General features: G+C 37.4%; 13 protein-coding genes across 21 annotated transcripts; 6 read left to right on the forward strand and 7 right to left on the reverse strand.

Annotated features, from left to right (window-relative positions):
• Positions 1-12,120: 12,120 nt before the first annotated feature.
• LOC128306916 (abl interactor 2) lies at positions 12,121-15,564 on the reverse strand. The gene is made up of 3 exons (XM_053044583.1): positions 15,198-15,564; positions 13,985-14,787; positions 12,121-12,881 (listed from the first exon to the last, which is right to left on the reverse strand). Exons 1-3 carry the CDS (start codon positions 15,311-15,313, stop codon positions 12,469-12,471), a joined length of 1,332 nt encoding a protein of 443 aa, XP_052900543.1. The 5' UTR covers positions 15,314-15,564; the 3' UTR covers positions 12,121-12,468.
• Positions 15,565-15,757: 193 nt separating this feature from the next.
• LOC128307459 (meiosis-specific nuclear structural protein 1-like) lies at positions 15,758-17,566 on the reverse strand. Its single transcript, XM_053045315.1, has 3 exons — positions 17,426-17,566; positions 16,471-17,361; positions 15,758-16,408 (listed from the first exon to the last, which is right to left on the reverse strand). Exons 1-3 carry the CDS (start codon positions 17,426-17,428, stop codon positions 15,878-15,880), a joined length of 1,425 nt encoding a protein of 474 aa, XP_052901275.1. The 5' UTR covers positions 17,429-17,566; the 3' UTR covers positions 15,758-15,877.
• Positions 17,567-17,782: 216 nt separating this feature from the next.
• On the forward strand, positions 17,783-20,719 carry LOC128307461 (inositol polyphosphate 1-phosphatase). 2 transcript variants are annotated; one of them, XM_053045318.1, is made up of 4 exons: positions 17,783-18,009; positions 18,102-18,430; positions 18,498-18,620; positions 18,736-20,719. In XM_053045318.1, exons 2-4 carry the CDS (start codon positions 18,221-18,223, stop codon positions 19,501-19,503), a joined length of 1,101 nt encoding a protein of 366 aa, XP_052901278.1. In that variant the 5' UTR covers positions 17,783-18,009; positions 18,102-18,220; the 3' UTR covers positions 19,504-20,719. The 2 variants fall into 2 exon arrangements, with proteins under 2 accessions (XP_052901278.1, XP_052901277.1); XM_053045317.1 differs by having other exon boundaries at positions 17,783-18,430.
• Positions 20,720-22,095: 1,376 nt separating this feature from the next.
• Positions 22,096-24,887, reverse strand: LOC128307460 (homeobox protein Hox-D12-like). The gene is made up of 3 exons (XM_053045316.1): positions 23,999-24,887; positions 22,318-22,487; positions 22,096-22,248 (listed from the first exon to the last, which is right to left on the reverse strand). Exons 1-3 carry the CDS (start codon positions 24,885-24,887, stop codon positions 22,096-22,098), a joined length of 1,212 nt encoding a protein of 403 aa, XP_052901276.1.
• A 9,467-nt stretch (positions 24,888-34,354) lies between these two features.
• Positions 34,355-37,398, reverse strand: LOC128306880 (probable ATP-dependent RNA helicase CG8611). The gene is made up of 5 exons (XM_053044517.1): positions 37,263-37,398; positions 35,486-37,194; positions 35,249-35,415; positions 34,676-34,910; positions 34,355-34,572 (listed from the first exon to the last, which is right to left on the reverse strand). Exons 1-5 carry the CDS (start codon positions 37,302-37,304, stop codon positions 34,413-34,415), a joined length of 2,313 nt encoding a protein of 770 aa, XP_052900477.1. The 5' UTR covers positions 37,305-37,398; the 3' UTR covers positions 34,355-34,412.
• A 475-nt stretch (positions 37,399-37,873) lies between these two features.
• LOC128307338 (uncharacterized Golgi apparatus membrane protein-like protein CG5021) lies at positions 37,874-39,426 on the forward strand. Of its 2 annotated transcripts, none has more exons than XM_053045119.1 (4): positions 37,874-38,071; positions 38,153-38,229; positions 38,289-38,652; positions 39,016-39,426. In XM_053045119.1, the coding sequence occupies exons 1-4, from the start codon at positions 38,060-38,062 to the stop codon at positions 39,235-39,237; spliced, it is 675 nt and encodes a 224-aa protein (XP_052901079.1). In that variant the 5' UTR covers positions 37,874-38,059; the 3' UTR covers positions 39,238-39,426. The 2 variants fall into 2 exon arrangements, with proteins under 2 accessions (XP_052901079.1, XP_052901080.1); XM_053045120.1 differs by having other exon boundaries at positions 38,292-38,652.
• A 4,352-nt stretch (positions 39,427-43,778) lies between these two features.
• Positions 43,779-47,217, reverse strand: LOC128307336 (glutamate receptor ionotropic, NMDA 2B). Its single transcript, XM_053045117.1, has 4 exons — positions 47,093-47,217; positions 46,635-46,867; positions 46,451-46,570; positions 43,779-46,217 (listed from the first exon to the last, which is right to left on the reverse strand). The coding sequence occupies exons 1-4, from the start codon at positions 47,118-47,120 to the stop codon at positions 43,779-43,781; spliced, it is 2,820 nt and encodes a 939-aa protein (XP_052901077.1). The 5' UTR covers positions 47,121-47,217.
• Positions 47,218-53,921: 6,704 nt separating this feature from the next.
• Positions 53,922-58,911, reverse strand: LOC128307339 (ubiquitin-conjugating enzyme E2 H). Of its 4 annotated transcripts, XM_053045122.1 has the most exons (3): positions 58,671-58,882; positions 58,408-58,584; positions 53,922-56,262 (listed from the first exon to the last, which is right to left on the reverse strand). In XM_053045122.1, exon 3 carries the CDS (start codon positions 56,185-56,187, stop codon positions 55,639-55,641), a length of 549 nt encoding a protein of 182 aa, XP_052901082.1. In that variant the 5' UTR covers positions 56,188-56,262; positions 58,408-58,584; positions 58,671-58,882; the 3' UTR covers positions 53,922-55,638. The 4 variants fall into 4 exon arrangements, with proteins under 4 accessions (XP_052901082.1, XP_052901084.1, XP_052901083.1 ...); XM_053045124.1 differs by lacking the exons at positions 58,408-58,584; positions 58,671-58,882 and adding an exon at positions 58,896-58,911; XM_053045123.1 differs by lacking the exon at positions 58,408-58,584 and having other exon boundaries at positions 58,725-58,882.
• Positions 58,912-61,218: 2,307 nt separating this feature from the next.
• Positions 61,219-61,855, forward strand: LOC128307157 (MICOS complex subunit Mic10-like). The gene is made up of 2 exons (XM_053044894.1): positions 61,219-61,462; positions 61,575-61,855. Exons 1-2 carry the CDS (start codon positions 61,387-61,389, stop codon positions 61,709-61,711), a joined length of 213 nt encoding a protein of 70 aa, XP_052900854.1. The 5' UTR covers positions 61,219-61,386; the 3' UTR covers positions 61,712-61,855.
• Positions 61,856-63,888: 2,033 nt separating this feature from the next.
• On the reverse strand, positions 63,889-69,070 carry LOC128306770 (dnaJ homolog subfamily C member 16-like). The gene is made up of 6 exons (XM_053044378.1): positions 68,901-69,070; positions 67,463-68,828; positions 67,162-67,393; positions 66,542-66,716; positions 66,273-66,477; positions 63,889-65,885 (listed from the first exon to the last, which is right to left on the reverse strand). Exons 1-6 carry the CDS (start codon positions 69,068-69,070, stop codon positions 65,652-65,654), a joined length of 2,382 nt encoding a protein of 793 aa, XP_052900338.1. The 3' UTR covers positions 63,889-65,651.
• A 3,268-nt stretch (positions 69,071-72,338) lies between these two features.
• On the forward strand, positions 72,339-79,908 carry LOC128306985 (ubiquitin carboxyl-terminal hydrolase 45). Its single transcript, XM_053044675.1, has 3 exons — positions 72,339-72,472; positions 73,207-73,586; positions 73,715-79,908. Exons 2-3 carry the CDS (start codon positions 73,233-73,235, stop codon positions 76,346-76,348), a joined length of 2,988 nt encoding a protein of 995 aa, XP_052900635.1. The 5' UTR covers positions 72,339-72,472; positions 73,207-73,232; the 3' UTR covers positions 76,349-79,908.
• Positions 79,909-92,956: 13,048 nt separating this feature from the next.
• On the forward strand, positions 92,957-110,419 carry LOC128306344 (frequenin-1). Of its 3 annotated transcripts, none has more exons than XM_053043818.1 (7): positions 92,957-93,036; positions 93,905-94,253; positions 98,608-98,681; positions 98,760-98,849; positions 106,253-106,331; positions 106,411-106,499; positions 106,730-110,419. In XM_053043818.1, the coding sequence occupies exons 2-7, from the start codon at positions 94,190-94,192 to the stop codon at positions 106,895-106,897; spliced, it is 564 nt and encodes a 187-aa protein (XP_052899778.1). In that variant the 5' UTR covers positions 92,957-93,036; positions 93,905-94,189; the 3' UTR covers positions 106,898-110,419. The 3 variants fall into 3 exon arrangements, with proteins under 3 accessions (XP_052899778.1, XP_052899776.1, XP_052899777.1); XM_053043816.1 differs by lacking the exon at positions 92,957-93,036 and adding an exon at positions 93,048-93,389; XM_053043817.1 differs by lacking the exon at positions 92,957-93,036 and adding an exon at positions 93,048-93,389 and having other exon boundaries at positions 93,927-94,253.
• Positions 110,420-118,650: 8,231 nt separating this feature from the next.
• On the forward strand, positions 118,651-129,103 carry LOC128306368 (fragile X messenger ribonucleoprotein 1 homolog). Of its 2 annotated transcripts, none has more exons than XM_053043856.1 (13): positions 118,651-118,750; positions 119,547-119,599; positions 119,778-119,925; positions 120,097-120,260; positions 120,348-120,513; positions 120,589-120,659; positions 124,950-125,097; positions 125,178-125,327; positions 125,451-125,586; positions 125,686-125,892; positions 126,069-126,539; positions 126,945-127,019; positions 127,293-129,103. In XM_053043856.1, exons 1-13 carry the CDS (start codon positions 118,700-118,702, stop codon positions 127,778-127,780), a joined length of 2,328 nt encoding a protein of 775 aa, XP_052899816.1. In that variant the 5' UTR covers positions 118,651-118,699; the 3' UTR covers positions 127,781-129,103. The 2 variants fall into 2 exon arrangements, with proteins under 2 accessions (XP_052899816.1, XP_052899817.1); XM_053043857.1 differs by having other exon boundaries at positions 118,733-118,779.
• Positions 129,104-141,650: the final 12,547 nt, after the last annotated feature.

The raw sequence follows: 141,650 nt of genomic DNA on the forward strand, positions 1-141,650 counted from the left end.
GTCAATTTTCTAGGACACACCATAACCGCAGAAGGTATAAATCCAAAAAACGAGGAAGTCCTACCAATACTAGATTTTCTAAAGCCAACGATGGCTAAACAGCTGAAAAGGTTTCTAGGCACGATAAATTTTTACCGCCGATTTATACCACATGCCGCTCTTAAACAAAGTATACTACAAAATATGATAATAGGAAACAAGCGAAATGACAGTACAAAATTGATTTGGAATGAAGAGACGAACACCGCGTACAATGAGTGTAAAGAAGATTTGGCAAATGTGGCAATCCTTGCGCATCCCGCACCAAACGCCAAGTTATCATTGAATGTTGATGCATCAAAACATGCAATAACAGGTGGGCTGATAATTGTTTGGCCTATGACAGTAAAACACTTTTTTTTGACCAAGTTATTTTTTTGTATTCAACATACGTCCCTTCAAGGACGATACACCAATTATAGCGGTCTTTCAATTTTTCGATACCATTTTTGTAGTAGTATTAGTCCTTTGCCTCAAAAAAGGCCTCAATTTCGGCGAACACCTCTTTATCCGACGAAAATTTCTTCTCAGAGGACATCCTTTTGGGATCTGAGGAATGGAGTTAGTCACTAGGAGCCAGATCTATGAAATACTGTAGGTGGTGAAGCATTTTGTGGCCTAATTCATGAATTTTTGCCATTGATTTCACTGATTTGTGGCACGGTGCTTTGTTTTGGTGAAGCAATTTTTTTTCTTCAAATGTGGTCGTTTTTTTTGGCGATTTCGTCCTCTAAACGCTCCAATAGCTTGATATAGTAATCGCTGTTAATGGTCTTTCCTCTCTCAAGATAGTCGATGAAGATTATTCCTTGCGAATCCCAAAAGACTGACGCCATAACCTTGCCAACTGATTGTTGCGTTTTCCCCGCTTTGGAGCAGGTTCATCGCGTCCAGTCCACTCGGATGACTGTCTATTGGACTTTGGAGTGACGTGGAGAAGCCAACACTCATCCACAGTAACATACTGACGCAAAAACTCGGATTTATTTCGCTTAAACAGCTCCAAACTCTGCTCCGAATCATCAACTTGTTGTTGTTTTTGGTCTAATGTGAGCTCGCGCGGCAGCCATTTTGCACAGAGCTTTCTCATATCCAAATACTAGTGAATGATATGTCCAATATATTCCTTAGACATCTTTAGGGTGTCAGCTATCTCGATCAACTTCACATTATGGGTGTTCTGAATAATTTTGTGATTTTTTAATTGTTTTTGTCTCTAACCACCTTTTTTGGGCGTCCACTGTGTTCACCATCTTCAGTGCTCATTTCACCACATTTAAATTTAGCATACCAACATTTGATGGTTGATTTTGGTAGAGCAGTGTCCAAAGACTCTTCATCAAACCAATTTTTGGCTTCAACTGTATTTTTCCCCTTCAAAAACCAATATTTTATCATCACGCGAAATTTCTTCTTTTCCAAGATTACTCAAAGCACAAAAGTTGCGTTATACAAAATGCCAAATTTGAACAGAATTCGTTTGAAGGTTGGTACAAACGAAATTTGATATGGATAAAAATCTTCTAGTGCGATAAATGCGTTAGGCCAAACAATTATCAGCCCACCTGTTAGCTGGCGTTTTACAACAAATCGAAAAGGATGGTCCCGAGCCCTTAGCATTCTTTTCTAAAAGTTTAACCCCCTATCTACAAAAAGCGAGTACTTACCATAGATCACGTTCCTGGCGAACAGAACAAAATCGCTTATATGTTAAGCAGGGTCGAGGCGTTTAACACAGATGCGATCAATTATGAGCACATGGCGAAGCTGCAACCGACCGACACACAAACACAACACTGAAATCGACACTGAGGGAATGAAATCTACCCGGAACGAAAACAACACTGACACACGAAATATGATACCATTTGCTCCCTTGCCGCTAAGGAAGCGTTTAATAGAAAAATTGCACAACACATCACATACGAGCAACCAAACACTTGATTTGCGAAAGATTCGCTTGGCTTTCTATACGAAAATATTGCAAACACTTCGCGCAAACACTAGGCCTAGTAGGCCACTAGTATGCCAAAAAAAAATCACTCGACAAAACCATTCTCCGATACAACACATCACTGTACCAGATCTTAGGTTTTACCACGTGCACATGGACTTAATAGGCCCACTTCCACCATCCGAAGGAAACCACTATTGTCTAACAATGATAGACAAATTCACAAAGCTAACGGGCAAATAGAAGGCGCGCACTGGCAATTAATATCCGCAATATGTGCCACAACCGCTCGAAATGGACTGACGAAATGAACAAAACAATAACTGATAATTACGGAGGAACCGATTATCTGCGCTCGACATGCAATAAACAAAATGTTCTGGAATCACTGCCAGCGGAAATAAGGAGCTTTAATAGGGCAAACCCAAAGAGAACAATTAGACTTTCAACGGCCAAAATTAAAGAGTGCTCTTTCTAACCACTGTTGCTCTCCTGCTTGCTCTCTCGCCGAATCGAAAGCTCGCTCGATGACTGAACGATATTCTCATGCTGTTCGCTTCTTCGGCGTCACGCGCTCTCGCTCGTGCTCATTATTGGATATTGCGCACACACATGTGCATTTTCTTTGTCAAATTTGCCGTGTGCAGGAGTACATTTTTGCACCGGTTTTTGATATGAGGAACTGGATGATTTTGCAAGCGCGCTGATGTTTCGGATGAAAATCCTGTCATAAGTTATATGGCACGATATGTAGAAGAAGGTTTAATGTATAATTTTTACTATTCCAAACATTTATGCTTGTAACACTAAACGGTGCCCTTATTACAAAGAGGTCATTATGGTAACGAACGGTACCGCCATGTATATCACAAAAGGATCGGTTGCTTTAAATTGAAGGATCTGTATTTTGCATCATCCGAAAAAACAAGACACTACACAAGCAACCAACTCCAGTGATTACATCGCAAGTGTTCAAACGTTTTTATTTTATCAACATGAGTGATTTGAACCGCGAACGCCGTACCTGTGTTTTTTACAAACAGGTGGCTAAATTCATAAAGGTGGACGCGGCCGAAGAAGCTGACCCGTAAGCCCTAGCCGGAATGGCAAGTTCTACTGTTGGGTGATAATGTGTCGTGTAAAATAAGGGCTTCGCTTTTTCAGTTCCTATCGAAGCGGTTGTGGAATTGCCTGGATTGATGGATTTCGGTCCATGTCGATCGACGAAGGCATCCGTTACTGAGCGCTATCTAACAACGAAACGCATCACAATTTCATGCATGTGCACGTTGAACTTATTCATACTGCTTATGCGTTTAATACTTCTGCATGCCAAAGTCACCGGAGCAAACCATAACCTATCCCTCCCAGCAGAAAAAAATTATTTCCAAAGTGATCATCCGTCTACGGTTCACTTTGCAGACGAACGGGGGAACGCATGGTTTCTAACCACGGACGGCACTATCGACTAGCTGCAGTCTTCTCGGATGGCACGGATGGTATATGACACGAACAATATGCCCCGTACATATCCGTACGTATCCGATGCCTCCCTACTCCATTCGTTTCAGAATGCTGGGAATTGAAGATCTAAAATCACTCCTCTCACATACGCAAGCTATTTTCATCGCTAAGATTCTCCTCAACAAAATATATGCCCCATCCTTACTATCTATATTCATTCCGGCGGGCCTTACCCTATACGGCCAAAATTATCCTTTTCTGCGAGCTATGAAAACATTCAACTGCTTTTTTATCATTTCGATTATAGCATCTCGATATCTGCTTTTCGGGCCCGACTAATTAATGACTCCTTATAATCCTCTATGTTTGTTTCCTCCTCTGACGCGTAATTAGCATTAAGATTAGACTATAAGATTCCTTTTGTGAAGCCTTCTGAGCGGACAAATTATTTTCCGTATATGTCTGAACAAATTATTTCCTCTTAACACTATACAATCATTGTATATCGAGCAAAGGATAAACCCGTGACCTGTCGAACGGTGCTGATCTTCTGTATTTGACCAGTTTACTTTTGTGTCACTGCTTTACACTGTTCAGGACGACTGAAGGGACGTCCTCAGTCTGGTAGTTGGCGGTCAACTGCAGTGGCGGAAATAACATTGGAATCTTACGTATTTTCTGGCCAAACATAACATGTTACTTTGCGCACAAATATGTACACATTTACATTAGCTGGAGACCACAGCAATAATTTTGTGAACGCACCATTCATCTGTTGCTACATTGTAATATCTAGAACATAATAAAACTATCTTTGAGATTGTCTGAAATATCTTAAACCACAACAACTACAAAATGCAATTGTTTTTTGTTCAAGTTCCCATAGCTGGGGTTTGTTAAATAAATGATAGAGTTCAGTTATGGGTTGTTTTCTGAAAAATGGTTTGCTGAACAACAAATCGACCGCCTGATGCAGATCGGTAGAATATCGTGCCATAGATGTCGTTATGTAGCCTCGCGCTTCGTATTATACCTTCCAAGGATTATGAAGTCTGCGCGAAGAATTTACCGGCGCAAAAACTTCTCTACTTGTGGCTTGTACTCCGAATTTACATTTAGGCCTTGATCAAAATTCTCTAGCTGTTCCTCCGTTTCTAGCCGTGCTAATTCAAAATCCGAACGAGGGAGAAGCCCTTCATCTGGCCTGGTTGATGTTGCAAATTCTTCATTCGCCTGTCTTTGCGAGCAGCGCCTCTTTTAATACGGTTGTTCTAGAAACGATCAATCTTCCACAATAATCCACGGAACGCCGTTGACAAAAACAGTTTTTATTTCCATTTCGACAATTTCACAACAGAACACAACCAACTCGAAACTCAAGGAATACACTAAAAAAAGACAACAATTGAAAAAAAAATACAATAAAACAATATCATTTGACTAACTACAAAATCGCAACATATTATTGCGCACACACATTACGCAACATTTTGATGCATCCTCGAACCAAAACCATGACTTCAACGCAGCGGATTAAGATTAAAGTTTCACGCGCTGCGCGTAGAATAAAACGCAGTAGTTAGCAACTCTCTGACAAGAGACGAATGTCGCCGCAAGTCGCAAAGTCTCTATAAGCAGAAACAACAACAACTGCAACTCTCTGACACGCTATTGCCGTAGCATCATCTTCAGACGAGCACCGCAAACACTCATGGTAAGAATCCGTTCAATTCCGTTTTCTCTTCGATGGTTTCCTTACAGAAATACAGACCTGAGCAGGTTGGCCAATATCACAATAATGTCTTCCCTTCACTTTCCCCACACACAGCTGATATGTGGTAGCAGTAGCAGGACGACAGAACAGCACATTCCAAGCCAAGGAATAAATGCTAGGGCGAAGAGTAGAGTAAAAAGGACAAATAGTACTGATAGACACGTGTACCACCACACCACCTTAATTTATTTTTTTGCCTTTCGCTAAATTTCCGTTCGTTAAATTTTGCAAAAGCTAAAAAAAGCGCTTTAGCCAAGCCACACACCTCAAAACGCGACCGAGTTGAGGTCAAACCTGCTTCCTTTGGAACATAATCAAGACCGAAACGCGACATCTAAAAACGGTCACGATTAGTTCCAAGTTTTGGGTCGCGCGACCTTTTGGGAATCTGGATCAAAATATTTGTGACGATTCATCTGTCATGCTTGAAGCTTTCCCAATGACAAAAAGCTTGCTGCGAAGCGTCACAAATATTTTGGTCCAGATTAACCCAAAAGGTCGCGCGACCCAAAACTTGGAACTAATCGTGACCGTTTTTAGACGTCGCGTTTCGGTCTTGATTATGTTCCAAAGGAAGCAGGTTTGACCTCAGCTCGGTCGCGTTTTGAGGTGTGTGGCTTGGCTAAAGCGCTTTTTTTTAGCTTTTGCAAAATTTAACGAACGGAAATTTAGCGAAAGGCAAAAAAATAAAATAAGGTGGTGGTGGTGGTACACGTGTTTATCAGTACTATTTGTCCTTTTTCCTCTACTCTTCGCCCTAGCATTTATTCCTTGGCTTGGAATGTGCTGTTCTGTCGTCCTGCTACTGCTACCACATATCAGCTGTGTGTGGGGAAAGTGAAGGGAAGACATTATTGTGATATTGGCCAACCTGCTCAGGTCTGTATTTCTGTAAGGAAACCATCGAAGATAAAGCGGAATTGAACGGATTCTTACCATGAGTGTTTGCGGCGCTCGTCTGAAGATGATGCTACGGCGATAGCGTGTCAGAGAGTTACTAACTAGTGCGTTTTATTCTACGCGCAGCGCGTGAAATTTAAATCTTAATCTGCTGCGTTGAAGTCATGGTTTTGGTTCGAGGATGCATCAAAACGTTGCGTAATGGGTGTGCGCAATAATATGTTGCGATTTTTTTAGTTAGTCTAATGATATTCTTTTGGTGTGTTTTTTAGGGCCTTCCTTGGGTTTCGAGTTGTTTGTTTTATGTGAATTGTTTTATGAAATTGTCGATATGGCAATCAAAACGGCAAAGATGGATCGTTTCTAGAACAACCATATTAAAAGAGACGCTGCTCGGCAAAGACAGGCGATTGAGGAATTTACAGCACCACCCGACCAGATGAAGGGCTTCTCCCTCGTTCAGATTTTGAATTAGCACCGCTAGAAACGGAGGAACAGCTAGAGGATTTAGATCAGGGCCTACCGGTAGATCCGGAGTACAAGCCACAAGTAGAGTAGTTTTTGCGCAGGTAATTTCCTCGCTCAGACTTAATAATCCTTGGAAGGTATAATACGAAGCGCAAGGCTAGTTAACGACATCCGTGGCACGATATTCTACCGGTTTGCATCAGGCGATCGATTTGCTCTTCAGCAAACCATTTTTCAGAAAACAACAGATAACTGAACTCTGTCATCTATCTATTATACGCCAGCTATGGGAAGTTGAACAAAAAACAATTGCATTTTGTAGTTGTTGTCGTTTGAGATATAACAATCTCAGAAATAATTTTATTATTTTCTACATGTCACAATGTAGCGACAGATGAATAGTGTGCTCACGAAATTAGTGCTGCGCTCTGTAGGTAATGAAAATGTGTACATATTTGTGCGCAAAGTAACATGACATGTTTGGCCAGAAAATACGTAAGATGTTATTTCCGCCACTGCAGTTGACCGCCAAGTACCAGACTGAGAACGTCGCTCCAGTCGTCCCGAAAAATGTGTAGCAGTGACATAAAAGTCAAGTGGCCAAACACAGAAGATCAGCACCGTTCGACAGGTCACGGGTGTATCCTTTGCTCGATATACAATGATTGTGTAGTGTTAAGAGGAATTAATTTGTTCAGACATATACGGAAAATAATTTGTTCGCTCAGAAGGCTTCACAAAAGGAATCTTATAGCCTAATCTTAAATCTAATAACGCGTCAGAGGAGGAAACAAACATAGAGGATTATAAGGAGTCATTAATTAGTCGGGCCCGAAAAGCAGATATCGAGATGCTATAATCGAAATGATAAAAAAGCAGTTGAATGATTTCATAGCTCGCAGAAAAGGATAATTTTGGCCGTATAGGGTAAGGCCCGCCGGAATGAATATAGATAGTAAGGATGGGGCATATATTTTGTTGAGGAGAATCTTAGCGATGAAAATAGCTTGCGTATGTGAGAGGAGTGATTTTAGATCTTCAATTCCCAGCATTCTGAAACGAATGGAGTAGGGAGGCATCGGATACGTACGGATATGTACGGGGCATATTGTTCGTGTCATATACCATCCGTGCCATCCGAGACAGACTGCAGCTAGTCGATAGTGCCGTCCGTGGTTAGAAACCATGCGTTCCCCCGTTCGTCTGCAAAGTGAACCGTAGACGGATGATCACTTTGAAAATATTTTTTTTCTGCTGGGAGGGATAGGTTATGGTTTGCTCCGGTGACTTTGGCATGCAGAAGTATTAAACGCATAAGCAGTATGAATAAGTTCAACGTGCACATGCATGAAATTTTGATTCGTTTCGTTGTTAGATAGCGCTCAGTAACGGATGCCTTCGTCGATCGACATGGACCGAAATCCATCAATCCAGGCAATTCCACAACCGCTTCGATAGGAACTGAAAAAGCGAAGCCCTTATTTTACACGACACATTATCACCCAACAGTAGAACTTGCCATTCCGGCTAGGGCTTACGGGTCAGCTTCTTCGGCCGCGTCCACCTTTATGAATTTAGCCACCTGTTTGTAAAAAACACCGGTACGGCGTTTGCGGTTCAAATCACTCATGTTGATAAAATAAAAACGTTTGAACACTTGCGATGTAATCACTGGAGTTGGTTGCTTGTGTAGTGTCTTGTTTTTTCGGATGATGCAAAATACAGATACTTCAATTTAAAGCAACCGATCAAAAGTGTGATATACATGGCGGTACCGTTCGTTACCATAATTGACCTCTTTGTAATAAGGGCACCGTTTAGTGTTACAAGCATAAATGTTTGGAATAGTAAAAATTATACATTAAACCTTCTTCTACATATCGTGCCATATAACTTATGGCTGGATTTTCATCACAACATTAGCGCGCTTGCAATACCATCCAGTTCCTCATATCAAAAACCGGTGCAAAAATGTACTCCTGCACACGGCAAATTTGACGAAGAAAATGCACATGTGTGTGCGCAATATCCAATAATGAGCACGAGCGAGAGCGCATGACGCCGAAGAAGCGAACAGCATGAGAATATCGTTCAGTCATCGAGCGAGCTTTCGATTCGGCGAGAGAGCAAGCAGGAGAGCAACAGCGGTTAGAAAGAGCACTCTTTAATTTTGGCCGTTGAAAGTCTAATTGTTCTCTTTGGGTTAGATGTCGCGTTTCGGTCTTGATTATGTTCCAAAGGAAGCAGGTTTGACCTCAACTCGGTCGCGTTTTGAGGTGTGTGGCTTGGCTAAAGCGCTTTTTTTAGCTTTGGCAAAATTTAACGAACGGAAATTTAGCGAAAGGCAAAAAAATAAATTAAGGTGGTGTGGTGGTACACGTGTCTATCAGTACTATTTGTCCTTTTTACTCTACTCTTCGCCCTAGCATTTATTCCTTGGCTTGGAATGTGCTGTTCTGTCGTCCTGCTACTGCTACCACATATCAGCTGTGTGTGGGGAAAGTGAAGGGAAGACATTATTGTGATATTGGCCAACCTGCTCAGGTCTGTATTTCTGTAAGGAAACCATCGAAGAGAAAACGGAATTGAACGGATTCTTACCATGAGTGTTTGCGGTGCTCGTCTGAAGATGATGCTACGGCAATAGCGTGTCAGAGAGTTGCAGTTGTTGTTGTTTCTGCTTATAGAGACTTTGCGACTTGCGGCGACATTCGTCTCTTGTCAGAGAGTTGCTAACTACTGCGTTTTATTCTACGCGCAGCGCGTGAAACTTTAATCTTAATCCGCTGCGTTGAAGTCATGGTTTTGGTTCGAGGATGCATCAAAATGTTGCGTAATGTGTGTGCGCAATAATATGTTGCGATTTTGTAGTTAGTCAAATGATATTGTTTTATTGTATTTTTTTTTCAATTGTTGTCTTTTTTTAGTGTATTCCTTGAGTTTCGAGTTGGTTGTGTTCTGTTGTGAAATTGTCGAAATGGAAATAAAAACTGTTTTTGTCAACGGCGTTCCGTGGATTATTGTGGAAGATGGATCGTTTCTAGAACAACCGTATTAAAAGAGGCGCTGCTCGCAAAGACAGGCGAATGAAGAATTTGCAACATCAACCAGGCCAGATGAAGGGCTTCTCCCTCGTTCGGATTTTGAATTAGCACGGCTAGAAACGGAGGAACAGCTAGAGAATTTTGATCAAGGCCTAAATGTAAATTCGGAGTACAAGCCACAAGTAGAGAAGTTTTTGCGCCGGTAAATTCTTCAGGCAGACTTAATAATCCTTGGAAGGTATAATACGAAGCGCGAGGCTACATAACGACATCTATGGCACGATATTCTACCGATCTGCATCAGGCGGTCGATTTGTTGTTCAGCAAACCATTTTTCAGAAAACAACCCATAACTGAACTCTATCATTTATTTAACAAACCCCAGCTATGGGAACTTGAACAAAAAACAATTGCATTTTGTAGTTGTTGTGGTTTAAGATATTTCAGACAATCTCAAAGATAGTTTTATTATGTTCTAGATATTACAATGTAGCAACAGATGAATGGTGCGTTCACAAAATTATTGCTGTGGTCTCCAGCTAATGTAAATGTGTACATATTTGTGCGCAAAGTAACATGTTATGTTTGGCCAGAAAATACGTAAGATTCCAATGTTATTTCCGCCACTGCAGTTGACCGCCAACTACCAGACTGAGGACGTCCCTTCAGTCGTCCTGAACAGTGTGAAGCAGTGACACAAAAGTAAACTGGTCAAATACAGAAGATCAGCACCGTTCGACAGGTCACGGGTTTATCCTTTGCTCGATATACAATGATTGTATAGTGTTAAGAGGAAATAATTTGTTCAGACATATACGGAAAATAATTTGTCCGCTCAGAAGGCTTCACAAAAGGAATCTTATAGTCTAATCTTAATGCTAATAACGCGTCAGAGGAGGAAACAAACATAGAGGATTATAAGGAGTCATTAATTAGTCGGGCCCGAAAAGCAGATATCGAGATGCTATAATCGAAATGATAAAAAAGCAGTTGAATGTTTTCATAGCTCGCAGAAAAGGATAATTTTGGCCGTATAGGGTAAGGCCCGCCGGAATGAATATAGATAGTAAGGATGGGGCATATATTTTGTTGAGGAGAATCTTAGCGATGAAAATAGCTTGCGTATGTGAGAGGAGTGATTTTAGATCTTCAATTCCCAGCATTCTGAAACGAATGGAGTAGGGAGGCATCGGATACGTACGGATATGTACGGGGCATATTGTTCGTGTCATATACCATCCGTGCCATCCGAGACAGACTGCAGCTAGTCGATAGTGCCGTCCGTGGTTAGAAACCATGCGTTCCCCCGTTCGTCTGCAAAGTGAACCGTAGACGGATGATCACTTTGAAAATATTTTTTTTCTGCTGGGAGGGATAGGTTATGGTTTGCTCCGGTGACTTTGGCATGCAGAAGTATTAAACGCATAAGCAGTATGAATAAGTTCAACGTGCACATGCATGAAATTTTGATTCGTTTCGTTGTTAGATAGCGCTCAGTAACGGATGCCTTCGTCGATCGACATGGACCGAAATCCATCAATCCAGGCAATTCCACAACCGCTTCGATAGGAACTGAAAAAGCGAAGCCCTTATTTTACACGACACATTATCACCCAACAGTAGAACTTGCCATTCCGGCTAGGGCTTACGGGTCAGCTTCTTCGGCCGCGTCCACCTTTATGAATGCCACCTGTTTGTAAAAAACACAGGTACGGCGTTCGCGGTTCAAATCACTCATGTTGATAAAATAAAAACGTTTGAACACTTGCGATGTAATCACTGGAGTTGGTTGCTTGTGTAGTGTCTTGTTTTTTCGGATGATGCAAAATACAGATCCTTCAATTTAAAGCAACCGATCCTTTTGTGATATACATGGCGGTACCGTTCGTTACCATAATGACCTCTTTGTAATAAGGGCACCGTTTAGTGTTACAAGCATAAATGTTTGGAATAGTAAAAATTATACATTAAACCTTCTTCTACATATCGTGCCATATAACTTATGACAGGATTTTCATCCGAAACATCAGCGCGCTTGCAAAATCATCCAGTTCCTCATATCAAAAACCGGTGCAAAAATGTACTCCTGCACACGGCAAATTTGACGAAGAAAATGCACATGTGTGTGCGCAATATCCAATAATGAGCACGAGCGAGAGCGCATGGCGCCGAAGAAGCGAACAGCATGAGAATATCGTTCAGTCATCGAGCGAGCTTTCGATTCGGCGAGAGAGCAAGCAGGAGAGCAACAGTGGTTAGAAAGAGCACTCTTTAATTTTGGCCGTTGAAAGTCTAATTGTTCTCTTTGGGCAATATCAAACAAGATTGATATGAGCTGCATCCGGTAAATGCGGATGCGGCAGAGCTGTGACTAGTCACTAAGTCAAGTGGTAAAGTCAGTCTGTGTGACCAATCACTTATACAAATGCAAATGTAAATTAATATATCATGATAGATTACTTTATTATTATAGCAAGTAGTATTAAATTTTGATTATACAAATCAAAACTACAATATCTGTAATGGATGGGACAAAAGTTTTGTGGAATTGCTTGAATGGCGAAAAAATACAATAGTTAATAAATATTTTGATAGAATTTTTCTGTGACATTGCATTGGAATATCTCTTTTAAACAACTCTATCGATAGGTTGCTTGTTAAATTAAAATTATTGTTCTTTGTTCTTCAAACTAAAAGCCATTGCTAGCCATGGAAAATAAAATTATATTTAAAGAACATTTTGGAATAAAATATTCACTTTACCATATTTTCAAAATAAAGCGATTCAAGTCCTCGATCAACAGAAGGTATCCAAGTATATTAGCTTAAACGCACGGTTCAACATAGTTGCCCGGAAACAGTCCTGTCACACCATCCATAACGCCCTCCCACCAACCATCGTCATTTTTCTTTAGCACGTACAACACAGAGCTCTCCTGAAAACTGAGTTCGTCATCCTTGTCGGCGTAGTAATCATAAATTGCAACTACCTTCTCAATGTAGTTTTTCGGTACCCAGCCGGGCAAGTTCTGATCATCTGGAACGATCGGTGCTACCAAACTGTTTTGAGTATTGCGTGGACGACCAAAGTCAGCGTGATCCGATTCCTCCGGCGGTGGCGGCGGTGGCAGAGGAGGCGATTGTGATCCTGGGCGTGGCATGTTACGGCTCAGTGTGTGCATGCCTATGTGACTGTGGTCTGGCAATTCATGTGTCACAGTCAGTGGCGAAGGTGGAGCTGGTTGATGTGAAGAGGTGTAAACAACATGAAATGAGATAATATGTTAGCAATATTTTTTTTTTTTTGTTTACTGCGATACGGCCAGGCCGTTCTAACGAAACAAGGTAAAAAGCATACAGTCATTATCTGAGATACGCGAATAATGCGATCCATAGAAATCCGTGTATCTGGAATATCCACGTTATTCGAGTTTCTTTTTAAAACCCCGTTTATTTATCGTATAAAGGGGTCGATCGATGATCGAATCACATTACGAAGCACATTGAAAAAAGGTATTTCAACGATTATTTCGACAATAAGAAAACAATATTATTGAAAGTCATTTTTATAATAATAAAATGTAACGGAGCTCTAAAGATTATTGAAAAATTAACTAATTCGAAATTGATTTCTACATACAAAACTCCATGAAATTTCAAAATTATAAAAACAATGTATTTCGGAAACCACGTAAGTCGAGAATCGCGTGGTTAGAGTATTGACTGTACCATATTACAGGCAATTTCCTTTAAATATAAATTATTAAGTTAATTAACCTACTGTGGTTTCTGTTATCTGTTATAGTATGTTGTTTCTGTTAGTTATTAACTTATTAACTGTTATCATTTTATCTATAAGCATAGTACTATTATATCACAACATAGAAGCCTTTGAAATACCTCCATTCGAACCATTCAAAACCGACATAAGAAGTGTTAATTGGCAGGCACTTATTTAAAAGTACTTTTTCATCATCAATTATCTTATCAAACAAACTGGATACTATAATTTGATAAATACAAATTTTAACAGGAGAGTGTTTTTACGTAATAATGGTTCATAACAATGTTATTTTCAGATTTTTGTTTGCAAACTGTTAGTGCAAATTCCTACTAACATAAATAAAGTAGATGGTATATACATTGGATATAACATAATTCATTGCATATACATAAGATCGATGTAATACATAAGACATTTGTATAATTGCAATCGACTTTAAATCGTAATTTAATTATTGATTTTCTGATTTAAAAAATTGTGCATGCGATAACGATAGCAATAGCATAGTAAATGTAAAAATAAAAGTAAGAATCAATTCAAGATAATCTTATACTTACGCGGCATACTATTGCGTTCCTCGAATGTCGATTGATGTTGCATGACCGGTCCGGACTGCATCGGGTGTACCATGCCGATCTGAGGCGGATGGTGCATCACCACCTGGCTTGGCGGCATCGGCATAGGAAGAGCACTATAACCTGGCCCACGTTCAATCCCGCCACCACTAGATGTGCGACGCGGATGTCCTACCGGATAGTTTGGAGCGTAGTGCGAGGGCACTTGTGGTGGTACGACGACTGGCGGTGTGCGGTACTCACGAGACGCCTTTCCAAGCGTACCGGTATTACTGACAGGCTTACTGAGCGTACCGGAATGTCCTGCACTACGCGTCAGCTGAGGCGGTGTCGGTGGTTTGGTCGTTGGAGGTGGTCCAACCGACACGTTTGGCGAAATTGTCGACTGTATCGAACCTTGGCTCGACACACGATGTTTCTTTTGATTATTGTTTGTCAGCGCAATACCATGACCTACATCGTCCAACAGCGTGTAGTCAATTGGTTTGCGCACGTATTTTATAGGTTTTTCCGGATTAAGCGGTGCAACTATTTTGTATTGTCGTGAACTAATTTTGTTCGCTGTTAGTACACCGATTTCACGCCGTGCCACCTTCTCCTTGTGGATCATCACTGTTTGCGAGATATGATTCATTTGCGACTCCATTTCCGCCATTTGCGTCGCCTGCAGATCCATCAACTGCAGAAAATTAAACGCCAACGTGTTGATTTGGTATGCCACGCTTGCCAACGATTGTGTTGTATAGTTTTTCGTCTCCTCCAGCGAAGCCTTCTTGTTGTCGGAGCTGTGAAACGGTATAGCGAAAGATCAATACGATTCTGCTATACTGTATACTACACTCTCCCTACTCTAATATCTCGCTATATGCTACAGCGCACACGAATTGTTCAGTTCGTTAAAAAGATAGTCCGGATATCACCATTAAGTGCCACCCTCGACTTTCACCGACAATATGTACTGAACCAACCAGTGCACGAAAACCGTACGAAATTTGATGATATCGCTCTGAACCATCCATCAAAATTGACACGCCCAATGTGGTTCACTTTAAAAAAGATTTATTCTACATACGATCACAGATCACGCTGTTGACGCAAATCTATGAATTAGCTAGTAGGAAAAATAGCTTTGTTCGGGAAATTAAGAATCTTATCACAACAATGTATGGCATTTCTTCCATTTTTCTATACTTACCGATAGTAGGTGTCCTCACAATATTCCGCCACGCGCTCGAGATTTGAAAAACTTTCCTGGAGATTTTTCCGTCCTTCCGGAATTTCAGTTCTAATCAGCGTGATCAAGTCATCCATGTCGAATGGTTGTTGTGTATGATTGATGACTATGTATAAGGCTACGCCTGTTCAGAAGTAAATTTCACTTGGTTTTCACCCAATTCAGTTTTTACACCACTAGGAATATTTCGATAGAATACGATTTTTCTATTCGTATCCGACAACAGGTGATTTAACAGAGGTATTACTGATAGCAAACAGCCAATATTTTTCTTCCGTAAAACTTCGAATATAATGCAAAAGTGCAACCTATAGCTTTGACTCGCATCCGTGCTTGCTTTCAGCAGTAAGTCGATACGAAGTATGGTTGTGTGTGTGAGATCTTTTTCTTCAGCATAATGATTTGTCAGTTTGACAGTTCTCCCTCGTCCCATTGACATTATGGAATTTTATAGCAACGCGATGCAATGTGATTGAAACATAATTCATACTGTTTCTAAAATTCATAAAAACTCTCGATACTCCGGTTTCCATTTTTATTAAGCAGTAAAAAGCAAATTAACAAGCTACTATAGACTAACGTTCATTAAAAAAAATACAATTTGCAATTTGCCATAAGTTTCTCGAATCGTGTTTTCAATGTTATTTTGTAGTATTGTTTATCTTCGGCAATGGAATAAATTCGCGGTCCGTTTCGCGTAATACGCCTGGGGGAAAAAATCCCAATAGTGCCGTTGCATGTTCTTTCAGTAGCTTTATCCTTTCTTCCTCGAGTATTTCTTGGTTTCGAAGTTCTTCCTGCTTTTGTCGTTCTTCCTGCTCCATCGAACTCTTTACATCTTCCATACGTCTTTTCCTTCTATCTTCCATTAATTCCTGCACATTACGTCTATATTCCATCATCTTTCGACGACGTTTTTCATTCGACATCATATCGATACGATCTCGTTCCGCCCACATCTCAATTTGTTGCTGCTGGAAACGTTTCTCTTCTTCTGTCTGCAACTCACGCTGACAATTGTTTTCAACGAGCTGCTTTTCGAGATCCAACCGAATCGCTATTCTCTTACGAATTTGATCCTCTAGCTCACTTTGCCGTTTTGTCTCTTCCTTTTCATTCCGTTCAGCTATGTACAGCTCTTGAAGCATGTCTTCACGATTCCTTTGATCAGTCTACAATCGGCAAGGTTAAATATTTCAATGTTAAAAATACTAAACACAAGATTACTACTCACAATGTCCTTTTCCAAACTTGCGATCATAATTCTGTTAAGCTCTTCTCGTTTACGATCGCTTTTCTGCTTTTCTGTCTGTTTCATCTGCTTCAATAGATCCTTTTCGTAGCCATACTTTTTTATGCGTTCATTTTCTTCCTCTTCCAAAAACGCTTGTCGAGCTTTCCACGTTTGTTTGGCTTCCTGGAAATATTCCATTTCTTGACGTGTACATTTTTGCTGTTCCAGTTTGCGTTGAATCGCTTCCAAATGCTCGTCTTGTATTTTTTTCACTACTGCATCCAAATAAATTTTCTCATTTAGGAACTCTTCATAAAGGCAATTTTTCACTAGACGCGTATCGCCCATTTGCGCTTGTAGCACAGAACGTAGCCTTCGTTTTTCGTTTTCTTCAATTGCCTGTTTTTGCTTCATGTATTCGGCATTTTCGTGCTTCAGTTTATCAAACTCTTCCTTCTCTTTTAGCGCCTGCAACCGTTCGTGTTTCTTTCGTAGTTCTGCTTCTGCTATTTGAGCAGCGAGTCCTTTGGCAACATATGCTGCTCGCAGTTTACACTCAAGGAGACGCATTTCTTGATTCGATTCACGAAGTTGCTGTCGGAGTTTTTCTTCGTTAATCTTTAACCGAGTGGCTTCCTGTATTTGCTGGGTCTTTTTCTGCTCCTCAAGCAACATTGTTCGTCGTTCGGCTTCTCGTTTCACGGCGATTTGTTGCTCTTCGATTTTTCTTCCACGATTCGATTGCTCTGCAGATTTCTTTTTCCAGTGCTCTAAACAATTGTGCTGGATTTGATCGAAATCTTTCTGGTAGTTTGCATTCATCCGATTGCTTTCAACGGCTTTACACAATGCATTCTGTTTCAGTTGTTGTTGCTTTTGGCGAGATGGATGCTACATTGGAAAGTATAAAATATGTAGATATTATAAGATTCCTAAGACTTACATTTTGAAGTACCATTTTATTTGATATGCAAACGTATGCTTTTTATATTGGAACACTATTGATGTATTGCTAGCAAATGAAATAAATTTTTAATGAACACTGAAAACTGTTTTCTATGCATTTCTATAGCAACGTTTGTTTGTCGGTTGCTCTTGGGTTTTGACATCTGATGTGTCAGATACATACGCGGGGTTTTTTGGTGGACGTGCTGCCAGTTTTACAGAATTTTGGCATCATCAGTTGCTTACAATTTGTTACAAAGCTCTTGTTGACCGAAGGCGTGAGCATAAGATTTTTTTTCCAATTTTAAAAATTCAAGAATGTTTTAGATTTTCGTACCCGTTTAAAAAAATATGATACGTGAACAGATATTGTGACTAGTAAGTACGCTTTTCAATATTCTTGCAGTTATCTACTGCGGCGGCGCAGAAAGGAACAAATCTGAAATATTCTCTTTTGGTTAACTATTTTTTTTGCATTACGAATAGAAGTTTCATTCCAAAAGTTAGTGTTCAGAAGGCAAATAGTTGTGACGAGGAAAGTACTGTGATTGGCGGCACATTTACATCTTTTGTATATTGCGTCGAATCAAGCAGGTAAACATTGTAAACCGAGAAAGAGAATAAACAATATTGAACGTTGCTCATATTGAACTATCCCTGCATACGGCCTGGAACTTCTGTAAAAGTTACAAAACTACGTAATCAAGACAATCAATCGTTGGTATTTAATTACACCACCAGGAGTGCATCACAAGAAGTGTTTTTTGTTTGCCGCTCGCATTACATCGAAGAATTTTTATCAAACATGTCAGCCATAAATTTGTTGAAGGAGTTGTTAAAAGCATCCGAAAAGGCTGCTAACATTGCACGTGTATGTCGGCAAAATCAACGCCTATTCAGTTTACTGGTGCAGGAAAAAGAAAAGGATGAATCGAACTCTCGATTCGATCACGATTTTAAAACGCTCGCTGACTGCCTCATTCAGGAGATGATAAAATACGTGATCGGAAAACAGGTAAATAATACAGGGTACTCAGGGTATTACCAAATTTCAAATAAAGTAATGGATTTTTATCGATCAGTTTCCAGAATTGCGTGACAACATCCGAGGGGAAGAAAATGCAAAATTTACCAACACTGCGGGTGAGTCTGTTATAGTGTCGGTGACGGACGATCCGGAAAACACCATCCATGTTCTGGAAAAGGTAATTATGTAAATTGTGATTTCTATCTCGTTGCTTTACATCATTGTGAACGGTTTGTTATGTAAAACACGGAATGATGCAAAACTTATTTAAAAAACTTATTAAAATTTCCTAGATTCTTAACGGTGATAAAGAAGCCGCATCAGCCCTCGTGGACGAGGTTTATCGTGATGTCGATCTGGACACAGAGGCACTAGAAATACCTACCGACTCAATACCGTTAGACAACGACTGGTCTGAGCTGGGAATATGGATCGATCCGATCGACGGTACGGCCGAGTATATAAAAGGCGAAGAAAAATTAACCAAATTCTCAAATATCGCTTCATCGGGCCTGAAATGTTGCACGGTACTAATAGGTGTGTACGAAACCAGCCAGGGGACACCAATCCTTGGCGTAATCAATCAACCGTTTGCTGACAAAGCAAGCGAACAAGACGAGTTTCAAGAGAAATATAGTGGCAAAATCTATTGGGGTTTGTCGATAGGCGATCTAAAATTCAACAATATAGCGCCACATGAACCAGATGCACGTATTGCTATTCTTTCTCCGTCCGAGCAGTCAAAGTATGTTGATTTCATACGAAATCAATTGAAATATGATGTTATCTATTCGTCGGGTGCAGGATATAAGATACTAAAAATAGCGACAGGAGAGGCAGAACTGTTCCTCTTAAGCAAAGGCACTACTTACAAATGGGACACGTGTGCACCCCAAGCAATTCTTCGTTCAATGAACGGGGACCTGTTTAATCTTCAAGACACACTTATTAATAAATCGGTAAAGAAGATTTCTTACCAAGATCGCAAAGTAACTCGTAATCTATGCGGACTTATTGCCTATCAGAACATCGATAAACTGCGAGAATTTCTTAAACTGTAAGCTACATTGAATTAATGGCGTGTGCACGTTTACCTATACGCTTTTCGGTATCAATTAATCAATATATAGTATGTCGAAAAAAAGAAACTTAAGAAATAGATTCGAATGGCTGTTAATCGTTGATATATAGACATATTAATGTTTAGACAAATTTCATAATAATTCGTGTTGAACGTAGAATGAGCAGCTAACATAGCTGAAAGTTGTGTTATAAATATGGATCAAAACTCAAGGAATATTTAGTGAGACTCTATTCAATCAAAGGCTGTCTTGTAGTGAACTTTTCTTGGTTTGACGAAATAATGACGCTGCAGTTTAGTTCATAGAAGTCAACAGTTGTAGATATCTATTTTTATAGATACTCTGCTGGTAGTTGGTAAATCATAACTATAACTATCAATTAAATGTGTGGAATTATTTAGAATTGTTCCATATCAAATCTAAACGAGCATAATAATAATAATAATAGATTTTGTTTCGATGCAAATAATTATGCTTCCAGAACCCGTCGCATTCCATTTTGAATGTTTTACTGCAATTGTATATTGAATTTAGCAGAAATAATATACAACTATAAGTTTGTTTCATTCATACCTAACGGCCAGGTCGTATTGGTATTAGTTTTATTTAGGAAAAGTTACAACCATCAATAACGATTATACAAGCAACTGGGTCAAGATATAAATTCAAATCAGAATTATTGTGAAATTTCTAGAACGACGCAATTGAGATATTGAAAAAAAAATCATATTACAGTATCTTAAATAATTCAAAACACAGTAGCTGGCATAGAACAGATGTTAGTGGCGTAGAGTGATATATCCAAGAGAAACTGCATGTTAGCTTAACTGTAGGATGGATGTAAAATAATCTTATTCTCAAACAGTAGAAGGTTTGAACAGTGTTCTCATTTAAGTTATATTTCGACAAACATTTTGTTCGCAATACCGTATAATGCTGTTGTTGCAAAGGATTAAAACCAAAGCATTCATTTGGATCAATTGCATTCGTTGAATAGATGTGTCGTAAAATATACATAATTGAGTTCCCAATAAAGATTGAACTAGACCACCGACCCGTTCAATACGATCTTCGAACTACACTTACCTAGTGTTAACCGGATTTTAAAATTGTCCAAAAGCCATCTTTTTCTGTTATTTTCCATATCGCCGCCTGTCCGTTTTTTGTGAATGTAATCTTTAAATAACCATTTAAATTTCCATCTTCCATTCCTATATTCTTGACAATCAGCTTGTTAACCGTGTCTCAGTTATTAAAGAATTTAGTATCTGGTAGGAGCTTCGAAGGTCGCCTATGCTTGCAAACTTTGTATGGTTCGTTGGTCAGTGAAAATTTTTGAGTATTGCAGAGTTCTCTGGCCGCATTCAGCATAGACTCACATTGATTGCATCGAGCAAGTGCAGCTGTTCGTCAGGTTATTTGTAAGCAAATCCCTCGAAGCATTATGCTTCCCTTAGTCTCTGTATGACTGTATGACTGCTCGAACTGAATCCACCGGGAAGTCCCGGTTCCCATACCAAACGCGTTGTTCACCTTTTCCTTCATACCGATGCTCCCGTTTTTTTCTTGAACATTCCACTATATAACATTCCACTTGCGCTGTGCGACCCTCAATATGTATCGATACTGTTCTCAATTCGTCGAATTTCAGCAGGCCACAAAGACCTTATATGTGTAATTCCTTATTTTAATTCGATGTCCTACATGTTCGATTTTCACTTTAGTCTGTCGTCCTTCCGAACACGTTGCGTTCTGTTCCGTGTCCATTTGTTCCTAGCTGCTTAATAATATTAGATTATGTTTTGTTTTGGGATTTATCTTTTAGGAATTTTTTTTAAATCCGCGAGGCAGGCTATGTTAAAAAACAAAAACAATACCACTCTTACTATATTGATGCTTTTTGCGCAGTTATTGTATTCAAAAGAATTAGTATTGTATGTTTACTCAATATTGAATTCCCTCAGCTTTGTTCTTGGTTCTGTTTAAACTTTATAAGATGTCGCATTGTAACGGCGTTTTGAAAAAAAAAATAGCGTAGTGTTTGCTTTTACTATTACTATACTATTATATATCCGGTCTTTTGGTCCCATATACTACTTTTGTTACAAGTTGTAGAATTTATCTTCCCTATATGTAATTCTTTGAGTTCGTATTTTGAACAAGCAAGTATGTAGCATGCATGTTTCAAACAACATCAAAATTGTGTCCATAGTCTGAACAGTGTTATTATATATCTATAAAGCTAGCCCTAGTGGCAGGTTTTGGATTTCAATTTCTGTTGTATATTTTAGTTCACTTTCCTGGTTAGTTAATTTGCTTTTTTACGGGATGGATTAGTAACGAGCCGCCTCCGCAATTTAGACAAGTCTGTTCTAGTCTAAATTATACAATTGCGACCATCTACTATAATGTTACTTTATTTTTTTAACATTTACAATACTAAATCACGCGCTTTTCTTTCTTTTTATACGACTGTTCCTTCTAGCTCTGGTTTCAATCAACAAAGGTAGAACATAACAAAAATGTAGAGCACGGTATTAGTGGCTAATTTTAACGTTTTTAGTTTGTTGCTTAAGATGAACACATGCGTTTCATTTTCATTCTTCGATTCTGAAACCAAACTTTCACTTGTCTTTCACTTAACATAAGGGCAACGGCGATTTCATAACGACGCAGACGGGTCAGATAATGTGAATGCGTGTATTCACATTCTAACGCTTTTATCTACAAAAATAAAAAAAAAGAATAATTATTGTATATTTTGTACCCTCACTTCCGTACGTTATTAATTACTTGAGCCTTGGTGAACGCAGTGCGAGCTTTACGATTGGTAATTGTTCCTATTCCCGATAGCTTTAATTTTTGCGATTGGTCTGAAGAATCTTCCATATCAAACGAATGATCAACCTTTGGTGTTATGCTTTGATTAATATCGTTGTTGTTTGCTTCCTTTGCACCATCGCCTAATTGAAAAAAAGTAAATTAAATTTGTTTTATAAATTGTTATAGAAATAGCATTGTTGTAAAGTAACAATAATAATAACAATTTTAAAATAGTAGTTAAGAGTATATTGAAAAATAAATGTTGGCATTTTCCTAAATGCTGTGTTGTACTGTTGTTAATTATTGTTATTGAGCAATATTCTAGCAAATTATTTTTATGACATTATTAACGATCAGTAGTATGTTGAATATCGTTTGTCAACTATCATTACCATGTAATGAAAAATTTGATCGTAGTACTTCTTTTCTTTAACATGTTTGATTTGGCCCTCTATCTTCTTCATCGGCACAACAACCTCAGGGCCTGCCATAACTGGGCTTCTTTGGCTTTGTTTACCCGTAGCTGGATAAGCAACCCAGCGTACGGAGGATTGGTCCGTATTGGATTTTGGACCGGTTCAGTCGTGTGAAGAACAGTGCCACTACCAATACAACACCCTTTGGCCCTATATACCCATTAGTTATTGTTCCTCGGACAACTTTTGTTTTGCGACTACTCCTAATCACCTCATTGTTCCAGCAGATTGATACTAAAGAAACAATAAAAAGGGAAAATACTAATATCGCCCCAAATATTACTGCTAGACGCAATTTAGTTTTTTTTAACAGCAATACGATGAATAATCTGATTTTTAATATTAATTTTCATTCCCTTACATGTCAGATTTTTTTTATTATTTTATGTTTATTTTTTTCAAATGATCTATATTTCATTAAAGCCATTTACATAGCACATTTAACTAATTTAACTTCCTTTATTTCCAGTATGACATGGCTCCAGTATGTCATGGATCTTTTATAGGCGGTTTGTATATGCACATTTTGAAAAGCTATCTTTGCAGAGTTATGGGACAAATATCCAAACGATGTCATTAAAAAATATTTTCTCCTAAATTAAAGTGTTCAGTCAAATCACCAGAATGTACCAGAATTAAAACACGTTAATGTAAGACAAATCTATGCATAGTTTTGGGTTTCTAGAAAAATTGTATCTAATACAAATGAGATTTAAAACGTAGGAAATATTTGTACAGTTAACAGGTCACAGGACGGAATCGGAATCACTTCTTATTTGTAGCGCTTTCCTCTACGCAGTAAAAATCATCAAACTACGGGTGAGCAAAATCAACGAATGCAGATCAAAATCTGTTAATCTCCGTAGTGTCATAAAAGAAGAAAACTAACTATCTGTTGGTTCAACAATGAACTATTTTCCCACATTACTGGAAACCCCTATTTCGATACAATTATTTTCATTTCAAGGGCCAATTTGAAAAGTTGCCATAGTTGCGGACAACATAGATTGATGGGATGCAAAAGAAGATGGTGATAAAGAACTGTTAGTCGTTGTACAATAAAAATTTTCTTTATCGTTAAGTATAAATCACAGGCTCTAACTTTATGTAGGACCATGGTATTTGTAGATCCGAGATCTTTGGTACTAACATAAACTCGTCAATTCAAATCTTACCCTCATCACCCGTAGTGGTGAACAGCAGCTGTCGTAATAATGGAGCACCATTGGACCATGGCTGAATGCATTTAGCATCCTGTTTTTGCTGCGAATTGGATTTTTGGTAGGATTGAGAATTCATCACTTCCGCCGTTGGTTCAAGTTCATTGTACAGAAACGGTAGTACATCATCGAAAAAGTTATCCGGAGAACAATTTCTATCGCCTTTCAGTTTCTGTCTCGCAGCTTCACTGTAGCTAGAGTTGGTCAGATAACCCACAGCGTTTCCAAATTCGTCTTGATGACGTGGTAACGTATGATCATCTGAACAAGGAGCAGAATTCAAATCCGAGAGGTCTGAGAGTGTTTGACGACCTGCTACACTGACGCAGTTGAAAAGGGTACCATTATCATCAACGGGTTTGGTGGTGTGTGCAGAGAATTCGGATCGATGTTCAGACACTATTTCATCTTCGTAAGCCGAAATGTTTACAGAAGAGCGGTCGTTGTGCTGTTCATTCAACGTTGTCTGAGAGTACTCAACGTAAGGATGTGTAGACATATGCTCGCCCAATGGCACCATTGAATTCACTGACAACGGTGTGGTTGACTGAGGGCTCGTCAAATGTTGATTTGGATAAAGATTATATGTTTGTTGCTGTGGATATTCTTGACTGTAGATCCCAGTTTGCGCTTCGTTTGCTAACTGGGGTGAGCTGCTACGATGACGAATAGTACTATTGTCACTGTTAAATTCCTGATTCGGATCCTGTATGAGTTGACACGGTATGTTAGAAAACGTTGGTGAGGGTGAAAGTGTGTATCTATTGTGGGTTATTAACGATCGGTCCTGGTTCAAACACTCCGTTGCACAACACGTCTTTGTAATCGAACACTGTCCGTGCATACCACATTTATACATTTTGATTCGGAATTATATTCCACTATTCCACAACCACACTCTCCATTACAAATCACTTTAATCGCTTTGAGTTTTATTTCGGATCTCAAATGTCTCTTGGTTTGATTTTGTTTGTTATTTTTAATCGATTATCTTTTGATGCGTAACAGTAACTATAAATGATGCACTTTTTTAACTTTTTACACACTTAATTAAAGACAATGTGCTGTAAATTTTATGTTTTTACACTTAACCGTGTACAGGAAAGTACAGGAGCATTACTCGCTACGAAATACCAGAATAGACTGGTGATCGTTTCAAGATACATCGTTCAGCACAGCGATGTTGGCGCATGCAGCGCAGCCGAATCAACTCCGCCTACACTGATCTGCTAACCAATCAGCGTCACGCCTGTAGGAGTTATGCTACACATCACAAAGAGTTTTTCTTTCCTCCGCACTCATAACCGTTTTCACATATAGGCCGAAATGGATTTGAAGTTTCAAATATCCGGCGGGAATGTCACATGTTCAATCCTTGCATCTTGGAAATATCCAAAACACCAACAATACAATTAGTGTCATGTTAAGCAACTGCATATTATAACATCAGTATGCTTTAATGATCATTTCTTGTTCTTGTTTCAGCTTATTCAAGATTGAGATTGAGAGATACCATGTTTATATCTGACGTTGCCGACACAAACAATAACGGAAATTGTTAAATTTTAAACGATTCGAGCAAGTCCCACGTCTAGCTACATAAAAAAATTGCCACCATAAGTTTAGAATGTCTTCTTCGCTATACCATTTTTTGCTGCTCATATGTTAGGTTGTTTGTTAATCAATGTATTATTTTAGCAGAATTGGACAAAGGGAGAAAAAAATATCTGAAGGTGTAATTAATTTGTTAGTGTGCTACTGTAGCAGTGTTGCTCTGTAAATTTGTTAAATTTCGCAGAAGATTTAGCTGGCAATAGGTTTAAGAAATGACACAATTTGAAAATTTTCAATACTTAAGACTATATAAAGTGCTCCTAATCCTTAAACACCTGTTTGATATATAAATAAAAAATGGATTTAAAGAAGTAAGAATGTCGAAATTTATTTATCAGAGAGCTCAGCATTCGACTGACCTAAACTAATTTTAATATTGTAAGTAAGACAGGAAATAACTGCTACTATTGTTGACTGATCGTTGATCAAACATGAAAGCAATACCTATTACGATATACTGGAGGGTCATGTCACATTCATAAAATAAGACTTAATTCACTGTTTAAATAATCTACAGCGAATGTAGACTTGCCAGTATTCGAACAGTTGTCTACGTTGGCTTGGCAGTTTTGATTTCGGTTTAAGCTGATGATAGGCTACAAATATGACAAACGATCAATCGATTGCAGAGCGTTGTGATTTGAGGATAGTGTTACAAATCAACAGCGTTCGTTGAGCAGACGTTATTGACACTTTCCTGTTTGTTTTTAACTATTTATGACGAGAGATCATCTTCGGGACGCTTGCCTGCTACATCCACGGCATTGTCTGACTTGTATTTTTTACTTAACGAATTGCTTTTCTATTGCTCCTATGCAGGATTTCACTTGTACCGTTTGATCTAAGAATATCTTATTTATGAATACATAATCTCATATGAAACCCATCAACTGCTCAAATAAAACTTCTCATTGCGAAGCTGGCTGGTCTCACAACGAAAACGAAATTTCCCATATGCCCGTTTGTCGATGCAATGTAATCTCGAACTAAGAACCGCCGTCAACATGTCTAGGAACTCCAAACCCGCTTGATCAACAAACCCCAAAGAAAACACCATGCCTCTTCAGTCGCAGCTCACAGCGTTACAACATCTGGTGCATTTAATTGCAGGCCCTACCATTCTGTAGAGCTTTGCGGAAATTAATCTGCAGCACTGTGTAAATGGTGCATAGAATAGCCGATCACTTTTCGCAAACATCAATCAGTTCGAGATACATTTGCAAACGCATTGCCGCCGATAAATAATGCGGGATCGTACAAGATACATCAAACAAACCTGATACGCCATGATAGATAGGAACAGCTCGTTACACTTCGGCATGAACGCTTTAGCTCCCATCATACTCGCAATACATCGTGAAGGGTACGAAGCAAATGGAGTTGACACGGACAGGGCCGTATTTTTCATGTACTGACATACATATCGTACATTGGAGCTAGCTCTACTATGAATTTGTAGATTTTGCATCGTTTTTGTACTCTACCTTTGCTATTCCAGCGGAAACTACTGGATGCTTTGCATAAGTACAAGTGTCCATGCGGACTGACGAAACAGCAATGCCATATAGCCATGAGCACATGAAACATTTTGATTTTTTATGGCCCCAATATGACCCACGGTTCCCATCGAAGATCGACAAATAAATTTGCAGCATACGAAACAAGATTGGATTTGTAAAGAGTATTAGATTTTTGTTGAAAAGAACATACCAATCATATCTTTGATGTTCCGTAGATATTTGATCGGGTGTAAGAAGCAACGACTTTGTGCGATTGTAATACCACATGGTATCCTCTTAAAACTTCACATAATCCATGCCTGTTGACGAAGCGTATAAAGGAAGGACAAGATAACGGGCTTTTTGTCCCTGTTGTATTTACACTCTCACACCGCCATCCTAGCAATTCCGGTTAGACTGAAATTTATGGCTCTTAGACGAAAACAAACATAGTGCCAGTGCGCACGCAACTGTTCCAAAGCGGAATGGAGAAAGTAAGAAGTGTTGGCCTAAGCAGACCTTTTGGTGTAACTGGATGATCATTGAAAAGCAATACAAAACAACCACACCGCCAATACAAACAACAAGTGCTCAGCTTCCTGCATTGCTTCATAAATCAAGGACCGCTCAATACTGCTCTTTTCGAGGCGTCGTGCAATGCGACAAGGGATATGTGCTTTGAGGCTTTGACAGGTGAAGGATGCAGGATATCCGTAAAACGGACTTTTCGAATGAAAAGTGTGACCAATGCGACAATTAGTGTTTTGTACAACAAGACAGGTGCATTTTAGGGAACTGTAAAACATTAGTCGACTTTTTGGTGTACAAATTGCCCTTATGGGTTAAGGTAATGCTTTTCAAATGCTGTTTCGTGATTTAGCAAAATTCTATATAAGTGTCAAAAATTCTATCTTACTCTTCGGTAACCCGCTCATAGTTGAACACGTTGTGCTGGTATGGCCGATTCAACAATCTGTTTTCATGAATCCAAGGTATCTCTCCTCTACCCCCGGCTCCATCTAATCTCTGCCAGGTTAAACTTCACTTGGTCCAATGAATCAGCTCGCTGTGCTTCTCTATACCTAACGCCAAACGAGTCGTTGATCTGGTATCCTTATCAGGTGCTCCAACCATCCAAGGTATCCTTCCATCCTTGGTCACAGTCAGGATGTCATACCACAGCTCAGCAAGCTTGTGGTATATTCTCCCTCTCCACACGCAACGCGCATTGATACCACGTCCAAGACTCATGGATATAGAAGACTAAAGGAAGTATAACGGTAAAAATTGATAGCAGATTTTTGTTTGCAAATTTCAAAAGTATTGATTTTCAAGAAATGTAAAGTGCCAGTGCCTTTATAGTAATTATTGTACATAACACAGAGACCAAGTCATGGACCAATTTTATTAAATAATTTCGTTACATTCATACATTTTCAAAACTATGCACAGATTTCAAACTTACAATCCAACCTATTTGCGGTCCAAAGATCTACCCTGAACATCACACATGTTCATTTCTAGTGACAAACAAGTTTTTTTTAAGTGTGAATGAGCCCAGAAGATTCAAAACGCATTCATCTGCAATTCTCATTACCAATTAATTAATAAATAGATGTTTCATCTGCGCTGGGAACAGTTTTGGTTGTTCCAGCGTAGGAAACGGAAACACCAAATACAAACCGTAATGGTGAGACCAATGTTTATGGTGCATCTTTCTTCTCAAGCTGAAAGTATTACAATAATCATTAGCTTCAAATTGTTTGTAACTGGGTTCGTTCACGCGGGTTCGTGTCCCACTAAAGTCAATTTAATTTTTCATTCCTGATATAATCTCATTACAATGGGCTGCATGTGGTTCTAGCTACATTTATGGAAATGAATCTAAATAAGATACTTGTTTCTTTGTTGATGCCAGTAATTTTAAATTGCTTGTTCAAATATGGTTTTTCAAAAGATGTAATTTGCGTGTTTTTGTGCGATATAAACAATGTTTTTGCGATATAGGTTGTTTACAAAAGGTTGGGTAATGGTTTTCAGTATTTCAGTCGTAATTGAACATTAACTTACGAAACACTTCTATTTTAATTTTACTTTACTCTTTTTTGTTAATTTTACTTACAGAACAAATAAGATATACAGCCTGGCAGATATTCCGATAGAGAAAAAACCTTACAAAACGTTATCAAATTATACGGTTTTTGAGAATGTCTTTTTAGTATATAAGTAAACTCTAACTGCGATGATGCGTATACATTTCAGTAAAAGTATTAACAATGGAAAAAGGGCGTAGAAAATTCTGAGAATTAATTTTGCGATGAAATAATTTGGCGCAATCAGCCAATGGCAAGCATGGCTCATGGCATGGCTCACCAGACTAATAATTAAGACTCAGCCATACAATATGCTGCTCTAGCTAGGGAAATATGGCCCAGAATAGAATCGGTCTCACGACCAAGTATTATGTGAGATCTAAGCAGTGTTGGCAAACAAAATACAGTTGAAACTGACATGAGGCGTGTAATACAGTGAAAAGAAATGCAAAATATGTGCTGAATAAGTTTATAATCATACAATAAAATTAAATTAAATTATCTTAACCCATAAGAGCAATTTGTACACCAAAAAGTCGACTAATGTTTTACAGTTCCCTAAAATGCACCTGTCTTGTTGTACAAAACACTAATTGTCGCATTGGTCACACATTTCATTCGAAAAGTCCGTTTTACGGATATCCTGCATCCTTCACCTGTCAAAGCCTCAAAGCACATATCCCTTGTCGCATTGCACGACGCCTCGAAAAGAGCAGTATTGAGCGGTCCTTGATTTATGAAGCAATGCAGGAAGCTGAGCACTTGTTGTTTGTATTGGCGGTGTGGTTGTTTTGTATTGCTTTTCAATGATCATCCAGTTACACCAAAAGGTCTGCTTAGGCCAACACTTCTTACTTTCTCCATTCCGCTTTGGAACAGTTGCGTGCGCACTGGCACTATGTTTGTTTTCGTCTAAGAGCCATAAATTTCAGTCTAACCGGAATTGCTAGGATGGCGGTGTGAGAGTGTAAATACAACAGGGACAAAAAGCCCGTTATCTTGTCCTTCCTTTATACGCTTCGTCAACAGGCATGGATTATGTGAAGTTTTAAGAGGATACCATGTGGTATTACAATCGCACAAAGTCGTTGCTTCTTACACCCGATCAAATATCTACGGAACATCAAAGATATGATTGGTATGTTCTTTTCAACAAAAATCTAATACTCTTTACAAATCCAATCTTGTTTCGTATGCTGCAAATTTATTTGTCGATCTTCGATGGGAACCGTGGGTCATATTGGGGCCATAAAAAATCAAAATGTTTCATGTGCTCATGGCTATATGGCATTGCTGTTTCGTCAGTCCGCATGGACACTTGTACTTATGCAAAGCATCCAGTAGTTTCCGCTGGAATAGCAAAGGTAGAGTACAAAAACGATGCAAAATCTACAAATTCATAGTAGAGCTAGCTCCAATGTACGATATGTATGTCAGTACATGAAAAATACGGCCCTGTCCGTGTCAACTCCATTTGCTTCGTACCCTTCACGATGTATTGCGAGTATGATGGGAGCTAAAGCGTTCATGCCGAAGTGTAACGAGCTGTTCCTATCTATCATGGCGTATCAGGTTTGTTTGATGTATCTTGTACGATCCCGCATTATTTATCGGCGGCAATGCGTTTGCAAATGTATCTCGAACTGATTGATGTTTGCGAAAAGTGATCGGCTATTCTATGCACCATTTACACAGTGCTGCAGATTAATTTCCGCAAAGCTCTACAGAATGGTAGGGCCTGCAATTAAATGCACCAGATGTTGTAACGCTGTGAGCTGCGACTGAAGAGGCATGGTGTTTTCTTTGGGGTTTGTTGATCAAGCGGGTTTGGAGTTCCTAGACATGTTGACGGCGGTTCTTAGTTCGAGATTACATTGCATCGACAAACGGGCATATGGGAAATTTCGTTTTCGTTGTGAGACCAGCCAGCTTCGCAATGAGAAGTTTTATTTGAGCAGTTGATGGGTTTCATATGAGATTATGTATTCATAAATAAGATATTCTTAGATCAAACGGTACAAGTGAAATCCTGCATAGGAGCAATAGAAAAGCAATTCGTTAAGTAAAAAATACAAGTCAGACAATGCCGTGGATGTAGCAGGCAAGCGTCCCGAAGATGATCTCTCGTCATAAATAGTTAAAAACAAACAGGAAAGTGTCAATAACGTCTGCTCAACGAACGCTGTTGATTTGTAACACTGTCATACAAAGGAAAGAAAGGAAATGTTTTCAAAGCAATGTGAACTGTACCCTAGTTAAAGTCACTAATAATTATAATCAACATAACGTGTTCATTCTTCGTATATTTTACTGTTCACTATTTCATCATCGACAATACTACGGAAAGCCGACGTTAAAGTAAAAATACGTAAAAAGTGTTGAAAATATGTAGGCATTCAAACTTAAAGTAGGTACTTCAGTAAGTACTTCATAGGTAGTTCCGTATGATAGCCGTGAAAAATTCCTAATTGCAAATGCCACCATCAGCGGATGTGCCCACAGATATATAGACCATATTAATTATCAAGAAATGTCACATCCATATCCATATTATTTATTAATTTAAGTTTTAATTAAACCCATATTATTATTATCTGGCATATTAAGTGTGTTTTTGTAAGGCCCCCTAAATTGATCGGCCTTTATAACGTCATCTCGCAGGGTGGCATCGTGACTCTTGGTTTAAACAACTCTCTACAAAATTTCCCTCAAATATGTTGATTTTTTGGTGCATCGTTGGAACTATCAAAACACAAAAAAGACTTAAAACATAAGATCAAAACATGCTTTTTGGTAGCAAGTCTTGCAGCTACTAGCTAATCGGCCCGGTTAAAGGGATATGCAACAGAATTCCGTTGTGTACGCAAACTCAAAGATGTTTAAAAATAGGTTTTCTTCCCGATTGGTGGACGTTGTTAATTTTATTTCATTTAGTTTAAAAATTTGTCAAATTTCACATCGTCCGAGATACCTTGGCTTGCATGTAACCTTGGCTCTCATTAAAAAATCTATTCGGCAAAGCATATTCCAAGTCACATAGAGCTATTCTTGTTATTTTAGGTTTTTACAGACATTGAGCCTTAGCGGCTTCGTCTCTTAGTCTGAGATAGACATTTGTCTGATCTGGACATCTTGCATCGTGTTTTAGATATTTGGTCGTTGCAATTCATAAGTCCCGAACCTTGGTCAGTTGATCACGAATGAAATGTATCGAAAAAATATAAGACAAGTCCTGTTTGCGTTCACCTCCCACCTGGACTGTGATGCTCATATGCGACTTATCATTTTAACATGACTACTTCAAATTACACTTAAGCAGTTCTTAAGAATCTTGCTTAAGATTATAACCCTATCTCTTATCCTGCTATTCGTACGCACTGCACATTATTTCATCGAAAGTCGACGACTTTCACAATTGGAAAACTGCAACTGATTGCATATGTCTAAGGTCAAGTAGGTATTCCCATTCAGGTACCACCGGTACCTGAATGAGTTTTCATGAGTTTTTCTGACTTCTTCTACCGATTCAGTATATATGAGTCATACCTTTCCATTAACAGGCACATACATGTTTAGATTTCAACGGTGCCATTTTATCAGATGTGCCTGGTAATATATTTGGTAGCGGCACCAGTCTTCATTCGACAGGACCGGTATAAATTTACATCCGAACCAATCCCTCGTTCTCAGGAACACTATCCAGGTTACAGATAAGTACAGTTAAAAAAGCCCAGAATTAACCGGCCAAGATCTCTGGATATTCCGCTCAGCATGTGTAATGGATTATTGAAGCACAGACGATCTGTTAAAAAAATATTTACCCTACAAAAATCTTCTCGTCTCGTAAAAATTCCATACATTGACGGCAACAATTCTGCAATCGCAAACCTGAAATATCCGGTGAAGTACAATGATCAAGATGATGATGGAAGCCAGTTCTCTTGGCTGATGTGATTTGAACTGACGATTATTGCCTATGATTTTACCGAAGTTTTCATTCTAAAGAAGTTTCCTATTTGAATTTGATGGCGTTTTAGCCATTGGGACTAGACTCTGTAAAACTCTGCGTTTATAGAATCTTGGTTACCTGGTTTATAAAATTTTCTCTATTTAAACAGAATAGTAAACAACATAGCACAACAACAACAGCAACTGCTTCTTAAACACTCTCAATTTTGTAAGTAAAAAACATTAAAAATTGCAGCGAATCAAGCAGTACTTAATACCTTTATAAGTTGTTGTAAAACATGGTATTATTTTCTATGGTGCTATCTTCGTGGATTCAATGACCATTTCTGGTCTTCCTTGATATGTATTAATCAGGATAGCGAGTCCTGCGCTCACTTGGCACTTGAAGGCGGCCCAGTGGCTTGATGGTAGCGATGCGAAACCGGTCACAATCTGTATCACCGACCAAAATTAAAATCTTTTTGAAAATCTTGTAAAGGATCCGACTGAAAATGCTGGAAAACGCGTGAATACCCAAGGGCAACACTTAAAAAAATTCTCAAATTGCACGTTCATTTGGTTTAAAAAATAAAAAAAAAATAAATATAAATAAATTGTTGGCTCATAGAGGGGGATCATAGACGGCGTTGAAAGAAAGGAGTTTAAAGAAGAGCTGTGAAATCAAAAATGCTCCACGCACAAAAAAGATCCATGGATGTGGGAAATAATGTTACCATGGAAACGTTATGCGGCGCCTCTAACTAAAATTTGTATAGCGATAACTGAGACCTCCGCAGCTGCTCAGTCTGCTAATAGGAAGACGCGCTTTTGATTCTGTTGTCAAGGTTTCCCAACAAGCTTGAATAGTTCCACTGCATGAAGGTAACCAATGGAAGATAAGGGACACCGATTACTACGCTACAGCTACAACCATAAGACACGATATATACGCAATCGTACTTCGGGGCACTTATCACTGACTGCTGAATGGAAAACCCGTAGACACGCTTCCAAAAGGAATATGTTTGTATACCCATATCGTTTATACATAAAAAATATTGAACAAATCACGCTTAATTTCAATTTTAAAAAAAACAGCAAAACATCTGTATTGTGGCTTAAATAAATTGAATCAAGATGGATCATCTATTCAAAATGATTTTATTGTAATTTACTCAATGTATACAATTTAATGTGGCAATAATTTTATCTTTTCTATATTTTTTTCATTTTTTTGCGAGAAGGACTAATACCACTATCAAACTCAGAAATGTTAAGAACTCGCGATCGTTTCGAAAAATCTATCATAGTTTTGGTATTCGTCTGTCCTGAATTCTTTCGCCAATGTTTTAAGGACCGTGAATTATCATTTTTCCTGCAAAAATAAAAGAAAATATTTTGTAAGCTAGTGAATGATATCGTTACATTGCATTAATGGATTTATTTACTTAATCCAAATAAACATATGTATTACGTACCTTGCCAATAAGCCGTTAGTTTTTAAGGTGTTAAGCCGGTTGGTGCGACGTTGCATTCCGTCTTTTCGGTCTCCAACTTCTTTTTTATCGCCATTATCGAATTGTAGCAAATGTTTTGGAGCATCACGTAGACCCAAACTCTTTGCATAGTGGCCAATGTGCACAGCTTTTATGTAAAAAATGTTCCTCAACTCTTTAGGAAAGTTTGAATAGTATCGTACCCACGAAAGGAAGGCTGTAGATAACAGATATAAAAGATATCATAACGTTAGTATTGATTTATTAATCGACACAACATCAAAGACATGATATAAAAGAATTGTTTGATTACATAAAGGTTTTTAACAAATGAAATGCAAAGTAATGAAGTACCCCGGTACATTTTATCCTTGCCATGCGAAATTAAAAAGTAATATGAATCATACCATTCAATATGTGTTCATTTGATTGTTTTACGAAGCCATAAGCCATGTTTTACGCAGCAAACTACGAAGCCATATTGAATTAATTTTCTAAAACTATTACATCTACAAAAAGTAGAATATATCAATTAAAAACATATATTAAACATACCTTTTTTTGCGCAGTCAAACAATTCATCTTCTCTATGGATTAACTGCTCGTAACGATGCTGGAGCTCGATTGCCGCATGATCTTTTAATTTGGAATTGAATTTTTTTTCTCTGTTCAGCAATTGACAAAAATGTCTTATTACCCCCTTAGCATCCTTTTCTTGAATTCTGATAAGTGAAAATTTTATAAATATTTATAATAATTTAAAATTAAATATTAATGACAAAAAAATCCTACCTTATTTGCTTATTTGCTAAATACATAACGAAATCCATTTCAGATGGTTCGATAAATAGGACCGCTCTACCAGATTCACCTGCTCGTGCTGTCCGGCCCACACGGTGTACATAGTCAGCCAGTATTTGTGGCGCATGATACTGCACAACTAAATCGACTGAAGGTATGTCGATACCACGAGCTGCCACATCCGTACAAATTAGAACGGCTGCGGTTGATTTCCGAAAGGATTGGAAAACTGAACTTCGTTCAATTTGTGTCATGCGACCGTGGAGTTTGTAAAATTTCAATCCAGGCAACAATACATTTTTATCGAAATCATCTTTGTTATCAGCAGTGATGCGCGTATCTTGTTCATCATCACTTAAGGCATTTTCATTATTAGTGCCAAACTTTTGCAAAGTGAGTACTTCCATCATTACATTGTAATGAAAATCAACCAGATCTTGAGTTGCCATGAAAATAAGTAATTTTGAAGGTTTTTTACGCTGCTCGGTTACAATTAATGCACTTAAGGTTGCCAGCCGCAATTTCGGAGGAGTTATTAGATACCGCTGCTTCACTGTTCCCGGGATGGAAACACATTCTTCAACGTTTAGAAGCTGATCGGTGCATTTCGAGATAGCACCAGTAGTGGAAGGACTCTCATTCAGCAAAACCTCACACGTTTCGATAAACTCTGGAACGTTTAGTGTTAAACCTGCTAACTCCTTTACCGACGTGGTTAATGTAGCAGATAACAGTACAGTTTGTATCTTATGTTGCTCGTTTTCACTGTTCCCTTCTTGACCATTATGGATCGCGTCGATTATTTCCTTTACATCTTTTTCGTATCCTAATTCAAGCAATCGATCAGCTTCATCTAGGATGAGCCACCGTATAGAATCGAGCTTAAGTGATTCTGTATTACGAATGTGGTCGCAGAAGCGCCCAGGTGTAGCAACAAGTATATTTAAACCAGCGCGAAGTCTTGCCTTCTCAGTTTTACGTTTCTCACCTCCGGTCAAGTAACCAGGAACGATCCAAGTAAACGGCTTCAATAGCTTTTGTAGTAACTCGTACGTTTGCACAGCAAGCTCACGCGTTGGAACAATTATTATAGCCCTTATACCGTCGGTGCGATTAATTTGTGGTCTCATCTCGTGTAAACTTTCAACCAAAGGCAAAGCATAAGCGAGAGTCTTACCAGAACCAGTTTGGGCGCGGATAAGTGCATCATTTCCATTAAGTAAAACAGGTATTGCTTTGGATTGAACCATAGTGAGCTGTTTAAAATTTAGCAGATCAGCAATATTTTTCTTAGAGTATGGGTGAATAGTTAGCTCTGCAAATGTCTGTTGGCTGAACAACTTTTCTTGTACCGGACGTATTTGCGGAAGTTGTATCTTGGCTGGAACGATTTTTGAGATCCCGGCGTTTTTATCTTCTCTAGGAACACAGTTGCGAGTCCCGTTGATTGTTAAAGGTTGTTTCTTTTTTTTGTTTACTGAATCATTGAGCGTTTTGTCGTTTGAAGCCTGACATGTTGATTGATTAGTGTCTCGTGGTGGTATTTTCTCAACCTTTTTACGAGTCGTGCTCTGAGTTTCATTTGAAGTATTTCGTTTTCGAGCAACAACAACTTTAGCAGGTTGTGTTTTAGTAAATTTTATAGAAACTTCTCCTTTTTTGGCACTTGCTCTGATCCCCTGTACTTGGCGGGATACAACCTAGAAATTCCAAGCATTGGTCAGTAATTGCTTTCACTAAAACTCCTTACACCAAAAATTATTGTCACCTGAGGGTCGTCGACGATAAAATTACTTAACATCAGATCCATCTTCTTCACTAAAGCAATTAAAAATGCCAAATTCTAAATCTATAATTTTTCAACACTTCTCGACACGCGGTTCACGAAGCAAAACTATACAAACCCAAACAAATAAATGACAGATTCTCCTAGCTGTACCCAATAAGCATAATTTTACATCAAACCCAAGATATGTACTTCCACGATGGCAAATTTCAACCCCTTTCACAAAAAGGCTACTTACAAAATAAAAATACAAAGCAAATACTTAGAGAATAAATTGGACAAAATCATAATGAAACGGGCTCATGGCTTGAATTTTGATGATACCTCATTTTAAGCACCGCATGTGAACTGCATGCGTTAAAATCACCTATGGCAGAGTTCTGAACTGGCCCTATACGACTAGCGACAAGTTCAAACGTATGGCATTGCATGGAGATGCACTAGAAAACCTCGTAAAACATATCTTTGCAAACATCAAACATATGTATGTCTTGGTTTTTTTTATTATGGATATAATATATTTATCTTTGTCATTTCTTCCACAGTTTGTGTTATAAACCGTGGCCAAACTGTCAAATGTTGTGTGCTGTCGGTGAAGCTTCCGCATTGGGTTTACACAAAAAGCTCTGTGTATTTACAATTGTAATACCGTGTAAATGTAATCAACGACATTGATTGGTTGAAAAAATACGAGACTGAAACAGTTTATTTCGCCACCTATCGTCGACATTGAGCAGCGTTAAAGTCATCGCTTAATAATAAATTGATCATTTCAATCAATGGCTGCTACGGTAAATCTTGTTTAATACTTTTTCAGTATTGTATTGACCATCTTTGATCGTTTGTTGACAATAAGCTAATGCTTTTTACAGGCTCCTTTGTTGGAATCAACTGTTCCATTCAATGAAGATGATATCAATTATAACGGAAGGATATTACATGGATTTGTGTAAGCAATAACAAATTTGATATGTTTATAGTTTATCTGATACGTTTTGCTCTTTCCAGCAGCCATCCCTATGTGACATTTTTACACATCGCATTCCGGGCGTCTGCAATAGTAACATATTTGTTCTGTGGTTGGTTTAGTGATAGTTTTGTAAAATGCTTTGTTCCCGTGGTTCTCTTATTGTCGACCGATTTCTGGACAGTAAAGAATATTACCGGTCGCCTACTAGTTGGACTACGTTGGTGGAACTACGTAGATGACAATGGAGTTTCGCACTGGATATTTGAGTCAAAAAATGCAACTCAATCGATGAAAATTAATAGCTTGGAGAAACGTGTGTTCTGGATTGCGCTCGTGGCATGTCCAGTCATATGGGCGTTTTTCTTTATTGTTGCTTTGTTTGGTCTCAAATTCAAGTGGTTGGTACGTATATTTCAACAGTAAATAGAAATACATTTTTCATGTTTTAATTTCATAGATAGACTCATTCTAGAGCACTTCGTTTGCGTAGCTTTCTCAGGGAAAAACATAAACGCACATTATAAAGATTCTACGAAATGTCACGTCAATTAAATGTGTTGACTGTTTTTATTTTCTCCTCAAAATGGATGCTTTCGTGAGGTTGTTGTGCATATAAAAAAAAATGTTTCAGACCCAGCCTTTTTTGCTTTGCATTAGTATTTCATAATATAATAGTTAAATAAGATAAGAATTAAATTTGAATAATGTTTAAACTAGATCAAATTAAAATAACTATTTCGTATTCCTTATGTATTTCCGTTATAGCTTTTGGTTATTATAGCGCTTGTGCTGAATGGAGCAAATCTTTACGGATATATTAAATGCAACTTTGGATCTACAGCTAACATTAGCAACAGTACAAAAGATTTCGTTAAAAGTCAAGTTTTGAAAAACGCAGTGAATTTCATGGCTTCTACAAACAAGAACGATGCTGCTGCCAACAACATAAATAAGCAAGCTAATTTCAAACCAACCAACACTGTATAAATAACAAGACACATTGTCTGTTCAATGTGAACTGCACTTTTAAATCCAACAGAATGGAATTGTTTTTTAGCGATACTACTGCAAATAACGATTGAGTACACATTCTTAGCTTGCAAACAATACGACTAGGTCACTGTTAACTAAATAAACTAAATAAAAATAAAATAAATACCGCAAATTTCCAAAATATTCCAATAAATGTGTTAAACTATAACGCAATCAGTAGCAACTTTCTAAAAAAAACTATGATTCACATCTACCTGAATGATGCGTATCCAACGATATGCACTGAAACAAGCATTTTTCAGCCATTCTATGCATTATTATTTGCTCAACTCAAGCTAAAAGCAGTCTATTCACTGGGAATTTCAGCATGATTGGTATTAAATTTTAAAGACTTAACAATAGCTAGACATCGTTTCAAAAAATAACAACCATTGGCATAACAGTTTTATTCCACATATCAACAATTATCATTACATGTAATAGGACTTAATCTAAATAAAATCCCAAACCATTGCGGTTTTTAACTCTACAAAAGATAACCATATATTGCTAACACTAACCCGCACAATTTTTGTGTCTTTAAATTTAAAACTATCAAACTTTCAAAGCATTGCTTTTTACTGCGAGATTGAAACAAATAAAGTAAAACAACTTAGCTCAATAATCATTTTTAAAAATGCTTGGTTGACGCTCAAATTCGGAAAATGCTGTTTCTGCGTACAGAGTTTTAATATAAAGACAATAGCTACACTATAACCGATCGCTGGAAACTCAATTCCATGATATAACTCCCTTGGTTTGGGAAAACTACATGTGTTTTATAATGTTAATATATAATTCATATAAGAAATTATGTATTGAGGAACAGACCGGATTATTCCGGATATTCGCATTTCTATTCCTAATTACAAACATTTATATATTCGCTTACGTTACTAATCCTTTTTAACGTTACGTTTGCTCTAAAAAATTAAGTCATTGTGATTAGCAATCAAAACTGTTGTTTAACAATAATTTTTACCGAACACTTAACACCATTGCCCGGTTTAAGTGCCTACAGAAATAATTGGGTGGTGCAGGTGGTAGCGGTACCGGTCCTTCACATATGACAAGGCCAGTACCAAATCTGATTTGAACGGTTCATATCTCTCGCTATCCTACAAACTATCCTGGAATTAATAGGACTAACTTGCAAGTCGAGGAAGCCAGAAAATTTAAGGCAACCTGTCCAAGACATCTTGAGGCTAAATAAGCAACGAAAAAGAAATCATTGGACACATTATGTCACCGGCACATCGTTTACCGTATGGTCTATGAACCTATTTTATCAATTGTATTAAATTAAGTCAGACTTTCAGGGTTTGCGATAATACTGTATGAGTTCCATTCTACAATAAGTATGGTTTGGGTTTTTTGTTAGTTTGAGCAGTCGAACTGTTTTGCACTACAAGTAAAATATTGATGAGCATCGCATGTACTTGTGCATCATAGCATGTACATCATAGCAAGAATTAAACTTATGAGAAATGTGACTTAGTTGCAATGAGCAAATCATGAGCAAATTCGTTTTTTAGACCGTTGATGACATCTTTCTGTTTTGTTTCTTTACTGATGGAGATTTGCAAAATTTGTTTTGATTTCATTTCGCATATTCGCTTCATCAGTTTCGGTTCCGTTTTTATGTTAAGTGTGAAGAAAGCAAATACTATCTGTTTTCAAGGCAGTTATGTAGATTTGTTATCATTCTTAACATATGTTGAAATATTTTCCAAGGTTTTGTTTAAGATATTACGTTATCGTAAGTTATAGTTCAGTTTTATATGTATACAATTTGTAGTTATTACATGTGCTTGATATTTTACGCCAATAGCATATTTATGAATAAGTTTTTTTTAATAGTGTTATTTTTACTGCTCGAGGTTAATTATTGGTTTTTTAATTCTTTTTTATGTATGCTTTTTCTTATAAATCACTTCATTTTAAAACAAATACTTAAAATTTGAAAATGAATTCCTTCGTTACATTTGTGTTAGTTTATGTGTTCAAAAATATGTTATGGTTTCACACTTATGTTTTCGCATTGAAACAAGCAAAATTTTACAAATTCACTCTATCTTACGTTACCACACTTCCGTTTATCTTTACCCACTTACTTTTGCTACAATTAGGCCATTGCTTATTATACTTCGTAATTCATTTAAGAATATAAATTTTCCACACTATTCGCTTACAACACTATTGTTTGAAATCTTTCATTGACCAGTTCCTTGGTTTGCTTTAAGTCGTTCTTTTGAATATTTTGTTTCGTTTTTTTTTTTAATTTTTTATGTCGTGGAATGTATGTCACGATTGTTTTCGATCATAATATTGTTTAACCGGAGTGATGGCATCAAGACGACAATTATTTGGCATAATGTTTATGCTGTTAACGAACGATACCAGTCCGGACACGCATGTTTGATTTTAAATGGGAAGTAATGAAAACATTCAATCATACTTAAAGTATGATAATGATACTTAAAGTAAAGGGAATGAAATATTAGCAACCAACTGTGGTTATTTAAACATGACATAATAACAACGTCTTTGATACGTATTTGTTTCAAACGTATTTCAACACATACATTATCTTTTATTTCTACATATTTTTAAGAAAAGAAGATCCTGGCATATCAAGCAATTAAAATAAAATGTCGAGGACACTCATTATCATCATGTAAATCATTATATGCAATATTTTCACTGTATATTTAATCCTTTTTCTCAGTTGTTATTTATATTGGAACCTTCTTGCTGTTCTACAACTTCAACAAAAAAGTGATACCTTTTTTGAAAAAATGTGATAGTTCGCGGTTGTATTGTTAATTGGCACGATTGTGTAAAGCTTACTCAATATTTATATGTAATATATGGATAATGCTCTTTCTTAATCTTAATGGAAGTTTAATCGAAAACAAACTAGTTCTGATTTTCATTTGTAACATGCAAATTAAGAAAATAAATAACACGTAATAAAAATGACGTATCGCACGATATGCTATATGCGCTGACATCCGTGTCTCGCTGATGTCTCTGGAACGCATTGACCAACTAACTCGAGAGTAGATAGTACTAAACTTATTATAAACTGTACATTACCGGTCGTAAACATCAATCATTCGACAATACGTCTCATCTGTTTAGCGCTTCATATTTCAACTTTTTTGCTCAACTTCTTCTTCAACTTCTTCTGCATATAGTACATAACCTTTTATAGTACATAACAATAAATAAAAAAATATTGATATGAATGTTCTAAATGAATGAAGCTAAAAAGAATAAAACAGGTTATCGTTAACTTTGCATATTTATACGTATGCTATTATTTTGTTTTGTTTCGCCATGTCATAAATTGCTCCGTGTAATAAAGAATGTGCAATTCTCACATGTTCTGTTCTGAAACATCTTTAGTTTTTAACTCTCTCGAGCAGGAGATAAAATTTTTCGGATTGCAAGTTTACGTGCCAAATCCAAGAATGATGGTGGCACCATCAGCTCTGCAAAAAAAAATTATGGCAGGAATTTTGTCCCTTTCATCGAATTAGGATCGTCAGACTCCTCTGTGAGCTGATCATGTCATTAGAGGGACAGTGGACGAACGTTAAGAACAACCACATAAACATAGGAGGTGTGGTAGAATCCATCAAAACATTAAATAATAGCGTTGATGTGTTCAATATGTAGTATATGTGCCAATAACCATGCAACAAAGCAGTTAATGAAAAATCATGTTTTAGGTTTTAAAATGCTTTCAAACATATATGTTGTTTTAAAGCACCACCAGTATTGTAAAGATGTAGGTTTAAAACCAAAAGTAATGAGTTGGCCAGAGGTGGTGGGGTTCAAATACTACACACCCCAGACGTCAGTTGCCACTGAACTCTGAGATGCATAGGAAGGCCTCTATTCTGAGAATTCGTCATAGCGCAATGGAGGCGAACGCCACACCGCGTTCCGCTACATTACCACTATTCACCTCAGCATGGTTCCACGTACTCCCTACTTGTTTCTCCATGATTTCTTTTTGTTTGCACAATTAAAAAGATCACTAAACGGGAACTAAGGAACACTGAGACTCGATTAAGGATATCCAATGGAATTTTATAATAGCCTTTCAGGATATTCCAACACTTTCACCCACCAGGACAGCTTCATGACTTAGAAGACTCGTCTCCTAAATGTATTGATTTGGGAGTTGTCTATTTTGAAGATTATTTAGGTTGTTTAGAATAATTTAGGTGTGTTTAGAAATAAGGGATTGTTTGAATTATATATCCTCGATTTAAACTTTGATGTATTATGTTTATATATGTATGCCCTGGTGAACTAACAATATAGAAATGGGAATGGTATAGACTGAAATAGCAGGTAAAATAAATAAATGCTAAATAAAATAGGTATAGCTGTTGTGTTTCGATATTTTAACTTTCAAACTTCAACAATCGTAATCCTCGATACATTTTAGTTTTAAAAGGATCTGTATAATTTTTGTTTTTTTACAGAACCGTTTCCATCTCAGCAATCTCCGTCTTATAGGACCAACGATAAAGATCTTGTGCACTTCCACCCAGGCTCAAATTGCCGAACAGATGCGATTGTTGACAGACATCAATAATTTGACCACGCGTGCTTGCCGATCCCGTGATGCCAATTATATCGCTGGTGGATCCCAGCTTAACTTGTGGAGGTTTTATTCCATGTGCTTGCATCGTCTTTTCAAGATGCTGGTTGCGCAACCGACTCATATCGAGCTCATGCTTTACCTTCCAAAGATGTGTATCGCAAATAGGGTCATTGCATCTATGACGACGTAGTATTTCCGTGGCTTCATACACAGCTCCACGAAACGTCAACGATTTCCCCATACTAAGGGATATAAGGGCACAACAACCCCCACGATCCTTCTTTGCCAATCGTTTACGGAAATATTTAAAATAAAGATGTTCTAGTAGAAGCAACAATGCAGCGAGCAATATACCAGCCATCAGTAACAAAAAGGCAGATAAAAACTGCTCTAATGCAAGCGGATCTGAAGATTTGTGCTCTTGTTTCCCTGGCCTACAAGTGCCAGTCATCCAGAAGCGACGAAGCCGTTCGAGATCACCGTTTGCTCGAAACTCTAAAAGTCTCTTGTTGAACATGCCTACATATTTGGAGTTACGACTAAAGGCCAAACCATAACCGGTCATGGCATACCATTGGCCAACAGTGAGTAATCTGCAATCTTCATCTTGCTGCACGAGGTAATCTAGAACAGTTCCATCATAAATAAATGCATCAAGATGGCCGCTGAGTACAGCCGTTACACCGTCTGCCACACTCGATCGGTTGTATTGTTTCATGTAGTAATGCATTTCCTTAAAATATTTCGATATTGTCGAGTCAGTGTGACTCCATGGAATAGTACCAAATTTAATTGTAGGTTTATGCGAAAACGGATGCGAGAGACGCGAGTCATCCAGCCCCGTGAATTCGTGGAACTCTTCTCGCGTTATCATGAACGCAGCCAAGTTTGCAGTATAGATAGCGAGAAACACAACAGCAAACATAGCCCATACATTGGTCATGAAACGTGAAGTGAAACCGCGCGGTGAATCCACATGTACCGCAGCCTGAAATAGCACGGCCCAAACTAACCAATACGTACGGAACAAAGAAAACCGGTACGGCGTTGATTGGCCGTTTTGTAAAACTGTTTTCATATCATATCCACTGGGTGACAACCATTCGAATAGGAATATCATGAAAGTAGCAGCCTGAATGGCAAAAATTCCCACTAACATCCATGAAGCAGTATCGAAAGGTTCGAGGAAAGCGGTGGGTGATATTATACCAGTTCGTTTCGCCACTACAATAGCAATTCCTGTTTCCATAAAAGGTTCACTAAAATCCACGACCGCCTCGCGTTCAGCATTTATCATTAGAGAAGTCAGTACCATATCCGTTTTACGATTGACTAACTCATGAATCAACCCATTCCATTTGCCGTTTTCCAACGTACCCCATTTGCCATCCTCCACACGTACTAACTCATAGGTGAATCCTAGCTCTTCTGCAAATTTCTCCAACAGATCTATACAAAAACCGCTACAACACTGGTAAAAAGATCCATTCTTGTGTGCCTGACCCATATCGATATCAGTCATCTCATGATCTGCAGCCACTCTGCATAGGACTCCCCGGTCCATCAGGCACTTACCACTAACAGGATCCGCTGGCGATAGATTGATGTACGGCGCTTCTTCCAAAAACGTTATTTTCAGATGAAACTTTTCTGGCACACCTTGCGGTGGTGTATGCGAATTTCCCGGCCATGCGATGTCACGAATATCGAGTTTTTGCTGTTGCCATGATTTCCAAACGCCGATTTCTTCCCATACTAGTCCTTTACTGTTGACACTCGGGCGTAAATTCATTATTTTCAACTCGGCAGACTTTAAGTCACCATCGGCGGTGAATTCGATGTTCGGCTTATTTGATTCACTTTCAAGCGAAACGTTACGCAGATATTTAAAAAATACTTCACCACTGTCCCACCGACCTCGGCCTTGATCTTCACAGGAAAGTTGATGAGTGTCCAATCGTCGCCCAGTATTTTTGACGTCATTCAAGTAATACTCCACGCCGTAAGCATACACACGAATAGCAGTCGCTATTTCATTTACCAGCGCTCCAGAAGAAGTGTCAAAGTGAACGCCTAACATACCCACGGGGAACTGTGGATGCGTTTGGGTATTTTCGATCACGCTTTGTGTGACTACCCATACATAGTTTTCACCAGTTATCTGTAACTCCTCTGCAGCATGTAGAATTTCTATTGCTTCGCTTTTAGTACAATAAAGCAACATAACGCGTGCCTCACTATTTACTAACTCCAGTAGATCGCTTGGTCGTGTGACGATGATCGAATTGAGAATTGTAAATTTAAAATGATCCTTTTGAAAGAGAACATTAAAACAACACATAATCAGCACAAGCTTTTTTAGCTATATTTTTATAATGCAAATTAGCTACTTAGCTGATACAAATTTCTAACTGAATTGAAAAATAACTTAAATAATAGAGCAACCTTTCTAGATAGATTTAAAGTAAAAGTTGTCTAAATTATTAAATAATTTAATATAGTTTGAAATTTAAATTTAAATTTAAAAATTAAAAAAGTGCTTACCATCGCAGCTACTTGCTCACGAACAGCTTGAACGAAATCATCATGACCAGCAATTTGTGACGTTACAACCGAAAATTGATGCCATTTGTATCGTTCTAATATACTTAGCATTGCAGCACTCTAGAAAAGAAAATCCAATTCATAAAACTGTTTACATAATAATTAATAAAAGTGATATGTTTACTTGATGCTCTATACTAGGAGCAAGTTGTAGCTGCAATGCTGACTGTGAAGCACGACGTTCAAGTCCAGAATTATCAGCATTCCATGAAATCACCGGGATGCCTAGATACCCAGCCAATTGCAAGAAATATTGTGCAGAAGCTGTGCTCCGTCCATACGACTCATAATTCATCATGTAAAGGATGGCAGTTACATTAGCATGAAGAAACTCTTTGCACAGAGTATTAAGAATAGCTATAACAAACAAAACGTATGATACGAACATTGGAAATTCTATTAACGAGGTGTATAATAATTAAATTGCAAGAGTACGAAATATTTTAAACGTTTTGAATATATCCTGGCAAAGATTTGAATTCTGGCTTTCTTGTAATTTGTGCAGTGAGAATTAGAATAAAATGTATACCTCTCTGTATAAAATGTATACCTCTAGAACAATTTTGATAGAATTGGTATTACCTGTTGGACTAGGAGTTAAGGACATCATATCGAAATGTATATTAGAAGTTTGAAATTCATGGTCCTTGAGAAAGGTCAGCTTCGAGCCGCGTCCCTTTTGCAGACCTTGTACGGCAGAATTTATTGATCGAAGATATTCTCTTCTTCCGAAGTTTGTATGAGGTACCAACAGCCCAATATTTAGTTGATGTTCGGCTGAGTTGCGTATTCCAGGACCATTCCCTGATAATCTACTTGACGTGCCAGCACTGACACCACTAGATGCACCACTATTAATGCTAATTCTGCCGTTGGTTCCGCTTCCACCAAGACCTGCGGAGCCTGCATTTGCGCTTCCTACCGATCCACTGTTTGTGCCGGCTGTATTGGTTTGTGAGTTTCCAACACTAATACCACTACCACTTCGCCCACTGTTTGCCTTGTAGCTCTTCGATGCCACCAAAGCAATATTGCAAAGGAATAGCATACATATTATGGCAATATAGCGGATAGTCAGTATGAACATGTTTGCAAGGTACTCCTGTGTAAAAAAGAAACATTTGAACAAAAAATTATTTTATATATTTACCATTTTATGTTTACATAAATACCACCCTAGCACAGAAATCTATGACAAACGCAATTATGTATAAACCGAATAAGAAAACAAAAGATGGATATTTCCTTAATTCGTGATTCTGACAATATTTGCGAACCCTTACAGTACTACAAAGACGCTCTGACAATTTTAAAGTGCATGGTATTAGCATTAGTATCTCCACCAACACAGTCCATGTCCATGAAGTTTGTGGAGTATATGCAATATCCATAGTATGTACAATGCTTCTCTGGAAATTATTTATTAAACTAACCATTGAAAACCATTAAAACATTCTGGAAAGCCTATTCTTCAGACCATAATATCATATTATGTTCTAAATAGGAACAGGGGAATTAGGATGTTCGGGGGCATTACGCGATGAAAATTGTACGAAACTGTAAAATTACTTTCTAGATCCATTAAAATAGATACTATCTTCATAAATACATTGTTAGGCACAATCACAAATAAACTTCCAAGCTCTGTAAGCCATCGCGCGTCCTTCTTTTTCTTTTTTTCCACATCCTTGCCAAGGATGCCTGTTAAAACAGGAACCACCACAGTCAGGGAACTGCCCGATTCGCCGAAGCGCCTACGGACTAACAACTCCTCAAGCCTCAGAACCTATGCCGGATGGCCCGTTAGGGCATTTACGTCAGCGAAAAAGTTGTTTTTCATTCATTGTAGAACGTGTTAATAATCACGACTAATCTTACCACGTAACCGGATGACCAGTCCATATGCTACGGGGGAACGGTCCGGATGGGATTTTATCTAAGTCCTGTGGTGTGAAGACTGATGCCTCTACCAATACACCACCGGACCGCGCCCCATCGCGCGTCCTTGTAGGTATCAGTTATGTTGTCTTTTAAGACAGCTTGGGGGTGCTTTGAATCGAGTGCTAGTGCCTTGCCATTAGTTCTCTTTTGAACAGTGAAAACGAAACTATGAAATAAATCAAAAAAGGGACATAAAGAGGATGTGGAACCATAAGGTAGGTAGTTGGTTGATCACGGAGAACGCGATGAGACTGGGCGCCTCCATTACACCATGATGAAAACTCAAAACAAGGGTCGCCCATAGTATTCTCCTCCTCTATGTTTGTTTCTTTGCTCGCCTATGGAGTGGATGCTTACGAAAGGATTTAGTAGGCAACCACGGGTTGGATATTAACGAGGCAAAATCCAAGATGATTTAGGAATCACCTGTGGCCTTCCTAACAAATCCTAAGGAGTCGCATTTGAGAGGAAGATGCTCAGAAAATTATGTGAATGGACAATGGAGGAGGCGCTACAATGACTAGCTCTATGATCTGAACAACGAACATACTCTCGTGCAACGGATTAGACTCGCCAAGCTCCGGTGAGTTGGTCATATCATGAGAATGACACCGGCGACCCAGTCCGTAAACACAGTTTAGATTGTTCACATGGACAGAGGCGGCGTGGAAGGCCCAAATTGAGTTGGAGTGATGGCGTTGAATCCGCCAGAATGGCCGGGATAATGGATTAGCTAACGACGGCGCTCGGCGTGAGCTCAAGGTAATACATTTTGAAATGGTTGATTAAACAGAAATGTCTTACTTTAGAATTACACTTGTTTTTCGTTCGTGTTTGGCTGCCCCTTAACAGTGCCACTTAACAGCTGCCCCACCACAAACTAAACCTCTGACTCAGTATTCATTCGGTTATTGTTTCCTTAAAGTTTAAAGCATTAACAGATATGCTGCTTTTTTATCGGATTACAAAAATTGGTAATGTTTGTTTTACATTGCCTAAATACTGCAGATAGGAATCATCTCGGCCACGTAATATCAGGAGTCATAAACTATGCACTTTCGCAAGCACTTCACTTTTTCTTCTATATTGTTTTTTTTTGTTTTTATTAAAAAGTGATTTGTTGTTGTTGGTATTGTTGTTCTTATAAATACAATATTTCTCTTAAACAAAAATATCTGAAGTTGTGCTTTGGATAACTAAAGGTATTTTAATGAATTCTTATGGAAAAAAATCATTGAGATAAGAGCAATTGCGCATACGTGCAAGGTTACGAGACGCATTTTAACTTATCACTAGGTACCGATGAATACCGATGTGGTTACCGCGCGTGTTTTTTACCACGTTTCCAAGAAACCCCTGTCAAAAATGTCTATTATTGTGTTTACTTAATCTTGATTGAGTTTACAATCAAATGGAATTACTGTCCATCGAATAGAAGGGGGAGTTTTTCCTTCAAAATTATCTAAATTGACAATGAGCTTCAAAGCATACATCTTATCTTAAAACAATTCCAATTGACAAATTAAAAGAACTTTCACATCATTGCTTTAAATCAATTTCCTTGCAATAAATAATTCGATTTCGCGTTCAATACTCCGTGCTGCTTCAATCATACTAAGTAGGTTTTTTTATCATATTGAGCCATTACAAAGTATTATCAATATTTGTTTCACTACTGCAAACAGAAAGTGATACTAGTACACAGTTCTAGTAATATAACATTTCTATTATTTTTTGTTATGGATATAACAAATAAGCTTAGCTTAGATTATTTTTTTTAAGTTATAAAAAGTATTATCCGCATTCAATTATACAAATTATAATGTCTTCACTTATCTATAATAATAAAAAAAAATATTCATAGCTACGATGATAACACCATTATAGTATAATGTACACATTTTCATGTTTTATAACTATCGCACCTTTTGTTGAGTTTTCTGCGTAAATACTATTAATTAAAGTTCTTCTATAGTTAAATAAAACATTTGAAGTGTGGGTTAATATAAAAATGAGTCTTTTGATGACTCATCAAAGTTTACATTTGATTCATATGAAATTCTTAGTTCAAACAAGGCAACCGCCTTAAACACGATTTTGTTATTTTACCTTTGGTAGCTATAATCGCTCTACCAAAAACAGCATCAAACGTATGAACATCTCACTCTCACGTTGGAAATGTTGCACTTTTTCACTATGTTTGGTTTGTTACTATAATCAATTACGATAGTTGGTTCTGAAGTACTAAGTATGTAGATTAATGCTTGATTGTTTTTTGAACGCTGTTTGATAGCTGACCACCGTGGATTTGATTATTTTTTCTCTGTTGCAGACTCGAACACAGTCAACAGCTAATAAAACAGATATCAACCCTAGGGCGGATCCTGCATACTTTAAATAGTCTTCTATATTGAATGGATTGTTTTGAATTGTTGTTAATTGCAATACACTGTCACTGTTGCTCCTGTTTTTTTTTATTTAATTCTTTGTCTATTGCCTAGCTGTGCACCTTTTTTAATTCACTTGAGGATGGCCTGGTCGTAATTGTTGCACAAATCTCATCAGTTAATCATCATTGTTAATCATCGTTATCTGTTATTCAATTGGATGGTAAATGATATAGTAAACACGCTTCGTAGTTCGCGTAAAACAGAAGTTAACTCAGTTACTTGTACATTCCCCAGCCACAACACTACCTAATACAAACTCGCGTCAGATTCACTAACAGGCTAAAGGCTTTGACCGACGATATCTTAGTTTTGGGTTTAAGTTGCCCAGATGCTACAAACTAACTTTCGCGAAAATGTGCTTATTTGGCCACAAATACATATGCTTACTGTTTGCTTATGCTTGCAGCCACTGCCTAATCTATCATGGTATGAGTGTGCGCACGCATTATTTTCCTAATATGCAGCGTTGGGTTTTCCCTTGCCTTCCCTGTTTCATAACTCCGGGATAATACAGAGAACAGAGAGAATTAACTACTGTACATACCACTAGAAAGAGAGAGAAAAAGAGAGAGGTAAATAATGCGAGGTAGATAAAATAAGAGAGAGTAATTTATAGGAGAAAGGCCAGCTAGTATTAACAGCAGTAAAATTTCATATGAAACAGTGCTTAAAGAATACCCACATTCACAATTTTTCGACTTTCCATAATTTACGTCCAATCTACACGTGGGTGTTAATTACACATTCTACAAGTACAACAAATTTTAGTTTCTCATACTTCTAACGTCAACCGCAAGTAACAATAAATTGATAACGGTATTTAAAAAAACACACATGCTTTAAGATAGGCAACGTTTTTCCATATTTAGAACAGACTGTTTTTTTACCTTGATGCTCATTCTAAAGCTTCATCGATAAAAAAATGTTCTTCTCCGTTGTTTTTTCGCACTACAACCTATGAGGTCTTGTGTCCTAGGAGGCCAATTTTGATTATCCTTGACATTATTTGCTCGAAGCTGAATAATCATTTGGAAGCTGAATAATCAACTAGATGGGATTTGATGTGAAAAGAATATGCAGAGATAAGTAAATGTTTTCCAGGGGTCATGTGAAATATTGTTCATTTTTCGAGTTGATCAAACGCATTCAGATCTTAAAATATATAATAATATCCTTTTAAACTTCCATTTTAATAGTCTTTTTCAAATAGTCATACGGTAATTGACTTTCATGCTGAACTTACTTACGTATCATGCGCTACAACCGCTTCGGAATATGTCTAACGGTGGAGTGTCGATGTTTGCCAGTCTAATACGCCATTTCCATGTGAGCCTTGCACACCTCCTCTGTACATGTGGACTACCTAAACGAGCTTTACGGTATGAGTTGTCCGGTGTCATTCTCATGACGTGACCATCCCATCGGAGCTTGGGGAGTCTAATTCACTGCACAACAGTGAATTCATAGTACATTTCATAGAGTTTGTTATTGTAGCGGATCCATTGGATGCACCTCCTTTTCTTTCTGTATCTCGTCATGAAGGTTTAATTAGCTCGTGTGTCCCATTCCTTTTGTTAGTGTGTAGATTAAGTTTCAGCAAACATGAAAAAAATTAGGCATACAGCAAAACCGTCTATAAATTTGTCTGGTGGCCCGTATCGACTTTCACTGAATTATGGGGCTTGTAAGGGCTAGATTAAAAGGTAACTTACCAGGCCAAACCCTTTACAGTTCAAAACAAAACCTTAATAACCTTCATAGTAGGCCCCTCCTGAATTATATTTTTTTGCATATAGGAATTCCAAGCCGTGAAAGTGTCTCGTAGGCCAGTTGTTAAGGAAATTTATGTTCTTAAGGGTTGCTACAAAATTGGACGTCCGCAATCGAGTCCCAGTGCTCTTCAGTTTCTCTTTATTGCTTTTTTCAAGTGTTAACAAAAATAAAATATGTAGAATCACCCAGGCGGCGGGAATGATTCTGAAACATGTCGAAGTAAATAAGACAGGTAATCGATCACAAAGAACGCGATGTGACTGGGCGCACTGTTGAAAACTGAAAACAGAGTCTCCTCCTATCATCCTCCTATACTAACTTGGCCAGATGCAAGTAGCGAAGAGTGCAGGAATGTACACTCTCGTGCAAAAAAATGCGCATTACTTTTGGAGAAAAAAGAACTTCAGCGCTTGATTTTGTGTTGCTGTGGAGTGAAGAGTTCTTCTTTTGAATCCTTCGTATTGGTTGCAGCATATGACAGATAATAACGAAAATTTTCTTAAATCTAGTGTCCGCTAAAAAGCGTTCATTTGATCATTTTCTCCCTCATAAATTTGCTGGGGCCTAATATGGGGTGGATCGGTGGTATATACAAGTAAAATTCAGTCCAACTTCTGTTGTTCGAATGGTTTAAACTGTTATCAATACTATACTACCCATAAATACAAAGCCCGATTCTGGAAAATAATCTTTAAGATCTTTCGCCCCGCCTTATATAAACGCTAGGCGGACACTACAGCCAAAGGTGAGGCATGTTTTGAATATGTACAGGCATTGTCCATGCGAGGGCATGATAACATGAGGTCCAAAACCAGGAAGACGAAGACATCGTACGACGACAACGTACGATCAACACCAGGACGGTAAGGAAACGACAAAGAGCAAACAGCGATTGGATGAATGGGAAATCGCTACAATTGCAAACATAGTATATATATATATATATATATATATATATATATATATATATATATATATATATATACATAGTATATATATATTGCTAATATTTATATATATATATATATATATATATATATATATATATATATATATATATATATATATATATATATATATATATACTATAACATAAATTGTTGGTTTATTCTCTTTACTATAACATAAACTCAATTAAAACCGTAAATCACTAAATACATCTACTTCTCACAACACAAGCTAAGTGTGTAGAAAAAAAGGTCAAGATCGTTTAAATGGTTGTTGGCAGGAGGAAACAAAATCTGGCCATCACAAAGCGTCAACTATATGCTCTTTATATTTTTAAACAATGTCTCCAATGTGGTGTGGTTTTTTATGTCGTTGAAAAGCGAAAGCGCAACCCTTGCTGTCATGGCATATTTCGAAGTTTCCTGTTTCTCTCAGCATATTATTTTTCGTTAGAACGGCATGGCCGTATCGACTCAGCATATTGAAGTTAAGCAATTTGGCGTAAAATATTGAGATCGTATTAATTAATTTGTTTGTCGTTTGGGTTTTATTACATAGAAAAATTCCCTGTTTTTTGAAACGAACAATAAGTTAATTTTGTGATAAATATTAGCAATGTTTACATGAAGCTGTCTTACGGGAATACGGAGGTTTGTAACTAGCAAAAAACTCATTTAGCTAAGTATCAATGGGCTTATAAGGTTGTATGGAGTGAACACCTGCAATATTTGGAGCTTTGAATTCGTAACGAAAAAAGACGAATGAAAGACGTAATTATACGACTTTCAAGATGTTCAACTGTTAAGAGATCGTGTAGTTGGCAATGATCAAGGAATATGCATCTTGTCAGAATCCTACAAAGATGGTTTTTCGACTGCATACAAAGCATGATTGACTATAATGTTCATAAGAATTTCGGTCCCTAAGTATAGTCGCTAACACTGAAGTACTGAAGTACGTGAACACTGAAACATGAAGACATGACTTCAGATGTAAACAAAAGGAAGCCAACACTATTATTTAGTCTGTTAAACACAAATAACAAAGAGGCATACTGACATTCAACAACCAGATCTCGCTTTATGAAAAGATATTTGAAGAACGTTTGTAAACGTCCAGAGAGCGAGATGGCAATCACATAGCAAGTTATGATGCATTCATTGCATGCACGACACCAATTCATTGCCCAGTCAGTAAACAGAATACAGACGAAATGGCTTATGCATAAGCCCACAATCAACAAACCATTAAACAATACAATACGTTATTGTCAGTTGATCAGCAATTTACGAAGTATAGGGTCTATACTAAAAATATTGGGACATTTGAAATTTTCGAGTAATGACCATATATACAAGACGGTTTCACCAACACGCTATTTAGGAGTATACTAAATACGCCGAATTTGCAATCGATGAATTATTGATGATGAATTTGCAGCTAGAAAATGTTAAGATCAGTTCAAAACAAAATCAATGCATACAAGTGCAAAATCCTATCTGAAAAATATGAGTTGTCTTGGCAAAAATAGGTGTTGAGTAGCCATTAACAATTGACGTTGATATGAAGGTTTTCAAATTGATTTTTTTATGTTGTCTGTTCCTGTGATTACTAATTGCTCGACAATTCTTCATGTGTAACTTCAACGCTCTGTTCGATTTATTTTACATTACCAAAAGCGCAATAAATTCCGCAAAATAGCAGAGAAATAACTATGGATTTGACATTTATGCTGATATTAACACAACAAACCGTATGGATTTTATTAATGGTCTTGAATTTCATGCAAGTCTACCAGAAAATCAAACCGAATTTCAGTTTTGGCAATTTCCAGCATTTTTTTTATCGAAACACACTAAAAAATTGAGGTAATAATAATATCGTAAATAAGAACCATTTTACATAACACTGCAAAATTGAAGAAAAATCAATTTTCTGATTTGAAAAAAGTTTCGATTTTTCAAGACAATTTACATTACTAACAGTTCTACTCGTCTGCTGTGGACAGAGCCGTCGTTATAATTCCATATCCTGTGCCTCGTCTTCGCTGAAATCCGACATGCTGCTTTCACTATCAGAACTCTCGGCTGGTTCTTGTTCTCGGAGTGCTTCCTCTGTGGCATATCTACGAACATAATCTGCTACTTTCTTACGATACTCTTCCGGTTTGTGTAGATACATGGCAGCAGCATCGCCATTGAGAGGATCTACTGGATTTGGGTAAGTGAGTAGCTGGGGCAAGAAAGACTCGAATATGTTCGATAGATCATACAATGCCGTCCATGCCTGATTTATCACATCGAGACAAACTGTGCCTGATACTTCGTCGATATTTGGATGATAGATTTTGTTGATAAATCCGATGCTAGGTGATTTGAATGGGTAATGCTCCGGTAGATGAACACGCACTTTCCAAACACCGCCTTCGTATGGTGTACCTTGTGGACCAAAAAATTTTACACAAAACTCGTTTAAGCCGCCGAGAATTGTGACTTCATGTTTGCTTTCAATCAGCTTTATGACATCTGTGTCCATCCGACGTTTGCCTGCGCTTGGAGAAGACATTTTATTTTACTAATAGTAAATATTAGCCGTCCAGATGGTAGTGTCGTTAATCCAATTCGTTGTGATCTGCTGCACCTGAAACGTTCATAGAGAAAATAACAATAATTAATTATATGTGCATCTACAAGATTAACAGTTTTACAGGAAAAAGACACGAAACAACAAAACGTACTACGTAAGAGGGCATTGATTGTAAGTGAAAATATATTTGAATTAGAGATTGCGTGATCTTTTCTTGTTGTAGAATTTAAATAACTTGACAAATTCTTATAATGTCTACATTAATGTACCATAATGTAGCTAATCGTATGCTAAGTAGTAATTTGATAAATAAGGATACTTTGGTAACGTAGAAGTAGCGCCTAGACAAAACCAGTATAAAACCGTTTGCATATTGAAAAATAACGAATTCCGCTCTTATCTGTGATCATTTCTCCCGTGATGTACAAATCGCGAGTCTATTTGTTGTATGTTATTGATGGCATTTATCATGTTATTATTCGCATTTGGGGGCGGCTCAGTAGTGTATTGGTAGCGACGTCGGTCTTCGCACGACAAGACCGGTCCAAAATACAATCCTTACCAATCTCCAGTACGTAGAACTAACTATCCAACTCCAGGTATATAAAGTTTAAGAAAGTCAGAAATGCCAGAAAAAATCTACAACTCACAGGTTATTGTGCCGATAATTAAGAACAATGCAATACTTTATTTGAAGTATAAGTAGCTGTTTGCAAATATTCGCGACAGGTAATTGATACTTTTGAGCAATTGACCATATTTTATGCAATGTGTTTTATCAGATTGAAATGAGAGTAGCATCAGGACATCCACCAAAGACGACCTAGAAGGATGATGCGCATATCAAAAATGTGCCTTTTGGACACAGTGTGATGAAGATCATGGTATGTCATAAACTGGTCCTTGAGTCATAGCTTTCAGTGGACTTTTTAACAAATTGCTTGCTTTAGCTTTAGCTCTACTCTAGCAGCAAATTGATGGATTAGCGACCGTTTCAAAATAGCACCCCTTGCAAAGGAATAGGTCAGCATGGTGTTGCTCAACCAAACATCACTCATCTGTGCGTGCTGTCACGCATAACCCTAGCTCGTCACAAACGGTCAATGGATGCTCAAAAGCTTCAACGTTGAACAATTCAATTCAAACTGAAGTGTAATCAGTAGCCAACACTGTAAAGTTTGGATTATTTTTTTCTATTTTTAGCACTACAACCATAGAGATCGTGTATTTCTGCTGTTTCAAATTTTTCCAATCTTTTATGGATCTATAGCTGGATAATCTGTATGGGAGAAAAGATCAGCCTAGCATTCCTAAAAGGATTTGGTATCGGTCTTATCGTGCGAAAGAACTCGAATTAATTTCTTTCAATATAACGGCTTTTGTCGAACCAACTTTATCCATTTTTTCAGCGACACATATTCCAACAAAAATATTATGATGAGGTGCAGCTGTTTATAATTGCTTACGATAAGCTGTAATAGTTTACAGGTCTTGCCAGTGCTCTTAATAGTTTAATAAATGAAAAACTACCTGGTGAACAGAGATAAGGTACAGAACATTATTGTCTTTTATGTGCTTTATGAAATTAGTCTAGCTAAAAGACTCAGAAAATTATTAACAGAAAATACTCGCAATCAAAAACATATTAGAAATTTTAGTTTTTTTCCAAGAAGAACAGTCAGGCCGTATTGCTTTTAGGTAATCTTGAAGCGATTTAAAATTGAAACTGATTAAAAATATTGTAAAAATAATATTATGAAACGAAATTCCCTATGAACTGATCTGAGCTTTCAACACATTTAAATACAACTGCTCCTTAAGATGCTGCATTCATACCACGATGTTCGTGTATTCTTAAATAATGTGTTAAAGAAGGAGATATTATATTTATTTGACAGAGTTGGAAACAATGATTATCTAGAAGAAGTATATCAAACATACGGTTCGCGCGTTCCTTCAATTCTACCCGCAAAGGAATATCGAGAGCTTATATTACGACCCACGAATTTACACGAAAGTATAGTATGCCATAACTGATCTAGACATCAAATATTTTTACCATCAGCGACTGACTGATGTCCAAGAAAAATCAGACATCAATGCAAACAAAGGTTCACAGTACGAAATAACCAATGACACTATCAAGGGTTCGGGATCCTGTGGTCGTTTTTGTGCATACAAACAATAGGTACAACTTACGTTATACAATAAGCCATTGGCGAACGGAATCCCAAGACTTGGCACGAATTCTGTTTATTTACTGTCAATACCGTGCTCAACAAAGTTTGGATTTTTTGTGATGCAAATATGCATAGCAGGTATTTGGGTTGTTTTCCTCTATCACATTAAAAGCATATGTATTTTGTTGATTATACACTGCAGAATTAAAAAAGAACCAAAGCAAATGCTGTTTTAAATTATTTTTCACTGCAAATTAGTATCACAACTGTTTAATGTTATACCTTTCACGACTTAACTCCCCCTACTGGGTACATTAAATTTCGCTTTGCACGAACCAGGAAACAATCTATGCACGGTCACTGATAGTTGTTCTGCTCTGCAACACAAAATACAGCAATAACACAAATGTTACAGTCGTATCACTAAATCTACGTCGAAATTCGTAAAAAGATGAGAAAATCATCACCACGAATAAAAGCCATTAGGACGTACACAATGAAACCTACCAATTTATAAGCGGAGCCCAAAATGAATAAAATAATCGTTAATCCGTGCCCGAATAATAGAACATTCACGGATCATGAGTTCTATGAAAAAAACAAAACTTTACAGGGGCTATAGCATTCGTCCTCTCGAATATTTTCCCAAGGTTATTAAAACCTCATATATGCGTCAACTAGGTACCTAAATAGCGCGCAAAGTTTGCTACGATAATCGCTGCAATTTTGTAAGGACTAGGTCACAGCTCTGCCGCACACGATTTTACGGCATGCGATTTACATACGGCGCTCAAAAGTCTATCTGTTTGTATTATAGAGACTTTGGCCTATCTGCTGCATTCGTCTCTATTATTCGCAAATGTGGAGATAACTCCTGCGATATAATAGTGCATCATGTCAATATGTTTAATCATTTTAACACCGTGCCAAAATTGTTCGAAATGATTTCCATAGAGCATCAAGCCGATTGCACTTGGACCACGGCCGCCGCGGTATTGCGGAAAACGCGTATAACTTGTATGCCACCTCGCCGTGGAAACGCAGCCTTGTTCAAGATAGACAACTCTGCGGAATAACAGCCGCGGAAGATTTGCCAAGACTTTTGCGCGCCGTATGTAAATCGCATGCCGTAAACCACGTGCGGCAGAGCTGTTAGCCCGTCTCCACAATGGCCACGGCCGCCGCAGTACTGCGGAAAACGCGTATAACTTTCGTTGTCAAGTTAGTTCGGTCCGTGTCGGTTGTTGAATCTTCTGCATTTTCAATACTTTTTATGTCTCTGAAAGCTACACAGTCTCGCAAATTCAGGACATGCGATACCAGATAGATTATGCTCTTATCCATTTTCTTATCACAGTTGTTGCTGTGCATATTTATTACGTATGTGTCTTTTTGAGGCCAAAAATCTTTTTCTTCTTATAAGTAAATCAGTTCTAAACCATTTTGCACAATTATCAACATGTAACCAAATTCAAATGAAGTGGTAGTTGGCAATACATGCATTGATCAACCACGTTTGTTATTGCCACACGGCAAAATTAGCGGTATATTCTTTAACGTCAAATTCCATACAAAAGCATGTCGCAAATTCGTATGCGGCAGAGATGTGACTAGGCCCTGATTTGTTCGTTTTGGACGACTGGGTACTCCACGCACACCTAAACGTCAATTAATTTTCCATATTGTTATTGAATGTGCTGTCAAAATCCTCCTATTGCAGACCTGTGTATTCAACACATCCTAACTGCCCACCTGGCAAAATCCCACCCATACATATACAAAACCTTCTCAATAATTTCTCAATACCTTCGCGAAAGGCGTCGTTATTGAGAAGGTTTTGAACATGTGTGCGTGTTCGTGTCCCTCCGGCGTTCGTGTCCTCCCCATATGACATTTCCCGAAGTTTGCGTTCGGTTTTTGCTGTACGAACACGAAATTTAGCGCGTTTGCTCTGGTGTTGGTGTCGAATTTACCGTATCGAGCAATACGAATCTGTTTTTTTACTCAATTTTGTCAATGTGTAGTGGCAATTGCAACCGCGATCGGAAAAGATCGAGAGTGAAAGAAGAACACACTCATGCACACAGTCCGTGAGGCCGTCGGTAAATGTTGTGCTCAGCTGTGGTGAAGCAGCTTGCAAGATGGACGCTTGTAAGTCGGCCGTGGAGCAGTGAAATATTAGTGCATCATGTTGCATAAGGTAAGATAAAGTGTAAGATAATGTTTGGGACCTTTTCTAATATCATTTTTTTCTGGTTCCTTGTGTTTCAGACGACGATTCCAGGAGCGAACGACGGCGTCATTGGAAGCGTCATCCACACAGTCATGTGCACTGCGAGGGAAGGCTGCTTTCGTACAGCCGTAATAGTGAAAATAGTGAATAGTGTTGTTCGTTCATTTCTTGGTATTGGTTGTTCAAAGTGCAGTGAAAATAGTGTGAAAGTGATGTAACAAATATTTTTATAATAAAAATAAAGTTAAATATTTCGTGTTGCAAGTGTTGGGTATCGACTGTGTTTCCTTCGTCGCCTAACAGAACGAAAGAAATGGAAGGGAAAACTAACACTAACACATGGAAAGAAATGTCCCAATACCCGAAGAGAACACGAACGCCGGAGGGACACGAACACGCACACATGTTCAAAACCTTCTCAATAACGACGCCTTTCGCGAAGGTATTGAGAAATTATTGAAAAGGTTTTGTATATGTATGGGTGGGATTTTGCCAGGTGGGAAGGTCATCAAAAAAATAGCAAAAGAAGAAACTAACCGGGCACTATAAACAACAGCTACAAAACCAAAACCAGAGCAATGGATGACAGTCCGCTCCCACAAAAGCGATAGGTCGGCTCTGATTATACCTCCGCTATCGCGGAGAGTATAGGAGCTGAACAACAAACTATCAACCTACCAAGAAGAAGAAGAATCTACATTTGGGAAATAATAGCGATTGGAGCAAAACGCATTCAGCTTGCTGAAGTCAATAGTTGGCATCAAAATGACTCAAACATTTGCAGAAGATCAATATGGAAAGAAAGTAGATCATTGCTTGTCGGACACTCTCCTCAAATTTGGTAAGCAAATAAGTGTTTTGGAATGTACGAAACGTTCCATAGAAAGTTACATAAGCTCTTGTGGAGGATGTTTTTCTTCGATGCGGCATAACACATTTCTTTTCGGTTGTAGGTGGTGGATTGGTTCTGGGTAGTGTCTTCTCGGTACTATTTTTCAAACGTCGCGCTTGGCCAATCATTATAGGATCTGGATTCGGCATCGGTGTGGCATATAACAACTGTGAACGTTCCTTGAACGCTGACAAATAATTAATAATATATTGATTTATACGGCATGGTGGCCTAGCGAACACCGTCAAAAACAATGTACATCGTTCTTTATTAAAATTGGGGTAAACAAGGAATTTTACGGTTATAAACGCTAAATACATTCAATTAATAAACATCGATCGAACAGCCTTTCATCGTCTTCATTGCAGTTTTTACAGAACAGACATTGTTGCTGCGGGAACAAAGTTCGGACTGCTGGGTCCGCCGCCGTAGGTTGACCACGCGAAGGTTGGCCTACCCTGAGACTCTCGCGCAAGTCTCGTTCACCTTTCAGATCAGTTCGGATCAGACGTTAGGCTTTGTAGCTGGATTCCCAGGGCGAGTTTCTAACGTGGATCTTTACTTTCACTGAAAGGGCCGTAGAAGTGAAGGCGCTCGGAATTGTTCGGGTCGGACACTAGCCTGTTGTTCTGAATAATCAGAGTAAGTATCTAGTGTGGACCTCCGTTCAATTCGATTGCCAACCCAGCGACTTGAAGATACCGTGTTAGGGTTTAAAGTACAAGTGAAGTTTATTGGCAATTTCTCCTGCTTATATACTAACAATGTGTCTCGAGATTTGAAAGTGAAAACGAGATGAACGATATAATCATTCTCCTTACGTTAGCAATCTTATGTTGAAAAATCGAATCATTGTTCTTACTTTAGCATATCTTGCATTGTGAGGATCGAATTATTCTTCTTATGTTGGCAAATCTATTGGTGTCGGGTGTACACGCCCGTTGACGGTCGCATTGCGTCTGCTTATTTGCGATAATTGTCGTATAGTCGATTGTATTTGTTTATCATATCAAATCGGGATGTCTCTTATTGTTTATACGCCTTTCGAACGGGTTTTTGGACATTGTTTACTTATGAGTTCGCGGTTCTGTCAACTGTTATGATTTGCGCCCTCACTTTGGGTGCTAGCACGCTCATTCATGAGTTCTGTTCGCGTTCTTAACATTTCGACTGATTTCGCGGTTTTCTCAATTGTTATGATTAACCCCCTTCGGATTCTAGCATGCTCATTCATGAGTTTTGTTCGCGTTCGCAACAGACATGTCCCAGTCAACTTAACATGATCTTACAAAACTAACCGAGAAACGCTTTTATTTGCCCTGGTTGTTTTGGGCATACAATAATATTTTCATTTGCTTTGAGTATACTCAAATGAAATAACAACCAAAACTTTATAACACTTCGTTCCTTAAGTTTAAGCAAAATCAAAGATTGTCGTAGAAAGTTATCAAAATCAATTGAATAAGACTATTCGTTAAGTGATTAAATTTTGGATTTAGGTTTTATGAAAAAAATATCGGGCTATCGGACAAATTTATTTATTTATTTAATTTATAGTATGGCGGCAGTGCCGTATTTTCAACACCGCTTGTGTTGAGCGATAATAACAAGTGTCACAAGGCATTTCCTCCTTGCGATTTGCCTTATCCCGGGCATACTCGGTTGTATTGGATGTTGGAGTATGTCTGTGTTGTTTGTCGGTATGTCTATCGTTGTTGTAATCGTTATGTCTGTTCTATTGTTTTGTGTGTTGATTTTGGTCCGGTGCTATTGTTGTGATGAAATTGTGGTTGTGATGGCTGTTAGTGTGGTTTGGCCATCGAGCGCCACCTTTTTAGAGCCAGGAGCGGTTTTAGGCCGTCCCGGTTTACGCTTCGCGCTGGTTTCGATCTCCTTTTCGGAGTCCGAACTCTCTTGCTCTACCGCCATGGTAGAGCCGGAGGTAACGGTCAAGGAAGGAACGGGGGGACAAACTTACCGTTACACACGATAGACAGTTACAGAACAGATACACGCACTACACCACACTCGACAAACCTCGATCGAAACGAAAGCGTCGCTCCGCAACGTATGCGTACGCTTGCTTATCGCTGTTGATCGATAACACTCACAACACAATTGTCTACCGAGCGAAGATCGGAGACAGACGGAGACACCGATTAGCACGCTACAGCCAAAACGAGTAGACACGCTGAGTACGCAATCGCACTTCGGGGTAATGACCATTGGCTGCCGTATGCAAAATCTCCGTAGGTACGCTTTCAAACAAAATACGTCCTCTCGCTACGGAAGCTGGAGGCAGACTCTATCGGACAAATATTATTATATTTATTGTTTCTCAAGTGTTTTATGGAAAATAAAATTCAATATTCTATGATTCTATCAAAAGAGGTAAAAAGTTTATTTTTTGTTAAGAAAGCATATTAAATAACATTTATTTGATGCTCCTGTTGTCTATTTCTTCTTATATTCGGCTTTCTGTTTTTTTACAAGAATTCTTGATAACCATCATCCAAGCAAAAGACAGATGATTGATTTATCTAGATGTATTGAATTTAAGTATAAAACACATCATTCATGATGCCAACACATTTATTTGATGCTCCTGTTGTCTATTTCTTCTTATATTCGGCTTTCTGTTTTTTTACAAGAATTCTTGATAACCATCATCCAAGCAAAAGACAGATAATTGATTTATCTAGATGTATTGAATTTAAGTATAAAACACATCATTCATGATTTCAAATTTGTGTCGACATTAGTTTAGATACGTGTACCAATATTCTAAGTAACCTACTTTATTGCATATGATGTTTTGTAATGCCTGTGTTAGTAAGAGGGTTGAAGTGCGTTAAACATTTGCATTACGTTGAAAAAATGACTTCTGCGAAGATGTTAATATTAATCTCCAGTTGATGCACATTTTGATTTACATTGGTCTTTTATTGAGCTGAAGAATTATAAATGGCCGCTAGTTAGTCAATTTGCGTAAGGATCGCCTTCACTGGTTACTGTTACTATGAAATACAACCTGTCTTAGGAATTGCATTCAAGATTACTTCAATCTAATCAAAAAGAAACAAATAATAAACATCACGCACAGGCTTTAGAATTTGGAACAATAAATTTCACAAAAGCATCCATATGACATAATCTACTTCAACGTAGTTACAAGTAGGTTCTAAAATGTTAACCTTCAAGTTGTCGTCGATAATATATCTGGCAATGAGCCTAGCAATGTCTTATGGTTTACACTTAAATATCTTGAAGTTGACATTGGCTTACATGCTTTTACACAGCATCTTGTTATTTCTTAATACGTAACTTAATAGTAATAGCAAATTTCAATAAGGCAGATGTTTGTCAGGGAGATGCTAGTTCGGATATCAGCTAGATATCTTTTGCTTTACAGCTGATTCTATTAAAACATAATATAAAATATTGACTAGATTAACAAATCAGCGTTAACGTTCGATTAACGATAATGAGCTATTCAGTTGAAATGATCCAAAGCGAGGCATTGCTCCTGACATATTAAACATATGTTAGTCGTATAGACCTGATACACTGCCATGATTTCCAAATCCAATTCATAATGATATTTTTCTTCCAGCATCCAAAGATTTGATCTTTGATTTGGGACTGTTAATTTTGATCGATTGAACGGATCGGTGTATAATGATAGTTTTCCGCAAACAAAGAACGATCTGAATATAATTCGATCCTACAGTTTATGGATGTAATAGATTGAATGAGCAGCTTGATACCTTAAGAATTTCCTTTTTAAAAAAAAACTAAACTAAAATAAATAGCTAACTATCCAACGATAAACAACGATTAACCAAACATTATATAATAAATATCGTATTTTAGCCTTGCGACTTAATCTCTTCCCAGATAAAAATAAACCGTTAAAGCGTAAATTGTTTGTAATATGAATACTCCATAAACCGTACTAATTATAGGAGGGTGGATAAATAAAGTTACTAAGAGCCAGCTAGACTAATACCGATGATTAAAGAATAAGAGACTATACTAGCGAAAATTTCAACAAAACAAGTGACTAGAGAAAAGAATGAAATTTTGAGATTAAGCAATTGGAATAATCAATAAAGTTAGCTTGTGAGATCGATTGCTCTCATTTTGAAGTAAAATCCGGCCAATAGTTGATGTAATATCGATGTGTGGTTCCTTCAAACAGGCGATCAAGCCAGTTATGCAAACCGTCAAGAAGATTTTCTTCAAGAAGTATCTTTGGTTCGTATTTGTCCGACATAGATATTTCTGAATCAGAGCTGTCCATACCGAGGAATGTTCCTGCTTCGGGATCAGTTGGCATGGAACTAAGATGTCGGGTTATTTTTATCATGCGCTAGAAGTAGAAGAATACATTTCATTAAACAAATCGTCTAATATACATATAATATATAACAATAATAAGCTAACTATAGATATTCGACTATTATGAGATTATTTACTTCCTACTGTCTCTCTCTCTAAAACTTCATACTCTTAGATAACATTTCAAAAAGGATTTAATAACCCTCCATGAATCCTGCTTTTTTACTTATGGACCATTACCTGATGAATATTTTTCAATGTAATAATAAAGACATGTAAATAATATATGCCTCAATGGCACGCAAAAATTAAATAAATATTGAATTGTAATATTAAACGATTACAACATTCGAGAACATCACATTATTTGGAAATAAATAACAACATTCAGCATCAATTGTTTTTTTATATGTATTACCTTTGCTCCACGATTCGATTCTGGATGTTTAGCATGATATATGCAAAAATATTTACGATGTCCATTTAAAGCTATGACCGTACCAATACAGTTTCGTGGATTGATTTTCATCTCACGTGATTCTGACAACGACAAACGTAATAGTTCTGCGTACCATCCAATACCTTTTTCAATTAGCATGTGGGCAAACATGAGTGTTTTGTTCCTGAAAAAATAGAAAAATTAGTTTATAACAAACAACGACAAATAAGAAAATCGAACAAATTTACTTCCGATACGGCCACACCGCTTTATGAAATGAAGGAATCACTTTTGATCTTGATTGTAAATCGGTTAGCAATACAATTGTTCGACAACCTGGTTTAAGAAGTCGCACCAGTCCGTTATATTTTTCAGCTCGTAATTCATGTAATCGAAGTTCCGGCACGTATCCCATCGATTTTCCTTGAAAATAGCAACAAAAAATGAATAAAAAGGTAAACAAAACATTGATTATATGGAGCAGAGATATGCAATCAAATGTAAGCACATAATGCAATTATGTTATATTTATACGAATCTGGAGTGAGGAGTAATTCAAGGAGCCGGCTCTCAAAAAATTGCAAATCATCATTGATTAATAAATGTTTGCGGAATCATTATTTTAGTCTTTTTTAGCTGATTCACTTAGCTAAATAGTCACTGATTAGATGTTATTATAACAGATATAAAAAAACTTAACTCAACTTAAATCTCTACTTAATAACATGTTTCTACAGGCATTTATGAATTTAAAAGGAAATTTAAGAATTCTTAAAATAAAGATTCCAAATCATTCATCCAATTCAATAACCTGAATCATATTCACCCTAAATTATAAAAATCGATACATTCACCTTTCGATACCTACCGTTAGAACTGTCCATGATTTTACTCTTTTTTAGTTGAATGTCTTCCTCCTCTAAATGTAGTAGATATGACATTAAATAGCCAATGATAAGAATAAAAGCTATTGTACCGATAACAGATATTGCTGGTAAAATGTGCTCCTGTCTCAAATTGTCCGCCATATATTCTAATGCCAGCAATATACGATTTAACATTCGCATCACTGCATTTTCGGCATGCTCGTCAAAGAGAGCCTATAGGAAGAGAAACAGAAATTAAAATAATACCATCCAAATGCTTTCAATGTTTTCTTTTTTAATGACCTTCACTTCGGTTTCAAAGCTAAGTGTTTCTGAGGAGCGTAGCAATCGATGGATAATAGTGTCCATTTTCTGTCTCGTATAATTGAAGTATTGCTCCTGTGTATCATTTTCTAGCGCTTTGTCTACTTGTAGCGCAACTTCATGAACCCACTCATAGCGAATTTGTTTGGTATCTCGACGCCAGAAAATGACAATTTGTAATAGTGTTTCTTTAGATCGATTGTGCTTGGAAAGCGCACAGATAAAATCGTTTTGTTTTTCTTGGTATATATAAGCGAACCGAACTCGTTCCCGACTGAAAAGGGATTCAAGTGCTATTTTACGCATAACTGTCCGGGCTCCATCATGCAAGCTGGTATTTTCCGTTACTAGCACAACGCACAATCGCTTCCGTGGACGGTTCCATTCTGCAGGACAAACGCTATCCAGCATATCTTGCGATGATAGCCGTGGAAGTATAAGATACTTGTTGTGCGATATAATATTGTTCAACGTGGTTGTTGGAATATCCGACATGGTAACTGTAGCGATAGGTTGAGATGGATATTCATTGAATATAAGCAGAGTATCAAGTTTGGAATGGGCTTTAAACTTTGCTTGAACGTTCGTAGTTTCCTTGGAGTTTAGTTGAACGAAGCCGAATGCAACACGCTCACGAAAGTAATATGTAATTATGAGATATCGCAATCGTGGTTGAGCTCTCGGTTCAAGAATGAGGGCACGGACACGATTATCGGCCCATCCATCCAAAAAAGCATTAAGTGTATTGTCTGTTATTGGCGTTAACAGTTTATATGGTAGCTTTTGTCGTATAAAATCAACTACATGCTGTGCATTAAAAACACTGTCTTTATAGACGTAATTATGTTCATCTAACACCATAATCACACAAGGCAGTGAATGCACCCCGACTTTCCGTACCAGTTGTTCTTCGTGACCGGCATTAACAGAGGCAAATACCACTCCGTACGGCTCGAGTGTGTCAATTAACTTTTTAAATGAATTTGCCGCTTTCATGCATGCAAAGCACCAATCTGCGTAAAATATCAATATTTGCGGTGTCGAACGACTTTTCGGCAAAATATTCGTTTCATAATATTTTGTGGTAATGGAAAGGCGATGGTACAAGCCTATATCCTGATCGTGAAAGTTGAAGTTATGTGCACCGTAAAAATGCTCGAAAGGATCTTTAAAGCGACCATAGCTGCTATAATCTGGGCGATTCCGTTCCAGCACTACGTCCTCATTTGTTATTCCGTACTGGTCGTACGCAACGCGACGGTCCGTATCGGATAATAGTTCGTAGGCCTGTTTGATTTCCACAAATTTGGTTTCTGCTTCAGGATGGTTTGATTTATCGGGATGCCTGCAGGAAATGTTAATAAGTTTAGCAAACAAAATCAAGCAAAAGAATCGATTTTTCAATGACATTGCCTACCATTCCTTGGCCAATTGTTTATATGCACGGCGTATGTCCTGCATGGATGATCGTTTATGTACACCTAGGATTGCATAGGGATCGTTGTAGGTGCTTAAACATAAACCAATAGTACCCAAAAATAAAGTTAAACCAATCCAATAAACGACGGTTTTTTTTCGACGGCACATCGTTGCTATATCGTAAACAATTGTGCAAGTTAACTGGTTGTGTTGTTTGGTATTATGTTTATTGTCACTATACTTAAGTAAACTTCAAACAGCACTACAATACACGCTGTATTTTATTAAAAAAAAATAAAACACTGGTCACAAATAGAAACAACTAAAATTTTACAGATTTTTTATGGGCAAATTGGGAAGGCATACCCATACATACAGTATTGACTGTAGCATAATAATTGTACATGGTATGTACAATTCCATCAAAGCAACTCCATGTTTGATTTAAATTTGACATAACGATACACTCGAGATACGAGAAATGCTTTGGCATGCTTTATTCGCGTATCTTAGGAAATAATTGAAACTATTTCACTAGGTAGCATTTTTCTTAAGATATTTGTTTTTAATTAGGATCTTACAATTTTTAACAACATTTTTCACAATTTCTGAAAAAACTTCAGAAGAAGGACTTTTCATCAAATACCATCGAGGAAAATCGCTCTGAGATAAATCGCACCAGATTTTTTTGCACGATTAACCGTCAACTCTACGACCGGATACACGGGTATTACAGGCAGTCCCTGAGATACGCGGATCCTCTTAAACGCGGATTCGGAGATACGCGGTTTTTGGAAATTTGACAGCTGAGCTAGTTTATAGCACAAAATTTAAGCAAAATGGTGAAAAATTGGTCGAACATATCTTTTATGTCACATGAAACATTTGTTTTTAACCTTTAATGTAACCTTTGTATGTAAACATTTAATGTAACCTTTGTGAAAATCGCCTGATCCTTTGCATAAATCAAATGCAGAGAAGGAAGTCGACTCTGTGACTTTGAGGTATAAACGAAAATGCACCAGGATTCGACTTACGCGGATTTTTCCCGGGTTATAGCGGTCCGCTATAATAGCGCATCTCGGGGACTGCCTGTATATATGTTTTGTAGGGTGTGACATAATAAAACTAAATGGCCGAATTACTAAAGTAGTTGTTCTGTTGTCTCTGAAAACCCCTAGGTTCGATTCTCATAAAATGATATTTTTTTTTTTTTTATTATCGTTAGAACGGCCAGGCCGTATATCTTAAAAATGATAATTAATAAATAAGAAAAAAGAAACATAAAGCCATAAATACGAACAGCTCCACCGTGTAGTCAGGCATTCACATTTCAGGCGGAAAACGCGTATAAATCTTGTATGCCACTTGGTCGCCTGCCAAATCTCCGCGGCAGGCTGTCATTCTCCGCGGCAAGCTGTCAATTTCCGCGGTTGTGAACAGTTCCGCAGACTTGTCCATCTTGAACAAAGCCGCGTTTCCGCGCCTGTTTGACAGTCTGCCGCGGAGATTTGGCAGGCGACCGCGGCCAAGTGGCATATGCGTTTTCCGCGGTACCGCGGCGGCCGCGGCCCGTGTGGAGGAGGCCTAACATATGCTCGAATTTAGCAAATTCGAGTTGTTTTGCACCGGAAACAGTTTTTAAACATTGGCGGTTGATCTAAGCACGGAATTAAACTTTTTCCCATGGTCTTTGTGCGAAAATAATGTATTTCAGCAATAAAATAGATTCTTGTTACGCTACGCGGGGGATTTTGCGTCCACACTTGTTACGGTCCGTTCAGTGTTGCCCAATCATCCTAAAACGCAATTTTATGTCAATTTGGTTGCCAGAAACGCCGATTTTCTGCTCGACAACACCAAGGGAAAGATAAAGAGTTAAATAAACGTGTTTTTGTCGGTAATATTTTAAAATACGGTTGTTTTCTTGATAGAAATATCATTCAGGAGACTTTCCCGAAACTATCCAAATATATTGAGTAGCTGCATCACCTTCATGAGCTGTTACCGATTATAAATAGGATCGCCAGCAGTGAAGCAGACGGCTTGAAAGATCCTTCTACAGAATGATTGTGTTTTTGAACAGGATAGCTGGTATGAACAAGAACGAGGAAAGGATCCCGAACTACAACTGTGTTGCCTTATTCCTGTGTAGACACACCCAGCGATTGTTCCAGCACCACATCGCAATACTTTTTTGTCGGAATAGATTCTCTAAACGCCATCAACCCTCGGAGTCCGAATCTGTTTTAACATGTTGAATTTGTGTAGCTGATGGTAATGTTTGTGTAGTTTTTGTGGCACTAAAGGCCGTGAATGAAAAATACATGTACATTTTGCAGGTAGCGTGTTTTAGCACTGCGGTTGCACGAGGCAAGCTTTAATTGAAAGAAAGGAGTGCACTGCCCTATTACACATGCCGGTATAATCATGATTCTGTATCTCTTCCATCGGGTCTGCAGGATTGCAAACATTTTTTTACAATATTATTCCATTTGTCCCTATTGGTCTCATCCTTGACGAAATGACTTTTTGTGTAATACAGGAACGATGACACACCTGTTTTACTTCGGTTTGCAAAACATTAAACATTTTCTAATCCTCCGTTAGTTGATAACACATCACGGATATGTTTCTAACCTATTGCCGATTCGATGCAGTTTTTCGAAGGAGAAAGGTTTTCCACATAGTCAGATGGTAAAATGGCATCATCGGAAGCGTTTACCGTATCTGAAACGATTCACAAATATCGCACTGTGTTTATCTCAAACCATATAAAGAAAACACATTTTTCGTGGCCGAGGTCATAAATACATCAAAACGCTTACCGGGTAGTACGTACACCATCAATTTTACGCATTTTTCGCGATTTGTTGATGAAGAAATACAACAGCATTACGTTTTCCATTCCACTACACCGTTGTTGCTTTTGTAGCTCTACAGTCGTCTTTTAAACAAAACAGACGCATAGGACAATTCAATAAAACGCTAGAAACATTTGCACAATCAGACATACACAAGTTCAATTCTATAAATAGCTAGCTTGCATTCGGACCGGACTGTTGTAGGGTTTCATTGGGGAAAGACGACCGAAGGAAAAAAGCGGCACAAAAAAAGCTCGGAAAAAAGCGGCACAAAAAATAATTTTTGCAGCTTTTTTTTTGTGCCGCCATGACAGTTGGTCCGATGAGGTGTTATTAAGACGTCTTTCCGTCGTCTCTACGGGGACGAAAAGACCGCGCAAAGACGTCTTTTCATGTGACGTTTTGGAGCATGGGGCTATACGCATTCACCTGTATCCTCTACGTACTTTGGTAGAAAGTTTGACATTTTTCTTGTAATCTCTATACCTTGTGGAAATCTGATCTAGAGCAATCCTGTTGACAGCACGCACGCGACCAATTACGGGTTCTTTGGTGTGTTCACGGTGTGATCGGTGGGATGTATTTCGTATGAATTTTGCAACTAAATGTGCTGAATCAGTCAAAATTACGTGGAGCTGCACGTGAAGTAGCTGGAATTTAGTGCGAAAAGTAGCGAAAATATCGTGAAATTGCAGTTAAGTTGGTGGTGAGCATATAAGTTTATTGCATTTTTCTGTTCATGGATACACCATGCTTAAAAAGTAATATTGCTAACCTATTTTTAAGTCTTCTTTTTGTGATGGTATCCATTTTAAACGGTGTTTTATGCTTGTAGATTCTAATGAGGTACGTTTTCGTGATGAAGATGAAGATATCATCAGTTGACGGACATGAAGTACGTCTAAAATCCAAACTACACACAAGCTTTCTTGGCAGGCGATGCTATATTCGTCGGTTCCCAGACTATCGGATCGTGTCTGGCCAGACCGCGTTGGACGACCCGCTATCATCCGTTGGATTGGTTGTTGTTTTATGACCATTCCACCTTGCAGCTCAAGATTAGTCCATTTTTGGTATCTTTAACTCTTTGAGCTTGGTGTTTAATAATTACAACATTTTTATGAATTGAGCCTGACGCTGTTCAAGCTACACGTACCAGACCGATTTTTGTACGGAATTGACAGCAGGCGACAGGCTGTGCCATGAGGCTGAGCGCTGTCAAATTGTGTGTAGTTCGGATGTAACTTTTCTAACTTTATTCCATATCCATTTTTTGTGTAAGTTTATGGGCGACTTTATTATGCTTAATTTCGTTACACGGTGGTATAGATTATAATTTTCCTTATTTTAAGTACACAGTGAAATACACCGTAACTTTGCGCCGTAGTATCGTCTATTTGTATATGTGAGTAATTGTTTTTTCTTTGTTTTACGCGAAAGCTTCTACCGGAAGAGGGAACATTATTATGGGAAAAAGGCAGCGCAGTGACTACCGAGTGGACGGTGGAGCCTCCTCGACAGAATCAAACGATGAAACAATACTTTCCACCAAGATGAATGGGGGTGAAGTGTGTACACACATACAAAAATCTATTGACTTGAACACGATACGGAAACAAATCAAAACCAATGACGCCTGGTTTAAAAAGGTTTGTGGCAAGTGTATGGATGACCCAGCTACACACGGTGGAAACCATATCCACGAATCATCGAAAGCGTTCAGCGATGCCAGTTGTGAGACGGCGTTGTGGCTTTGTCTCAAGTGTGGAACGCAACTGTGTGGTCGGAAGCAAAATGAGCATGCTTTAAAACATTATACAGTAAGTTTTGCAGAGAGGAAAACAAAAGTCACTAATTTGCGATCGTATGCTGTTGTGAACCAGCACACGCCCTATTAGCCTGTGAGTGTGTTAATGCATTCCATTCCATTTTTGTTATATTCTTATAGGTACCTCGTTCGGACGTTCACGCACTTGCCATGAATACCACTACGATGGACGTGTGGTGTTATTGCTGTAATGTGGCAGTCGATTCGTTCGCGAAACCAAAGCTACTCGAACTGGTTGAGCTTATTAAACGTGAAGTAATGAAAGTTCGGTTCTCCGGTACTGGCAACACATCTATTGCGGATATGCAAACTAAATTGCGAGATACAACAGAGTCAGTCAGAAGCATGGCACTTCAATCAAACACAAACAGCTCGTTCGATGTACCGGATGCTGCAAAATTTAACCCCAACAATCAAACTTACGAACACAAACCGGACAGTGGGTATAGTGGAACTGGGCCAAATCAGATCAACCAAGCTTCGTCCCCGATTGTTCGGCATGCGATGCCTATGAAATCCATAGTAGATTCGCTCCCCCGTGTGCGTGGTCTGTCCAATCTTGGCAACACTTGCTTCTTCAACGCCGTCTTGCAGTGTCTGGCTCGTACACCTTATCTACTTGATATCTTAAAACAGTCTGCGACCGAAGGTGAGAAGGTACACATACCTGGTGGGATTTTAAAATTGCATGACGGTTCTGACATGGCGATGCCACCTATAGACGGTGCATTGACCAATTGGCGCAGTCTCACTGAAGCGCTGGCCGAGTTGCTAAGCGAATTAACGGCGAATGCGGAAGAATCACTATCACCGAATTGGTTGCTTCAGGAATTGACCAGCAAGTGGCCCCAGTTCGATGGGGGTGATCAGCACGATTCGCATGAATTATTGCGGCATCTCTTGGAAAGTGTGCGCACAGATGATTTACGCCGCTACCAGTCCCTAATAATGCAACGGCTCGGGTTGCAGGTTACAACGCGGCAACAGCTGCAAAACGCGGATAGCACACAGAAGGCAGTGGCAAAGTTCTACAATGAACAGATTTCTCAGTGGGTGTTCCGTCCGGAGCAGGTATTCAGAGGCTCGCTCGTCTCTACCTTAACCTGTCAGGACTGCCATCATACATCGTCGCAGCATGAATACTTCCTTGATATTTCGCTACCGGTCTGCGTAGAGAAGCCACAACCTCCAATCAGGCGAAGAAGTAGTCCCGAGCCAGATGGGCATACCTCCGGAGGAACGACGTTGTCTGGTGTCAGGGGAGCGTCAGCAACATCAACAGATGGGACACCAGTATCAAAGTCTGCTACCAAAAAGGAACGAGAATCTAATAAAAAAGCGAAAAGGATTGCAAAGCATCAGAAAAATAGAATTAACCTGTCGTCGGTTGGAAGTGGTGGTGGAATATTAGCGTCTACTGGTGGAGATAAAGTAGGCAACGGGAGTGAGGAAAGCGAATTCATGGCTCATATGGTACCGTTAACCGATGATCAGCCATTCCAGTCCGATTGTTCCAAGGTGAACGATGGGTCTTCAGACGATTCGAATGAACCGTCCGACGCTGATGTAGAAGACAATGACGTGACGGATGATCCGCTATCGAAGAATGGTGCAATGTCAATTGTGGATCAAAACGGCAACCAATTGCGTCCTCTGCCAGAAAAAACGGACGATACGCCAGAAAACCTGAACAAGGAGACAGATGGAAACAATATTGTGTGCGCAGTTGGTATTAGCGCACAGCGAGCAGCACATATTGCGCGGCAGCTACCGCCTGGGACTGCAGGAAGCAGCGAAACAGATGAAGATACTGTGAAGCGAAGAGGAGAATTACATCTAGGCACTAGTGGACGGGATGGAGGTGACAAAGGTTGCACTAGTGAGCCAAAGCGCGGTCGTCAGCGCACATTTAGTCGTGCAGATTGGAGTAACACGATTGCGCCGCGCTATCAATGTGAGGATGGAGAGTACTCGATACAGTCGTGCTTTAATAATTTTACCGCTGTTGAACTGATGACTGGCAATAACAAGGTATGTTGTGAAGCATGTACAGAGCGCATCAACGGCAAGGGTGGTAAGTCGGTCAACACGAATGCGACGAAGCAATTGCTTATATCTCAACCACCAGCAGTTCTGATCTTGCACTTAAAGCGCTTTCAGGTAGGGTTAAGAAGTGTATTCAAAAAGCTAAACAAGCTGGTTTCGTTCCCATTCGTCCTGGACATAGCACCGTTCTGTGGTTCGAAAGTTAAACGTGCATCGCACATTCGACCCGGTCAGAAAAGAATCTTATACGCATTGTACGGATTAGTAGAGCATTCTGGTTCTATGCATGGCGGACATTACGTCGCATACGTGAAGGTGCGCCCTAAGTTTGGCCCAGACGACGAGCGATGGAAGTTCATCCCTCAGGGCTCCAAGGATGAGCTTGATCGTAAGTCTGAACAAGAGATGGTCGAAGAGCAGGCGCGGCGTATGGGAATTCACAATCGCGATAGTGACGATTCTCTTAGTTCATACCATACAACCAGCGATAACGATGACAACGGGCAGAAGCTACCGAAGGAGCAGAAAGAACAAGACGAGCCTGAAGGTGAAGTTGGTTATACCCCAAAGTCTACCGAACCGTTGCCAGATGTTGAGCCACCACCGGGCAAATGGTATTGTGTATCGGATAGCTATGTTCGTGAAGTGACAGAGGAAAGCGTGTTGAAAGTACAGGCCTATTTGCTATTCTACGAGCGTATATTCTAATTGTGTATCATTTACCCCTTATCGTTTATGCCTATTTGGTTACCCGCACAGTTATTTTTGTTTAATTGCTCTCAGGATTGTTAACTTAAATCTTGTGGATACACATGAATGTAAGTTATCGAAAAATGATTGAGACGGAAAAGTCGACCGAATCTTAGCACTTTCTGTGTACTTCCGTATACGGTCAGTTCCAAAATCAATTTGATAAGATTAGGAAGCGCGCCGCCTATTATCCTCCCGATACTCTCTCTGTCTTTCTCTCCTGAGAAGCGCTCACACTCCCTTTCCCAAACGCTGATACTTTATCCACATTAATCTGCATCCATAGTGCATCGGTTAAGCTCTGAGAGTTCTTTAGAATTTAAAGTGATTGCTTATCACATTTTTCATCAAATGTCACCGTGATAATTTGAGTGTCTCATTTACTACTTCAAGTTTAAGTATATTGTGCCCGCGCAATGCTGTATAAGTTAAGTTAAAAGTTGTTAATTTCGTTTTGATCGATTATAGTATTTTACTAGAATTATTACAAAAAATCCATTAAAATTGCTGTTCTATGACAAGTGAGTTTGTCAGCTCTTTTTGTCAAAGTGCAATGGTTTGTAAATGATTTTGGTGCTAACCAAATCTAATGATTTGAATTTGATGAATCAAGATATTTGAATACTTTTTGATTGATTAAAATAACTTACACTGTTGGCTTCCTTTATAACAAGAGCTGTCAAACTCAAACGATCTCGTGGGCTAGATATGCAAAAATAATGATTTCTGATTGTATGGAATGCTTCGTAATGGAGAGACAAACATGAGAGATGTCTCGATTGAAAGCTAAGACTAACAGTGTAAATTTGATGTTAATTAATTAATTGATCCATTTTAGTTATTGTATTTTGCAGCGCATAACGACCCCAGATTTACGTAAATTGCCTCATAGTGTGTTGAGTGTAGAAGGTTATATTTTCTCGCATTTACAAAGTTTCAACAAAAAAAAACATTGTTCAGATATATTTTTTTTGATTATAATTATGCTTCAATTCTAACACGTTTAGTGTTAACTATAACTCTTTTACAACAAATCAAATCAATTTCTGGACCAAAAAGCAGGAGTGACGAATTGAATGCAGCAAAATTGTACCATTTTGAGGTTCCCCAATTTCACATAGACGCTGGAACGCATTCTCCGCGTATATCGGGTATCGACTGTATTTGAATTAGGGTGATGCGGCGTTGAACGTGTTAACAAAGATACATGTATTCATGTATTCATTTTATTCACGTTCGCGGTACTAGTTTTAAATAAATTGGCAATTGACCACTACATTTAGCATGGTCATGTGGAAATAAATCAACGACCATATGTACCACTAATTTTAACATCATAATTGATGATGCTTCAGTATCTATGTTCCAATCAGAAGATAATTTCTCCATTTTCGTGAATCGTTTTTTTTTTGTTTCTTTAGATTGCCGTATCGACTATTCAGTCCTTACTTATGGTGGTTCGGTTCAGATGGGATTCAACTTTATTTTATTTCGAAAATAAAATGGTCTGTCTACCATTATATTCAGATAATATGAATTTTGTACCGGTCCAGTCTTGTGGGATTGGCATATCTACCAAGTGGCACGGTTGTGTTCTTGGTAGAAGCATTTTGAACCGTCTAGCATTTTGTTACATATCCGTGAAGAGCATTGCTGGTCAAAAGCTTCACAATTTGGTTGCCTTAATTTATAATGAGTTCTGCAGCAATATTTTTTTAACAGAAATATCCAGGGGTCTATATTGGTGGTTAAGTTATAATTAATTTAGGAGAGCTGGACGATGATGCTTATTGGATGTCATGCTATAGAATATTTATGTAAAAGTTTTATGCGTGACCACGGTAGAAATGTTTAATGCAAAAATTATTGTGATTAACATGAAGTGTGTACCGTTGAGAATTTACTGGTGTAGTAGTTGCAATGTGAAGGGCCTAGTGTTTTGTTTTGTATTTTGGTTACAAACTTATACTTTTTATACTTTGTACATCTTTATCATTGAACTAATCGTGGGGTACCATTATTATTTTTGGAAATTATTGCTTTTACACGAACCTTCGAAATGTGAATTTAATACTACAAGTTCAGAAAGTCTAGACTGTTAATTTGCTGCTATTCTATGTCTGATTAATTTATAAAGAAAAGAAAAGAAAGAAAAGAAACTTTATAAATGGGTCGATATGCACCGGAAAATATAATGATTACCATCATCGGTTAATATTTTCCCATAATTTTATGAATCTTTTAAATTATCGACCGTATATGGATCAATTATGTTTTCAACAAAATGCTTCCAATTAACCTGTTATGTCGTTGGCCGGATGTTCGACGCGGGTATCCGTATTTTATAATAAAATTGTGGCTCATTAATCTAGAGAAATATACTTTGCTTGAACGAATTCTTTCTTCTCAATATATTAAAAAAGAAAACAAACAAGACAACGAACGGTGACAAAGAGTTCATCGACGATAGGGACTTGAAACTAATAGATCTTAAGAAATGTAGCTTATTTGGCAGCGAGGGTTAAAACAATTGAAATCTTTTTTCTATCCGAATTTAATGGTTTAAACAGGCCGTCCCCGAGAAACGCGGTTCCTCTTACACGCGTTTTCGATGATACGCGGTTTTCGGAAATTCTACAGCTGGGTTAGTTTATAGCACAAAATCTAAGCAAAAAGATGGAAAATTGGTCGAAAATATCTATTTTTGTCATATAAAGCATTTGTTTTTAATTTATTTTAATGTAATCGTTCTATAACACGCCTGAAGAGTTGAATAAATTATGTACAGAGAAAGAAGTCGACTCATTGATTTTGAAGAATAAACCAAATTGCTCCAGGATTCGACTTACGCGGAGATTCGAGATTCGGGGACTGCCTGCACTACAAACCTTTAAATAACGAGTTCAATCCGTTCCAGTGTTTCACTCGTACGAAAAGCTTGTTGTACGGGAAGTTCTTGTACCACACGAATTACATATAAAATCAAATAAAATAATGATTTATTCCTGCTGCAAAACCTGATTCGTTGATATTGCCTGTCGGTAGTTTTGTGAGTTGCTCTGTAAATGGGTCTTCCATGTGTGTTGTTAAGTGCTCTTCGATGTTATTGTTGTCGGTTTCCAATTGATCAACGTCATAAGTTCATCAACAGGATTTTCTTTGGTAGCATTAATGCGTGCAGCTTCCATTCATTTCATGTCATGCTGAACTACTTTCATGTTTTTTTTCAGATTCAAGCAAAACAAAATGTTCCCAAATGCTCTAAATGTTAGATTTTGTTCATTGGAAGGTACAATAGCTCGTTTTTTGCGAAAAATTGGTCATAAGGAGTACTCGTTATGAAAAGGTTGATTGAATCAAATCCCAGATCTAAGCATTTGTACTGCATGTCATTAGATTTTCTTAACACGCCAGTAAGACCCACGTAAATAAAACAAAAGTAATAACTAATTTATGTGAACATATTTTTGGAATTGTAGATATCTTGGATTGAATAAAGGAATTATTTAATAAAAGGGTTATAAATTTGTAAAGCAATACAAATTCAAATGGATCTTTATAAAAAAAGTAATAAAACTGAAGATTTCTGCTTATGATTAGTGTTTTGGGCAGCATGTTTGTGTGGTTGTATAAAGTGATCTGATTAAGTATGAATAAAAGACGTATTTCGATCGATAAATCTTTATATTTACCGTCTATAGCACCAAGTCCAAGGATGTCGAATTTTAAATTATCATATAACAGGCATATGAGTTTCTAGAGCAATACACATGCAAATGGATCATCATGAATATAGGACATGATTAAGCAACTAACAGTGAAAATTGTGGCAATGATAAGTGCTTAATATTTAGTTCTTTCATCAAATGTGATCATAATAATTGTGTTATTTGTTGTCTGCAGCATGAACTTTGAGGTATATTGTAAGATAATCAGAAGTATAGTGCGAGGGTCGAACATTTGCTTACCAACATTTGCCGCAATACGGTCTGGCCGTCTCTTCAGAATAAAAAAATAACATTTGCAAGACAAACTGGAAAGGTAGAATACGTATTACAAATACAGTCCGTCAATATCGACTACCACGGGCGTGCTATCAGTTCTCACAATTATCTAAGGAGTTATCTCCAACATAGCTGGTCCGAGCTGCTAGGGGGCCATACATCTTTAGAGTTGTTATTATGTTTTCCATCAACCTTCACAGAGTACGACCTAAAGAGTGACATGCTGCACCATCCGATTGTTGACTAAGAATAGAATAAAAAAGAGTTTACAGGAAACAGGTCGTCGATGGAAACAGGTGTACTTAACTTTGCACTGAGCGCTGATTTGGGTTGAAAATTAAACTTAACTTTCTCAGGGTTTTAAACGCATTAGATCATCCTTGGAACATTAGCTGGGTTTTAAAATATTATCTCATATTATATCATATTAGGTGTCAATACACAACACAAAATCAAATCGGTTTCTAATAGATAATTTTTAAGGAGTTACGAAGTTGAAATCTAGCAACCGACACGAACGGACGTGTATCGCAAAACCCATCGTTCATATGCGTTCTACTACCACGTAAGCCCTTGCCAAGCGTAACTGCGTTCCAAACTCTTCTGTTCAACACGGATTTATTCCGAAACGTTCGACTATCACCAACCTGTTTGAGCTTGTCAGTCTCTGCCACAGGACCATCAGTGCCGGCTCCCAGATCGACGCGGACATGAAAGTTGCCTTAGACAGCGTGCCACACGCATTGTTGCTCGCCATACTCCAGGCGCTTGGTCTGCTTGTGCAGTGGCTTGGCTGGATGCTTTCTTACCTCGCCCGTTCATACTGCGTGAAAATGAGACCACACATTTCGCGCAGATTTCGTAATTGTCCGCTCGCAAACGTGGGAGCACTACTTTTAACGACGATGTAATTTTGGTAAGGTTTTCACTACAGCACAGAGAACACTAGGTCCATAACCTGTTAAAAGACAGGGCGGAGTAAAACGATCACTTCGAATGATAATTAACACACAGCATGGTGCAATGATTACTTCGATATTATCTTCTTTATTCTCGAAGCGTAACTGATATGAACGCCAGCTACCAGTGTCTAACTCCAGTAGTGTCTGGAGTAGTGTCTCCAGTAGTAACCTATTGTTGTAAACGTTGCACATTCTTAACAGAAAGATGAACAGTTTTCTGTTTGTACACAGTAGCGACCATTGACGAAATGGAAATATATGCTACTTGTGGTTGCTCTCGTGAAGTTAATGATTTAGTTAGACATCATCAGATCTTGTCGGACAAAAATCACCGTATCACGTATTTCAGAGTAAGTCGAATCTGAGAGTAAAATCGTTTATACTTCAAAGTTAGATAGATACTGACTTTCTTCTCTGTACTTAATTTATTGAGCAAATTGCTTGACTTTTTGAAAGAATATACTACTTTATTGAATATCAGTTGCAAAGCGTTTCTCAAAAGGTTTCATCCGATATTATCCACAGATTTTCAAGATGAAATTCACTTTACTCGGTGATACAGTTCCCGACACATTCCCGAAACGACACACAATTCAGAAACCACTTTGAACAGTAAACCATCCCAGCCGTACTGGGGGTACACAGAAATTTTTTTTTTATTTCATCAATATGATGACGGCTTTTACGCAATACGGCCTGGCCGTCTCTGAATACCCCGCCGCCTTGCGAATTGCCTTATCCCGAACATACTCGGTTGTATTGGTCGTTGTTGTATGGTTGTACGTCGTTTGGGGTCTTGTTATTGTACTATTGTTGCTGTTCGTTATGTCTGTCCTAATGTTTTATGGGACGATCTTGGTCTGATGCTATTGCTGTAGTTCTTGTAGTTGTGGAACTATTGCTTGTGTTGTGGCTGATGTGTGATTGCGCCGCTCTTCACTGGAGCAACCTCCGAAGGAGCAAAGACTTCCATTTCAGTTTTCGTTGGAGAGAACTTGATACCAAGGTTATTAGACCACTCGGCAAGATTGTCCAGAGTGGTTTGTAAAGCCTGTTGTATTTCGGCGGCGTTCTTGCTAGCAATTGAGATGACGCCGTCGTCTGCCAATTGTGTAATACTGCAGTTGGGTGCTAGACAAGAATCTATATCACTCACATAAAAATTATATAGCAGGGCGCTCAAATTCTTGTGCAAGTCCATGATAGCTGGTTCGTTGCAATTGAACGTGAGCATTGTTAAAATTCATTACTTTTTCCGACAAAGCTTGAATAAAAAACTATTCGATATATAGCTGCCAGTCCAGCAGTTTGCAGTTTTTGACTCAGTTTGTGCGGAGGACCTGAGTCAAACGCCCCCTGTATATCTAGAAAAATAGGTCCCATGTTTTGCTCCCATGAGCCAAGGATAACTCCACCATGGAGAATGGTGAGTCTAATATTGGATCACTATCAGGCACATCTTGAATGAAATTTTGCGCTGGAACGAAATCGAAAAAAAAGGCAAGCTCCAAGCTCCCCATACAAATGACAAGCTCGGTTAAGCCTAGGTATAAATAATTAGATCCTAATGAAAGCTTCGGTCAGCTGCTCGGTAAATGTCTGATCAAACCTTTTTTAGCAAGTCTGAACTAGGTTGCCATGTTTCCCGTATGTTAACAACGCAAACAAAAAGTTTTAACGAAAATAACAAATTACAAGGACTATTTTAAAATCAGATTTCTTTATTATTAGCTAATCGGCCCGGTTACAGGGCTATGCAACAGAATTAGTGGACGTTGTTAATTTTATTTCATTCAGTTTAATAATTCGTCAAATTTCACATCGCCCGGGATGCCTTGGCTTGGCTGTAACCTTGGCTCTCATAAAAAAAATATTCGGCAAAGTATATTCCAAGCATAGTCCAAGTTGTTATTTTAGGTTTTTACAGACATTGACATTTTACAGGCATTTACAGACAATTTACAGGCATTTTATTGTGGGTATTAGACGTTCCAAGTAAAGTTCCACAATAATTATTTTTGACGTTTTAGAATTTTGTCGTAAAAAATCATCATCTTTGAAGAGCCATAACATGGAACCGACATTGATATTGAACTACGTTTTCAATAGTTATAAGCCTCCCAACTTTTTGGCCACCCGTGAAGTATTTTTGCCAGGAATAGGATTATTGAAAAAAATAATCGTAAAACAATAATTAAACAATTTAAAAAAAAGACTCACATATATTTCATGGAAAACTACGGCGAATTTCATATGTAACAGGTGGGCTGATAATTGTTTGGCCTATGACAGTAAAACATCCTTCATCCGACGAAATTTTTTTCCCCAGCGAGCATCCTTCGCAATCTGAGGAATGGAAATAGTCACTGGGAGCCATATCTGAGCAATACTATGGGTGGGGAAACAATTCGTAGTCTAATTCATGAATTTTGCCATTGTTTTCTCTGATTTGTGGCACTGAGCAAACTTTTTTTTCTTCAAATGTGGGCGTTTTTTGGCGATTTCGTCCTTCAAACGTTCCAATAACTTGATATAGTAGTCGAAATTAATGGTCTTTCCTTTTTAAGAAAGTTGATGAAGATTATTCCTTGCGAATTCAAAAAACCTGACGTCATAACCTTGCCAACTCATAGTTGCGTTTTCACCCGCTTTGGAGCAGGTTCATCGCGTCCTGTCCACTTGGATGACTGTCTATTGGACTTTGGAGTGAAGTAGAGAAGCCAAGACTCATCCGTGGTAACATATTGACGCAAAAACTAGGATTTATTTCGCTACTACTCAGAAATAAACTACTCCGAATCATCAAACCGTTGTTGTTTTTGGTCAAATGTGAGCTCGCGCAGCAGTCATTTTGCACAAGGCTATCCCATATCCAAATACTCGTGAACGATATGTCCAGCACGTTCTTTAGACATCTTTAGGGTGTCAGCTATCTCGATCAAATTCACATTATGGGTGCTCTTAATAATTTTGTCATTTTTTAAATGTTTTCTCCTATAACCACCTCTTTTGGGCTTCCACTGTGTTCACCGTCCTCAGGGCTAATTTCACCACGTTTAAATTTAGCATACCAATATTTGATGGTTGATTTTGGTAGAGCAGTGTCCAAAGACTCTTCATCAAGCCAATTTTTGGCTTCAACTGTATTTTTACCCTTCAAAAACCAATATTTTATCATCACGCGAAATTCCTTCTTTTAAATGATTACTCAAAACACAAAAGTTGCGTCATACAAAATACTCTAGCTCATTAGGTTTTGGCCCGAGTGCTGTCAAATTTGGACAGAATTGAAGGTCGGTACAAACGAAATATGATATGGATAAAAATTTTCTAGCGCGATATATGTGTTAGGCCAAACAATTATCAGCCCACCTGTTATTTTCCAAGTTTTAAATAGCATAATAGCGATTTGTAGAAAAAAAGTTATTAGCGAATAAAAACGCCTGCTACCGGGGTAGACGGTTGCCAGGAATAGGGTTAACATATTCAGCCCGCATTGGGTGATGCCAATGTTTACCGCCCGTATGAAGTTTGTTAGTTTACTGCGTATTTTTACAATTTCTGTTTTACCATACCATGCTATTACCATAATTAGTGATTATAAACGATAAAGACCCAATATTTTTATTCATGAAATCCTGTACATTAAATAGTTATGTTCGGTTTTGTCGTTAATAGAATCTTGATTCTGGCGTGATCCGGTGGTGTATTGGAAGCGGCACCGGTTTTCCAACCGGCCCATTCCCGAGCAGCAAAGGGATTGCCGTTCTTACAGAAAAAAGATAATCTTGGTTTCATGAATTCTATCTCAAAAAACACTTATTATGGAATATTCCAAAAACCGAACTCAGTCTTCATATCAATGCAATTTGTAAATTTATGAGTTATATGTAAGCGCCTATTGATGAATCTGTGCTTCCCGAGAGCAGTTGTATCCTACACATAACCCACATTGATCAACATTCGACCCTGGGTGGTGATGGCAATGGTGTAACCGGGTGAGTGCTGCAAGTTACTAGATACAATCTTTTAAAGTTAGAGTTATTATGTAACATCATTCGATATCCCATGCTGTATATATAGTTCCTTAGATGTTTTTTCTTTGTTTTGGGCATTTTTTACTCACTCGTATAATCCCTCTCAAACCCGCTTCCCGAAAATATTAACTCATAAACTCATTGTTGAATTTCATCATCTTTCTAAGGCGGGAATCGTAATAACAGACCGCTTATTGTTCGCTTGTGAGGGAGATAACATACTTTAGCATGTCCGCCTGTTGACGATGGCGCTGGGCGTTGGACACGATATCTCCCTCATATGTCTACTCACTACAGTGACAGGCACGTGTTTGGGAACATCAAGATACAAGAATGGAAATTTTACATTTGGGAGCTGTGTACTCTCAGTTGTTATCACATACGGTAGACTATTCGGCGCATGCTCCATAAAAGAAGCTTCCATGGACGAGACCTAGGTCTCTCTTCTAGTCTTTCGTATTCGTTTGGCAGGTTATCCTGGAAAAGTCTCTCTCAAATTTACGGTAGTAAGATGCAAACAGCGATTGGCAGAACATAGCATTGGTTTAACTACATTTGTAAGAGATGCTAAGCGACCGTAGACTCTGGAACTATCTTAAAAATTTAGGGAGATATTCAGAGTAACAAAGGACACGGAATCTGCATGTCATTGTTGAACATCATTACAGTGAAAGACGTTCTGTGTAATTGCAATAACCCGAATGTTTAGAATAGAGCTAAAGTGTGGTCAACCAATCTCTTAACTAACCGATGGTGCGTCTGTGTGTGCGTGTGTGTACGCGTGTGTGTATGCGGATGTGTGTTTGTATTTAGCTTCTGTTTAAGTGTGAAGTCTATGTACACCCGGCTAGAAAGTCTATTACAAAAGGCTAACAGGTCATTCAGAAATTATTCGTGGCAGAAACCTTTGATGTAAAGTTGTACATGCGGTTTATTGTAAATGTCTATATTTTCTCCCGAATTGCGTGGGTGTCATAATCTTAACATCTTGATATTTACAGAATCACAGCCAGTTATATAAAGGTGCCAGTATATCTTATACTCTAACATGTACCTCCTAATGATTTCTATTAGACAAGCAGTGATGGTTTAGTGTCAAATTGGTCAACTTTACAACTCAAAAGCAGTGCACCTCAGCAATAAACCTGTCAATCAGCATTCTACCATAGACCACGACGAGCCAATCAATGCAAAATGTGTGAGTGGTTAGTGAATGTTATCTTAATCGACGTAGAGTGAACTATACGTAATTCATGTGGGTTTGTACAAAGTTATCAAATTCATTCTTTTCGGTGATAAATTAACAATTAGTTGCCACTTTTAGGAAGAAGCTGTGTTTACTGTGCGTGAATATTGGGTTTCTTCATATTCCACATGTAAATATTCTTTATGAGCTCATGAGCTTTATGCGTTCATGTTTCATCAGTGTGGGTTGTATTACTTCCAGCCTATACCTATACTTTGCCGAAGAAGCTATTTTACATAGATTTCATGGCAAACAGTTGGGAACCGAATAGCAAAATAGTTGCAGTATTAATCAGATCCACCTTATGTCCGCCGAGCATGCGTTCGTGCGTGTCGATGTAGGTAAAAGTTGTATGTGTCTCAGTATGTAGGTGAGTATGGCTTGTGCTCTGAACAATGTTACATAAGGACCTTCGTTTCGTGAAAGAAAAGCAAGCTTTATGAGCGAACAAGCATTTTGCTGTAAGCTTCTTGTTATGATTAATTCAGAAATCATAAACTATTTCTTTAAGAGGGAAATATGTCTTCAGTATTATAATATAGTTTTATCTGTTGTAATTTCTTCGAAGAGCGTTGAAACAATGCAAAACTGAGCAAGTACATTTAGCTACAGGAAATGAAAATATTCTTTGCACATTTTAAACAATTTAAGACGCCTGAAACATGATTTTCATGTTTTGTCTCATTGCATCATTTGAATTCTGTTAGTCAATTACTGCACTTGAGTGTTTACTTCGTGTTAAGCACACATAATGTTTTAAGCGGACCTAATGAAAGAATATCCAATTGCACAATTTAGTCACTAAAATAGGCGATGTTACTGAGAAGTGGTGTATGAAAAATGAAACCAGGCACGAAAGATTGTTTGAATGCCCTCAAATAGTGTTTCATGTGGAACTGTTACATCGTTCATTTACCTGTATGAAAAATGAATTCAAAGATAATTATGCAACAGGCTACACCGTGAGAGAGTTTACTTTCGTTTAGAAGAGTACACATTTTAGAATAAAAAGCCCATCTCTTACCTGATGAAAATGAGAAAATCTCTATGAGTTTGAGGGCAGTTTGTGGGGCTCTAGAATTCAAAGTATTTATTATGACATACTTTTCATTCCTGTATTGTTTATTAATGTGTAGTATAGTTTATATTTTCTTTGAAGGAAATTTGCTTGTTAAGGAATATGTGCATCGTTTTCCGAAATTCTGCTCATGCTCATTTCTCTGAAAAGTAAAAGCTTCTCTTGTTCCTAACCACTTTTTACCATCCCTCGTATAACTTTTATAGAACACGTGAGCATATATGCTAGTCCTCCGAAAATGGAAGCGAAATACATAAAATAAAAGACACACACGCACTTACAAGATGTAATTTCAGAAAAAGTAGGTAACTACCCGATCGTACTTCCTACATCACAAATATTAGATGTGCAATTTTATGGTTGAAATTGTGATTAGGTATGTTCACACGATACGATTCCTGCTCGAGTTTTCACCCTCCGCGAAACTTTTTTTGCATGTGTTGGTGTATTCGAGCAGAGATGACAAATCTTTTTGAGCAGAAATTATTGGCCAACTTTGGTGGCAACACAAATCTTTTGCTTGCAATCTTTTGACATTCGCTTAGAAATTCAGTTGTACTGAAGGAAAGATGTAGGATCTCAGTAGCCAGAAAAAGGTAGTATGTTATAAAAGATTGGTACCGTTTGAAGTAGAAACATAAGCGTATCTGTTTTTATTGCTACTATGTGATGGTATGGGTATGATTTGCAGTTGAAGATTTGTATCGTGTAACCGTAACTATTGTTCTTTTCGATAACATGACTAGTCATTAATGGGAGATAAGGCGTGGTTATTGCTTCAATAATACTTATAAAACATCTATTTTTCTATAGTGTTCTATGACATTTTGCAAATCAGCTATGTGACACTATTACATGTTTTAAATGTCATTATATAGCGTATTTTTACCATAACAATAATGTTAAACACGGCGGCTGTCTGCTGCCATATCACTAATTTTGAACTAATTGTACCTTATTGAATTAGTTGAACTTTTATTTGATTTGCTTTAGTCGAAGAAATTTTATATAAAAAACCTTGTTGAAATAATCGAATAAATCTTTCATTTCTGAGTGCATTCGTTCGAAATTATATATAGATACTTAGTATCTAACGAATATTAATTCTAGCTTTCATCTAGTCGTTGGACGCATACTAACTTAACTAACATTAATTTAAATATACCAAATATAATAATCTAACTCTTCCCGGGGGTCGAAAAAGGACGTCCTCGGCCTGTAATTCATTGCCCTGAAAGTCTGGACTTTCTAGTTCTTTTCCAGCTTGCTAGGTATTAATTTTTAATTCTGTTTTTGTGTATTTTAATGTTGTAAGAGTCCTTGAATGTTAATCCATTTTCATTTCGTACTACAGATAGTTTAAAGGGATCGCGGTCTTTTGTAAGTCTTTGAGATGACTTGATGAACACAGGTTCATTTTGAGTGAGTGGCTTGGGTTCTTTTAAATGTTGGTGCTTATTTTCGTAGCTTTCTCTATATTTCTGTAATCTCTGTTGTACGACACTACGCAATTTGTCAAAGTTCTCTTCAATCTCCGCGCTATTTGTTATGTTACGCGTATTAAATATTATTGAACGTGGTTTAGATTTTGTAACTGAATGAAATGTATTGTTGTAAATATCTGTTAATATATTGATTTGCTGTTCTAGAGTAAGAGCCTTGTATTTATCTTTTAATGTACGGTAAAGTTATATCAATGTTGAATGGAACCTTTCTACTGTTCCATTGGAACTTGAACAACTCGCGTAGTGAATTTCTATGCGTAAGTCATTTAAGAATCCGACAAAATCAATAGAGGTGAATGACGGCTCTTGATCGCATACGATTGTCGCGGGACGTCCAAATTGACGAATGTGTTCTGTAATAGCTGTTTTTAAATCTACTATTGTTCGTGTTGGTATGGGAATTTTATTTGCAAATTTGGAAAATGAGTCGACAATCGTTAACCATTTAGCTTTTTTCAAAAAGAAAATATCTATGTGAATCCTATCAAATGGTGCTACCCCAAAGGTACTTTACCTAATAAGCTTAGGTGGATTTCGGTCATATTTGCTGAGTTTACATTTGTTGCAAGTGAGGATAAATGACTTCAGCTTGGTTTCCAAGTGAGGGAAAAAATAGCGTTGGTAAATTTGCAACTTATTTTCACTAATACCTCTATGTGCCTTTTCATGTGTCTCTCGTATAATTTTATCTTGTTCTGTCTCGTCTTGAATATCTTCCAATAATGTACTAGAAATAACGATTTTAAATGATTTATCGATGCAATACTTTTTATAAGTTTCCTGTACTAGTTGTATTACGGAAACCGGTAATTTGAAACAATTTATAACTTTAGGATTTAGTTGATTTTTGAATTTGTTAATTATATCTTGTTCTTCGTAACGTGGTTTGCAATAAGTGAACCTATAATACTTTGGAAATATTTCTTCGCAGGTGAGGCTCTCCGAGACGTCTATTTTAAGAACTGTCTGAGTTTTAAATGCATTGATAGGTTTTTCTGTACAAGGGATGAAAAAGTCGTCACTGGTGTCTGCGGAGTGAACAGTGTCGCAATCGCTTGTCGTATCAGAACTTGGAAATTCAACTAAAACTGAGCTGATGCTATTACTATCTGAATTTGGTGCTTGATCATTCAGATTTGCTTCGTTCGGCCTTATTCTTGATAATGCGTCCGCTATAACATTATTTCTTCCAGGTTTATACACCAAATCGTAATCATACTCCTCTAATACTAACTTACCCCTAACTATCCTCTGGTTTGAATTAGTAAGTGAGTAAGCTAATGGTTGGTGATCGGTTACAAGCTTAAAACGTCTGCCGTAAAGGTACGGTCGAAAATGCTTTACCGCCCAAACCATAGCAAGCAACTCTTTCTCTGTAGTAGAATATTTCTCTTCTGTCTTATTTAATGTGCGCGATGCGTATGCTACAGGCCTGTCGCTTTGTAATGTGCCTTGCGATAGAACTACTCCTATTGCGTAATCGCTTGCGTCGGTTGTGAGAATGAAATCTTTAGAGAAATCAGGGTAAATAAGTATTGATTCCATTGTTAGCAAACGTTTACACTTTTCAAAACATGTTACTATTTCCGCGGTAATTTCAAATTCGACGTCATTACGTAGCATTGCTGTTAAAGGCTTCACTAATTTAGCGAAATCCTTTATGAATTTCCTATAATAGCCTATTGTACCGAGAAACTGCCGTAATTCTTTTTCCGTTTTTGGGATTAGCCAATTTTTAATTGCGTCTATTTTACTACTATTAGGTTTTGCACCGTCTTCTGTTACTGTATGACCCAAAAAATCAACTTCCTTGCGAAAAAAGTCGCACTTGTTCAATTGGATTTTTAAGTTAGCTTCCTTGAGCTTTTTAAATATTTTCATTATGTCCCTCTTATGATCTTGCAATGAGCTGGAGAAAATGATAATGTCGTCCATGTACACGAAACAACAATTTCCTATTTCTTCCCTTAGGATACAATCCATTACGCGTTGAAAAGTAGCAGGCGCGTTTTTAAACCGAAAGGCATGCGAGTAAATTCATATTTGCCTGATGTTATCGAAAACGCAGTTTTTTCAATATCCTCTTCCGCCAATTGAATATGATGGAATCCCGAAACCAAATCAACCGTAGAAAAATAACATGTTCTTCCTAATTTATCTAGTATTTCCGATATTTCAGGGATTGGATATCTATCATTGATGGTCTTTTCATTTAGCTTTCGGTAATCCACTACCAACCGAAATTGCTAGTTTCCTAGCGCATCATCTTTTTTTGGGACTATCCACACTGGAGAAGTGTACGGTGATATTGATTCTCTGATTATTTCATCATCTAGCATCTTTTTAACCTGTCGCTGTACTTCATTTTCATAGATTTGCGGGTACTTATATGATTTCGTATGTACGGGAATATTATCTGTAGTTCTTATTTTGTGTTTGATTTTGTGTGTAAACGTAAGAGGGTTTTTTTTTCAAAATACAAAATTTCCTTGTTTAGTTTAATCACTTCGTGTATGGCCTGTTTTTCCTCTTCATTTAAATGATCTGTTGGTAGAAAATATTGGTCTCATCCCTCTGCCATAGGCAATTTACTAAAGGTTTGATAGTCCGATCCTATTTCCACTTCGTTGAAATTGATTTCTGTCGAAAACGGATTACTTTTTTTTTCGACGGCCACGACAGCCTTACCACCATCGGCTGAATATAGTCCAGATAATATGGTGTAATTTTTACATGCTATTGTCGTCTTCTATTAAGAACGAACCGCTCGTGTTTCTTGGTATTTCAACGTATTGGTATTTTCGTTCGCTCAGATTGAGCTTATAATTTTCGGAAAAGTATTTTTTTAGTTTAATGACCTTTCTTTTTATCACCAAAGTATTTTCTCTAATATTCAATCGTGCTTTTAAATCCCTCAAACTTTCGTAACCGATTATGCCATTGAAAAACTTATGGAATTTGAAAACATAGAAAATTAAAGGCTTTTTGATTTGAAATAAATCGATTGACGTAGATTTCCTTAGATTATGTTCGCCATTGATGTTATTCACACTCATTCCGATTTCATCTTTACACTGGTCTAAACAAACGTTTTCAGGTGCAATGTAGTTTTTGTTCACTCCGGTGTCTATTAAAAACTTTAGTTCTCCGTCTGTGGTGTAAATTGATATGTATGGTATGAAATTATTACTATTCACTGCCTGCTTTAATTTACTTCTTGAAATGGTAGACACGTTTACCTCATAAGCAGCTTCCACATTTTCATAGTATTCGTCATCGTCACTGTTGCCACGATGATAACTCCTTCCACCGTGTTGGTTAAAGTAACTCTCATGAGCTCCGTCATGTGTGTTGATCTGCATCTTGGAATGGTGCGTCTTCATCGAAACATCTCTATCCGAGTATGGTTTTGATTTTGTTGAGGCTGTATATGTGTTATCCGCATTTTTACATTTATCTGAGGCATACTTTGATGATTTATAATTGCCAGGGGCTCGATCAGCATTTTTCTGTTTGCCGAAATTCATGTAGCTATTAGAGGTACCTGCGTTAGTGCCTTTAGTTGCTTCTGCTTACGTTCGATAAGCTGCGTTCGTGTATTGCTCGGTTATCTCCAACGCTTCCTCAAGTGTTTTAGGCTTAGTGCTTCTCACATACATAGATAAATTACAGTCCAAGCCATCGATGAACCTCGTTAGTGTTAGCAGGTCTAGCAAGTTACCTATGGCCGGCAAGGAATCTTTGTATTCGTCCATCGCAACGGCCGATGTCCTCATAGAAGTCTGAATAGACTTGACACTCTTGTAAAATTCCGGTATGGATTTTTTTCCTTGTCTAGCGTAGAATAAGGAATACATGTGCGTTGCCAGATCTCGCTTGTTTCCGAATGTAGTCGTGATTGCCTCTTTTATTTCTGGCCATGTGTTTGGGTTGCCCGCTGCTACGAGTACTTCATTTGCTTCACCTTTTATCTTATTCTTTACCGTGCGGATTATTTGTGCGTAGATTGGCTGACCGATGTAGCTTTCATAGAGCTTTAGCGTCTGTTCTGTGTCTTCAAGCCATGCATTTGCAAGCGATTTGTTTCCGTCAAATACGGCTATATTTTTCACCGGATCGGGTATGGCTAGCTTCAACAGTGGATCATTTTGGTTTGCAGATAATGCAGTTAAGTTGCTCATCAGCATTTGCTGGTTCAGTGTAAGCAATTTTACTTGCTCCATCAGCTGAGTCATATCGGGTTCCATCTTCCGCCTTCTATCGAATTCACGAGCACGTTTTCCCGACACTTTCAACGTTTGTAAAATGTGGTTCTTTTCCTCACTCAATCCCACTATTGCCTCAAATCAGCTGATATACACTCAGCGATCGAAATCTCGGGACAATAGTTGCCTCGTGCGTGGGCTTGGATTGAACTTCTGAGTACCGTCGACTGCGCCAATTATGATGACCAGTTTATTCTAACACTGAATCCTTACTGACTACACCTGCCTACACGAGATCCGCGATATATATATATATATATATATATATATATATATATATATATATATATATATATATATATATATATATATATATATATATATATATATATATATATATATATATATATATATATATATATATATATATATATATATATATATATATATATATCTATATATTTATTTATTTTACAGATGATATTAAATCAAGTAACAGTATCTTCTAGTCAGAATGAGGAGGGATTAGTGTAAGCAGTGAATACGTGATATCCGTTCCAGAGTGAGAAACACAAGACGCTTGGAATAAGCGAATCAGTGCTGTGTTTACGATAAGATAGGACTGTAAAAGCTATATTGTTCAAGTATTATCCACATGTTGTAAACGTGATCCGAGTATTGCTAACAGTTCATCGAGATAGTTTCATACCAGGAGAATACACTCATCTACGACGCTACGCCAAAGTGTAACCGAGCACAACAATGGGAAAGAAGAATTCCAAACTAAAACAAGATACCATCGATCGTCTAACGACTGCAACCTACTGTGAGTACCAGTGGCAGAATGCCAGCTGCAAAATTTGTTGTTATTGTGATTGTGCTCAAGTTTAATGCTTTCAATGTCCATGTGCATGTGTAGTTCGAGTTTTGTAGCAGTTTCGTGGGTTTTATGTTACAACCGGTTTCGGTCAATTTATCGCATCGACTGACGTGTAAAGCTGAACAGTCAGAAGCTTGATAGCAATATTGATTAAAGTTGTGTTTGTCTTAGGGTTTGAAAGCATTAGAACATAAAATGTGTTAATGGCTGAAAACTGTGACGAAGTGTAGCTATTTATTGAGGTTACGAGTACATTTAGTTTCAACGTTCGAAATAACCTTGTTTTATTTCCTGAATGTTATTCTTAATGCACCGTAGTTGCCAAAAAAACATCCCACGATCAACAAAGTAGAGAAAACTTACAACATTTTTCCATGTTAAGCAGCATTTTTAAAGTGTTGGTAAGAGATGTTTTACATGTTTGCATACAGCGCAGTGCTGCAACTGATCATTGGTAAAATATTAAGATTTTTTGTTTTTTTTTTTGTTTTTCAAGCAATACAATATTACTCTTATGACACTTATTATAAATTTTTTTTAATGGTTTTGCAGTGTGCTTGGGGTTTTTTTTAGTGTTTGTAAAGTATAAGCTTCTATAGTTTTACCAAATTGTTTGAACGGTTGTAATCTGTTAATTGATCAATATTTATGTTTCACCTGTTGCATATTGTAGTGCACACCTTGTGTGATGATGTCTCATGTTGGTCATCTAGGGTTGGATAACTTCCATATTGAATCGGATGGTATCGATTCTATTAAAAAAGGAAGATTTTATGTACATCTCGTACGCTGTCAGTTAACCACATATTGATTATGGAAAACCACAGTGTTCTAAATCCGTTTCGACGTCGTACGAGCAGTTGTACTAGTTGTTGCAGTTGCCCGGAAATCTTTATTGCAAATCTTCTTTCCTTTGAGCCGCTACAGGTTGTGTTCGCAGTGTGTATTACGTTATTCATGCAAATTTAGTACAGTCGATACCCGAGATCCGCGGTTAATTCGTTCCAGAGAAATCCGCATGTTTCGAATATCGAGAATCTCTATATCTCGAATATATGTCGAGTTTTTTTCATAACATCGTTTATATGTCGAATACGTAATTCTGATATTTCTACGGTTACTTCCATATTTACAATGAAATTTTATGCGAAGTATTTTTTTATAATTATAAAGTGTGTATAATTATAAGTATAACGTGTGTTTAAGATTAATCAAAATTTGCTGATTTGAAATTCAATTTTACATACTAAAATCTTCAATACGTCAAATTTATAAAATTCGAGTATTTCCGAATCCTCCTAAGTCGAGAACTGCGTAACTCGGTTATTGACTGCATAGTAAAATATTTCATAGGTAGCGTCAAAAATGTAAATTAGCAGTAAATAACACCATGATGCATGTTTAAGAGTTTGTTGTTTGATTTCTTGCACATGTTCTGTTATAGTTTACTTTCCAATCATTTTTTAAAGACTGCAGTACATTTCTTATTATGCAGACCTTTGTAATGGAACCTTTCACATCATAACTTTATGTGCAAAAAATAAACATAATTTTGTTTATTATTTATAAAGCAGTTCTACGCTTCTGGGACTGGATGTTCGGTCTAATACACCATATATTGTGTATAAAACCTCATCGGGATAGGTTTTTATTGGAGATTTGAGTATCCATAACATAACATATTTTAAAAATAAACTCAATAAACGATAATGTGGCCGTTGTCGTGACATAGGTGGTTAGCCATTACGAATTAAAACATCTTGTTTCAGTACCTTTCCTGGATTATTGTGTAATTAACTGATGTAATTTGTACATAATTATTTTTTGAATAAAATAGTCTATATAGACATATATGTATAGATTATTATATAGAATAATAATAGCTATAGACACAGTTATAATTTTGTTTTTATAATATCAATTGGCGCTTTTTTATCGATCGCCGAGTTTTTCTTGTAAGTTAAAGCGAATAAAAATAAATGTACGCTTCATACTATTCATTGCGGAACTCTGTAAAGATGTGGCTAATTGAGAAAAAATGAAAAAAATACAGTCTTAAATATGTAAAAAATTTCGTTAGTTATCATTATCATTATTAAACAACACAAATACCAAACTGCGACTGATGTTTAAAACTAAGGTACCGTTAAGTATGTTTAGTCGATCCATACCGACAGGAATGAGCTATGTTAGATTTGTGTTTAACTAGAGACTAGTACAAGCGAGAATAACAAGTAAAGCGCATTGGAGACACTAAGCAGAGGGTCATTTACAAGGGCCATTAATCCGAGTAACTTACATTTGTCTTTGTAACAGGGCAAAGCTGAGGAGCGCTCGACTAGAATTTTCCTGGTAGCAGCCAGCGTAAACGATCTCTGCACTCACTCTATGGATGGACTATAGAGCCAAGAAAGTCAAGATAGAAAATGTGGATCTTGGCTGCGGGAGACCAGATAACCGAGCAATACTCAAACAACAATCTGAGCACTGCGAGAAATAATGTTTTGAGACACGTTGTGGCGAAGTCTCGTTCAACTCGTTATTAAAACCAAGTAATACTTAGCCTCCTCCGGGCCTTACAGACTATTGAGATGATATGATGTGAATAGGTGAGGCCTAACACGCCTCCATTGATTATTAGAGAGACTAAAAGGTCTTTGCGAAATGGGTCGTCTAGTGTCATTTCATGATGTGACCTCCGCCACCGGAGGCCACCGTAGCATGGCGAGTCTTATTTGCTGTGTGATAGTGAGTTTATCCTGCAGCTCGTTGTTGTGCTGTTATCTGACCTTTGATCCAAGATAGGGGAAATTTTGAACGGTTTCGAAAACGTCCTCATCTATTTGTACGTTACCCCAGCGTAAATTAGGATTTGTTAGAAAAACCGCTCAATTTGGTTTTAACCTCGTTAATCTCCATGAGCTGGTTAATTGTGAGCCTAAAATTATCGGCTTCAAAAATACACGACTTAGGCAAATATTGACTAGTGACTTGTTAACGAGGCAAACTGCGATCGCTGCTAGATACCGGAAACCGTTAGACACATAATTTTTGAACCCAAATCATTTTTGTACCAAACACCAATCGAAAAAAAACATTGGAAAGATGAAGATGTGGAGGTAATTGAGGAAATCGTAAATTTTTCAAACAAAAATATGTTAGAATTCAAAAAAGTCAAATCCAAAATCGAAATTTAAATAAAGCGAAAATTAGCGCAAAACTGATTCGCCAAAAGCACACTTCGAAATCTAGAGGCAAACATAGAGTTTAGGTAAGCCATGAGTATGGACAGATAAGCATACAGGATACAGTTCCTACTCTAATAAAATAGAATAAGAAGGAGTTGGTTTTATAACTCAGATTAATAACAGTAACTAGGTAACACCTTATTTAGCGACATAACAACCTGACGAATTTTAGGCATGCCATTTCTGGTTTTCTTTGACTTTATTTATCCGTACCTGGATCCTGCCTAAGTAGGATCAGACCGCTTGATATTTTGTACCGGTCCTGTCGTGTGAAGACCAGCACCGTTTTCAAATACTTCACCAGTCCGCTTTGGTAACATACTTTGGTACTTTACTTTACACTGGATAACAACCTAACATTCGGATCGTTTTAACTATTATGCTGCTCGCTGCTTATCTATCGTGGCTTGTAACTAAAATTAGTATGCGCATTAATTACTCTTTTGTTTGAAATTATATATATATAATTAATAAATTATAATAAATTATTATCAAAAATTATTTTCTTTCAGTGAGATGCACGTTAATATTTTATTTTTTTTTTTTGTTTTCTTAGAACGGCCTGGCCGTATCGACTTATTTTACCACGTAGCAGGATAGTCAGTCCTTGCTACGGGGGATTGGTCCGGATGGGATTTTGGTCCGGTCCGTTCGTGTGAAGACCGGCTCCGCTACCATCATGCCACCGGGCCGCCCCTAATATTTTAATTTTTGCGGATTTCAAACTAATGATATTTTGTGGGAATCGTTTTGTAAAATATGTACTAGATTAGGTTTAAAAAAGTTTGCTTAGTTTGTTGTCGTTTATTCGCGGATGTTGATGTTATGTTATAATACCAAAACAAAAATAAATTACTACTCTTCTTTTTCTTCAGGGGCACTCTTATTTGCTCTTATTATCAGCTAAACAGTATTAATTTACACATAAAGGAAGATCGGAATCTATTTTGTTGGTTTTGTTTTTGTTTGGAACAAAGGAACCGCAGTTTGCATTACTGCATGCTATACTAATAAATCAACAAATTTGTTTTCTGGTCTCTAATCCAATACAGTTACAGAAAAAGAAATACGGCAATGGCATAAAGGATTTTTGAAAGACTGTCCAAACGGTCTTTTAACAGAGCAGGTAAGTTACATTATTAAACAATTTATACAGCGCAAAGGATTCTTAAAATATGTAGTTCTTTTTTCTATCTATTCTCAGGGTTTCATTAAAATATATAAACAGTTCTTCCCACAAGGCGATCCGAGTAAATTTGCTTCACTTGTCTTCAGAGTTTTCGACGAAAATAATGTGAGTGTCCTTGAAACACTGTAAATCATAAGAAATAATGTGTTGATACGCAATAATAAGAACCTTGAAAGTTTGATTGGTTGATAACCACCAGCGAATAGTTTATCGATGAGGAGTTTCAAGGCGGTAACTCCAAAGCTGGTGTAAGTCGTTCGTTAGCTAATCAATAAAAATATCTTCCAGGGACGAACTATCACCCAAGTAATAAAGCTTCCATTGTTATACAGAAACATAAACTCCACATATTCGTCCTCGTATGACTCATGCGAGTTTTTCAAAGTTTTTTTTTAAATTGGCGAGGCACTTTCTTGGAGTATTATATTTAGTATATCGTTAAGGGATTTGGAAGCTTTTCTAAGCGGTCAAGGAGGTTATCGAACTTGATGATGTTCGCAACCGTTGAACAAGGATGCGTTCCTTCGTTTGAACTCGTTTGCTTATTCGAAAGATCACCTACGTTCCGATACGAAGGAACGCATTCATGTTCAATGGGTTGGAACCTCGTCAAGTTCGATAACCGCATAGTTTATTCTTGTCTCTATGATGTCTAACCACTAAATCAAGTCTTGTTCTAGTCCAGCATCGATTTAAACCATGTCATATAAGATGACGTCTTTGATAAAGATAAAATCAACAAAACATACGATAATTTAAAGTTCCGTGCTGATATTTTGTAAATCAATCGTATTTGTAATCAAACGTGATAATAAATTCAATCAATGGTTTAGTCCCACCGTACGCTTTTCGTACTTCGGACGGTTCTGTGGTGTAGGTGATAACGGCACTTTTTTTAATGGCGCTATCATAAAAATAATGTGTTGCTACGCAATAATAAGAACCTTGAAAGTTTGATTGTTTCATAACCACCAGCGAATAGAATATCAATGAGAGGTTTACAGGCGGTAAATCAAAAGCTGGTGTAAGTCTTTCGTCAGCTGATCAATAAAAATATCTTCCAGAGACGAACTTTCAATCAAGCAATAAAGCTTCCATTGTTATACAGGAACTTAATATCCACATATTCATCCCCGTATGACTCATGCGAGTTTTTTCATATCATTTTAATTGACGAAGCACTGTATTGGAGTACAGTCACAACAGGATCGGCACCAAATCCTGTGTTAATAGTATGTCTAGTAATCTATAAATGACAGGCATGACCTAGTAGGTCATTATATTAACGTAATCATCCCGTATCTACTGTTCCCGTAGCAGGATATAGAAAATTGTAAAATTTCAATACTATTCCAATTTGTGCCAATTATAATATCATCAGAATCATACTCTAGGCCCTATTTTGTAAGCATTTTCACGTTTCTAGTCTTATGCACGACAGCTCCACATACAAATGACAAGCGCAGTTAGGCTTAGAAAAATAAAAATAGATTGTTTTTCTAATGAAACCAAATAATTACCGCAATTATTCATTATTTTAAATGATTTGGATTTAGAGTTTAATTCCTTAATTTCATCATTTTTTCTCAAATTGTAGTTCTACAAAACTGATCCCTTATGGCATTATATATGTCAAAAGGCTATGTCCTTTATGAATTTGTTCAGAATGATGCAGCTCGGTACATGGCTTGTTTTACAGATACAGGCTTATAGCTGTAAAGCTTAAGCCTTAGAAAACTTACGATGTGATCTGCCTCAATAACTTATTTTTGGTGTTTTTCATGTAATGTTTCTGTTAATGTTTATTTGTTAGTATTATTTCAGATTTTTCCTGTTTTAGGATGCTATTTGGCCACATTTGCTTTCATTGAAAAAAATGTTGTTGGATCGGTTCATAGAGATTTGAGCCTTACGACTACATTCGTATCATCAGTAAAAAGAATGAACCATGAGGCCTATAGCGAAGTAACAACTATCCAGTTACCATTATCATGATATTATTGGCTACAATGGGCCGATGTCACTTGTTTTCAATAAATCCGGTTTTGGAATAAATACCTAAGTTTATATAACTAGTTTCCCTGGGGCAAGTCAAACTTTTCTCGAGTTCTAAACGAGGGTTTACAAGAAGATGGGGCGTCGTGCTGCAATGAAAAATATTGGAGCACTTATGTTAGACTTGAAGTGGAGATCACTTCTTTTATTAGCGGGTTCGGATCGCAGATCCTTGCCGCTTGACTTGTCAACATCTTCTGTCTTGATTACAAAAATTTCCTTATATACTATTTTTTCCTACTCGAGCGAGCTCAAATCGACTGCCCGCGAGTGATCCGTTTACATTTCTTTTGTTCTCACGCAAATAGCGTGGACGCTACAGACTATTTTGTTAGTATGTCAAGTGTTTGCTTGCAAAACACGTCAGTTCACATCAAGAGATCTGCACTCGTAGATCACCGTCGTAGCAGTCGATATAGCAAGAATATATGTGAATATATAATGAATTTCAAGATTCAACTCAGGACGAATGAATTGCACAGAAGAGTCGACTCTTTACACTTGCAAGAGTGATTATCCAATGCGGGAGGGGAGGAGGGGGGTTTAGGTATGCAGAACGTTTATGCCGTATTGTTTTTTATGAGCAGGTAAAAGGACAACATTAATATCTCTGCAAGCAATTTATATCAAAAAAGAGTTAAAACAACTCTTTTTCATGATTCAAGTTATCACTAACAAGATTCAATTAATTCATTCATTCTGACCCATTATGCATATCTGTATTAGGAAGCCTGCTTTGGAAAGACGTGTTCTACTTTTCATTTGGTCTAGCGAATATTTTTGATACAAATTTCACTTCAAACCGTTCTTATGAGAATAATAAAAGTCGCATTATTCGTGACGCGCCCTGCAGAGCAACTATTCGTGACTGTTTGTAGTGAAGCTTTTAATGTTAACAGACGTCGCAAGTGCAATGCACATTTTAGCCAGGGAAGTTGCAACTGGTTGAAAATATCGGCCAATACAAACGATAGGAGGTAACAGGTTTAATTTCACTCTGCGATAGCATGCAACACGCAAACTGTTGCTCATAACTGGGAAAACGTACATAACGGCACGAATTTAAGCCGTGTCAAGTGGTATGAAAAGCTTATTGCCTGTAATGTAACATGCTAGGCAAGAGGTTGTTTTTTACGAATGTCGGGAGAATATTTTTTTTATTTCATGGCTGTACTGCTGTTGCGTGAATGTTATGGGATAATGTGCTGTAAGGCGTAAGAGAGAGAGAGAGAGAGAGAGAAAGAGAGAGAGAGAGAGAGAAAGAGAAAGAGAGAGAGAGAGAGAGAGAGAGAGAGTGTATTTTTTATATGTACATTTTCTGTCCACTGCTGCTGTACCGAGATTCTTGAATTTGTTTGTTTTGCTTGACGTTTTAAATAGTTTGATTTCCACACTCATACGCTATGTTTCATAGTGCTTTTGCTGTAACAGGTGTAAGCGATAGTTCCATCTTAGTTTCCATGGCTTATTTTTAGCATTTACTCGGATAATCAGTCCCGTTGCTATAATCGATTATTGGTCGATGGTTTGGGATCTGTTTTACGACTACCAATGTCCGAACACCTAATTGTATATTTATTCATGTAGAATTCGTCTAATTTTAGTTAGGCCGAATATGGTAGTATCAGTATTTTAGGTTTTGCGTTGTAGTTCTTTAATTAGGCGACTAGATAGCTGTGATAATACATCAGTTTTTCACACAACTGGTACAAACACACATACGGAGCACTTCCCTATGCGTAGGACTTGACTAAACACTAACAAGTTGCGAGTTAAGGAAACCACAAATGTTTGCCCAAGAGACATTTCCAAACATTTTTGAGTCTTAAACTTTTTTGTTTTATCACGGATACATCAAATAAATTTAATGTTTAATGTTTATTAATTAATTCGTCCACCGATAACGGGTTAAAAAGGATCGTAGTTTGGACTTATAATAAACGCAAAGAATTTTTAAATTGGGGCATACACATCATAAAATCGAACTAACACGAACATTGATTGAATCGCCTAATCATGGCTTTAATTGGGGCGTTAGTACCGTACACTGTGCCAGTTAGTAGTACACTGTGCTAGCGCGAGGTTCGTGCAACATTTGTCGGTGTCTAGATACCGATCGCGGGACAGTAAACAAAATCCTACTAATTTGGTTTTTTAAGACTTTTTATGATACAAAATAGGTTAATATAGATTTGTATTTTAAACATCTTTACAGCAGTTATCTTTAAAAACTATAAAACTTATATACCACCTTTGCAATTAATACAGCTGATGAATCTGGATTTTATTTTTTTTTTTTCTTCAAGAAGAACGGTCACGGCGTATTGCTTAGAACTAAAGGTAACTTAATATGGTATACTATTCATATTCGTTTGAAGACATTTCCTTTTCTAAACAGTGAAACGTCACCTTATCCCGGGTGTACTCGGCCGTGATATTAAAAAAATAATAAAATAATGTTGCTGTTAATTTAGCGCGTTTTATATTTGCACTTTTATTCCACGCCTATTTAACAATTGTCCCTAGGATTAATACTCGTCCGTTTTGCAGGCAGAGGATTTTCTGCAGAGATACACTTCGCGGCCCTCCTTGATATACGGAGAGGGTTAAAGCGTCGCTTTTCAGGCGCTTTCTTGGCATAATCCAAATATCGTTTACTACTAAACAACTTTTTTTCGGGGCCCCACACACGGCGAGGCCTTAGGCGGTCGCCTACTCTGCGCACCGTTATGTCCACCACTCTTCGTGTCTTAAGACCATGTAGTCTTTTCGCTACCATTTTTAAGACTAATTTTGCATTAGTGAGGTGGTTAGTTTAGCAAAAGTTATTGATCCCATTAACTGGTCTTATAAAACATGTTTGTTTTTACTAGGTATAGGATGGATGGCGGGGGTTTTGTTTAAACTTGTAAAACACAGTATTGATTTAATGTTTGAGGACTACTTGAAGTAAGTTAAAGTCTAAATGAACATTTAACAAGGACAGCTGACATGGATTTAAGATAGATAGTAAATATGAATTCAATAAGAAATTAAATAAAATTTATTCTTTCGAAAATCTTTTCGATGCCTACAAAAGGTTTAAAGATACGGTCTTAACAACGTTCTGTAGAACGTCTCTCTTACTCTTAACAACTTAACAACTTAATTACGGTTTTTCTAGAGCACAAAAAATGAATTTGTCTTATTTAACACGTTCAGCGCCGCATCACCCATATTTGGGTGATGCCAATGTTTTCCGCTTTGGCGTATCACCCAAAAATGGGTGATGTGCTATACAAAAAGCAAAGTAAGCTTTGACAGCGGTCCAGCATCAGGGCCATCCACTTACATCAAGGCTCCGGATTTAGACAACATTTGTTTCATATTAGACAAAAAAAAAATCGGTATAGAGGTCTTTTAGTCTTTTACCTAGCAGTTCATTTTGAAGGATGGCTTTTAACTATTCTAGACAGGGTAACTGGTCATGAAAATCTAGATATCCTGTACTTCCTCCCTCGAGTGTTCTGGTGGTGCATGATGGATCAATCTATTAGGGATTGAATATGAAATCTAAAAGGAGTTTTGACAAGGAAGCTTCAGAACCAAACCAGATAGGTTAGCAAAGCAAATTTTACATCTTGCTCACTTATTTATCAGGCGCTCTAACCGCTTCGTAGTCTTTGCCTGCTGCAGGAGTCCTCTAAACCGCTCACGCTGGACCGCCATCGTCTGCCAATCCATAATTTCGGCCTCTCTTGTGGACGCATCAACGCCATCACTTCTTTATGCTGATGACTTGCTATCGAACATTTTTTTCCAATAAAATACCACGAGCGAAAATTTATCACGGTCCAACGTGGTCCTACCATCATTTGCGGAGTTTAAAAAGAATGGTGATAGCTGCCCTGCGACACCTTAACTGAGAAAAGAACTACAATAATCGTCAAATAGCTAGTCTTCTGTATCTTGAATATCGGAACTATAAGAGATGTTTGTACAAAAGGTACATACAACGCTTCCCGCTTCCCATTCGCTTCCCGTTTCTCAGATGTTTTTCGTCCTACTGATCCTAGCCAAGCAGAAGCATCGAATGTTATTGTCATTACCCCGTTCGATGTAGTCAGTCTGCTTAGTCTGGAGACTGGATTCTGTGTCAAACGCCTTAATGAAACTGAAAATCTCGTATCAACCTAGACCAAATATCACAACAGGAGGTGCTGAAACGTTGCAGTAGCTCATTTGCACCTCATTTAGCACGGAGCTGTACACTATCCTTCAAACAATGCGCCGTCCCATCGATCTGCAAAACTTCTTGGATGATTCCATTACTCAAAAAGGGTGATAAGGCTACCGCTGCCAACTATCGCGATATCACCTCAATATGCGCTAGTGCCAAAGTTGTTGAACTAGTAGTTTACAAACTCATGCTACGGTTTACTTCAAACTGTATTAATACAGCACAACATGGCTTCATAAGGGGCGGCCCGGCTGCGTGATGGTAGCGCCGCAGGTCTTCCCTCGAACGGACCGGACTAAAATCCCGTCCGGACCAATCCTCCGTAGCAAGGACTGACTATCCGGTTCCGGCAACGTGGTAAAATAAAGTCGATACGGCCAGGCCGTTCCAACGAAAAAAAAACAAAAAAACAGGGTTTTTATGCCATACGTTTAACGTCAACAAATTATATAGAATTTTTTTCTAACTGTATGAACTGTTTAGATGAAGGAATTTATCAAGACTACAATTCTCTGAACAAGTCATCCAATGGTTCGATCATACCTTAGTAAACAAAAATATATGGTTTATTTAAAGAATCTTTATCTACTCCTTTACCAGCTCCACCGGCGTCCCTCAAGCAAGGACCGTTGTTATTTGTATTATTTATTAATGCTGTTTCCTTTGTACTACCGACTAACTCTCTCCTTATGTACGTGGACGATGTAACATTTTCTAAGCCTGTGCGTGTGAAGAATGACTGTTACAATCGGCTGCCACTCACTTTTGTAATTGGTGTAACCGCAATAACCTGACCAGCTGCGTAAAGAAATGTGTTGTATTGTCCATTTAACGATTACTGACTAACTATGTGATAAATTAAAACATTAAAAATATGTTTGTAAGCTTAGCAGGGTCTGTCGTGGAGTTTAACTCCGTATTATGTTAAGACCTCGGTGCCGATTAATAGAATTGAATTCACCGAAGAATCACTAGATATACGTTACGAAAATTATCCTGGATTGACAAAAATCAGGTGCCACCGTGCAGCACACGCTGTCTCTTGGTAGGACTGGAGTTTTTGAACCCCCAGGCTATGTTTGTTGCCGGGTTACTTAATGACACGATAGATGCTCCGCGTATTCTTGAAAATATTAACATTTTTGTCCCAAGAATAGCTAGTCGACAACACAACTTCTAGAACTTCGATTGATTTAATTATTTTTATTATATTTCTATTTTTCGAATTAAACAGGACGGATCAATAGAGTTTGAAGAGTTCATCAGGGCGCTATCTATAACATCAAGAGGAAACCTTGACGAAAAGCTACATTGTATGTTGCATAATTTAACTGTCGTTTTCAAATGGTATGCAGTGCAGTATGATTTTTTTTCCTATTTCAAAAATTTCAGGGGCATTCCGACTTTATGATGTTGACAATGATGGTTTCATAACTCGAGATGAAATGTACAACATTGTCGATGCAATATACCAAATGGTGGTAAGTAACAAATTAACTATTAGCAAAGTGAGATTTGTATTCAACAGAGCATCTAGAAGTCGTAAACAGAAGCCGGTCACATCTTAAATATCTCGTTGCTACAGCAAGATTTACATACATACATAACATAACATAATACATACATAACATACATAATTTATACAAGATTATCTGGTTATTCTAAGGAACGTTTACATATTTAAATAATGGAAACATTTACTCTTAAACAGGGTCAGCAACCACAGACCGAGGACGATAATACACCGCAGAAGCGAGTGGATAAAATCTTCGATCAAATGGATAAAAACCACGACGATCGGCTAACTCTGGAGGAGTTCCGCGAAGGCAGCAAGGCAGATCCCAGGATTGTGCAAGCTTTGAGTTTAGGTGGTGATTAACCGAACGATGAAATGCGGGAGGAAGAACAAATCCCGCCACGTTCATATTGCTACGATGCGAAACATAACATCGAAATAAGTCGCAGCAACGCACTGTTTGTATTGATATGAAATTGGTTATAGTTTGATTATACGTATGAAGCATTTTTGCTTCAGTTTGTTCGAACAGCTGCGCTGGATTTATTAAAGTTGCACCAAACTAAGCGATGCTTAAAGCTATAAAACGCCTAATGGCATTCAAAACAATAGCGAGTCAAGGATGTGTCGTGTTTGATAACCAGGAAATAATCTAGTATTAAACAGTTGAAATATGTTGGAAACTCTTTCCAGCTTCCTTCTGATTTATTCTGTGTACTTATTCGTTCGTTTGTGTTTATGTGCCTTGCTATATTACGGAATAGCATCACTCGCTAATCAGTATTATCAATTATGTGATTATTACACACAAACTTCTGTTTATTATTACATCACTTAGTGTTCTTACATGCACATCATACAAAATTGGTTTGTAATATTTCACTGGACACCTTATAAACTTTGAAATTTACCCACTCGAATAAGCAATCATGCACAACGCGTTATATGATGAAAAAATGTGAAAACAATCGATAAAAAAATAACTAGCTATCAATCAACCAGAAAAAATTTGCTTGCTTAGGAAAGATACATGCTTAATCTAATTCTGATTGTTCGTTAAACTCGTGTTCTCCAGCTCACTTCTAGTGAAGTTATGTAGCGGAATCATATTAGGAATCAATAGCAAGACAACATTTGCAGTCTAATCTATTAACGTACTTGGAAAGGAATGCAATACAAAGCAAATAAAGGTATTAAATCACTAAGAATGTTAAACCGAAGGCAATCAAAATATGCCATCAATGTAATCAAACGCATTATGGAGAGGTTTTTATTTCTCAATGTTGCCAGGTTACCTTTTTGTTGAGTAAACCATCATTTAGTTAATCAATTATTGCTCCAAAAATTTACAATTAGTTTTCGCACATGTACATTGGCTGCATCGTGTGAGACATTCCGGTTTGAAGAATATCGTACTGTAGACGTTCAACGTTCATAGCAAATGCATTTTTGTAACGACTGATACTTTTCATGAGGGTTATTTTAAAAATCGTTCATCTTCTTAAAAGTCGTTGAAATGAAAATGCAACAAATGGTAACGATGCAAGACAGAAGGTAGGCTGAGAAATTGAAAAAAATATTTACATAATAATGGCAACTATTTACACCAATTCACATACATGAATAAATAGGGGAAAAAAGTTTCGCGTGTTACTGTTAGGGTTCGTCTTCATTTGTGGTACAATGGTACAATGGTGGTTGGTACAATGCAAAGTTTTTCATGTTATGACGTTCAACAACATGGAACCCAGTAACATCTGTAAAAGATCAAATCAGAAAAAAACGAATCAAATTGCAAACTTGCAAACCATTCGAACGATCTTCTTTTGCAGATAGTTCTAAAAGCAGGTTGTTCTACACTGCACGATCGAAACACATATACAAACACATTGACGACCGAATGTATACACCTAAAACAACATGCGGAAGGTCTCATACATACTATAGAAGCATTTAACGAGAAACATACTAACATAATTTGCCAAAACTAAAGTTTGTAAGTTTAGAATTGCATTTATGTAGGAGCAGATCAACTAACGCTACGCGAAGACAACAAACTTTGTAACAAACATGAACAAAACGCATCGCTAGCTTGTGTTAGAGATGATGCACTGTAAAAAGGGGCTTATACTTGATTATACAGTTGGAGATTTGTTAAAAAAGTCTAACTGTTATAAATATTTGATACTAGCACTGAAACGGATCCGATAAACTGTTATAGATATTAATAGCAAAAAGAAAATGACGCAAATCAGCACGTTTTAACATGAAATTAATTAAATGAAGCAATCATTGTTGAAAAGGATCCGATTTCTAAAACAGAAGAAAAATGCATTTAAGCTCAAGGAGGCTTTTAGGGCAGGAAATTGTGGAACGAGGCTATTGTTTCCTTTCCACCTAGCGGCCTATCCAGCGTAGGAGTGAGACAAATGGATAATAATATTCTAATCAGATTAGTAGTGCATGAAAAGCAATATAACCTATATTCCCCCACACAAAGCAAACATCTAGCTATTAATCTAGATTTTTTGTAGTATTTTGAGCAACGCGTTTTATTATGTTCGCTTGCAACACGCAAATTAAGAAAATTATTGCTTGTGCAATCGTCCTATGAAGGCAACTGTTATTTAATTTTATTTGTATCAAATACAACGATGTTGTCAGCAGTATACAAAGAGCTGGTTTTTAGTTATAATAACTTTGACTACATTCAATATTCAATTTGAGACCTGGTGATTCTTTTTTATACTACGAAAACACATTATTCCTACACTAGAACAGACTGGTTATTAGGTAAAACGTTTACAACACAATGCGTGAAGTGTTCATTGGATAAAAATGCTTATTTGATTTAAATATTCCAGTGCGGGGAATTGTGAAGAAGAATGTTAAGCAAAAAAACACCAAATATCAACGCATACAACAAATTAACACGTTTGAAGCAAGCCGTTTCTTTTAAGATTAATTTAAAGAGCATGGACAACAATTGCTTATACATACGTAGCTGCATACTATTCAAGTGTGAGTTGGCGCACCTTTGACGTTACTAGCAAAAACTTGTAACTGCAACAGAGCAAAAGACAGAAAATATAGCTATATGTCTTCAGGGGAAAACCACGTAATCCAACCCATCTAATAGTGCAGCAAACACGTAAATGAGAAGGAAAATAGAAGAAATTATAGATACAAGCAATGTAACTATGAAAACACAAAAATGCAATCATAACTTGAGTACTACTCCCAACTATACTAAAACTATGACATGACTGTGGAAAACAGGAAACACTCCAACTCATTATTTATGAACAATGCACGGTTATGCTAATAAACAAAGTAAAATTGCAACTTTGACGCACAAAACAACACATTGTACAAACCAAACTTTCGCGGCGTCCATTGATAACTTTACAGTAATCACAGTTCGCTCAACAAAATAACAGTACATAAACCAGTTGAACCACAGCGGTTAAACATTGCTTGATGTGGATGTGTGTATTTTAAATACTTTAACATAATCCGGAATTAGGCTGTTAATACAATCATTGCAAAAGCATGCGTCCAGGTGTTGGTTTGTAAGGTTTTTGACGTTTGTGAGGGAAACATATTTTGTTCCATTTTTATGAAAATAAAAACAGAAAGTAATTAAAAAAATAGCCAAATAAGCATCATGCGGCCCTACCTGTTAAGGCACTTGATCGCACCTACATGGGTTTAGACATTGAACAACTGTTACTTGGACGATAATTTAAGCAATAAAGAGCATAATAAGATGGGCTGAATGAACAATACGATAAAAAAAAAACAAAAAAAGAGATAGATACAAAAAAAATATGTCAAGCAAAAATACACATATGTAAGAGCAAAACATAACGTTTTATTACATACCAGCCAGCATACGTTAAGGAAAGCTGAACAAGCTGATTAAACCAATTTAAACTCAGTCGAGTAAATCAACAAAGGCTTATATCGATGTTCGCCACTAAGCACGTTATCAGTGTAGTATGCTTCTGGACAGTACGCAGCTTTGTTGTCGCTTTTCTGCCAGACTACAGCACACACTATTAAATAACTTCCTTACAACTCATGCGCGTAGTATGAGGTGTAAAATCGAAGCATCTACCCCGGTTTAACGTAATCTAAAAAGACTGGTTTGAATTTTATTTGCTTTCCGAGCGAAAAATCCGAATAAGCGTCTTACTCAAGTAACAAATATAATTTCTCAATAAAAAGGCTAGTTAAATGGAGTTGTGAGTTGTAGCATGAATAAGCACATAAATGATATCTTTTCACATGCGTTATGATGCATTTGCTTTGTCTATTAGTTTCTATTACCTATTACTGCAAATCTGATGTTGTATTATTTATAGGATGAATATTGCATCTTGTTAACAAATAAAAGAACAAAAAAAATACAAAAACAATAATGCTGCATCTAAGACATGAATCAATTTAGTCGAGGCAGCACAATACCAATAAGTTTTGAATGCAAATGCTGTTACATGAAACACCAGAAGTTCGTTACCATTGAAATTGTAAACTTTAAGTTATTCCACACATTGGGCGCACTACATTGAATATTACTGACATCAATACCAAAATGAGAGGCGTGAAAGGAACTGCACAAAAATGGCTTCTTATAAGCAAATAGATTTGAAATTGTTTTCCTTCGCATTTTATAATCATTTAGTCAGAACAAAAGCAAGAAAAAAACTTATAAATAAAGTTATTTTTTGTCCGAATGGCCTGTTTGGCTTGTTCAACTTGGCAATTCTCATGAATTTAGTAAGCTGGTCAAGTTCACTAATTTATTTTTCTGTTCTGTTACACTAGTGCTGTATTAATTTTTCGGGATATTAAAGTGAAGAAATAATCAACACGATTTGGAAAAATTATTACTATTCAAACCAAAATATTTGCTTCATTAAGGCCTAACAATAAAAAGTGTATTTTAAACAATGCTCCTACCATCTTTCATTCCTCTTTTCCGTTTCGAAACTGTGTCTGATCACAATTATGATTCATGTAAGTAACAACGGCATATTTCATGCAATTTATTAAAATTTTGGTTTTTCATTTAGTAGTAGTGAAAAGTTAGTAACGATTATTAAACGTTTCTAAGAAACCTTGTTAAGTAATTTATGATGTTTTCTCTTTCGAAACGAAGGAACGATTCTTTTATACGACTACAACAGTAAAAGATACAGGCGAATGAAATCACATAAAACCAAGAACTCCGAGATTGTAGTGACTCCGATAAAAAGATTTTTCTTACCTTCCTGGCGAAACCAGAATACAATAACCGATAGGTTTAAAATAAGCAAGGCAATCACGCATTCCTAGTCGAACAATGGATTCTAAGCCACAATACTAAAATCAAGCCATTTTAGGGAAGTCTTTATATTAATGGAGCAAGTCGTTAGCTAGACCATGTGCCATGGAACGGAACAGGTGATAAACTGATGCTGCAATATCGTGTTGTAGAATCGTTTTGTTACGAGACAATACAGGTTAGAGCATCGGGTGGGTGTAAGAAGTTTATTGAAGGTGTGTTTTTAGAATATGTTACATTACTTGTAAGTCGCCATTGACAGATACTTTTACACATAAATTGTTTATTTATTTCAATGTTTCTTTGCATACATAGCTAGTTCCTTTTCTGCTAGAATAATATAGTTGGCAAGTTGGCCGTTAATAGTCATAGGACCAATGAAGCTCCCCTGAATAACGAGGCTCCCTTTTTTTACCGAAACTAAACCAAATTTAAACTAGTTGTACCGAAAAATGTCTCTCAAATGACTACGGCGAGAACACAGTTTATTGATTTTTATTTACTCGTTCGCTGTAATAATTGTGTCAATCAATGACTTAGTTCGATTAAATATGGTAGCTTAGTTCTAGGAGGAGCACCAGGAGGACCATTCTAAGCACCCTGTTCAAAGCGACCTAAATTTTCTTTAGATTGGTTTGATTCAAGTATGTCAGCTTGTCATAAGATTGCTGCAGGCACAAAATCTTGTTTATAAACTGAAATTTTATTTACAACTAAAAATCTTTATCGGTTTTGATTAAATGAGGGGTAAAAATTTTTAGTTAATATTGGACACTTTCTAACAATGTCATAACATCAACACGAAATATCAGTTTTTAATCGAATAAAACACCTAAGCTCGACACCCATGGAATTGACAGAGAACAGACTTTACTTTTTGTTGTTCTGTAGTGTAGTTCCCTAATTTAAGCTATTGAGAATGTGAGAAACTGTTTGGATCTTGAGCAGAGACGTCTTGAGAAGTGAAGTAGTATCTCCAGACTCTCAGATTTCTCTCTTGTTATACCGAGAAAGGAGAAGCTGTATAATGGATGATTCTGAACACGAATCAGTTGATGAACCACTTGCTTTATTGAACCAATAATGGGTTAATGTAACACTAGGAATGTGAACGTTGTTGATTTTTGTTGGATGTAAACTTTGAAATAACCACTTATCGAGCAAAGAAAATGTAGTTTAAAAATTCAGTCGTTTCTCAAGTTACGCGATTTCGAGATAAGTAAATCTCAAGATTTTCACAGTTCGTGTAATTTTGAATGTGGAATTCATTTTTTTTAACTAGCTTAAAATTTTCCCAAAACCACGTTACATTTTGAACATTTTTAAATGTATTTTATTAACATACATTTTGATGGAAATTTACTCTAATTGTCGAAACAGACGTGATAATATCAATTATCTATGTCTGGGGTCTCCAAACTTTTCAGATTCAGGCTGGAGCCTCTCGAGGGTCGCAGTTTGATGACTCCTGATCTATGACGATGTCAAGACCCAACTCGTACCCCAACATAGGTTTGAGAAGGGTGGAATTATCTTTGCGGTACAGTATTTTCCCGAGTTACGCGAAATTGCGGTATAAAATATCTTAGAGACCTGCAAGTTAATGTGTTAGCGTCCCCCACGGTACGGTAGTTTCAACCAATGGGGTCGGACCCGGACCAATGGGCTGAAAAGTTTGGAGACCTCTGGTCTATATCTTCGCCCCCGAATATGTTGCGTACGCGGGCTGCTTCGCACGACTTCGACAATCCTGGCTGTCGCTTCATGCGATAGCCTGTGGATGTGATCGTATTGTATTCACTGCCTTAGGCTTGTTATCGACAAATCCCTCTGCGTTTTTGTTTTTTATGAACTGTGCAAATGCCGGTGAACAGGTTGCACCAAACTTCATAACTTCCATTACATAAACCTGGGGTTGTTGTAATGGTGAGTCAAGAAAGAGAAACCTCTGCGCCGATTGTTCCTTCTTGCGGATGCGTACTTGATGGAACATTTCCTTTATGCCCCCATTGCATGCTATGCTAAACTCTCTGAACCGAGTTAACACTCCAAACACGGACGCAGTCGCAGCTGGACCCAATTGCAGAATGAAATCCCTTCGTTCTTGGTTGCTGCGTCAAAGACTAGTCTTGGCTTTGGTACGGGTTTGTTGTGGTTTACCACTACGAAGTGAGCGATATAGTTGATAGTTGATATAGTTTTAGATTTGTGGGCCCACGAGATCGTTTAATAATCGTTGACCATTTACATGTTCTTGCCTGTTTAGCATGAACATGTTATCGACCAAGTTGTGCAACGCGTGAGAGAAGTCTATAATCAAGTGCGGATTTTCGAACGTTATATTTTTGATCAACAACAAGTCGTTCAAAAATATATCCCTTGTATATACCTTCGGGTTTTCCATATAGTTTTCCGAGACGTTCAATTATTAAACTGACGTTCTCTGGGTTGAACATGAACCCACTCACAGCTTTCAGCACACTTAGGACACATATAGGAGCTTTTGGGAATCGTCCTCAAACCGAGGTAGGAAATATGTAGCAAGCGGTCGCATTCGACGCAGCTGACTTGCTTCTCAGGCTAATCGGGACTAAAGCAAAGTTTGCAGTGCCCGTTAGGATTACTGCGATACTTAATAACGTACCTGTGTCTTTAACGCCTGGTCGTCCATCAACCGTTTCGAATTCCAGTTGTTGGCTGCGATGCCGTCTCGTTCCGTGGTCACTTGTTGTGTCGAGATCTGGTCTCGCCTTCTCTGGTCTCTGGTCTCTTGTTCAACCATCGTCGCGGCCCAGCGATTTTCCGCGCCGTCGTAGCTGTTTTTCGTTGCGTCGCGAAAAAGAGGGCCGCTGCGCTCAACGCTTTGTTGTTCTTTGCTGAGTCGCGAAGTGACCCACTGCGCCGTCGTTCTCATCTTCCTCACAGCCGCGCTAAGTTTTACCGCACCGTTTGTTTCCGCCACGTCGTCGCGGATTGGCCGTATCAACTCCAACGTGTCACAGAGCACCAGAGTCACAAAACACTATCATTCACAGTATCGTCATGTTCTGCGTCGTTGTTATCGTTTTTCACCACGTAATCACAGACTTCGTTGTATCGCCCATATACTGGCCGAACATCGGAATCACCGCACGCTGTCACTTCCACAGTCTTCACGTGGAGCGTTATTGTGGATTTTCACTGTGTTGTCACAGATTTCGTTGTTTCACTCTGATCTGCACACAGCACTGGCACACAGAACGATGGCATTCCCACTGTCGTCACGTGTTGCGTTCATGTTGTTGTGGTTTTTCACTACGTTGTCACAGACCTCGTTTCATTCCGATCTGCACACAGGAACTGGAATCACAAAACGTCAGCAATCGCAGTGCTGTTTTTATAAACACACTGCACGCGTTGCAATTTAGTGTGTACCTTTTTACGTTCTTTACGCACTTACGCTTTACGCAGCGCAATTCACGTTTTGTTGCCTTGGTGCTGGCATTTCCAGCACGATAGCGTTTGCCTTCGATTTAGCCGAATTGTGGATTCCAGGCACGGTTGCCGGTACGATTTGTGGCCTTTTTAAGCTCGGAAGCGATAGCCTCCTACTTAACCTGATTTGTGGATTTCAAGCCTCAAGAGCCTCAGACTTATCCGGTAGATGTGCTGTCCTCTCTGGAGCCACCATGAAAAAATTTCTTACGAAAATTTGATTTTGTCCGGACCGGAAGCAAGAGCCTCCGATTAAACAGGACAATAGTACACTTTTTGACTTAGTGTTGACCATCTTAATTTCCAACTCTTTCGTTTTTATATACAGGCAGTCCCCGAGATACGCGGATTCGGAGATACGCGGTTTTTGGAAATTTGACAGCTGAGCTAGTTTATAGCACAAAATTTAAGCAAAATGGTGAAAAACTGCTCGAAAATATCTTTTATGTCACATAAAACATTTGTTTTTAGCTTATTTGAATGTAACCTTTCTAAAAATCGCCTGATCCGTTGCATAAATCAAATGCAGAGAAGGAAGTCGACTCTGTGACTTTGAGGTATAAACGAAATTGCACCAGGGTTCGACTTACGCGGAAATTCGAGTTACGCGTATTTTTCCCGGGTTATAGCGGTCCGCTGTAATAGCGTATTTCGGGGACTGCCTGTATTTCTTTAGCTTTACGTTTTTGCTTAATGCTAGCGTGCACCGATTTCCTGTAAAACATTACTCACTCGCGTTGGTTTATGTTGACAAACATTTTGGTTACTGCTTACCGGTTTTCCAGGTTTCATGCGATCGCGGTCGGTGTTTTCGCGGCCAGTTTGTCTACATAAACATGGTCATTGCTGGGTTAAGTCTTCTTCTTGTTTGGTGAACCGTTTAACGACCAACGAGTTCCATTTTTAAATTCGTCTTGTCAGCATCAACGCGCCCAGTCAGACAGCGCGCTCTTAATTCACCCATTCGAGAAGTTTGCGTCGTCTGGCTGTATCATTCGATTGTGTGTTGTGGAGGCAGTATTATGGCGTTCCTAAATGCATAGAATAAAACAGTGTTTTTATGCTATTCTTGCTATTAAAATGGGTTTGAAACATTTCAAACTTTACCACTTTACCCGTGGTGCATGCTAAGGAAATATTTTCCAATAATTTACCGTATATTTAAGCGGTAAATAAGGGGAAATCAGCATGCCTCAAAGACCCAATGTAAACATGCCAAAACTGCTCGAAAGGGTAAATTAAGGACTGCTATATTTCCCTGCCCATGCATTCTGCGACGCCATAGCACTGTCTCCACAACAAACGATCAAATGATAAGGAGCGTCCAGACTGTAAGCGCCCAGGATGCAAAAGACAGCCGGACGGGCTAACATTGTCGATTTACGCTACAGAGTCGAAGAGTGCACGTGTTTTTAAGGCATTTTTACTGCATTATGGTCAGCAATGTTATCTGATATGGCTTTAAGAAGATTTTACCTAATTTTGCAAACACGTTTGATTAACATTCAGACGATTTTTCAACATTTTGCAAGTTTTAGCCCACCTTCGAGGGCATTGCTATTGTTGATGTTGGTACCTTGGGCAGCATATTGGGTGTCACACCGTCATCAAGAAGAAGAAGAAGAAGCTCACGTAAACAACATCAGAGAAGCCGCTGCAGAAGCGAACCAATTTTTTCAGCAATTGTGTGAAATACAGTTGATTCCATGCAGAAAATAACAATGAGGAGTCTTGTGCATCTGCTACCATAGTGAAAAAAGCGTTATTCGCATATTTCTCACCGTTATGTTCGTGCAACCGGTATCACCGTCATGATCACGAAAGGAATGAAAGGAATGAATGTGCTTTTTTTACCATGATTCAGGCCCATCTTGTACTAGAAGAGGGTCCTTAACCTGTAGATGATCCTTGTACATCGCACAACAGCTCCAGAGATGGCCTCGCAGTGGTTAAAATGGGTTACAATTTTCTTCACCGCGTCCGATCTATGAATGTGCATGTGATATTCTGCGCCATAAAAAAGATAATATAATCGCACGTATGGTTTCAAGCAAAGTTCTTGCTGTATAATATTTGCTCCTCTGATGTATTTACAATAGTTTACGCTACGATAACACGAAAACAAGACGAGACAAACTCGTGATGGTTTGATGACGGTAATGATGATGCTGTTCCACTGGAATCAGTGTCTGAAAATGCATGTAAAATAGAGACTATTTATACCTCCATTCAATTCAGGAAACACTTTTCACTGAGGCTGAGGCTTCAACAAAACCAAAATACATACCGACCTTTTACTGCACCATCGATTTGGTGCATCTAGCGCAAATTCATCATGGGTGCTTTTATAGCACTATATTAACCCCCAATTCAACACAGACGTAAAAGACAAATACATAACATACTGAAGATTCAGACACACACAATACGAGTTCGATTCTAAATATAGACAGTAAAATGATTGGGGGATGCATAGAAGAAAAAAAGAACTGGTAGGGAATGGTGGGAGAGAGGCAGGATGGAACCGAAAATTTTGTTTTTGGCAGCGTTGCCAATTTTTTGGCTACTGCAAATGTCAAAACCTGCCTTAGCCATCGTTATTCGGGCGCCCGACGGTACCAATTTCGGGCGCCCGCAGGTAGCATTTTCGGGCGCCCTTTCGTGTGACGTTTGGAGCTTGGGCGCTTATGGAATACCCGGATATGCTGGTTGCCAACTTACGTGGTAAAGTTTAAAATAAATCAAAATAAAATACTTACTTCTTGTTGAGAATTACAATTTATGCACCAAAAAATCGGATATAAAAAGTTGGGAGGCTACAGAAATTTTCAGGTCAATACAAGCTCTGAATCAAAAGTAATTGCAGTTTAAAGTTGAAAAAAATACCCGGGTATCCGGTTGCCTACTTGAAGGTTAATTTACCGTGTAATTAAACAGTAAACTGAGGAAAAATCTTTCACTGAGCATGCACCACGGGTAAAGTAAATGTTGTTTTAAAACAAAACATTTTAATAGCATGAATGCATAAAAAACACTGTTTTGTTTCTAGAACGCTATAACACTACCTCCACAACACACGAGTGAATGATGCAGTCAGACGAAACAAACTGCTCGAATGGGTAAATTAAGAGTGCGTTGTCTGACTGGGCAGCCTGACTAGGTTACGCTCCTAGAGATGTCTAACTGCTCGAATGTGAGTCATGGGAGAAATTGTAGCTTGGGAATATTGTGTTCCGGGAACTACTTGCTCCGAGAGATTGGATTGAATCATTTCCATTCCTTGGCTGATTGAATCGCGTGAGCTGTACCCCGAAAAAAGGAGTGTGATAGAAAAATATAGATTTGTTCATAGTTTGTTTGAAATGGATGAACTTGCAGTTGAAGTGTGTGGTGACAATGGTGCTCACTACAAGGTTAATATTTCGTGCAATCCGCTATATCGGTAGTTCTTTATATAACTATAATATAACCAGTCAAGGCGTCTACCCGCTGTTAGTGAAAGAACCCTCAGTAGGGGTCAGTGAATATTTTTTGTTCCCAGTCTATCGCGACTACGTATTTATGAAAATAACAAAAAAGCATAATTGATTTTGTTATACGTGTTCTGCATCAGATTGTTACGGAGTTGTTACGTGTTAGAAAAACACTTATGCTTTTCCATCGGTAAAGACGTCTCCGCTTACCGGCGGCAGCTGAAGGGACAATAACCTCTGTCTATCTCTCTGTCATGTCTCACTCTAACTTATGTATTCTGGAACTGGACCATCTAGATGGTTGTGTCGCTGCCATGAGGGCGTTGCTGTGTGCGGGGGACAGAATGAAGAATTGCGATTTTCTATAACTTGCTAAGGTTTTGGAAAATGTTTGCTTCACTTCGATGAATTAAAATATTTAATTAATTGCTTGTCGAGAACGTTTCGTTTCTATTTATTCACAATGCTATAGTAACGTGTTCAATACTCTATCAATTTCGTGGCCTAAGCGATGCGTTTGTCTGATCAGTTAGTTTTTATAATACTTTATATTAACAATCAACGAACCACCAGATTTCATCTAAGCAGGAATTGTTCACATGCCCAAGAATTGTTAATGCATTTCGTCTGTATTCTCCAAATATAATGGCTAAATTACAAAACAAGTTAATCGCTACGAAATTGGTTGTATTACAAATAAAGTTCTGATTAATTTTTGTAACTTTATTCACGAAAGGGTATTGTCACCGAAGTGTTCGATGATGGAGTCATGGTCGAGTTCGAGAATGAGTAAGTAAACAACAAAAGATCTCAGTGAAAACCGCACTGCACATTGGTTACAAAGAGACATTAATAATTGCGCACGTTTATTTGCAATATTGGATACTTTTCCTTCATTTCAAGAACAAACGATCTTGAAATTCGTCAATGTTAATACTAATCACAAGATGTTTTTCAATCAATACAGTTGGCAAGAGGCGTCAAAGTTCCACTTCAATCAAGTACGATTACCACCAAGCGAAAATTATGAAGGTTTTGTCGAGCGAATGGAGGTGGAAGTATTTTCTCGCTCACATGAAAATGAAGCGTGCGGTTGGTGGCGGGCGGTTATAAAGGTAAGGATTTGTATCGAGGATAATTCGAATAAATGAAATTGCATCCTCGCGCAGAAACACAGAAGCGAAGCAGAAGAGAAGAGAAGATGTTGTTCGCAATCAGCTGCAATATCTGGCAACCAATCAATGCTTCAAAAATCCAAAGGCAAACATTACTCTATCAACTTTTAGATGATGAAAGGAGAGTTTCTCGTCGTTGAATACCTTGGCTGGGACCACAGTTATACAGAAATTGTGAACACTGATAGGATTCGAGCAATAAATCCTAGTTCAACAATCAATGAGAAAACCTTCCATCGATTCGAAATAGAAGTACCGGAAGAAGTGCGCGAATAGTGAGTGTAGTTTACATCTATCTTTAAAACTATTTTCGACTAGGCACGAATTAATATATTATACATTTTTCGGTGTCATGTTTGCAGCGCTAAAATTGATGGTGTTCATAAAGAATTTCAGAAAACTATACAAGCAGCTGTTTGTCGGTACATACCCGATCGCGGTGTTTTACGTGTTATCTCTCGATCCGAAGCAACTCAGCGAAGAGCAACGATGATTCAAGAGATGCATTTTCGCAATTTAAATCAAAAAGTAAAATTAAATTATACTGCTGCAGACTACAAACTGTTACTCGCCTTGACCATAATAATTACTCTGCAATTGTAGGTGGTGTTGCTAAAACGTACTGAAGAAGCTGCCAGACAATTAGAGTCCACGAAATTACAGAGTTCTGGAGGGTAAGTACCTATTTGTTTTGTTATTATTTCTAGATTTATGTATTTCATGATAAACTTTTGCAATATGTTCAAATTAAATGCAGTCGCATAAATTTAATTTTAACAAGTTGTTAAGACAAACCAACAAGTCGTGTACCCGATAATGAGGATATATGTTTTATTCATTGTTATGAATATCCATTACAATAATCGGAGAATATCTAAATTTTGGGTATTTATGATTATGATTTGGCGCGTATATATTATTTCAATGTTTCGTTTGTTTATCGTTAAACAAGCAAGTATTCCCCAAGCAAGCAGTTTGAAAGGTAGTCAATTTTATATTTTTACTAAACAAGGAATTGCTAATCTACCTTTCCTTTTGCGTCTGCTGTTGTCCTCGAAAATTATTTTTATTTCAATGGATTGTATTGGACAATATAATGAACACATTTTGAACAATACAAAACAGTGTAAAGATTGAAATAGACGGGACACCGGGCAACTCCACAACCTTTAGTTGGTGTGCAAGTCTTACGCTTGTGTAGTCTGAAATGCTGTAAATGAGCGACAACTTTCGTATGAATAAAACATTCAAGGAGCAAAAAGAAGAAAAAGGATAAGTAAGAACACATATTTTATAAAACTCGTATTTTATAAAACGAGCATTTTGGAATAAGGAATAACAAGAACTACGTAACTATTAAAACATCAGAATAGATGACTGTGGCCCGTATTTAAATCGACCCGGTAGGAAATCATTCAAATCATTTGGAATCATTTCCTTAGGCTTTCTGTAAACACGAAACAACATAGGTTGTATGTTTTAATGATTCGGTGGATTCGCAGCTATCAAAAATGGTTGTGCTCAATACGTGTATGTATTTGTCGTCCTTAGAAGGTGATCCGCTAGTGTAATATTGTTTTATGTTGTTTCAATGATCTCACTTGTCAAAACAGAGAAATGATCTGTTTTTCTAAATTGGAAAAACTACCATTGAGATTAATTTGATTTTCTCCCTTTTAAAGAAATCTGATTTGTAGGACTCAAGAGAGGTAATCTCAATTATTCAAAAATTGTAAAGGGTTCTCCAATAGACACGATATAGCGACATAAATTATTTATATTATAAACTTGCTTAATGTGTGTAAAACTCACGTTTTAAGCATTCTTAGCGTCATTAAAGTCTGAATTCACCTTCAAATTTACTGCTTGTTGAAGTTCTTTAATTCATTTCCAGGATACAGAAACAAAAAATTGTTTTTAGTGTGCGTTTTTTTATTGGTAATGTTTTTTTTATTTCATCATATTGTTTGTTGTTGAACGAATTGTTTTTATGTGCAATTTGTTGAACAATAAGAAAGTAGAAATTTCCGCCTAAGTTTTACTACGATTGAATTAGTTTTTAAATTTTTATGATGTATATTTTTCATGAAATACATGATTACTTAACAAATACATGAATATCCAAAGTGCGATATGAATTTCTCATTTGTTCTATAAGAAATACCAGATTTGCACTGGTTCTTAGTATCACAATCGATCTTACAGAAATTCAAAATGAATAAATACAACGTGTGCTTACATAAATTTCAACGTCTCCTGCAATTAGGATTCTTTTACAATATCTTTTTATAATTTTTCATCGATTTGGATAATTTTACATACTTTTGTTCTTCATTAATTCATGATTGTGGAAGAAATGCTTTAACTCAATACAGTTCAATCAATATGTACCTTTCTTTTTTGCTTCCAGGCAATTTAATAACAATCAGAGAATATCTGCCTTTATGGGACAATGTATGAGTGAAAGGTAAAAAATACCAACCACGATGTCCTATTTTGTTAAATTATTATGTTTAGTTCCGTTCAGTCATGCTAGTTTGTTTAATTTTTCATTGATAACTTTTTTTCATTCGTATTTCTTCAAGAACGGCCAGATAGCGTATTACTTATTGCATTTTGACTAATAATTGGATAGTATATGCATTATGATTTTCATTATTCCTTCATGAACGCATAATTAATGAAATGTCAATGGTTTTTATTTACTTTTAATTTACGTCAAAACGGCCAGACTGTATGTCTCAAAGATATTTCATTAAGTCTTACGGATGTCGGTTTATATAACCATTTTCTGAAACATGTAGATATAAATGTTTTTATGAGTTTTTTGACTTTTAATTTACGTCAAAACGGCCAGACTGTATGTCTCAAAGATATTTCATTAAGTCTTACGGATGTCGGTTTATATAACCATTTTCTGAAACATGTAGATATAAATGTTTTTATGAGTAATTTTGTTAACTATACATTTCGCAATCCAACCACGATTTGGTTGTAACGTTCGTCATTAGTATTATGTGTAATAGGGTACTACTATTTCGCTATTTGTTCTACATCCTGGAAGGCTTACATCGTGAATTATACATCTCTTAATCAAATATTTGAACATACATTTGCGCCGCTTGGAGACGTTAACTCAAAAAGGAATCTGATCTTTTATGTGTGCATTAAGCCAAATGATGACTCTGAGCTATTAAACGGTCATGACAGGCGCTAAAAACGATAAAAAAATAAATTAAACTTCGTTTTTCTTCTAAATTCTCAAATAAGACAAGAATTTATATATAAATAGAAATAATAGAATATGCGAACCCAAAAGATATTTTTGGTGGTAATTCAAGCCTTTTAGTTGTTATAAGTTTATAACTACTAGCCTCTAGTTTAGAAAATAACTTGCTTCTTTTAGAATAACTATACCTCAAAGCATTAATTTGATAGAGATCTTCTTCGAAGGGTATTTTATGGCACATAACAATTATTTAGGAAAGTCAAGCTAAATGAATAGATTATAGATTATCAATAGATATTATTAATTTGACCAAGCTTGTTGACAGTAATGAAAATGAGTTGTAGTAACATAGGCGAAATATAGAAAAGGTCGTGTTCAAACCAAACTGGTGACGTGTTCAAACTGGTCGTGATTTTGATTGCACTTTGCCAACAAAGCTAAATTAGAATCTGCACATCTGTGATGAATCGTACCGCAAAAAAACCGTTACGTTAGTTCGTTTTTATACTTATTTGCTGATGGATTTCTCCAATACACAATTTTGTGGTATTGCATAACAGATGTTGTATACAAGATATTGTTCAAGTAAGTAACTAAGCTCAATAAGTATTAACTCAAAAATTAAATACGGTACAAATTGCTTCTGCTTCTGCTACGTTAGACATAATGCTTGTACATTCCATACATAATTTTTATATATATTGGTTATACTATGATGAATGTGCGGCAAAATCCGTCGTATTGGAGATATAAAAAATCAAATTTAAGTTAAGTTGAAGTTTTACACTTTCAAAAACAAGGTTAGCAAAAAGTACACGAATCGTTTGCTTCCCGTGCCTATGCCATTTTTTTCATTATCTTATTGGAAAAAAGATATGATTACACATGATGGCTAGTGTTTTCACATCATTGTAATTAAGACTGTTCCTGACGGATTATTAAAATTGTTTCATTTATTGTTTTAATTCTGTATCCGATTGATGCTCATGATTAAATGATTGCAAATAAGATTGTTTCACTTAAATTGTTTAAATTGTTTTATTTTTTATTTTAAATGTTAGTTATCGCTTCTAAAATTGTCACCCATTTATTTGGGGCCTTGAACTTCGCGATCGCGATCTACTCCTCACGCTCCGTGCACGTCCGTACACAAGAACCGTTAGCTTGTGTTATGCTCCTCCTATGATTTATGTTAGTTTATTTAATTTCCTTCCGTTTCTCAACAAGCAAACAAATTGCATTACAATTGCGATTTGCATTGAAATGTTTGAATAATCAACACTCCGGTTAGATGTAACACAATCTAGCTAGTAATTAAACCGATTACAGGATTATGCAGGGGTTGAATGTAATCACTTGAGTTTGAATGATTCTATTTCACATTTTGTACATTTAAAGTAATTGGTATTAACGATCTGTTGAGTATCTGTCCGTAGATTAACTTATTCAAATTATCGTCTACTGTGCAAGCACATGGTAAATAATTTTACGTTAAGCGTTACGTTATCATTGCTCATTGTTATTATTTTCAGTTTTAATGATTAAATACTGTGAATGTTATTGAAAAACATAACATTTTGTTACATTTCGAAGCAATGCAATATTGCACTATTTGCAATATTGTTATAGATGTGTAAGAATACTGTCTACATATTTGTAATTCTTTGTTATGAATGTCACTACTGCGTGTCATGTAATCGCGAGATTGTTTTTTTGTCTTCATATTCGGCAACAGATTTACTGATGAATTTAAAGTTCGTGAAGATTTGATGGGGCTTGCCATTGGCGCACATGGTGGTAATATTCAAACTGCTCGAAAGCTGGATGGTGTATTGAATATCGAACTGGAAGAAAACACTTGTACCTTCAAAATTTCTGGAGAGGTATGTCAATTGTTTCAGAAAAAACTGGAATTGATATGAATATTTGAAGACACAACGTATGTATATTTCCATTCCCATAGTCCAGCGAAGCAGTCAAAAAAGCTCGGGCGATGTTAGAATATAGCGAGGAATCATTGCAAGTTCCTCGAAATTTGGTAGGAAAGGTTATCGGAAAAAATGGTCGAATTATTCAAGAGATCGTGGATAAAAGTGGTGTTGTACGCGTGAAGGTAAGTATATTTTTTGTTTTTATTTTGGATCTGTACCATAACATATGCTCGAAATCAGCATATGTTACGGTCTGCCTTTAGGCATCAAATGATTAAATATTATTTTGTTTCATTTTCATGTAGATTGAAGGTGACAACGAACCTCAGCCTAGCATTCCGAGAGAAGAAGGACAAGTCCCATTTGTGTTTGTCGGCACTGTTGAATCTATAGCCAATGCCAAAGTTTTGTTGGAATATCATTTAGTGCATTTGAAGGAAAGTTTCTGCTTCATGATTATTGGTAGTTACAGTATCATCTGTAACGAAATTTATTATAGCAGTGGCAAATTCAATGGTCATTCTTTCTTTTTGTAGGAAGTAGAGCAATTACGCCAAGAAAAACTTGAAATCGATCAACAATTACGCGCTATTCAAGGTTCAAGCATTGGTTCTATGCAAAGTTTTTCAATGAATCGACGATCAGATCGATCTTATAACAATGATAGTGACGGATCCCGTTTAAACCGCGGGGGAATGCGTGGGCGCGGTGGACGCGGTGGTCGTGGTGCAAATCAACGATATTCTGGTAGGTATATTTTAGTTTTTTTTAAAGAAATACGTGCCAATTTTGCTAAGTAAGCACATTTGACTTGTTTCTATTTGTTGTTTTTGTTAAATTTGTTAGCTATATGGCCAGGTTCCTTGGCTTATGTATACGAAAATAATTCTATTTGTAAAATTTTGGTCTATGTTTTCAAAAAGCTCGTCGTGCTGCAGATAATGAGGACGATTACACATCCAGAGTTGATAAAGACCACCGAGGCGGTAGTAGTAACTACATGGACGTGCGTAATAATCGAAATACCCGGGGACAAAGTGAAAAAAGAGGTGGAGCTACAGTTTTAGCAAGCAGCAATAGTGCATCTGGTGTAACAGACCAGATCAGATCCGTAGCAAGCAATGGTAATTCGATTAGTGGAGTCTCCAATACTGGTATTGGCAACAGTGGAAAAAGAAATGAACGAAACAAAACGCAATCGCATCAGCTACAAAACGCACGACAACTTTCGCAAATAGTCCCATCACAAACGGAACAACCAAAGTCCGAACAGACAGGTTTAGCTGGTCCGGAAGAAAGCGCGGATAAGCGAGACTCATCTCAAAGGAATGCAAATGAATCGACTTGGACTAGTTCTTGGAACGATGGTTATGAACGGAACAACGCAGAACATGGTAAATCGCTTTAACCTATTTAAGAAATGTATTAGAGTTTGAAAGCATCACCAAAAATTGTCAAACGTGTATGTTGGACAAAAACTACAGAAACAAATATTTGTTTTATTCTATTAAGATAGCGCTTCGCCGAATTATCAGCCGTATATACATTATATAGGGAACATTGATTTCAATCATCTCATCCAGCATTCTAAATCTACCCTAGAGCGCGTTTATACACGCCCGATCGCACTATACTATACTATCGTCATACTGGTGTTGTGGTATAATCTAAGGCCCTTGAAATGTCATGTGTTTTGTTTGTTGAAATAGTCGCTTGCGTTGTGCTATATCATCTAAAAAACATTGTATTATTTCATATATTTAACTATTTCACCCTTTTTCAATTTTTCATTATTTTAGAAAGTAATTCGTCCAATGATGGAACGCATCAGCGTAGCAGACGACGATCTAAAAATCCAACATTCAAAAATGCAGGTGGGTTCAAATTATACTTGCATGGATTATTGAACTTGAACATTATTTTTCATATCACTTATAAAATGCAACCAAAATCCGTCATTTATAGTTATTTCTTCTTAGCTTGACTGCTTTGATCTATTGGGATTTATTAATATTCCTAATTCAGTAAAATGTTTCGAATAATATTTGTTCAGATTTGATAAAACACCGTTGATGCCTCGAAATATTCAGAAAAAATATCATTTTATGAATCATGTATTTACATTTTATCGTTTTTTGTCATTGTAGCAAACGGAAATTCGCAAAATTCTAATACCAAACCGAATAACTCCAGCAACAGTACTATTATTGCTGTTACATCCGGCAATCCGCCAAATTCTAGCAGCAAGCTTCAAACAGCGATGCAGCAACATTCGCAACACATACATGCTGGTGCACAGACTAATTCAAGTGCGTCACAATCTAATGGCACCAGCGGGAATATAACTACAGTTAATACAAGTGTTGGCAATGCATCCACCCCCGGACCGAAAGTTCAACGGGATTCGAATTCGCGTCATCGAGGCAGTCGTGGCGGAGTTGGTGGCGGTAGTAAACATAAGCAAACACAACAACACCAGCCAAACCCACATTCATCACAAAATCAACAACAGGATAGTGAAAATACTTCAAGTAAAGTTAATGTCGTTGCTGGTGGAGGCACAGCATCTACTGGTTCATCAACGTTAGTAACCGTAAAGAGTGGAAAAGATGCACTACTAAACGGATCTTCATAGAAATTATGGTAATTTGTCAATGATGTAACAGTTGTGAATAACTGTTTGAAAATTACATTTTGCCTCCATCTTCATGAAGTTTAGCGAAGAAATAGAGGCTCTGCATGCATAATTCTCATCTGCATCAAAGACGTAAAATCAATAATGATATAAATATGTTCAAAATAATCGGTTTGATTGGGTTGCATTAAAAGTATAATTTAGTTATAGAGGAACTCTATCGCGATTATAAGTGAAGTGTAAATTCGATTGTGTGTGAACATAAGACATTTTTCAATTAGTTGCTCTACATTTCCTTAATTGAACATTTAACAAAAATGTGATTGTCTGATGGATTCAAAATTAATAGTTCTTATTATTTATACGGTAGAAAAGACTTAATGGTTGTTTGATAGTTGCGTTTAAATTATTCCAGAACATAATTCATACGAATTATCACTGTGTCATCCGCATGTTTCACTAGCGTCTAAAAACTTAAACATCTTTCCCCCTCAAGTTGTGCATTATATTAATTATAAAATCGAAGCGTTTTCATGTGTTTGTAGCTTATTCTTACTTAAGCAGAACACAGAAAAAGGAAATGAACATCTTCAGAACACATATTGTGCAACTGATTTGTCTTTGATTTTTGTGCGATTTTTTTCCAGTTCGCGGCTCAGCGGTTGACCTCCTCTGGCTGTTATTTGATTATTTTTGACGCAGGACGCTGTAGTGTAATGATTATTTCACGTTTGATTCGATTCTGTTATTCATCTTCAACAATCAGGGTCTTGTTATGATAAACTGTGGAAGGAAATATTCTGAAAGGATACTAGCAATCTGTTTCAATACCTATAATTATGGATTCGATGATGTAAGGCAGCACTCTCATAGTAGTCGCACGTAACAAAGGCGACTGTGTTCGGTAGTGTTCTATCAAATATTTTATAGGATTGTCAAACTTTGGGTTTAAACAAACGCCGCTGAAATTTTTCGATCTTAAATTGAATTATCCATTGTATGAAAAATAGTATTAAGGCGACTGAATGTGCAACAAACAAATAAAAGTCACGCGTGGATTAAATGTAATAAAAAACGTCATTTTCTCCTCGCGCAAGAGATTATTTGAATTCGCCCCATGTTCCGATTCCAATAATTTATTTTTCTTATTCACTATCTAAAACAACATACTTTGATACAAACGTTGTTTGGTTGGGTTTGTCTTTGATGTTAATAGGGTAATTGTATTTGCTTCCATGCCAGATACGTTGCGTCGCATACAAACAATTAAAATATTATTCGTACTCCAATCAAAACTGTCTGATTTGTATACTCGTTTGTGGTCTAGTATTATTTATTATTTGTATGGTATAATAACTCTTCTTGGGGAATCAAGAACATTTAAGGTTCAATAAATGTGCTATGACTTCGTCCATGACAGTTTGGTTTAATGAATCAAAATAGTTTAATTCGTTTGTGCTTTATTGGTAACAAATTATATTTTTTAAATGATCGTTAAAATGTTGAATAAACAATATATGGGAGAAAACCAAGGTTGAGTTTTGCCTGAAGCAAAAATTGATTACGATCAATTTCCCCTGAATATTTTTATTTCACGAACCAACTCTCAACATTAATTATGCCTCAATTGAGTTTATTCGAATAAGTGATACCATACAAAATATGTTTCAAATAAATGAAACATTTGAAACAAAATTCTTGACCCGAGAGCTAGTGGCTTGTATAGTTCGACTGTAGTCAATCAAAGTTTTTCTTGTTAACGATTTGAATTTAATTTTTTTAAGTAATCATGATTTGCGAAGTATGCGCAGTATGTAAAACAGATTAAAGTAATATCTAAATTTATATTATAATTGGTGTAGAGCTTAAAGATTTTTCATTCCATTATCGTTTCATTCATTTTTTCGATAGTTAAGATATGATGTATCTTGGGGATAGGATAGCGTTTGAAATTAAACTTTTGCAAACCATCGATGTACAAAAAATTAATGTAATTCATTTGGTTTTAATACATATTTTTCTCGAATCAAAAAATTTCAAGGTATTAAATTACTTTCACCGAATATAGCTCATGAAAGGCACATTACATTATGAAAATAATAAGCTTATAATCGAACGAATCTTGCTCAAATCGTCGGTTTGAAGAAGGTTAAAAGAACAAAATTTTGGGAATAACAATATTACAAAACTTCTTGATTCCTTTATGCAGCATTTTTCAATCTAAATGTCAGTCTGAATGAAATGTTACATTCAATCTCAACATTATTTGACACTAACTCACTCATGTAGCCACACTTCTCCAATAATGAGCACTAATTTAACTAAACATGAGAGTTTCATAACATTCTTTCCTATAACAATTTCATGACTGAAACAATTATACATACATACATACATACATACATACATACATACATAAATACATACATACATACATACATACATACATACATACATACATACATACATACATACATACATACATACATACATACATACATACATACATACATACATACATACATACATACATACATACATACATAAATAGACATTTACAACGAAATTTGTTCATGTTGATTTTGCTTCGTGTAAACGTACATATTACACAATACATACATACATGCATACATACATACATACATACATACATACATACATACATACATACATACATACATACATAAATAGACATTTACAACGAAATTTGTTCATGTTGATTTTGCTTCGTGTAAACGTACATATTACACAAACGAGTTAAATCTTGTTTCGGAAAAACTTTTATGTAAATACAAAAATCAAGATCGAATGGCATCCAATTCCACAATTCTAATTGATATCAAATCGAACCAAATTTTACGTTCTTTGCTTTTAAATCAATGTTTAGTTAATGCTACATTAATAATTTTAAGTTAATTACACGTTTAGTTAAAGATAATATAATTGGTTAATGAGAAGTGAAATTATGATAGAGTAAGTACTAAATAATGTTGTGATGTCTAAATTGATATCAACGACTGTAAATTAACTACAAACCGCTGTAAATTAACTAAAAATCAAAACGTTATCGTTTTTTATCTACGTATATAAATGCGGTATAAGTTTAAAAAATTGCAGCATAACTACAATAACTAATAAAGTTTGGTAAAAATAAATATTTTTATATACATTCTTTTACGGTACGCTTTCCTCGACGAATAAGTTACTAAAATTTGCTATAATATGGTAGCTAGTACATTAACGTTTACACAAATAATTTTTTGTTCAGAAAATTAAATTAACATCGCTATAAACACAGCATAATAAACAAAAGCATGATTCAAATGTTATTGTTAACGCATTTCAAGAATGGTTCAACGTCATCTCTTGGTTGAACATTGCTGTAATACTCATGTCTTGTAGTAAGCGATTGAAACATCTTAAGTTAAATTAGAGTATGATCATTATAATATATAGATAAACGTATTAAACAATTATCGACTATAATCATGTAATTCGAACAGTAAATCTTACTACTCATGTTTGTATGAATGGATTGCAGGGACTTGCTACGATTGTTTTATTTCATTATGCAATCTTTCATATTTGTCATTCGTGAAGAACATTAGAAATTGCTCATTGTGTAAGAAAATAAATTTTGCACGACATGAAACATGTACAGCTATTGTGGAATAATTTGCTACATACGAATAACAAGGCAACTGAGTGTACTTTTCTTTGGGAACCTTTCTTTTCTGATCAATTATCAGTTTTTTCAGCTTACGTATAAGGAGGAATTTTTGGCTGGTGTACTGCTGCTTTTGTACCGCAGTTCCAAAATCAGAGAAATGAGAAAGAGAAAGTAAGAGAAAGAGAAACGACGATGTGACGAAGTGTATAAATTATTGAAGATGGATAATAAATAATTGAGTCGCGATCACGTAGTAGTAACAAGACGTACTTGTTCGTTGTATGTGTTTCATTATTGCATCACTAAATACATCAGTAACTTTACAGTTGGTGTCCGTAAGAATGCCTATTGGACAGAAGATCGTATCGATTCCTATTGGATAGCAAAAGGATAGCGGTGCCTATCGGATAAATAAGCGCGTATCCGTGCTTATCAGATAGTAGTGCATATCGGGAGTTGTCAAACAGTGGGGCGTATCTGTGGTTATCAGACAATAGTGCGTATCGGATACTATGGATATCCTTTCAAGTGTTGAAGAGTTATTGGAGCAATTAGAAAGAAATCTATAGGACTAGGCATAATCGGCACGAAAGAGGAGCTGGCAGGTAGGATAAAGGATAGAGCATAGTGAAGGGGCAGATGAAGACACCGCTAGGGTGTACGATTATGTGGATGTGGTAGCAGGGTCCAGCATAACGGCGCATGAGAACGTCGATCGTGAGGCCTGGAACGTGTCTCCTTCAAAGATGTGCAGAACTATTTGGACTTTCTCCGAGACGGAAGACGTGAGTGCGTGGGTTGTTGTGTTTGAAACTAGTAGCAAACTGTTCAAAAGGCGCGACCTGCACAAACTGGTCTTCGCAAAGCGCGTCCTTGTAGGCGCAGCTGAGGCTTTTGTGAAAAACATCCCAGAAGTATCTTCGCGGGACGAGTTGATATGTGCGCTCGTAGACGAATTCGAAGAAAAGGTGTCCAGTGCAAGTATTCACAAATCGTTGCGTCAATGAAAGAAGGAGGCGAAAGAAAGATGCGCCGAGTATATTTACGGTATGTGTGAACTAGGCAAAAAGGACGATGAATCCCTATGTAAGTATGTAGAGCAGGTAATTGACGATAAGTCTTCGAAAAAAGCGTGTTTGATCGATGCGAATTCTACAAAAGAGCCAAATAAAAACATACGAAAAGTGCGCTGATCCGAGAACAGCGATCAAAACAACCGGATAGCACTAAGATCCCAGACGGAACCAAAAAACAGACACCTTTTGTTAGTATGAAATGCCGTTGTAGTGTCCACTCTACTTGCGTTAAAGAAAAGAAAAATTGTAAACAATGTAAACGGATCACTTTTGGGCAGTCGGCTTGAGCTCACCCGATTAGCAAAAACTAGTATTTAAGGAGGGCAATTTTCAGTAGGTCAAAACAGAAGGTTTTGACAAGTCAAGCTGTAAGGATCGCCGATCCGAACACGAGAATAAAAGAAGTAATCCCCACTTCATCGCAACTGCAGGGAAACGGAGTATCTCGCGAAAGGGTGCGGCAAGCCAGGCCACCGTGCTAGGGAGTGTAATGAAAAACCTAGTGCTTCGGCGACCTCAAAGCTTCTCAGTGGTGATAAAGGAGGAATGATCACCATGAAGATCGGAGAATCACTAATGAAATACAACGATGATAACGGCCAAATCGATTACTTAATACTTAATGACAACGCGTAGCAACTTCTTCCTGGAATAGTCCTAGAGTAGGAGAACTATCAATACTCTATCAATGAGGAACAACGAAGCTGCTTGTTCGCACTTCAGACAACGATTGTGTGTTCTTTATCCTTCTCGGTTTATTATATACCATAACTGTTGTTGGTTTACATGAGTTGGTCTCTTTGTTTAATTACGTCACTTTCCAGATGGCTAATTCTGATCTGTTTCCAATCGATGCAGCTACTCCGACAGGTTCAGTCAGCATTAGAGTTGGTTCTTTCTGAAGTGCTGAAATCCTTGCTAATGGGAAAACCTTTCTCACGCATGGTGTTTAGATACTTGAGTGTGGTAATCTGTTTTTATGTTTTAATATCGGTCCTTGCTCACTCACTGGGATGTTGCCTGACGCAATTAGTTTCGTATCCTTTAGCTGAACCAATTTCTGGTTTACGCTCTGCACTGCACTTAAGAATTTTATGACTTTGCGGTTATTCCGCTATCGCGGTAATTCTTATTAGTGTTGCCTGTGCATGAGACGACCTGTGCATGAGACGACCTGTGCATGATGAGTTTTTATGTTTCTGAGTTTCAAATATTTTTATATGTGGATTGATTTACAGCAGATTTGCTACACTCTTTTTGACACTGGAAGCCAGTATAACCTTTTGTTGTGATGTAACGATGTGGTATAAAATATGGAATTTCCTCGGTTCAGTTTTCTGTATAATAACTTAAAAACTGTACCGAGGACTACATAAACTTAATTTTTTTTCAAATTCTCCACGAGCCCTAGTGCAGCTTATGTCCAACAGCTCTAACTCAACTTACACTTTTTAATTTCCTTCAGCAACACATTCTCACTTGTTTTTCCCCCTCAATTCACTCTCTCACTCTTCCCTCTATTATTCCTTATAACTTCTAGTTCCTACAGTTTCCATCACAGTTTCCACGCAACACTTCCGGTGAGTTACAAAACCCGAATGGTACTCGAATTAATTCGTAAAGTCCTGATTTGGTTAAAAATGTCGTGTATTTTTTACCCGACTGCTCGATTTGAACTTGTAAAAAGCCATTTTTAAGTTCCATTACGGAAAACCACTTCGGAAGCACTTCGAAGTTTTTGCAAAACATAATCGATTATTGGCATCGGAAAGCCATACTTTAAGATCATGCTGTTCAGTTTCCTATAATCTACACACATACGGTTGCTACCATCCTTCTTCTTCACTACGACCACACCAAGTCCAGTGGCAAAGTCTGAGGATGAACTTTGCACAATTCCTTTCACTCTCCATTCCTTCCTAGCTGAATCTAGCGGATCGGAGCCATCCGTAAGCGAACAGAGTAGGTTTGGGTCAACAATTAGGTATAACAAGTAAGTTTAGTAGGTCCAACGATTTCGCCATGAACGACTCCGATTCTTAGGTGCAGCGAGTTCTGGTCGTAATTGGGTTGAAGTAAATTCAGTAGGTACATATATGCAACAATTCCCGTAAATGCAAGGATAAGCGGGATTTGGGTGAAATTTGGGGTTGTAAAAAATGTTCTCATATAAATTTAAAAAAATACTATATTTATATTGTGATGAAAAAAACAATATAAAATTGCATTTTTGGATAATTTTTGTTATCGATTGTCACTTTCGGTTTCATTGCTCCTCGAGCCACTATTCATTTTACTCCAAACCCGTTGAAACACATTTCGGTGAGAATGACTCTCAAATAACCGATAGCCTTTTGCGCTGCTTTTGAGAAAATGTTATATTGGCTTCCAGTGTCAAAAAGAGTGTAGCAAATCTGCTGTAAATCAATCCACATATAAAAATATTTGAAACTCAGAAACATAAAAACTCATCATGCACAGGTCGTCTCATGCACAGGTCGTCTCATGCACAGGCAACACTAATAAGAATTACCGCGATAGCGGAATAACCGCAAAGTCATAAAATTCTTAAGTGCAGTGCAGAGCGTAAACCAGAAATTGGTTCAGCTAAAGGATACGAAACTAATTGCGTCAGGCAACATCCCAGTGAGTGAGCAAGGACCGATATTAAAACATAAAAACAGATTACCACACTCAAGTAGCTAAACACCATGCGTGAGAAAGGTTTTCCCATTAGCAAGGATTTCAGCACTTCAGAAAGAACCAACTCTAATGCTGACTGAACCTGTCGGAGTAGCTGCATCGATTGGAAACAGATCAGAATTAGCCATCTGGAAAGTGACGTAATTAAACAAAGAGACCAACTCATGTAAACCAACAACAGTTATGGTATATAATAAACCGAGAAGGATAAAGAACACACAATCGTTGTCTGAAGTGCGAACAAGCAGCTTCGTTGTTCCTCATTGATAGAGTATTGATAGTTCTCCTACTCTAGGACTATTCCAGGAAGAAGTTGCTACGCGTTGTCATTAAGTATTAAGTAATCGATTTGGCCGTTATCATCGTTGTATTTCATTAGTGATTCTCCGATCTTCATGGTGATCATTCCTCCTTTATCACCACTGAGAAGCTTTGAGGTCGCCGAAGCACTAGGTTTTTCATTACACTCCCTAGCACGGTGGCCTGGCTTGCCGCACCCTTTCGCGAGATACTCCGTTTCCCTGCAGTTGCGATGAAGTGGGGATTACTTCTTTTATTCTCGTGTTCGGATCGGCGATCCTTACAGCTTGACTTGTCAAAACCTTCTGTTTTGACCTACTGAAAATTGCCCTCCTTAAATACTAGTTTTTGCTAATCGGGTGAGCTCAAGCCGACTGCCCAAAAGTGATCCGTTTACATTGTTTACAATTTTTCTTTTCTTTAACGCAAGTAGAGTGGACACTACAACGGCATTTCATACTAACAAAAGGTGTCTGTTTTTTGGTTCCGTCTGGGATCTTAGTGCTATCCGGTTGTTTTGATCGCTGTTCTCGGATCAGCGCACTTTTCGTATGTTTTTATTTGGCTCTTTTGTAGAATTCGCATCGATCAAACACGCTTTTTTCGAAGACTTATCGTCAATTACCTGCTCTACATACTTACATAGGGATTCATCGTCCTTTTTGCCTAGTTCACACATACCGTAAATATACTCGGCGCATCTTTCTTTCGCCTCCTTCTTTCATTGACGCAACGATTTGTGAATACTTGCACTGGACACCTTTTCTTCGAATTCGTCTACGAGCGCACACATCAACTCGTCCCGCGAAGATACTTCTGGGATGTTTTTCACAAAAGCCTCAGCTGCGCCTACAAGGACGCGCTTTGCGAAGACCAGTTTGTGCAGGTCGCGCCTTTTGAACAGTTTGCTACTAGTTTCAAACACAACAACCCACGCACTCACGTCTTCCGTCTCGGAGAAAGTCCAAATAGTTCTGCACATCTTTGAAGGAGACACGTTCCAGGCCTCACGATCGACGTTCTCATGCGCCGTCATGCTGGACCCTGCTACCACATCCACATAATCGTACACCCTAGCGGTGTCTTCATCTGCCCCTTCACTATGCTCTATTATCCTACCTGCCAGCTCCTCTTTCGTGCCGCTTATGCCTAGTCCTATAGATTTCTTTCTAATTGCTCCAATAACTCTTCAACACTTGAAAGGATATCCATAGTATCCGATACGCACTATTGTCTGATAACCACAGATACGCCCCACTGTTTGACAACTCCCGATATGCACTACTATCTGATAAGCACGGATACGCGCTTATTTATCCGATAGGCACCGCTATCCTTTTGCTATCCAATAGGAATCGATACGATCTTCTGTCCAATAGGCATTCTTACGGACACCAACTGTAAAGTTACTGATGTATTTAGTGATGCAATAATGAAACACATACAACGAACAAGTACGTCTTGTTACTACTACGTGATCGCGACTCAATTATTTATTATCCATCTTCAATAATTTATACACTTCGTCACATCGTCGTTTCTCTTTCTCTTACTTTCTCTTTCTCATTTATCTGATTTTGGAACCGTGGCACAAATGCAGAGGCTAAAAATTTTTCCTTACATATATGATATGATATAAGAATAATTGCTAGTAGCATTCCGGTCTGACCGTTCTTCTTGAGTGGAATAAAATAAAAGATGAGTCCTACATAAATATCCTTTAAAAAATCCGAGAGATTTTAGTCATCTACACCGGTCATTAAGACTAGGACCCGATTTCAACAGGGCAAACAATGCCTTAGAATTTTTCGCAGAAGATCAATATTAACTTAGAAAGAATATGATTGACGACTAAATAAATGTTATTATACGAGTTATTATCTTTTTAAATCCACACAAAAAAATATTCAAAGTTTTCGTTAGGAACACGTTGAACCGGAAGAATGAGTATTAGACCTGTTTCGCATCAAAGATACAGCTTTTGAAGCATATGCGCTTCGGAAATAATTACAATGACATTTGTTACAATTTACATTTTTATTTTGTTCGAATTTTATTTTGAAATTTATTTTTTTTCTACCAAATTTCACAACCATTTTTTTAATTTTTGTATTTTCAGCATTTTGACGCTAAGTCAGAGCCGGTACCAAATCCCAAAAGGATCGTTCCCCCGTATATGGGAATAAATGTTCTGCCAGGGGTAAATAAATTCCAGCGAATTAGGATGACGTTTCCGTTAACGCCAGTTAGGCAGTAAGATCCTACTAGCAACCACCGCAAATCAATGTTATCTAGTTAGCCGCGTTATCATACTTAACGTATAATATTCAATAATGTTTCGGGAATGGCAATACAAAAGATATATGCAGAGGGGAAAAAGTTAATTGACTGTGCCAAAGCTTGTAGTAGCCATTAAAAGAAGACCTACTGATTTTTAAATAATCCTGTACCCATCGACTTATACTTTCTAGATCGGTTATTTACCAAAAATTTGAGACATATTATTCTTTTTTTTAATTTAAATCATTTGGATATACCTATCGACTTAATTTTACCTCGTAGTGGGATAGTCAATCTTTGCTATGGGTGTTTGGTCGGGATGGGATTAATCCTCGGTCCTGTCGTGTGAAGACCTGCGCCGCTAACGCTACAACCGGACCGCGCCGGTTTTTTTTCATTAATCAATCAATCATCATTTTATTATTAATTGATCAATGGTTTTTAAATACAATTTAATGAGTTAATGAGTTAAGAGGGTTTGAGGAGTCATAGTAGCTAGGTAAGTTACGGAAGGTAAATTATTTAGCCATTTTAGGTTCGGTATTGCTAGCTGGGTAAATCTTCAGTAAGGCCACAGTGTAAACACTCGGTAGGCTACAGTTTACAGGATCACAGCTGGTGGCATACTTTTGGTGAAAAGTAAGATTATAGTCAAGTATTGCTCCAAAGTCACGAATTACTTTATTCAGAGTCAGCAGATGATTGTCAAGAGTATAACAGGTGGGCTGATAATTGTTTGGCCTAACACATTTATCGCGCTAGAAGATTTTTATCCAAATCATATTTCGTTTGTACCAACCTTCAAACGAATTCTGTCCAAATTTGACAGCACTCGGGCCACAACCTAATGAGCTAGAGCATTTTGTGTGACGCAACTTTTGTGTTTTGAGTAATCATGGAAAAGAAGGAATTTCGCGTGATGATAAAATAATAGTTTTTGAAGGGGAAACATATAATTAAAGCCAAAAATTGGCTTGATGAAGAGTCTTCGGACTCTGCTCTACCAAAATCAACCATCAGATATTGGTATGCTACATTTAAAAGTGGTAAAATGAGCCCTAAGGACGGTGAACACAGTGGAAGCCCAAAAGAGGTGGTTACAGAAGAAAACATAAAAAAAATCACAAAATTATTAAGAACACCCATAATGTGAAGCTGATCGAGATAGCTGACACCCTAAAGATGTTTAAAGAACGTGCTGGACATATCGTTCACGAGTATTTGGATATGCGATAGCTCTGTGCAAAATGGCTGCCGCGCGAGCTCACATTTGAACAAAAACAACAACAAATTGATGATTCGGAGCAGAGTTTGGAGCTGTTTAAGCGAAATAAATTCGAGTTTTTGCGTCAGTATGTTACTGTGGATGAATGTTGCCACAAATCAGTGAAAACAATGGCAAAAATTCATGAATTAGGCCACAAAATGCTTCACCACCTACAGTATTTCGTAGATCTGGCTCCCAGTGACTAACCCCATTTCTCAGATACTAAAAAGATGTCCTCTGAGAAGAAATTTTCGTCGGATAAAGAGGTGTTCGCCGAACCAAAGGCCTTTTTTGAGGCAAAGGACAAATACTACTACAAAAAGGGTATCGAAAAATTTGAAGACCGCTAAAATCGGTGTATCGCCCTTGAAGGGACGTATGTTGAATACAAAAAAATAATTTGGCCAAAAAAAAGTGTTTTACTGTCATAGGCCAAACAATTATCAGCCCACCTGTTATATGTATTGTATTAAACACATCTGACGGTTAAAACTTATATTACTGTATTTATTGACGTATACAGCATCACCATTCAGCCATAATCTAAGATAAGGTATAAACAGAAGCCGAGCACCATTAAAAATATTCAATGAATTTTGCAACTTGATACAGTCATTACGATTACGTCTTTCAGCCGTTTCATCCAACCTCAGTGGCAGTGTGCGAAGCGTATACACGACTGAAACGTAAAACCTTAAGGATTGTTTTTGAGGATCAACACGACGAACACAAAGCACCTGTTTGCAGGGACACTGACCGTGATAGAGCTCGCCTGAGGAGCAGAGTATCAGGTGACAGATACGATAATGAAGTTGTAGAGGAGTTCTGCTACTTTGGTACGATCGTAACTTCGGATAACAATCTAATCATCGACATCCAGAAGCGTATTGCGATCGGAAATCGCGCTTACTATGGGCGCCACAAACTTGTACTATCGAGAAGACTTCAACAAGGCATGAATAGTAGCATAGCATAGGTAGTCCTCTATGGTTATAATATTGGAAACTGTGAGAAATAAAATTCTTAAAACACAACCACTCACGTCAACTTACTATATTCCATTCAACATATCTTTCAATATCGCAATCTACTGCAGTTATTACTTCGTAACAACTCAACTCTACTCTTCTGTGATATATGATAGTCGTATTTGACCGACCGATGAGTCTTAGACGATATAGGCGAAGGATCAAACGCTGTCACCGTTTTGTTCGGTACGCGACGTCAAGGAGTTAAACAATTTCAGCTGGATCAAGTAAAGTTAAATCTGTGGGAGATCAACCATGAAGATCAGGCGTAAATAAGTCAATAAGGCCCGTTCTAATGAAAATAAAATGAGCAGAATTCTACATTTGGGAATGTGTAGTGACATTCTTCCTACGATTTTTTTTTTATTTATTCAGGGACGGCCAGGCCGTATTGCTTACGATTTTTGTAGTATTATAGTAATTTAAGTTCTATTGATACTTTGCAGTCGAAGAGTATATTTTTTTTATTGTTCTCATTTCAAGTAATATAAAAATATTACAAATTCCATTATGGTTTGTTCGACACCCATAGTGCCGCGCGTAACGGTTAGTTCTATGAAAATGCAAGTTGTGGGTTCAAATCGTTTCTGAAAGCTGAATTATGTCTTTATAAGATAGGCAGGATGTGCAGTTGGGCAATAGGAACAATGAATAAAGAGTTTTTTATTCATAAAAAATGGACAGACCGTACTGCTAAAAACGAATTTCTAAATTGTTCGGAAAAATAAAAGCAAGTGACAAAATATTGTATGTTAATTTTTAAATTTATGTACAACGATCATATAGGTTATGATGAGAAACAATTCGATATATGGTAAAAACCCATAAATTGAAAGTTAATAAATGTATATATGTATGTGCCATTTCCTTGGTGGATATATGAGATTTTGCATAACAGTGTTGTAAATGTATGAATGAACTAAGTGTACATAATATGGATGTGGTTCTGTTGTTGATTGTTTCATGAAGCAAAGCATTACTGCTCTGTTATTCGGAATACTTTATCTTACTAATGTACATGTATATACATAGACGGTCAAATACATCGGTCTTCTCCACGTGTCGGAGATATCTGCAGAAAACTATCATGCTGGAATTTCACTTTAAATTTGCTACAACAACAACAGCTACCGAGTACGATAACTTGATTTTCAGACAACAACAAATAAAATATATTCCAAAAAAGTATGAAAATCTGCTGCGTATCTTGCCGGATTTGTGGCTATAGTAACATGTGATTGTTTTTTATTGCCTCGTTCTGGGTGTATCAGGAGCTGTGCATACCGAAGCATCCCAGAGCCGTCATTCGGTTCCAGTTCGGTTGGTTTGATCGGGAATCCGAAGCCTTCAGTTCATCTGCCGAAGTGTTGCCTTTACACTATCTTTCTTCTCGGGTTTGGTCGTTCTGCCATAAGGACGATTCAGGATACACATCCAACAATGTTAAACGAACGTATCAGTTTCATTTGTACCACTGCAGAAATGCTACACAGTTTTGCAGTAAATTGTTCATGTACAGTGCTATGTAGTACCGCAGTGAAGTGTG

Source organism: Anopheles moucheti, chromosome X, assembly GCF_943734755.1.
Source record: "Anopheles moucheti chromosome X, idAnoMoucSN_F20_07, whole genome shotgun sequence".
Taxonomy (NCBI): Eukaryota; Metazoa; Arthropoda; class Insecta; order Diptera; family Culicidae; genus Anopheles; species Anopheles moucheti.

Bases quoted from the DNA above. Each gene is read 5' to 3' on its own strand.
- LOC128306916 (XM_053044583.1), bottom strand. From the start codon at position 15,313: ATGGATGACTTGATCACGCTGATTAGAACTGAAATTCCGGAAGGACGG. The intron at 14,788-15,197 runs GTAAGTATAGAA...ACCGTTTCACAG, and splicing joins TGTGAGGACACCTACTATCG to CTCCGACAACAAGAAGGCTT. The intron at 12,882-13,984 runs GTAAGTATAAGA...CACATCAACCAG, and splicing joins GGAACGCAATAGTATGCCGC to CTCCACCTTCGCCACTGACT.
- LOC128307459 (XM_053045315.1), bottom strand. The intron at 16,409-16,470 runs GTGAGTAGTAAT...TGCCGATTGTAG, and splicing joins CAAGTTTGGAAAAGGACATT to ACTGATCAAAGGAATCGTGA.
- LOC128307461 (XM_053045317.1), top strand. From the start codon at position 18,221: ATGTCAGCCATAAATTTGTTGAAGGAGTTGTTAAAAGCATCCGAAAAG. The intron at 18,431-18,497 runs GTAAATAATACA...TTTATCGATCAG, and splicing joins AATACGTGATCGGAAAACAG to TTTCCAGAATTGCGTGACAA. The intron at 18,621-18,735 runs GTAATTATGTAA...AAAATTTCCTAG, and splicing joins CCATCCATGTTCTGGAAAAG to ATTCTTAACGGTGATAAAGA.
- LOC128307460 (XM_053045316.1), bottom strand. From the start codon at position 24,887: ATGCACGGACAGTGTTCGATTACAAAGACGTGTTGTGCAACGGAGTGT. The intron at 22,488-23,998 runs GTAAGATTTGAA...TTTTTCAATTAG, and splicing joins CACCACTACGGGTGATGAGG to GCGATGGTGCAAAGGAAGCA. The intron at 22,249-22,317 runs GTAATTAATAAC...TTATTTTTGTAG, and splicing joins CTGCGTTCACCAAGGCTCAA to ATAAAAGCGTTAGAATGTGA.
- LOC128306880 (XM_053044517.1), bottom strand. From the start codon at position 37,304: ATGGATCTGATGTTAAGTAATTTTATCGTCGACGACCCTCAG. The intron at 35,416-35,485 runs GTAGGATTTTTT...TTCACTTATCAG, and splicing joins TTAGCAAATAAGCAAATAAG to AATTCAAGAAAAGGATGCTA. The intron at 34,911-35,248 runs GTATGTTTAATA...TGTTATCTACAG, and splicing joins GTTTGACTGCGCAAAAAAAG to CCTTCCTTTCGTGGGTACGA.
- LOC128307338 (XM_053045119.1), top strand. The intron at 38,230-38,288 runs GTAAGCAATAAC...TGCTCTTTCCAG, and splicing joins AGGATATTACATGGATTTGT to CAGCCATCCCTATGTGACAT. The intron at 38,653-39,015 runs GTACGTATATTT...TTTCCGTTATAG, and splicing joins GTCTCAAATTCAAGTGGTTG to CTTTTGGTTATTATAGCGCT.
- LOC128307336 (XM_053045117.1), bottom strand. From the start codon at position 47,120: ATGATGTCCTTAACTCCTAGTCCAACAG. The intron at 46,571-46,634 runs GTAAACATATCA...TTTCTTTTCTAG, and splicing joins CTCCTAGTATAGAGCATCAA to AGTGCTGCAATGCTAAGTAT. The intron at 46,218-46,450 runs GTAAGCACTTTT...CTCTTTCAAAAG, and splicing joins GTGAGCAAGTAGCTGCGATG to GATCATTTTAAATTTACAAT.
- LOC128307339 (XM_053045124.1), bottom strand. From the start codon at position 56,187: ATGTCTTCTCCAAGCGCAGGCAAACGTCGGATGGACACAGATGTCATA.
- LOC128307157 (XM_053044894.1), top strand. From the start codon at position 61,387: ATGACTCAAACATTTGCAGAAGATCAATATGGAAAGAAAGTAGATCAT. The intron at 61,463-61,574 runs GTAAGCAAATAA...TTTCGGTTGTAG, and splicing joins GGACACTCTCCTCAAATTTG to GTGGTGGATTGGTTCTGGGT.
- LOC128306770 (XM_053044378.1), bottom strand. From the start codon at position 69,070: ATGTGCCGTCGAAAAAAAACCGTCGTTTATTGGATTGGTTTAACTTTA. The intron at 67,394-67,462 runs GTCATTAAAAAA...CTCTTCCTATAG, and splicing joins GCTTTGAAACCGAAGTGAAG to GCTCTCTTTGACGAGCATGC. The intron at 66,478-66,541 runs GTAAATTTGTTC...CTATTTTTTCAG, and splicing joins GCGGTGTGGCCGTATCGGAA to GAACAAAACACTCATGTTTG.
- LOC128306985 (XM_053044675.1), top strand. From the start codon at position 73,233: ATGGGAAAAAGGCAGCGCAGTGACTACCGAGTGGACGGTGGAGCCTCC. The intron at 73,587-73,714 runs GTAAGTTTTGCA...ATATTCTTATAG, and splicing joins ATGCTTTAAAACATTATACA to GTACCTCGTTCGGACGTTCA.
- LOC128306344 (XM_053043818.1), top strand. From the start codon at position 94,190: ATGGGAAAGAAGAATTCCAAACTAAAACAAGATACCATCGATCGTCTA. The intron at 94,254-98,607 runs GTGAGTACCAGT...AATCCAATACAG, and splicing joins TCTAACGACTGCAACCTACT to TTACAGAAAAAGAAATACGG. The intron at 98,850-106,252 runs GTGAGTGTCCTT...CGAATTAAACAG, and splicing joins GAGTTTTCGACGAAAATAAT to GACGGATCAATAGAGTTTGA.
- LOC128306368 (XM_053043856.1), top strand. From the start codon at position 118,700: ATGGATGAACTTGCAGTTGAAGTGTGTGGTGACAATGGTGCTCACTAC. The intron at 119,926-120,096 runs GTAAGGATTTGT...ATCAACTTTTAG, and splicing joins GGTGGCGGGCGGTTATAAAG to ATGATGAAAGGAGAGTTTCT. The intron at 125,893-126,068 runs GTAGGTATATTT...GTTTTCAAAAAG, and splicing joins TGCAAATCAACGATATTCTG to CTCGTCGTGCTGCAGATAAT.